General features: G+C 35.0%; 1 long non-coding RNA gene across 4 annotated transcripts; it reads right to left on the reverse strand.

Moving 5' to 3' along the window:
* Window positions 1–13,617: 13,617 nt before the first annotated feature.
* LOC105750400 lies at window positions 13,618–72,681 on the reverse strand. Of its 4 annotated transcripts, none has more exons than XR_004233803.1 (5): window positions 72,282–72,681; window positions 39,350–39,461; window positions 31,315–31,465; window positions 29,144–29,281; window positions 13,618–13,660 (listed from the first exon to the last, which is right to left on the reverse strand). It is a non-coding gene; the product is annotated as an uncharacterized LOC105750400 (long non-coding RNA). The 4 variants fall into 4 exon arrangements; XR_004233801.1 differs by lacking the exon at window positions 39,350–39,461 and adding an exon at window positions 56,535–56,642 and having other exon boundaries at window positions 72,282–72,680; XR_004233800.1 differs by lacking the exon at window positions 39,350–39,461 and adding an exon at window positions 56,535–56,642 and having other exon boundaries at window positions 72,028–72,680.
* Between the last annotated feature and the right edge of the window lie 71,498 nt (window positions 72,682–144,179).

The following is a 144,179-nucleotide window of genomic DNA, read 5'->3' on the forward strand; positions in this document are numbered from 1 at the left end:
TTGAAGATGTAAGATCCAAAGATGGAAAAGAAGTTAAAATTAGACAGGTAGATTTGAGAGTCCTCCTCATAGAAATGATCATTGAAATCATGGCACCTGGTGAGATTATCAAGTGAAATAATATAGGAGAAAAGAATAGGACTCAAGAGAATCTTGGGGAATTTTCACTTTTATTGGGCATGACCTAAATCAGGATCCAGCAAAGGAGTTTGAGAAGGATCAGGAGGGCAAAAAAATAATAATAATCAGAAGAAAGTAGTGTCACAAAATATCCATACATACATACATGTACACCCACACTGACACATACATACTACATACAGATATACAGATACATAAAATATATGCATATATCTGTATATATGTAGAGAGAAAAGAGAATGTCAAAGAAAAGAGGGCTATGGTGTCAAAGACTGCAAAGAGAACAAGAAGGATAAAGATAGAGAAAAAACCATTACATTATGGCAATTAAGAGACAATTAGAAAAGTGTTGGATGAATGATGATGTAAAAAGACAGACTTCAAAGAGTTGAAAGAGTGAGAGGAAAAGAAATGGAAAGAGCTAATGGAAGTGACTTTCTCCAGGAATTAGCTGCAAAAAGGGAGGATGATAGCTATTGGGAATGTATGCAAAGTAAGGGTTTTTTGAATATGGACATGGCCTGTATATGTTTGTAGGTTACAGTAGAGAAGTAGTCAGTAGACAGCCAGGCTATGAAGATTTATGAAACAGGAGGAATGATAGAAGGAGATATACTGGAGAAGAAGGAATGGAATGACATCATTTGTACATATAAAGGACAGAAAAGTCACCTCTTCATATGAAAGGGGTGAATGAGGAAATAGTAGCAGAAGGCATCAGTGGTGTGAGATCAGGAGGGGAGAAGAGATTTCTAAGCAAATGATCTTTTTATTTTCAGGGAAATGTAGCAAAGTTCTCAGTTAAGAGTTGGAGAGGGGGAACTTTGGGAAGTTTGAGGAGGGATGAAAAAGATCAAAACCCATTGTAGTGAATGAGAAAGCAAATCTGTTGGGAAGTAATAAAAGAAATGCTTAGTCACAATGAGGGCCAGTTTAAGATTGTTAACAGAAATTTGTAATGGATCCAGTTAGCATGATTTTCTCCAGCTTCATTTAGTAATGAGATTGGGCTAAAGCAATAAATGGTGGGAGTGGCCTAAAGCTGAGACTTTGCAATTCAAATTTTGTGATATGATAATGGTACAAAGGACTCAAAAGAAGAAGATGGGGCAGAGTTGAACTGGTTCAACAAGGAGTCAAGAAGAGGAAGGAAAGAGCCTAATCAATACAGAGCCTGGCAAAGAACTGAATGGAGGAGGAATTGGTGATCATGATAAGGATGAAAAACAGAGCTTGGATTTTTCAGGGCAGAGAGAGAGGTGAAATCTCAACAGATTATGAACAGACAAAAAGAATATCAAAATATGCATATTAAAGTCCCTAGTATATGTGTAAGAGTCTAGGAGAAACACTAGACTGAGCCAGGCACTAAACTCATTGAAGAAGGAAGGAATATGGCCTGAAAATCTGAAGACAACTGCTTCCAGAGTCTTTCAGGGGTCATAAAAATGAATTAAATGAATCTCAAAGGAGAAGATATTATTGAATGATAGTGGTAGAAATAGAACCTAAATATGGCAATGGGGAAAAAAATATTTCCATGACTGAAAGGCATGAGTGAAAGTTCAAGTAGAGCAAATAAGTTTGTCTAGGGAAATTATGGCATTGAAGGTAACTAGTGCTCAAGGAAAGGAAAGGAAAGACTATGGAAAGTATGAGAATGGAAAAGTTTAAGATGAAATTTAATGTGTTACCTATGGAACAGGCATTCTAATGGAGAGGCAGAAAGGTTAGGTAGCTTCAGAGTGAGAGGCTGGGAACTTTAGCTTGAGAGGAATGACTATAATGGAACAGTCAATAAAGGATAAGAAATATAAAAAAGTCCTCTATGCACATTACCTCATTTGTTCCTTACAACAATCTTATGAGCTAAATATTATTGTTATCAACACCATTTTACAGATAACAAGAGTGAAACTCAAATTTCTGGTCACATAGTTAACAGGCTTCTGAAGATAAATTTGAACCCTGTTTTTTATTTAATTTTTAATAATAGCTTTTAATTTTCAAAATACATGCAAAGATAGTTTTCAGTATTCACCCCTGTAAAACCCTGTGTCCTAAATTTTTCTCCCTCACTACCTCCTATCCCCTCTCTTAGCAATCCAAAATATGTTAAACATGTGTGATTCTTCTATACATAATTACATATTTATCATGTTGCACAAGAAAAGCAAATCAAAAAGGAAAAAAAATTACAAAGAAAGGGAAAAAAAAGCAAACAAAAAACACCAAAAAGGTGAATTACTATGTTGTGACTTACATTCATTCTCCATAGTCTTTTTTCTAAATGAAGATGGTTCTTTCCATCACAAGTCCATTGGAATTGGCCCAAATCATCTCATTGTTGAAAGATGCCAAGTACATCACAGTTTATCATAACCCTGGTCTTTTTTACTTCAGGCTCAAGCCTTTATCCACTATACTTTCCTGAAACTCTCATGATTAATAAATATATTTATTGAATATGAATGTGAATCAAATCACAAAATCTCAAAATTAAGGGAGAACTGAGAGCTCAGCTAGCTCAATCTCCATATGAAGTCACTCAACAACAGCTTCAGCAAGATATTGGTTTTTTTTTTTTTATTAATAGCTTTTTCTTTACGAGTTATATGCATGGGTAATTTTACAGCATTGACAATTGCCAAAACTTTTGTCCCCATTTTTCCCCTCCTTCCCCCCATCTCCTCCCCAAGATGGCAGGTTGACCAATACATGTTAAATATGTTAAAATATAAATTAAATACAATATAACTATACATGTCCTAACAGCTATTTTACTGTGCAAAAAGAATCAGACTTTGAAATAGTGTACAATTAGCCTGTGAAGGAAATCAAAAATGGAGGCGGACAAAAATATAGGGATTGGGAATTCTATGTAATGGTTCATAGTCATCTCCCAGAGTTCTTTCTCTGGGCATAGCTGGTTCAGTTCATTACTGCTCCATTGGAACTGATTTGGTTCATCTCATTGCTGGAGATGGCCACATCCATCAGAATTGATCATCATATAATATTGTTGAAGTATATAATGATATCCTGGTCCTGCTCATTTCACTCAGCATCAGTTCATGTAAGTCTCTCCAAGCCTTTCTGAAATCATCTTGTTGGTCATTTCTTACTGAACAATAATATTCCATAATATTCATATATCACAATTTATTCAGCCATTGTCCAATTGATGGGCATCCATTCAGTTTCCAGTTTCTGGCCACTACAAAGAGGGCTGCCACAACCATTTTGGCACATACCAGTCCCTTTACCTTCTTTAAAATCTCTTTGGGATATAAGCCCAGTAGTAACACTGCTGCATCAAAGGATATGCACAGTTTGATAACTTTTTGAGCATAGTTCCAAATTGTTCTCCAGAATGGCTAGATGTATTCACAATTCCACCAACAATGTATTAGTGTCCCAGTTTTCCCACATCCCCTCCAACATTCAGCATTATTGTTTCCTGTCATTCTAGCCAATCTGACAGGTGTGTAGTGGTATCTTAGAGTTGTCTTAATTTGCATTTCTCTGATTAATAATGACTTGGAGCATCTTTTCATATGGCTAGAAATAGTTTCAATTTCTTCATCTGAGAATTATCTGTTCATATCCTTTGACCATTTATCAATTGGAGAATGGCTTGATTTCTTATAAATTAGAGTCAATTCTCTGTATATTTTGGAAATGAGGCCTTTATCAGAACCTTTGAGTGTAAAAATGTTTTCCCAGTTTATTGCTTCCTTTCTAATCTTGTCTGCATTAGTTTTGTTTGTACAAAAACTTTTCAATTTGATATAATCAAAATTTTCTATTTTGTGATCAGTAATGATCTCTAGTTCTTCTTTGGTCATAAATTCCTTCCTTTTCCACAGGTCTGAGAGGTCAGCAAGATATTGTTGACTTATACCCAGCCACTGTTTGGATATTTGCACTGATGGGAAACTCATTGCTCTAATAAAATAGTCCATACTATTCTGAAGCAGTTCAAATTCCTTAAAAGTTTATTCATTACACTGAACAGAAATCTGTCATTATTATACCACCATTGGATTTTTTTTTCAATACCATTTTCCCTGCCAAAAACATATAAAAGGTAAAGAACAGTTGTTCAACTATTGCCTTGGGTAGTCCTCTACTTTCTTCTTGAGTTTAGCGACTTATATGGAACTTTTAAAGAGCTTCTTCATTATCAAGTTAATTAATTAATGTGTGTGTGGCTCTTTAAACATAAACTGCAACATGTACCTACTAAGTTTAATTATTTACCATCAAACTAATGATTACCTAATTAGTATTTCCTAAACAATATTTAAAGGAGCTTGCTGCTTCTGCTGATGCCTCACAAAACTAACTGCCATTGACTTGAACTAGAAATAGAAGGAAGGGCATAGATTTTGTTCTAGGCATCTGAAAGTGACTGTGATGTTACAGTTTTTAGACTCATAATTTCTCTCTGAAATTTCACCTTGAACTTCATTTGTTAGCCAGCCAAATAATAAAATAACCCTGGAGAGATGGGACAAGAGAAATTATTTTAAAAATCCTAACAAAAAGGTCTGCTACAAAATAGTAAGGATTTTCTGAGGAAGATACTACTATTCCCTGGCAGGAAAAGGAAGGAGGAACTGATGTCCATTGTGTTCCCAGAAGAGAAGAGCTCTGTTCTGATTGCCCAGTCAAAACAACCAAAAACTTTAGAATGATTTGGGAGGGAGGAAAGAGGAGAGGGAGTAATTTCCCCCATGAACCATTATTTTATTTTTTCTCATTCTTAAAACAAAACCCTATAGATTCTGAATTTTTATTAGAATGAAGTAAACGTATGTAATAAGATTTTCCTCTAATAAACCCTGGATTTTCTTCCCCTAAAATAATTTCTAAAAACAATATAATATGGAAATTTTATGCAAAACTATTATCTAGAATCAAATTATTTTGTTTTGTAAAAACAGATGTTTTCAGATAATGCTGAAATGCAAGACAATTATTGTATTTTCTTAGAACAGATGTATTCAAGTAATGCTGAAATGCAAAAGAAATACATTCTGAGGGAAGACACTGTCATGTTCCCAAGGGAAGAAGGGTTCTACACTTTTTTTTTGCATGTGGGATGCCTTCATAATTCTTCCTCTAATAGATGGTAGATATGTTTCTGACTTCTTGACTAGGTCTTAAATGGTTGGGAACAGAGTGACTCCATTTATTTCTATAGGAATAATATAGGTATAGTTTATTGCCCTAGTGACTTAAAAGATCCAAAAAGTAGAATAAGAGCAAGTCTAAGGTTTAGAAGTTGGAAAGACATTGGAACCTGATGCCTCCCAGCCTTATTGCTATAAAGAGGCACAAAGAGAAGTATAAAAGCCTACTTCCTTATTGAGTTGATAAAATAATCATAAATCAGAATATTAAACTCAATTTCAGAGGCATTAGCATATTTTCATAATCTGTGGAAATTATAATTGGATTTCTACTAATTCAGTATTTTGGCAAAATAGTCTACCCTTATTTTGCAGGGAGGTGAGGCCTGCAGGGCTGCAAAATCATTTAATCCTAATTCAGAAGAGACACCCTGACTACGTGTGCCTGTTGGAATACAGTATTTCCCTGCCATCTAGCCACAACTCTATCTTTTCCCCCTTTAGCAAAATGGTGAGACCAATTTATACCATATGGAAACATTTTCACACTGTAAGTGATTCTGGGAGTGGGAATGGGAAAGCAGGGAACTGGTTTACAAACACAGCCACTTGCAATTTGCCTTTCAAGATAACCACTAACATGGCCAAACAAATCCTAAAGGATAAAACATGTCCCACTAACATTTTACAATCTTTCCTGGATGAAAATACTAAGTACTATGAAAAAAAAGGAGCATAAATCTGTGTTTCTGGTATTCACCTTCCTAAATCACTCTTTATGCTGGGTCTGCTGCTTCTAGAAGCTTAGTATCATTAAAATGTTGCTTTAAAATAGAACACAAAACATGAAAATGGCTTTCATTATAAAAGAGATAGATGACACCTAAAGAAAAAGAGGGAGGGATAAGGAACTTTGTCAGGTAGATCAATTCAACCCCCATTGATTCAAAATTTGATATTTACTAAATATGGGGCTAGGGACTCATAATACAAAGATTGACATCTTGCTTGAAGGACCTCAGGAACTTAAACTGATAGACTGGCTGTCCCTTAGAAGGACCAGCTCTCCTGGAGGATTGACCCCTCTCCATGGCTTATAAAAGTAAGGTATTAGGCCAGTTTCCTTTTCACAGAAACTTGAAAGCATATTAGAGCTATACTTTTATGCAAGCAGCCTGAAAGAGTGGTTCATGGTTAATATTTGTGAATCTCAGACTATGTGGTTAAGGAACAAATTTGAATTATCTGGACAGCACAGTGCCAAAACCAGAATTCCAACAAGAGAAGGGAGTTTTGTCATAGGAAAGCTAAAATTTGAGAGTTCTAAATTCAAAAGATTGGACAGCAACTTCCTAGAAGGAGAGAAAAAAGAGCAGGGGGAGAAGGGAAGAATCTCATTCTTGGTCTTCCTCTTTTTAGAAAACATACTAACATTTAGCAAAGCACATTTCCTCAGGAGTATCCAGAGTAATATTAATGAGGCTATAACCAAAGTAATAGACATGGGAGGGGAAAAGAAAAGTTAAATGTGAAAGACATCATAGAAGTAGATCAGACAAAACTTAGCAACTTATTAGATATAGGGGATGACAACAGATGGTAAGATAACTTCAAGTTTGCAAACCTGTATGGCTATAAAGATGATAATGCTCTCCAATGGATTGGATTAGAGTAGGAAAGAAAGATTATAAGTTATGTTCTGGACATAAGTTTGAAATATTTATGGGGCAACCAGTCAGCAATGTCCAATAGAGAGTATTTGACATGGGACTAGTTCTGAATATGTAGATCCTCTAGACATCTGAATAAGAGAATCTTTAGAAAATGATGTGATCACTAAGAGACTTGAGAGAGAGAAAAGAAGAGGAGCTAGGACAAAGTATTAATAAGCAATCACCATTATGAGACAGTAAATGGATGACGGTCCAACAATAGAGACCATTAAGTGGCCAGATGGGTTAGGGAAGACCCAAAAAAGAACATGCATAAAAATCCACAGAGGAGAGATAATCCATGAGGAAAGAGCAAGCAACAAGTCAAGAGCTGCAGAGAGGTCACAAATGTTAAGAACTAAGAAAAGATACTTTGGAGGGAGCAGTTATAGTTGTCATCAGTGATGCTAAAAAACAAATGGCAAGGAATTGAGAACTGAAAGAGGGGAGAGTAAATAAGAACAAGTAATATAGATATATTTTTCTATATCTAGTTTGGGAAAGGAAAGAGATAGGGAATAATTGTTTAAGGGGATGGTAAGGTCAAGTGAAAGATTTTTTATTTGTTTGTAAAGACAGAAGAGACCTAGACATGTTTCCATGGGTGACAGGAAGAGCTGGTGATATTGTGGCTTAAGTAAAGGATTCTACCATGGCAAGAAGGATCAACTCTTTAGGAGAAAGTGTGAAGAAAGAGAGTAGATAGGTGATGTCAATAGGTTTAAAGATGTATAATAGGGGAGAAGAAGGAGTTCCATGGTGAACAAACTTTTTCAGAAAAATGTAAGGCAAAGTCTTTTTGCCTTCAGAATTAGGAAGGGAGATGGGAGTGTGGAAGACTTGAGACAACAAAAGATTTGAAACAGTTGTTGTGGGGTAAGTTGCAGAGATACATTTAGGAAAGAACAAAAGGATCTCCTTGTGGAAGTGAGGGCTTAGTTGAGATTAGATAACATAAATACATCTTAAACCCAGTTAGCATGGTAGTTTCCCTATAAACATTAGGGAAGAAAGTATTCTCCTGGTATGATTTTCTCTATAATAATAATTCACATTTATATAGTGCATTAATAATTACAAAGTTTTTAACTGACCACAATCTTGTGAGATTAACAGAGCATGGCTATCCTCATTTTACAAATGTGGAAACTGATATTCAAAGAGACCGCTGTCTTGACCAGTGAGCAAAGCAGAATAGAATTAACTCAAAAGAAACATGAGATGTGCAAACTTAGACAATCCATCCCTAATGTTCACAAGGACTATTGGTGCCTGACCTGTGGCAGAGTATTCTGAGCTCCTATTGGTCTAATCAGCCACAGCTGGACACACTAACATAGTGATGTCATTTTGGTCCTCTTCAAGAATGAAGAACAACAATCAATCAACCAAGTGTTCTGGGGCACAGATATGATTTAAATCAGGTCTTCTGACTTAAAGCTCTTTTATTTTACAGTACATTTCATATTCCTCATCAGAATATAAGCTTCATGAAGGCAAAGACCATAATTCATCTAAATTTTGCATTTCTATGAATACCTAGAAGAATGCTCCAAACACAGTCCATACCTACTTCTTCAGCTAATTGAATTAAAATTAAATTTTAAGACCCTCATAGAAGTTATAAAAAATGATGTCTAATGGGAAGTTTTTTTTTAATCCTCGATTCTCTCCCCTTATTATAAAGGTAAGAGTAGTGACAATGTAAAAAAATGACCTGACAATGCATTCGTTCCAAGAAAGGGAGTTGTCCAGCCCTTTCATACAAAGGGATTGATAGTAAAACGGATCCTGAGAAATGGATACTGCTGTGTCAGGATATTGGAGATGGCAGTTGTGTTGTAGTAGGGTCAGTTGTGTAGACAAAAGAACCTTAGTTGCTATAGGAAATAGCAAAACTCTATAGAGAGAAAGTATGCCCCACTTACGGATGTTGGGACTCTGGGACAAAGCTCCTTGTTAAAGAAGTCTCAGTAGCCAATATTCTTTTGGCAAACTTCTCTGGGAGTTAAAATATGAACAGATAATAGTGTCCATGAAACACACACTTTCTTTCTGTCTTAAAGATGGATAAACATATGGAATAAGGGATTTGAAACTATTCACATTAACTTGTTCTTTACAGAAGCATACAGAAACAGGGGAGGGAAAGGATAGCGCCAAATGTATCAGCTGCAAAGTATAAAAAATTTGACTGAAGATAGGAGATGATTAAGTATTTGTTTTGCTGCCTGGGAGAGGAAGATCTAGCATGGATTGTAACAGGATGTACCTCCCAGGGCCTAAACTTGCTTTTTCATGACATCATGGTACTGGACAATTTCCAAAAGAGCCATAGAAAAGGGGGAAAAGTTATAGAACATGTCAGAGCTACTCACTATGCAGCTGCTGTTTTCTAGAAGTAAGGTGAAAAATGCAAAGAACCAAAATAATAAAAAATGAAACAGTAGCAACATTCAATGTGTCAGAGTTTTGATGTCCTTTGTGTGTTTATAAAAGGACAAAGTTCTTCGAGAAACAGGGATAGATAAGAATCTCAAAAAACTCTTGGGACTCATTTTCTTCCTCTGGGAATTGATGTATAATTTCTAAGTCACCTCCCAGCTCTCATGTTATGATCCTGGAATATCTTCTAGCTTCAACTATAATATTTCTTGATTATTATAAAGCCAATTTGTTCAGCAATTATTGTATAGGAATCACAACATTCTTATCAGGTATTCCTCATAAAGTAGTTCAGATAAGAATCAGCTCCTGAAAATTTTCACAAAGTTTCAAGCTGAAAGAAATAAAAGAAACAAAAATGAAAAAAAAAAACATAAAGGGAAAAGTTTCCATTGTCAGTCAATATAAAAATTTTATTACTGTCTTGGAACTATAACAAATTTAATCAAAGAAACTTTCATTGAGGGTGAAGAAAAGATTGCCTTTATGGCAAGAACTTACCTAAACTCTCAAGCAAAGGATGATTTTTGGACTTGGAGCACAATGAGCTGAGCTGCAGCAATACTAGCAGCAGGTCTTGGAGAACGCTGCAGTATCAGCAGCCACAGTTTTGGAGTTCCCAGCACACAGATATGGGGGTCAGACAACTAGTCAGAAAGATATTACTGTATTACAGCCAGGGGATCCCTGGCTGGCACTAGGTTCAGGATCCTGTTGCATTGCCCAGACTCAAGTCCATGTCACAGTTCAAGAGTAGAGAAGAGTGCTTGTGGTCACTCGCAAGGGAACAGAAGAACTGGTCACAGATCCAGAGCTAAGAGAAGCACCAACCAGCACTTGCAGCTGCAGGGGAATAAGGTCCCTTCCTAGATAAAGAGCAAAGGCCAGGAAAACAGTGAGCAAACTTCTCCTTAGATCATACCATCTTGTAAACAATGAAAACCCAGAACTAACTCTCAAAAAAGCAATAAATAAATAAAATCTGAAGTTTTCAATAGTGCCCCTTCCACTCTTGAAGCAGAGTCTAACTTTAACATAAAGTTAAAAATCAGAATATAAGCCGTAAAAATGAGCAAACAACAAAGAATCCAACTATTAAAAGTTATAAGATCTAAGCTCAAAACACAAACTCAGAAGAAGGCAAGGATATCAATAAAGTTACAAGTAGAACCTTAGAGAAAAAAATCTGAATTGAGCAATTCAACCAATAAGAGACTCTTGGAAGAGTCCAGGACCAATAAGAACTCCTGGAAGAACTCAAAAAGGATTTTCAAAATTGAGTAAGAGAGGAACAGAAAAATTGGTGAATGAGTCAATAGCTTGGTAAAAAGATGCGCAAAAATATTAAAGAAAATAACAACTTAAAAACAGAATTGATTAAATAATTGAGGCACAAAAATCTACCATAGAGAAGAATTTCTTAAAAAGCATAATTGGCAAAATGGAAGAAGAGATACACAAATTCATTGAAGGGAAAAACTCCTTAAAAAGTAAAAAACTGAAATTGGGTCAAATAGAAAAAAATGATACAAAAGCTCATTGAAAAAGAAATTCCTTAAAAATTAAATTGGGCAAATGGAAGCTAATGACTCTATGAGACATCAAGAAACAATAAAACCAAGCCAAAAGAATGGGGAAAAGAATATGTGAAATATTTCATTGGAAAAAAATTGACCTGGAAAATAGATCAAGAAGAATTATTGGAAGAAATATTAGTAAACCTGAAAGCCATGATCAAGAAGAAGGACAAGGAAGGAGGAAGAGAGGGAAAAAAGAGATAAAGAAGGAGGAGGAGAAGGAGCAGCAGCAAAAGAAGAAAGAGGAGGAAGATGAAGAGGAAAAGGAAAGAGAAGGAAGAGGTGAAGCAGGAAGAAGCAGAAAAGGAAAAGGAGGAAGAGGATAGATGGAGAAAATAAGATGAAAGGAAACACAGTATTCATAATTGTGAGTATGAATGAGATGAATTCCCTCATAAAACAGAAGTGGATAGCAAAATCAATTAGAAACCAAAAGCCAACAATATGTTATTTACAAGAAACACACATAGAATAGATACAATCAGAGTAGGATTTATTATATCTCAATTTGAGATTTTTTAAAAGTAAGGTTAGCAATTATTATTTGAGAAAAAGCAAAAACAAAAATAAACCTAATTAAAAGAGATAAAAAAGGGAAACTACATTTTGCTAAAAGGTACCATAAACAATGAAGTAATATCAGTATTAAAAGCATTGCTATTCATTCTTCCTTTTCAATGAGGACCAATGACCAATCATGGGGTGATACAACATGAGATGATATCTTAACTTGTGCATAAATTGTATTTAAGTGAGGCAAAGTTGCACAATCATTATCCTTACTCTTTTCTCTCTTTTCCTGAGTCACTGAAGTTCAGTATCATGATTAAAGTCAGGATGACTCATTATGGCCCAGGATGTAATGGATGGCATTTATAATGTCTGACCAAACTCTAAGCACTCCTCATGCAATAGAAAGAAGAATACCTTTTTCTCAGCTGTACATGGCATCTTTACAAAAACTGCCCATGTATTAAAGCATGAAAACCTCACAAACATATACAGAAAAGCAAAAATATTATATGCATCTTTTCTAGGTCATAATGTAAAAATATATGAACTAAACTATCATGGAAATATGGATTAAATTTAATTGGAAAATACATAATCTTACCCTAAGGAATGAGTGGTTCAAAGAAGAAATGATTAATTTCACTAAAGAAAATTATAACAAGGATAGATACTAAAACTTATGGAACACAAAGTATTTATAGTTCTAAATGTTTGCATCAGTACAATAGAAAAATTAAATGAATCAATGAATTGAACTTGCAACTTAAAAAAAAAACTAGAAAAAGAACAAATTTAAAAAACTCCAATTAAACACCAAATCTGAAACTCTGAAATCCAAGGAAGAAATTAATAAAATTGAAGGAAAATGATTGCACTGATAAATAAAACTTAAGATGGTTTTGTTTGAAAAAAAAATAGATAAACCACTGGCTCAAAGCATAGTATTTTCACCTTTTTTTGTTGTTTATTTCCTTGTTGTTTTTTCTTTCTCATGTTTTTTTTTCTTTCACCGTTTAATCTGATTTTACTTGCCCAGAATGATGAAGATGGAATATGTTTAGAAGAATTGCACATGTTTACCCTATATTGGATTGCTCGCTGTCTTGAGGAGGAGAAAAGTGGGAAAGAGGAAAAAAAATTTGGAAGTTAAGGTTTTGCAAAGATGAATGTTGAAAAATTGTTTTTGTGAGTATTGGGGAAAATAAAGCATTATGAAAAAAAGAAGAAGAAACCAAGGCATAAGAACAGACCTTGGGATCAAGCATAAGTGATTTGCCTCACAGAAATGTTACTCCAGTGAAAAATGTGTGAGGATACCAAGAGAAGAAAAAGGACATCAGAGTACTGAAGAAACCAATAAGGGACGTTGGGGATCATAGATATATAGCTAGAAGATACTTTAAAATCCATTTAGTCCAACCACCTCATTTTTAGAGATAAAAAAACTGAGGCCCAGAGAAGTTAAATAAATTATAAAAGGATATGAGATGTGAGTTACCTTGGACATTTCTAATGTACCTCACAACCAGTATATACTAACTTTGTGCCCACTCTTCCCACTGATGCTGTGAGGAGGGGAAGTACATTCAGGACTTATGTGGAAAGTGTTTTTCTAATAGCTTTTTATTTACAAAATATATGCATGGGTAATTTTTCAGCATTGACAATATTTGTTCCAACTTTTCCCCTCCTTCCCTCCACCCCTTCCCCCAGATGGCAGGTTGACCAATACATGTTAAATATGTTAATGTATAAGTTAAATATAATATATGTATACATGTCCAAACAGTTATTTTGCTGTACAAAAAGAATCAGACTTTGAAATAGTGTACAATTAGCCTGTGAAGGAAATCAAAAATTCAGGTGGACATAAATAGAGTATTAGGAATTCTATGTAATGGTTCACAGCCATCTCCCAGAGTTCTTTTGCTGAGTGTAGCTGGTTCAGTTCATTACAGCTCTATTGGAATTGATTTGGTTCATCTCATTGTTGAAGAGGTCCATGTCCATCAGAATTGATCATCATGTAGTATTGTTGAAGTATATAATGATCTCCTGGTCCTGCTCATTTCACTCAGCATCACTTCATGTAAGTCTCTCCAGGACTTTCTGAAATCATCCTACTGGTCATTTCCTACAGAATAATAATATGGAAAATGTTTTGAAGATGATATATTTACTATGCCATCCTAGTGTAACAGATTTGAGAACTGACTGGCATTCTGGGATTTGTTCAGATTATAAGTAGTCCCTTGCAAATCTGAGAATGATTTGGATTATTGTGATCTTTAAGTGAAAAAAGGTCTTTGAGTCACCTTTGAAATTTTAAAAAGAGTTGTACACAGACTGCAAGAGAAGAGATTGAAATAATAATGATAAAAAGGAATAGAGAGATAATGGCATACAGGGTTCTACTTGGATCTTAATAACTGAAGCAGAAGGCAATGACCAAGTAACAATAGTGGTCACAATTGATAAGAAACCCAAAATGAAAAAAGAGCAGATATGCAGAAGGGAAATGAAAACTCAAAGGGGATCTTCAAAGTGGAACTTCTGTAGGCATCTCAAAGCAAAAGAAATTAGGGCTCTGTACTCACCTCTTCAAGGACTAAGGGACCAAAAAAGATCTGCTCTCTATATAATTCCATCCATCTTATGCCTATTCATTAACAAGCACTATAATATACTCTACATGCTTATTTTACCTAAATGTTTCCTGTATCCTGATCTTGCTTCAACTATTGAAGCTAGGAATTAGTGGGAGATCAAACTCAAAAATATAATTTATGGCAGAGAGCCAGATCTCTGTCTGAATGTTAAGAATTTTCCTAATTGGAAACCCTGAGTTATCTTGATTATGGTAATCACTTTTTCATCTGATATTAACTCCATAAAACAGAAAAGGGGGGAACTACATGGACTTGAGAAACATCATATTGCCCTTATGCTAAAAAGCAAATTAATTGCTCTAAGATGATTTGACTGGTCAATTCTCTGAAGAAAACAGAGTTGAGGAAAGGGAAAGAAGGAAAAGAATAAGGACCAAAGAAAAGATTACACTCTCAACCATCACCACTAGCCTCTACCTTGGAAAAAAAAGAAAAAAGCCCTGAGAAAGATTACCCTTTGCCCTAGCCAGAATGGAGGAAGGATCAGAAAAGGTCAAGAAACAGCTGGTTAATTCTATACTTTACATGATGGCCAAAGGTATCACATTTTAAATGACTTTGCTTTGAGGTAATTATGTCCATTGGATAACTATTAAAAGATAAGTACATACTTGGGAGATAAGGAATTTTAATTTTGGAAGTATATACCCACAGAATATCTTTTAGGTAGTAGTTACCTTCACTTGAAAATATGAGTTGAGTGGAAAGGAAGCTCTCAAGAAGTCTAATATCATAGAATATGAAAGGAAAGAATAGAAATGGTATTTTTTGTATGTGCCTCTATTATAATTATAACATTATAGATATCTTACACAGTTTAATAGCCGAAGATATCATATTACCCTTAGTGAATTATTTATTCCCTCACCTCCAAAGCATTAAGCAAATATTGCCAGTTTAGTGCAGGGTAATCATCAAAAATCATTTCATTCCTAAACCTAGATTTCATCTAATCTAGTAGACAGCTTTCAGACCATACAATCAAGAGAACCCTGGAGTACATGCTAATAAAGAAGTCAAAAGGGAAAAAACTCATTTTAGGGGAAAATATAGCAAGTTCAATGAGACACACAATTTTGAAATGTTGCTTTGGTTAGAGTTATCCTGTAGACAGTTGAAGATACAGGACAGGAGCTCTGAAAAGATGTCATGGCTGGAAATATTTGGCACTTTTCTGTATTGAGTCAATAATTGAAGCCATATTATTACCAAAGAAAGAATGTACATCTAGAAGAAAGCTGAGTACAAGACCCTGAATTAGAAAAAGAATGAGGAGTCTACGAGACAGAGAGGGAAAATAGAGAGGTATGAATTGAACCAGGTGTCCTAGACCCAAAGGCAGAAATAGAAGTGTTGACAGTAATGTTACTACATTTGACCAGATTGCAAAACAGGCTAGACTCTTGGGAATTAATAGTAAAAAGGAACTTTCAGATGATGCTTATACAGACTGTCTCAGATGTTTGCCTGGGTTTCTGCCAAGCACAGTCTCCCAAAACACCATGTCCAAACCTTGGATTCGTATTTCCTTCCTGCATCAGATTGCTCTGTCTTTTGCACCATATATGTAAAAGAACTCAGGTCATTTGAAAATGCTTATACTAAATCAGAAATGAATTAATACAGGGAAAGGTCTCCATCTGAGCAAAATATCAGTTTTCAGGAGGATGTAAAGAAGATTTTTAAGAAGTGTCAAAAAATCAGAGATGAAAACTGTAATGATAAAACTGGCTAGCAAAGATCCCTTGGAGCAAGAATCAAATTCAATGATTTGGGTGATCAGAAAAGGTCTTCTTTCTGTGTTGGTGGCCTTTTTCTCAGTTTTCCTGAAAGCAAATGAATTCTGCTTTACAGTAGAAAATAAAGAAACTATAACTATCTTTGGTTTATTGTGGGTGATTCCCATATCTAAAGTCAGGAAGAACTGAATTCAAAACTCTCTTCAGGCCCTGGAAAAATCAATTAACCTCTGTCAGCACCACTTTCTTCAACTTTAATAAGAGATAGTAATAATATTTACTGAACCAAGTAAATATGAAGAATATTTTTAAGCTCTTACCATAATGTAAGAGTAGATAATAAATTGTCTTCTCCTCCTTTTCCTTTTTCAAAGTTTTGTCTGTTTCTCATAAACTGGCAAAAATGTAAAGAAAAGTCTGGATCCTTTAGTTTAGGAGCAGCTTATACCATAATTTGTAAGAATAGAAAAGTTTTAAAAGAAAATTAAATTAGTATATATCGAATTGTTGTCTGAGCAAACTATGTTTTATTATATCAAACCCCATGATATTAGCAGCAATATATGTAGCATTTTATATATGCAGTGTTTCTATATGTGTATGTATGCACATATGTGTATGTATGTATATATATATATGTATGTGTTTATGAACCATAAAAGGTATTTAAATAATAAGTACCAAAGATATTTCAACTTTCCTCCAAGATTCGTTATCTAAAATTGTTTACAAGAAAAAAAATAAATCCCACAAGTTTGTTTGTTTTTCCCCAAAAAGGTTTCAAAATTTCCAGAAATTTTCCACTTCTAAAAGGAAATGCCTCATCAGTGTGAAAAGAAAGTAAAGGTGAAGGTTGTTTAGTCTGGCCAACATCACCTTTGGAGATGTGCTCACTCTATGTTCTTTCTTTTCAAACAAACTGAGAATAAAATTATGCAGCCTATCTCTAGTAGAACTGACAAGCTTGCTGTTACAATGGAAAGAGTGCTGGATTTGGAGGCTATGGGTTCAAATCCGAATTTTATCATTTTTTTGTTTGTGTGACTTTAGACAATTCATCTCACTCTCTGGGTCTCATTTTTCCCTCACCTGTAAAATGAGGGAGTTGGATTAAATAACTTTGAAGATTTCTTTTAGTGCTAATATATGCAAATATATAAAGTCCCTATTACATAATAGGTGCTTAATAAATGATTATTCTCTTCTCCTCCCTTCAAATCTATTAACTGTGAATTGAAGGCAATTTCCTGAAATGACTTCTATAGTTATAATACAAAGTCAAAATTTGGAAAGTGTCTATGGTCAGACATTTAGTGTCACTTGAGAATTTTAACAACAGTAGAAACACTTTGTTCTGAAAATAATAATAGCAACCATTATTTTTTATTATCAACATTAATCATAAAGTTAATGATTAGCATCATAAATGATAACTAGCATTGATATAGTACTTTAAGGTTTGCAACGCTCTTTATATGTTTTCTTGTTTTGTCCTTACAACATCCTTGTCAGACAGGAACATTTATAGATGAGGAAACTGAGGTTCACAGAGGTTCTATGACTACCTATAATAACAAAGTTATATATGCCTGAAGCATGATTTGATCCCAAATCCAGCTCTATCCATTGTGTCACTAACAGCCAAGAAGTATGAATATGATTATATTAGGCTGATAGTTGTGACATGTGTGACCTTGTACACATATCAAATGTCATTAATGCTAAACATGACATATTGGCTTATATTTCCTTTTTGAATTGGGGATTAAATCAAAGAGGTCACATTTTAAATATAATAGTTTAAGAAGCAAGGGGGGAATCAAGGTTTTGTTTGGAAACTTCAATTCCTTTCATTGATGTGCCTCTCATTTCTTATTTTCATTACAGAAGGAGACTTCAGTCATTCTTTGTTGGGAGAGCCTTGCTTGTTGAATAATACATCATCTCATCCAAAATTCTTAGCTGGGAATTCAAATTTTTCTACAATTTGACTCCAATTGATTTCTCTAGGCTTATCTCACATTATTCCCTTTCTCTGTGCCCATAGCATACTCTGGCTGGAACAGCTTACTTTTTGCTTATTGAACAAGTCACAAATTTCCTCAGTCTTCCTTAATTTTTTCATTCTCTAAAATTGGGATTCTCTCTGTCCCCCTCAAGCTCTAGAAGATGAAAATCTTCTCATTCTTCAAGATCTTGATCAAATATTATCTTCTTCATGAAGTCATATCTTATTCCTCAAGTCATCATGTATGAATGCTCATAACACATAATTTATATTGTACACTCTCATACACAATAGTATGATTTTCTGACATAGAAACTACCTCCACCAATGCAGTTGACAGTTTCTTTTTACTTTTTACTTTAACTCTACTGAACTGCTGAGGTATGGTCAGTATGCTCATTATCATACAACTCGTATATGTGGGTGTCTCGGGAATCACTTAAATCTAAATCTTCTTGATGCTAAAAATCAATCCTCAACCCATTCTGCCATGCTAATACTTCTGTGATATGGCATTCAAAATACCTCAGTGAGCTTACTACATGAAATGAATGTGAACCAACAAATATCCAATTCATAAAATATTTATTAAGCACTGACTTGGTGCAGAGACCTGAGTAAGTAAAGCACTAAGGTAGTTATAGTTTTGATAGGACATTCAAGGCTCTTTTTTCAAGGATTTTGCATTCTTAGAAATCAATAAGATTTGTGCAGGTATCTATTACACAGATGATACAGATGAGGTATAGAAGTACAATATAATTGCATTAGAGAAATATTTGCATTTGAATCAGGCTTTACAGTTAAATAATCATTTGCCATATGAAGAAAATTCTAATTATGAAGTATCAAATCTAGCACATAATAAGTGTTTAATAAATGATTATTGATTGACTGAACAGTATGTTCTTGAGGTCAATGAGTTTTTTCTTTTGTTTTTACCCTTATATCTCAAACATAGGAGATACTTAATAAATGTCTTAAATTTAAATGGTTTAACCATAGACCCAGGTTGTGAATATATACAGGACTTTCAGTAGCTCCTGATTTTATAGGTATTCTCTCTGTCCCTTAAATCAGTACAAAGAACGATGATCCCCCTGAGTTTTTAAGATCTGTGTCAAATTAGAGGTGAGAGTATAAGTCAGAATCTGACTAATCTAGCTGAGTAAGTTTGAGTGTGCTATACTTTAGACATGATATAAGCACATAAAAAGCACATCTATAAAAGTGGCTTACATATTTTGTGGTGCTTAAACAAGAAATTGTGCGTTCTTGCAGAGGGGAATGGTAAACTATTTTTTTCCTTCCAGTCCCCTAAACTTGCCCTATTTTAATGCAGTTCTTCCTATCAAATAAAGTTGTGTTGAAACCAGCTTTAAAAGTTGATTATTAAATTTCAGTATAAGTATTTTCCCTTTGAAAAATCAGCAAAGACTGCAAATCAGGCCTTGATTCATTGTTTTATTGATTGTCTAGATTTAAGAAAGTAATGACAGAGATAAATAATACAGATTGAACTTAAATGTGCAGTGTATAAATTATTCTTTCTCTCCTTCCTTCCTCCCTCTCTTCCTTCTTCCCTCTTTTTTTTCTTCCTTCCTTCCTTTTTCTTTCTTCTTTCTTCTTCCTTCCTTCCCCCCCCCTCTCTTTCTTTCTTTCTTTCTTTCTTTCTTTCTTTCTTTTTTTCCTTCTTTCTTTTTCATGAATTTTCTGTCTGGACCTGAGGACGAGCTTGCACCTTATAATCTTTAGCCTCCATGGGGATGAAGTGGTGAGATGGGGAGCAATAGGAAAATTTCCCCCTTTAAATTACATTGCTCCTATGTTCCCAAAAACCATTTTGTTCTGGTTTATACTATCTACTATTACATATATCTTTCAACTAGGATCCCAGAACACCTGGACCAACATACTCAGTACTCACAAAGTGTGGGAAAGCTTTGTTAACCTCATTGACTTATAAGCTCTCTGGACTATGATTTGTTTCAATTAATCAATCAATCAAAGAATATTTATTAAGTCCCTATAACATTTTAGGCAGTGTGTTGGATATTGGTAGATACAAATCCAAAAATGACATAATCCCTACTCTCAACAAGCTAATAAGGGAAGATAACATTTGCATATGTAAGCACATACAGAATAAATATAGATAGAATTGGCACAAGATTAATACATTTGGATTTCCAAATGATGAAAAAACAATTATTAGATTTAATATTGAATAAATTAACTTTCATATTGTCCTCCCTTTCATCTCCGATGTTTTGGACTAATGGATTTTTCTAAATAGGACTGCCTTGATTTGTGATGCAGTGGGCAAAAACTATGGTGATTGAGTCAGAGGATCTAGGATCAAATTCCAAGATACTTAGACCTCCTCATCCTTGGTGTCTTTATCTGAGGAAGTGGACTAGTTGATCTATAAAGTCTCCCCCAAATTCTCACTAAATCTATGTTCTTATCATTACTGAAAAGGAGAAACCACAATCATGGTGGCACTAGGCTTTTTAGGGTAGAGTAAAGAAAGCACAGGTTAGGAGATAGGATCACAAAAGGAGACAAGAGAGCAGCTTTTTTAATCTTGTCCTCCCTAAAATAGCATAATTAGAAGAAAGAGTAATATATAAACCACACTAATCTGGATCCACAGTAATAAATATATATAGTTAGAAAGGGAAGATACCAGTAATGGAGATAGGAAAGACTTCATAAAGAAGAAAGTGCTTGAACTGAATCTTTTTTTATGTTAAACATATGCAATTCCTCCAAACATATTTCCGTAATAGTCAGATTACACAAGAAAAATCAGGTCAAAGGAGGGGCAACAACTAGGGAAAAAAAAGCAAACAAACAACAACCAAAAAAAAGGTGATTATGTTTTGATCTACATTCAGTCTCCACAGTTCTTTTTCTGAGTGCATATGGCACTTTCCATCACAAGTCTATTGGAATTGCCTTGAATAACCTCATTATTGAAAAGAGCCAAGTCCATCACAGTTGATCATATAATCTTATTGTTACTGTGTACAATATTCTCTTGATTCTCTTAAAGGAAGAGAGATTCTATAAAATGGTGGTAAGGACAGAGGAAATGAATTCCAGTTAGAAGACATAGAAATAGGAAATAGAGTATTATGTTAAGAATAGAGAGAAGGCCAGTTTGGCTGAATCCAAGAGTGCTGGAGGTTCAGTAATAGCCAAATAATTTAAAGGATAGTCTGATGCTATGCTATGTAGGACTTTAAATGTTAAACAGAAGAGTTTTTTATTTTAACCTACAAGCTCCAGTATTGAATGGAGGAATCAAATGGGCATATATGCACCTTTGGCAGCAGTGTGTCAAATGTACTGGAATGGAGAAAGATTTTAGGCAAAAGTCTCATGAGGAGGCTTCCATAATATTCTAGAACAGATGAGAGGTGATGACCCCCTGAGACTTGAAAGCAGAGAGGAGTTGAATGTCAGAGATACTGTGAAGATAGTTTATTAAAGGGATATCTATACATCATGTTTAGCCTCTAATTTGTCTTTTGGGATTTTGTTTTTGCTTTGGATTTGACTGAAAATGGGACTGAAAAATCTGAAACAAACATAAATTGATGTAAATGAACTTAAAGTTTTGTCAGCATATTTAATAAGAATAGAATGTAATTCTCTAAAGGCATAACAACATTCATTAATTTGAAATAAATCTGGAGTTATATCTTTCACTGAATCATTGTAATTCTTTGTCTAGTCGATATGAAAAATATTGCGTATCTAACTTTGATCAGTAGGAATTATTCTTTCCTTTTTTATTTTGTACATCATAGGATTTATTATAAATAATAACAAATAACATGTCTATAATGTTTTAAAATTTACAAACTATTTGCTCTATGCCACAATCTTATCAGGTACACAAGTATTATAATTTCCACTTTACAGATGAAGAAACTAAGTTCCAGAAAAGTTTAGTGATTTGCTCATAGTCACATATTTAATAAACACTCCAATGAAATTTCAAACTTGGGACTTCTGATGCTTGACTTCCTTTAAAACTCAATGCAAGAAATTATTCTTTCAACCATTTCCTTTAATTTTTTTAAGATCCTTTTTCTATTCTGCTTTTGACTCCTCACCATTATTTCTCTAATCCGAATTTTCTTACTAATATCTTCATGGTATTTTTAAAATGCAATTTGATTATTTGCTAAATGTTCACCACATTCTTTTGACAAGTTTCTCATGCCCCATAAGAGTAACATATACCAAAGTTGTTGGTGAAGATAATAGAAATGCCAATTTTAATGTGAGAAACAGCAGGATTTGAGTCATGCCTCATACTTAGCTGTGAAACCAATGTCCCTAAATTTCTCTGAATATCAATTTCCTCATCTGAAAAATGAAAGTATAGTAATAATGCCTATAGTGCCTACCTTCCAGGTTATTGTGAGGTTCTAATGAAATAACTTCTATATATTGCTCTCTTCAACTTTTATTATTATGTGCAACTCATCTTTAGATTATCCATATGACATCTAAACCTTCTCTCTGGTCCAGTTTGTCTTTTCCCATTGTCTATTCATTTTGGATTCAGAGGAAACTAAATTCATCTTGTTATTATAATTACAATTAATATAATAATTATATAAATAATAATAAGGAAGAGAATGGTGATACATGAGACACATTCTGATTTCAAAAAGATGCATTTTGTGAATTATTGACTTAACCCTTTACTGATTGATGATTAAACATCCATTTGAATCACAGGTCATCCATGAGGAAGGAAATCTGATTTAAAAGCTCTGCTGACACTCTGTTGGTTTCTTTAATGTCTGTTCTGTCTATGTCCCTCCCTCATCTCTAATCCCAGACCATGAGCTGAATTGCCGCAAAACTTATCCCATTTTTTTCTTTGAAATGCAACTTGTAACCACAGTGGGCTACTAAAGAAAACAAGCCCACTGGATTCTGATTTCTCTCATGCTCATTGCTGTTAATCAGCAACACACGGCTGCCACCTAATCTCGGGCAGGTCCAAGCTTTGCATGGTAGGGGTGAATGGCAGGGGTTCTTTATTCTTTCTGTTTGATACATCCTTCCTTCCACCTCTCAGAGTCCACCACTGGGAGAAAGAAAGGGCGGACAGGAGGGAGAGGGGGAGACTTGCAGAAAAGTCTTTTCCGTTCTAACCTTTCATAGGCTGTGCGGTCATGACCCTGGAGACATCAACTTGCAGCCCCATGATGGGATTGGTTACTCTCCCAGAGCCCTCTTAGGCAAAAGCCCTTTCCTTTCCTCAAGTCCTTTCTCCTCCTGTCTCCTGTGGCTTCACAGCAGAATTCAGCATTTCAGGAAAAGAAACAGAAGGTTCAAAATATAGTGAAATTTCAACTCTTCCCTGAAAATTCCCCATTACTCTCATCCAAATAACCAGAGAGTTGGGGGATTTTTAATTTGGTTTTGGGGTCTGAAAACACAAGAATGATTTTTGCCAGCCCACAAGTTTCTATTATGTGCCAGGCACTACTTGCTATGATCTGAGTTTACAAAAAACAAAAAGAAAAAAGCTGGTCTTTTACCCTGAAAAGTTATATATTCTCTTGGGAGAATCAACCCATAAATAATTATATTCAAGTAAAAAATAAACAGAATAAACGAAAGATAATCTGAAAGAGGAAGGCACTTGCATCTAAGAGGACTAAGAAAGGCCACCTACAAAAGGTAAGACTTGAACTGTTTTTAAAAATTGTATTATTTATTTTTAACATCTTTTTTAATTTGGAGCTCTAAATTCTCCCCACTGAGAAGGCAAGCAATATATCAATTATATATGTGAAATCATATAAAATATTTCTCCATTAGTCACATCACAAAAAAGCGAGAAAATCACACTTCAATTTGCATTCAACATTCATCAATTCTCTCTGGCGGTAGATAACATTTTTTATAATGATGAATCCTTTGGAATTGACTTGGATCATTGTAGTGATCTTTATCTTGAATTGCCACAATGTGTATCCTATTTTTTTCTTTGAAATGTAACTTGTATCAATGGCGGGTTACTAAAGAAAAAAAGGATACTGGATTCTGATCTCTTGATCATCTTTATAATATTGCTGCTGCTTTGTATAATGATGATCTGGTTCTGCTCACTTCATTTTGCATCAGGTCATATAGGTCATCCCAGGTTTTTCTGAAACCATTCACTTCATCATTTCTTATAGTACAATAGTATTCCATGATAGTCAAATACCACACAACTTGTTCAGCCACTCCCTAATTGTTAAAGGACCCCTGATTTTCATTTCTTTGACACAACAAAAAGAGCTACTACAAATATGTTTGCACATATGGCTAATTCTCCTTTTTCTTTGATCTCTTTGGGATACAAACCTAACAATGGTATTGCTGGGCAAAAGGTTTTCACTTTTTTAGTCCTTTAGACATATTTCCAAATCATTCTCCAGAATGGTTACATTAGTTCACAATTCCATCAACAGTTCATTAGTGTGTATCTACCTTCTCTTATTATCTCTAGCACTTGTCATTTCTGATAGATGTGAGATATTACCTTAGAATTGTTTTAATTTGCATTTCTCTAATAAATAGTGATTTAGAACATTTTTTCATGTGATTATAGATAGCTCTTCTGACCACTGCTTTTTCATATCTCTTGACCATTTATCGGCTGGGGAATGGCTTTTATTTTTATAAATTTGATCCAGTTCCCTATATATTTGAGGAATAAGGCCTTTATCAGAGAAATTTGCTGAAAAAATTTAATATTACTTCATTTTGTATATCTTTCATCAAAATGTAGTTTTCTTGATTATCTCTTTTAATTAGGTCTATCATTGCTTTTGCTTTGTCTGAGATAATGTTGTTTTGTTTTGGTTTTTTACTTCTGCTGAAGTATAATAGATTCTGCTCTAGTTCCTATATGTGTGTCTTTCTGTTTCAGATATTTCTTTCATAAACAACATATTGGTAGAGTCCAGTTTCTAAGCCATTCTATTTGCTTCCATTTTATAGATGAGAAATGAACTGACTCAAGGAAGTGATAGTGATTACTTTATTGACAAAAACTTTGCATATATACTCTCATTGGGTACATTGGGTATTCCTTTTCCCTTTAATCATGCTTAATAACTAAATATTCCTGTACTCTTGGAATCTCTATGAGGAAAAGAACTTTTTAATTTAATAATGGGTTTCCTTTTTATCTTCCTGAGGCTAAATCTTAACCTTGTTGCTTTTGCTTTTTCTGTAGAACTCCTAATCCTCTCCACTTCCCATCCCTCCATATACTTGCTAATATGTGGTATCACATATTCGTGCATGGGGTACCCACACACACACACACACACACACACACACACATACACACACAAACACATACACACACACACACACACAGCTACTGTTTAGAAATATTCCCCCTACTAGAACCAAGAAATGCAGCTGATTTTACCATCCTGACCTTTGTAGACTTAGACAGGAAGCTTTAGGAAAACAATCTATTTCTTTAGCTAGTACACATACTTCTCCCTGAGAAGTAACAGTTTGTAATACCCCAACCAATCAACCAGATATTTAGAGCTTGAAGTGACCTTTGAAATCATCAAGTCCAAAGCCTTTATTTTACTTCTGAGGAAATTGAAGCTCAAGGACATTATGACTTGGCCAAGTTCACACAGCTAGTTTGTACCTCATTCAACAAATATTTATTAAGTATGTCCATTATATCCCTAAATCCTGGAGATCCTAAGGCAGATTTAAAGATTTAAAGGAAATGTTCCCTTCCCTCACAGAACTTCTATTCTAATATCACAATCACTGGTTTGAAATAAGTCCCTATTCCTTTTTTTTCTTCATTTATTAGATAAATTTCATGACCAATGAAAAGCAATTCTCCATGAGTACCAATTTATATCCCACTGTTGGATGATTCATGTGTTAGTCTAAAGTAATGTCTATTCAGTAGTTCCAGGTTTGCCAGTTAGCTTCTCTGTACTACATCCATAAATTATACATTTTATATAGGTTATATAAAGCTATTACTATTAGGGCAAGCTGTTACTGCTAAAGGGTATGCCCTGGTTGTAGGTGATATTGTAGGAGAGAACAGATTGCTCAGTACCATCCATCCCCAATACTCAACCCCATGTGTTGACCAAGCACATGTAGAATGAGAAAATCTTAAATTTGGGGCCAATGAGCAGGTCTTTGGGGCTTTTGGTAATTATCACATGCAGGGTGTGGGATTCTTAGGCCACAAATACTACTACTGTTGGCTCTTTGCCCATTGAATTTAAGTAGTTGTAGGGTATGATTTCAATCCTAACAAGAGAAATGCTCTCACTGCAATATTTCTTTGCATGCATTCAAGAGAAACCAGAAAATCTTTCCTTCTTTGCATCTGGCTTCTCACAATCCCATCCCCAAACATATACTTATTAACATTGAAAGAAACCATATCTGATGATAATATTCATTGATAATAATATATAATAGCTTAAAGATGCAAATAAGCATTAAAAAGACATCTGATAGGAAAGAGTGGGAAGTAAGACAGGTAAGGGAGTTAGAGTATATGAGTTTCAATCTCAGCTCTTCTATTTACCATCTGTGTCACCTAGGCAAGCCTCTAATTTTCTCTGTCTTATTCCTTATCAATAAAATGACATGATTTTACTAAATGGCTTATATGGTCCCTTCTAACTTTAATTCTGTGATTCTATAAATGATTCTAGAGACTATAGCATGGACTCCAGGTCACATCTGTTGGCTTCCTGTTAGCTCTTCTCCTCTCTGGAGAGGAGATAAGTCTCTGGTTCCTTACTTTGGTCTTGTCACCTGTGTAATCCACTTTTCCACAGAAGGCTATGCCCCATCTTCTTCCCCTATAGGAAACTGGGACCTGAGGGTAGTCATTCCTTTTTCATTTTAATGGTGTTTTCTCCTGGTGTTACTAAGATAATGAAGGTACAGGATTACACTAGATGAAAAAAAAATCAGAATCCACATTTTATATTGCAACAATAGTTCATGATCAATTCTCATTATAGTAATATGAAATAAGCTGACTAAATTATCATGGGCCTCAAAACGGAAGTTCTAATTTAAACCAATTCTAACAGAAGGGTTAGAGTATTATCATGCCACTGGTACTGTTCTAGGTGAAAAATGTGACCCTTCCCTCTCTAACCTTTGTGACTTTTTGAATGACAGATGATTGTGGACATCAGACATTCTAAGCAGTGAATAAGTCATTAAAATTCGATGAGTAAGTAATGAAAAAGTCATTAAAATTAGCTGATGCCCTGAAGAAATTTTTTTTAACCTTTCTTCAGGAGTCAAGCATTTCATGAGTTATTCTATCCTTTTGTCTTCCAGAGATAGACATCCTACCAGTGTCTAGGACCTCAGAACTGATTTCCACCTTCAGTGATTTCCTTAGTTCTGTAGGCTTTTCAATTCTTTGCTTCCCAATGTATAACTTCCATCTTTGATTTTCAGAGTCCCCTCAGCTATATCTGCTTTGAATTGTTCATTCTACATCCATCAATTTTCACTGGTTTTTTAGCCTCAAACTCATATGCAGAATTATATCCCTCTTATTTCAACCTGAGTGTTAGTCTACAATACTCTGACATTGAGTCTACAAAGCTAATTTTAGTAAAGGAACCTAATTAGGGATTTTAATAGGATCAATAACTAATATATGCACTCATAAACCTTCCTAATCTTCAACAGAAGGCTGAAGGTTGTTATCTTTGTAGACATCTCTGAAGTTTGACATTTTATATGTAGACTATCCAGCTAAGTTTTAAAGAATTGTAATGTATTTTCATCTTTTTGGGTTTTTTTTTATGTTTTTTCCCCTTTTGATCTGATTTTTCCTTCATAAAATGACAAATATGGAAATATTTGTAAAAGAATTGCTCATATTTAACCCCTATCAGATTGCTTGCTTGTCTTGGGGAGGGAGGAGGTAAGAGAGGAAGGAAGAAAAATTTAGAATACAATTTCTTATAAAAATTAATGTTGAAATCTATCTTTGATTTGAAAAAATAAAATACTATTGAAAAAATTGTAATGCTTGTCTCCAAGACTCTTCTAGATAATATTTCTTTAGTGCTAGGTCTCAAATGGAGAACAGATTTTGTTCCAGAGTCTTCCAGTTAAGTGATCTTTTTAGAACTTGGATATTGAGGCTTTAGAGAAACAAAAGCCAGATCTTTCATCTTGTTCAAGCCACATGGGAGGAAATGCAACAGTCAGGGTAATGCAGAGCATCTGATTTCTAGATGCCTGCTCCTGTACCTTTCTCCATGATCCCCTTTGCAAACAATGAGAGGTAGAAACTCGCTGATTTTGCACTAGTGCAATAACAGAGAAATCAGGGAGATTTACTTCCCTAATCTTTAACTAAAATAGAGAATTAATTCAAAGATCATACCTTATCAAACTGGAGGAGAATTTCTTCTGGTCCTATCTTCCTTCAACTATTTCTTTACAAACTTGCCTTTTGTTATCACTTACAAATTTGTCTACTCTGCCCTTAAAAAAGTTAAACAGATACAAAATCCTTATCTGGTCTGCTTAATGATTGAAATAGACAGAGTTAACAATTAAGTTTTGATCCCTTTTAAGAAAAAAAAAGATGATATTGCTGTTTCATTAGAAGTTGAAGAAAAAGATGAAGAAATAGTGGAATATTCCATTTGGAAAGAGAAACCATCACAAGCCAGGCAAACATAAGTTTCCCACAGATTAGAATCAACATAGATTTTGTGTATGTATAGATATATATATATAGCAACACTGTATAGTTTACAGAAATATTATATATGCATACATAATTATACACACACGTAGGTACATACATATCTATTTCCCTGCAGGGAACCAAGATAGGATATGGCTTTCCTGAGAAAACAGAAGAGATACATAGGTAGACAGATACATAGAGACATACATATCTCAGAAGATATACATATATAAATATTTATACATATATACAAATGTACAGATTTTATATACGCAGTACATGTACATATATACATGTATAGTTTACAATGTATATATGTATTGTGTTTATATATTTATATTTGCATTTATATATATTTATATATTTGTAAGTATATAGAGATAGAGATAGATAGATAGATACACAAAATATATACACTCATCCTTATTCTTACCATGGACAAGCCCTTCGGGCAAATGCAAGCTTGGGCAGGATCAATCTCAAGTAGAGAGTTCATATTCCATGGGAAATGTTCACATACTACTGTGGATTGCTTATGTACTCCATTCAATGTCCTTTCCAGAATCTTAAGCTAAAATGAGACATGAGAAAAATGTTTCTGCACATTGCTAAAGAATGGATGAATCATAGATTGACAAAGAGCAAAGACTGCTTAGGGAGGGACAGATAGGAAGTCATAAGATCCATATGGGTCCAACCATTGCTAATATATCAGCCATTTAGTACTCTCAGATTTAGATGGAAATAAAACTCCTTAAAATAGCAGTGTTCCAATAACAACAACAATCCCATGTATGTATTAAAGCCACCTCTCACTGACTAGGAGAGCTGGTTGTTAAATTTTTAGTGTGAGACTCAGAAATTGGCAAATGCTACATACAAATCTGGGTATGATTTATTATTTTGTTGATTGTAAAAAAATGGTGGGTAAAGGAATTATAAATTCAGGTAAAACTTTTTGTGGAGGTAACTAGGGTTAAGTGACTTAAGTGCTCAGAATCACATAGCTAGTAAGTGTCCAATGTTAGATCTGAATTCAGGTCCTCCTGATTTTAGCATCTCCTAATTGGCCTAATTTGAGTTAAACTTAAAAGTATGTCCTAGATAAATTTATTTTTTTGGAAAGCTGGTTGTTAAACACTTACTATCACATCAGTGACCAGCCTTGTTTCCAGCCTGCCACTAAAGCCATCATCTAACTGTCATTTGAAGAGCATCACAGTAATGCAAAGGACAGAGCATTATATATGAACCTAGGAAGATCTGAATTCAAATATTGCCTCAGAGACACTTACTTGTTTTGTGATGCTGTTATAGGAATAAAATAAGTTAATATTTTTAAAACACTTTGCAGATCTAGAAGCCACATATGTAGCCTACCCATAGTGCAGAAAAGGAACTTATGAAAAAATGACCTGGTGTATGCTGATGCAGTCACTGCTGCCCACGTCTCCTCTACAACCACAGTTACTGGGACCCAGAAAAGAAGAACCTCGCAACGAAATATCCACATCCCTGGCATTGTAGAATGGTTCAACATTAGGAACAGATATATTTTTCATCAATGAAATGGCATGAAAGAAGTGGTACCACCATGTATTTCACTGTTGCCACCTAAGGGTTTTATATCTGGGTCTTTGCATCTGACTTCCTGTTGAAATATTTCTAGATATGATGTTCCCCAATTAGAATTCAATCTCTATTACTTTTCTATTTATTTCTTCAACATTTAGCACAGTTCTTTTCACATGGTGAGTACTTAATAAACGCCTTTTCCATTCACTCATCAAATCATATCACAGTGAATGTTAGATATGTTGTCCATCAATATATGTATTTATCAACTTCATTATCATCACTATTGTTGTTATTATTATTATTAGATATGTCCAAATTCTTTTGTTATATTGAAATATCTCCACAGCTCAAATCAGATGAGATAAATTAATCTCGATGAACAAATGATTATTTGGCCATTGCCTGGGACATAGTAATTATTTTGGTTAATCAGAAAACATTATTTCTATATAGAAATCAAGGCATTTGATACACAAATGTTATCATACTAGACCAAATATCTCTAACAATGTGAGCATGATTAAAGGCATCAGCCTAAAGGGCATGTTAGTAAAAGTGTCACTCTATTAGATGTAAAACTATTCCATCTGGTTAGAGGTTAATTTACTGTTCTCAATTGCAAATGTCTTTAAAATAGATATGATAGAAAATTCTCTGTCCTTGTCATGGTCCTTCACAAATAAGTTTAAAATCATTAGGCATCAAAGGCTGGTTGGGCTGAACCAAAGCCAGTGACTCCAGATAATGAGGCTCTGCCACTTTGTTTTACCCTAGAAAAAAATGGTAGAGATGAAAAAGTCTGCATCCCATTTCTTCTGACTCAAATTTAAATGTGGTGCCTGAACTTCTCCCAAAGGAAAAAAACTCCTTGCTGATAATTCTTAAGGAAAAAAAAAGATCAACAGAATAAAAATGCATGTGTACTTAGGCAAAGGGGAGGGGAAATACGTAGACCTCTGTGTGTATATCAGTACAAATGAGGTATGCACATATAGACTAGAAAGTAAAGACCTGTATCATACATACCTTTTTGTGGAGAATTAAAGAAGCAGCAATATACATTTTTCTGTTGTAAAGTTTGTATTGGTACAAAACAGACAATTCTGGATTCAATTTGATTGAGCAATGTGGAAATTTAGTCTTCATTTTTCTTCAAGAATTATAGTACATTCATTACCTATTAAAAATAAAAAAGTGCCCATTGAAGATTTTTTAAAAGATTCATTCTATATGCTTTCCTTATGCAAATCCTAAATTTTGCATGTATACAATTGTATATATGTTGACACCATTACAATGTTGACCTCTTGGAACTGTTTTTGCCTTCCTTTGTAAATCCTCAATGTCTAACATTGTAGTTTTCACATAATAAGTGCTTATTAAATGTTTGTTGGGTGACTGGCAAACCTGAGATAAGCACACCATTCATTTTTCTGTTGGTAATATTTACTTTTGATTTCTGGTATTTTGCATACATCATCTCCACAGTTCCCGTGGATGGGTTTTTCAATATGTTCCACAGATAAGATTGTAAAAGGGTAAATGATAATTAGAAGAAACAAGTTACCCAAGTGTCCTCACTGCCTTCCCCAGTTGGAAATGTCTTCTCTTCTCAGAGTACTTTCCACCTACTCTCTAGTTGTTCACATGTTCTCTCTCCTACAAAACTGTAAACATCTTGAAGGCAGGAAATATTTTTTGATGTTCTTTGTATCATTAATCTTAGCACAGTATCTGGTACATAGTAAACACTTACTAAATGATTTGTTACTTTTTGCCTCCTCCATTTCATAATATTCAGGTAGATTAAGGATTGTAGCCTGTGACATTCATCAAGAAGTCAACAGTAAACAATAGGATGCTTGAAATTCAGTCCCTGGTTTTAGGATTCACTAAATCTCAATGTTACTAGAAAGGAAGCTGCTATTTATTTTATGTAAATCTCTCCCCTAGAACAGCAGGTGTCTAACAATGAACAAACATTCTATGGAAGTTAATGTTCCCATTTGGTTTCTTTGCTTTAAAAAAGTAAGAACTATGGACTCACCTCTTGATAACTAGAATTGAAGGTGAAAAGAAAAGAAAATGTCAACAGACAAAGAGACAACACAGGTTCTCTCCCTTTCCTCTGCCCACCCTCCCTCCCCCAGTCTAATAAAGATGATTAAATTACAAGTCTTTTCTTCCTGTTGAAATCACTGCACATTATTCAAATATTAGAACTCAGGAAATAAGGCAGGACAACATCCCTCATGAAACTTTAGAAGGCAAAGCAGGGGTCCAAGGCTAGAGGCCTGCCTGGCTAGGCTGCTCTAATTAAGAAATAACCCTGCTGAGCTGAATTTAATCTAAATAAAATAGAAAAGGAACTTGGTGGAAACCACTGCCTCCCCAATCCCACCCCTTTTCCCCCTTACCTCCTCACCCTCCTATCCCTCAGCTCCTTACATTTCATATATCTGCCCCTGGTCAACTCAGTCTTAGCTGAGTTCGTAACAGGTGCATCTCAACCAAAGTCAGGACAGAGCCTTTCTGCTTCTAGACAAGTTTTTAATATTACATCCCAGCATTTTTATTTAATTCAAGTGAACAGACATTTATTAAGTTTATGTTAAATGTAAGATACTGTGACATTCTGTAATGCTTTTCACCGAGACTTCGAGGGCTCAGTTTAACACTGGTTTTCTTTCTTTTTTTCATTATAAATTTAGCAAATATCTATCTCAAACCATAATCATTTCAATATGAAAGATGAAAAAAAGACTGCAAATGAAATTGTGAGCTGTCATATAATTTGTTTTTTTAAATATATATATATATATATATATATTAAATTTAGCACAATAGTACTCAACTGCCCCTTCTGAACTTATTTTTGTTCACTTCTGAATATTGTTACTATTCTTTTTCTTTCATTTCATCATTTTTTTTCTTTTTTAGACATTATGAATATAACAGACTTTAACAGACGTGTATACTCATATGAATAAACAACTGGGCAATATAATAGATTCAAAACTGAACATAGGATCAGAAAGATTTGAGCCCCAGATCTTCTTAACCCACATGATCAATACATTATCTCCTAATTCCATTAGACTTTAGGTTTGAATTGTATCAGAGATAGGCAGATATTATAGGGAATAGAAAGCTGAAGCTCTAGTTAGAAATATCTGAGTTCAAGTCCAAAATCAGATACTTAATCCTACTTACTTATTTTGGTTTTTTTTTTTCCCCCTGAGGCAACTGGGATAAAGTGATTTGCCCAGAGTAGCATAACTAGGAAGTGTTAAATATCTGAGTCTCTATTTGAACTCAGATCTTCCTGAATTCAGAGCTGGTGTTCTATCCACTGCACCACCTAGCTGCCCCTATCCTAGTTACTTGTGAAACTTGTTTATAAATTTTAAGTTTAACCACTATGTGTCATAGAGTTTACAATACCCACCCACTTTGGAGGCGTGGGAAATCTTTCATTTGAAGTTTTGTTTTCTATGTTCAGAAGTTCTGAACATTTTTCCTATAATATTTTTTGCATTATAATATTCAAATTTTTTGACTTGTCATGTTCTAGGAGACCTATAATCCTTATTGTCTCTACACATCCTGTTTCTGAGATCAGCATATTTTCTTTTAATGTTTTAATTTTTGTTTCTCTTCTTCCAGACATTCTTTCACTTCTGTGTATTGACATTCCTAATTAATTATTCTCTCTTTTGTTCCTTTAGTGAGATTTGCCATTGCAGATTTCAGTTTTCTGTTTTATTTTATTGATTTTGGCCAGAGAGGCCATAAATTCTACTCTCATAATTCTCCTTTCTCTTTTTAATCACTTTGGAATAGCATGTTGGGTTCCATGTTTTCCTCAGTTTCCACATGGTCCCCTGTCTCATCAAATCTTGGATAATTTTCCCTTATTTTACAGCATTTCTTCATAAGCCTGAACTCATTTACTAGATTTTTAGAAGCAATATTTCATTACACTACATATTTAAGGACTTTGAATTTTCTTCCTCCCAAGATTTTTAGTAATTTCAATCATATTCCCCTTATTTTGTTTTATTGTGTATGTTGTTGTGGTTGTTGAGGAGTTTTTATTTGTTCCTTTTGTAATTTTTAATCCCCAATTTATTAATCTTTTATGTCTCTTAAATATTGATAAATAATTTTAGAAATATTAATAAATTCTTGACTTGTTTTGTCTGAATTCAAAAGTTTCTGTGTATTGTAGTCATTTTCTCAGATTAAATTTTGATTAGCATTCTTATATCTTTCAAAGTTATTTTCCTTTACATTGTTGTAATCATCATGTATACAATTTGTTCTCTTAGTTCTGCTTATTTCATTCTGCATCAGCTCCTAGAAGTTCTTCCAAGTTGCTCGGAAGTCTCAATTTTTGTCATGCTCTATCTAAAATAAATATTACAAGAAATTTATGCACCTTGATTTGTCAAGCTGCTTTTGTTAGCTGAGGAACACCCATTTTTGCTTCCAGTTCTGGTCTGGGCTATAAAAAGTGTTACAATTAATATTTTTGTACCTATTTGACCTTTTATCCATCTTTAACCTTTTGGGGGTATATACCTCATAGTAATATTACTGGATCAAGGAGTGTGAATAGTTTCATAACTATTTGGATATAGCTTCAAATTGTTTTGTCAAATGGTTTGATTAGATCACAACTCCACCAATCTTCCCACAGAGCTTTCAAAATGGTTATTTTTTTCTTTTTTAATATTTTTTATTTTTGCTATTTTCTTACAGTGTGATGAGTATAAAGCAGAATCCCAGAGATATTTTAATTTGTATCTCAGTGGAAAACTTTTTTTTTTTTTAACATGGGTGTTATGACTTTAGTTTCTTCTTTTGAAAACTATTTCTATTCTATAATAATGTATCTGTGGGAGAATAACTCCTGTTTTTATGATTTTTTTTGGTTGGTGGTGGTGGTAGTCAGTCATTTAGTCATGTCCAACTCTTGATGACCCAATGGATCATAATACACCAGGTCTTTCTACCTTCCACTATATCCCAAAGTCTGTCCACATTTATGGTCATTGTTTTCATGACATCTTATCTATCTACCTCATTTTTTCTTTTATCTTCAATTTTTCCCAACCTTAGGGTCTCTTCCAATGAATCCTATCTTCTCATGATGTAACCAAAATATTTAAACTAATTTCTCTAAGCATTGACTTATTTGACATCCTTGCTGTCCAAGGGACTCTCAAAGGTCTTCTGCAGCCTCACAATTCAAAAGTTTCAATTCTATATTTCTTTATAGTTCAACTCTCACAGCTATACACTGCTACTGGGAGAAAAACACAGCTTGGACTATATGAACCTTTGTGAACAAGAAGAAATCTCAGCTTTGTAAGAATGCTGTCAAGATTTGCATAGCTTTCCTTTTAAGGAACAAGTATTTTTTAATTCTTGTCTGTAGTCACTATCTACCATGATCTTTAAGCCCAAGAGTATAAGATCTAGCATTACTTCTATTTCTTTTCCCTCTATTTACTAGGAAGTGATGGGACCAGTGACCAAAATTTTAATTTTAGATATTTAGCTTCAAGCCAACTTTTACAAATTCATCTCATCAAAAGATTTTTTTAAATTCCTCTTAACTTTATACTCTGAGAGTAGTATCATATGCACATCTGAAATTAGAGATAGTTCTCCTTGCAACTTTAATTTTGATTTTTGATTCATCTAGTCTGGCATTTCACATGACATACTTTGTATATAATATGCATATATTCTACATATGTTCTTATATATTACTATCAATTTCCTAAATATCCTAAAAATATCAGATTTTTATATGAGAAAACTTCTCTAAAGATTTTAAAGTTTCCTTTATTATTTAAACTGAATCAAAGTTCTTTGTTCAAAATTTATCGATTTTATGCAAAGTTATCCATTTTTCTTTTCCCATCATTTCTGTCTCTTGTTTAGGCAAGAACTCTCATTATATCCACAGTTGTGAAATGCATATACTCTTGCTCTAATTTGTTTATTATACAATTTTTATAACTTGGTCATTAATTCATTTGGAAGTTATTTTGATATAGTGTGAATGCTGGTATGTATGTAATTTCTGGCAAGCTACTTTCAAAATTTTTCAGCAATTTTATTTAGAAATGAGTCTTTACCTCAGTAATTAGTCATTGATTTTATCAAACATTTCTCAGTTATCAAATTCTGCTCAATTGATTCCAGGTCTTGCTTACCCAATCTGACCTACATTTTTATTTTTTAATAACCATTCAATAGTTTTCATTATTTCTACTTTATTGAGTAGTTTGAGATCTATTAATGTTGCTTCTCTTCCTTAAGACATTTTCCCTCTTCACTTCATATTGTCTCACTTCATATTCTCAAAATTTTGTTCTTACTAGTTCTATGAAATGACTTTTTGGTGGTTTATTTGGTAGATCAGTAAATTTGTAAGTGAATTTATGCAGTTATTTTTGTTATATTAACAAGATCCATATATGAATGATAAAGATCTCTTGAATTATTGAAATACTCCTTAAATTTTCACAAACACTGGTTTTTAGGTTGTATTCATATGATTTCTGTGTATATCTTGGTAGGAGAATTCCCATATATTTAATATTATATTTCTCTTATATTTCTTATTTTTCTCTTATATTTCTCTTTTCATTTTTCAATTAATTAATTTTTTAATAAATTATTTTTTGTTAATAAAATTGAAAAAGACTGAAAATTTGGTAGGTTTATTACATATCTTGTTATTATATTGAAGTTATGGTTACAATGAATTTTTAATTAAATCTTTTAGTTAATGCCTCATTATTAGAACCTTTATCACTGACCAAAAAGAAGTGCTAATGTTGATTCTTCTTTGCCTATGCTTATTCCCTCAATTTCTTTATTTCATCTTTTTATAATAGCATTTCTATTATAATGAAAATTAATATATATTAATATATTATGTATATTACATATATTAATATATTTTTATCAGAAAGCTTTCTAGTGTTTTCTCTTTAAAGACAATTCTACACATTCATTTAGATAGATATTGTTTAACATTTTAAGAAAAACACACCATTAATTAAAGCAACCCTACATATTTAAAATAATCCAACTTTGTCAGAGCATGTAATCTTTTAAATGCTGCTGTTGTCTCATTTCTAAAGTTTTATTTGATACTTTACTTTAATATTAATTAGATAAATTAGTCTTAAATTTTCTTTCTCTATTTATCCTCTTCTGGCTTAAATATCAGTTATATGTACTCCATGGTAGTTTAGTGGTATCCCTTCCCCATCCCCATTTTTACACAGATATAATATTGGAATTATTCTTTGACTGTTTAATGAATTCATTTAAAAATTCATATGGTTCTATACTTTTTCTATCCTTTAGAAGTTCATTGTGATTTGTTTGATTTTTTTTGTTAGGATAAATTAGATTATCTATTACTTGTCCTATTTGTCTGGAGATACTATATTTTTTATGAATATTATTTCAATTATGTTTCTTTAACCAGTTGGTAGTTACATGATTGGCCAATGTAGTTCCTAATATTTACTATTCATCTACAATGAATTCAATTTTATTTTTGTTGTTTGGTCTTTCCTTTTTTAAATCAAATTACTCATTTTATGTATTTAAAAACAGCTCCATATTCTAATTTCCAATTCCATGTTTGAGGGTTTTTTTAATTTTATTTTGTACTCCTTTGTTTATTCAGTTAGTATGTATGTGTATTGTTGTTGAGGAGGAGTTTTTATTTGTTCCTTTTGTAATTTTTTTTAAATTCCCAGTTTATTGATCTTTTATGTCTCTTAAATATTAATAAATAATTTTAGAAATATAAATAAAAAGTCTTGACAATTGTTTTGTCTGAATCCAAAAGTTTCTGTGTATTATAGTCCTTGTCTCAGATTAAATTTTCTCTTGTTTCTATAAGTTCTTTGTTTCTATGGCTTTATATTCTTTAGGATTATACTAGTTAGTCTTCATTTAAGTTCGAATCACCTTTATTTTTTGACATTTTATTGCATTTTATATTGTCAGTAAAGAATAAGTTTAATATACTTATATTTCTGATTTTTAATAAACTTTTTTGTATCCTATACATGATCAGTTTTGATAAAAAAAAAAGTCTTGCAAAACTGAGGAATTCAGTAATTCTCATCTTAATAATTGAATTAAACTTAATTTTTATTTTTTATAGATTGTTTAGGTCTGATACAGGAATATTAAGGTACACAACTATTATAATTTTGCTTTCTCCTTAGTTTGATTACTTTTCCCTTTAAATATTTAGATGGCATATAATTTGGGATATATATATGTATATATATATATATTGAATTTTGTTATTATTTAATATCCCTTTTTATCTATTTTTACTCTTATCTAGGATGAGATTGTGGTTTTCATCCTTACTTTTTATTTATTATTATTATTATTTATTTATTTTATTTATTTTATTTATTTTATTTATATTATTATTTATTTATTATTATTATTATGCTTAAGGCATAATAAATTCTGTTCCAGACACTAATTTTAACTTCATGGGAATATTTATATTTATTGTATGCAATATGTTGTTGGATTCTACTTTCTAATCCATTCTACTGTTCTTGTCTAGATTACAATTGAATTTATCCTGTTCATAGATATGATTATTAATTGCACTTTGACTGCCATCATAATCTCTATTTTTCCATTCTTTTCTCCACACTTCACTGTTCACAAGGAAGAATATCAAAAAAGCAAAGGAATGTGAATAGTCAGTAAGTCAATAAGCATTTATTAAGTGTTCACTATAAGCCCCGTACAAGACTAAACACTGAATACAAATTCAAGTAAAAAGAAAGATAATCCTTGATTCCAAGAGTTCATGTTCTAATGGGGAGATGATAATATATACAAAGGAAATGAAAAGTGAGTGTGGAGAGGAGATGGGAGGAAGTAACAATGCAGGATATGATAGTGATAGTCAAAGGGTCAGGAAGGGCACAGCCAAGAAAGGTATGAAGGACAGCTGCCTTGAGCTATCTGTATGAAAACAACTCACCTTTGGGAATAGAGAATCTCAGGGGTGGAGGAATCTGCCAAAATGAATAGGATATAGAAGAGGAGGGACCTTCCAAGGTAAGAATTCAACTGAGGTATAATGGTGAAGTTAGCTAGAGAGAGATAGGACAAGAAAGGAGTGAAGGATTAATAATAATAGCTTTATCAAAGTAATCTTCCCTGGAACAATAACAACTTTAGTTCCTATGCATGTTGTTGTTCAGTAATTTCATTTATGTCTAATTCATGATCCCATTTTCTGGTAAATATACTGCAATTATTTGCCATTTCTTTCTCATTCATTTTACAGATGAGAAAATTGAGGCAAACAGAATTTAGAGATTTGCCCAGGCTCACACAACTAGTAAATGTCTGAGGCCAAATTTAAATTCAAATCTTCCTGATGTTAGGTTCAAGGCTGTATCCACTGTGCTACTTAGCTGGTCCTGTGAATGGCTTACTGATAAAAAAAATAACAATAATAATATTAATCTTAATATGTGGTTATCTATTTGTAAAATGCTCTGAAGCTAGGTAGTTACTACAACAGAAACAGCCTACCTACTGTTTTTATCTGACCTGCTAGTAGGATACCACCATAATTCAGTATCTTATCACCTCTTAACTAACTTATTGTAGTAGCCTCCTGACTGTTCTTTTTGTCTCAAGATTCTCTCTACTCCAATTCATTACCTCATTTTAAACTCACTATTCTTAATTCAGGCCCTCAACATCTTATACCTAGACTAATATAAATGTCTCCCAACCTCAAATCCCTTTTCATTCCAATGCATGCTCTAGCAAACTACCAAATTCCAAAAACTTCCTAAATTGAAGGTCCCACCATGTCAGTCCCCTACTCAATTAGCTCTAGTGTTTCCTTATCCCCTCTGATATCAAACATAAAATCTTCTGTTTAACTTTCAAAGCTCTTCCCAACTTGGCCCCAGATGACCGTACCCTTTTTGCACTACCCAGTTCCATCAACCCCATCTTCTTACTGTTCCTCATAAATGACATTCTACCTCCCATCTCTGCCTTTTCACAGGAAGTCATTGGGCTTGATATTCCAACCCTCTTCACCTCTTCATCTATCTATTGTTTCCTTCAAGACACAGTTTTAAGCACATACTAACACCTTTAAACACAAGATCTTTCCTGATTTCCCCAACTTCTAGTGCCTTTCCGTCCCCCCACCCCCCAAAAAAACACCTTGCAAATCTGGCCTCCGATACTTACTAGCTGTGTGACTGAAAAAGTCACCCTATTTGCCTCAGTTTCCTCATCTCTAAAATGAGTTGGAAAAGGAAATGGCAAACCACTCCAGTAATTTTGCCCCAAAAAATGAGGCCACAAAAGGTTAAACAGAATCAAAATAACTGAACAGTAACAAAATTACACAGAGTAAGAGGCTGTAAGACTAGCCACCTCACTACCTTGAGCCACCAAGGCAGCTGGATCTAGAGCTGCTACTTCTTTGCTTTAGCAATGGTCCATTGCCAGGAGATATGATTATCCTCATGACAAAATTCTGAATGTATTCCTGGGGAGAAAATATTGGGAACAAAATCTTTATAAATCTTCATTCTTGAGAAATCATTGTTTTTATTTTAATAGGCTACCTTGGAACCTCCAATTTTCTGCTCTACAATTTAAGCAGCAGCTTGTTCTGGTGGCACTGGATATAATCCTCAGGAGAGCAAACAAGGGTCAGGTCAGGCAGGGCTGTGGAAAGCAACTGAGAAACATTTGCCGAGGCCTGAGCCACAAGAGGCCATGTGATGAGAGGACAGAATGAAGAGTGAGAACAGAAATGCTGGCAAGCAAACAGGTCTTGAGGTTTCTGCCATGAGTATAAAGACTAACAAGATTAAGGAAAGTCAACCAGTCAACATGCATTTATTAAGTGCTTACTCTTTGCCAAGCACTGTGCTAAGCTCTGAGTATACAAAGAAAGGCAAAAACAAAGTTTCTATAGCTCAAGGATGTCCTTCACATTTTAATGGGGAAAATATGCAAATAACGATGTACCTAGAAGAGAAATAATAAATATACTATATGGGTATAAAATATATAATATATGTATATATATATATATATATTATATTACATATATGTGTGTGAAGTAATTTCAGAAGCAACGGCACTAGCAGTGGGGTGTCAGGGACTAACAAAGGACTCATATAAAAGAAAGGATTTAGTTGACTATTGAAAGCCAAAGTATGAACACAAAAAGAACTCAGCCATTATGGCAAATGGTAAACCCTCCAACCCAAGGAACTTCCTGAAATAGATATTGCTAAAATATCAGATTGCAAATAAATGGACTGTCAGCAGAGACAGACTGTACCAGATTCTTCAGTCTATTCTGAAGCCATAAAGAGAATACCTACCCAATACCTACTACTTTGTTTCTACTTTGATATGTCAAGATTTCATCTAGCTCTAAGTAATTTCTCAGTTAACATTAATTGATCACTCATGAACAATTGCCCAGGGTCACAAAGTTGATGCGAGCTTTGAACTCAGGAAAATGTCTTCTGACTTCAGGCCCAGCACTCTATCCAATGAGACACCTAACTGTCCATAAATAGATATACACAACATAGATAGAAAAATTGTGGGGGGTAAGGGGGAGGAAGGTACTAGAACTTGGGAGAAGCAGAAAAGGTCTCATGTTTAAAAGCGCTAGTGTGTTTCTAAAGCTGTCCCTTGAAAGAAACTACAGATAATATCAACTCTAATCTCTTTCCTAAATTCAATCCTACATCACTAATAACCTGTTGAAAATCTACACATAGAGGGACTGTCAGCAATTTAAATTCAGAACATCCAAAAAAAAGTCAAATTATCTTGCCCACTAGGTCAGCTCCTCTTCCAAACTTTCCAATTTTTAAAGGCATCAACATCCTACAAAGCAATCAAGTTCTCAAATTTGGACTTGTCCTTGATTCTTCCCTCACTTCTTTGAGCATTCAGATATTAATTTGAACTCCATGATATCTCTATCATCTTTCTTCTTTTCTACACTTGTACAATTTGGCTGGCACCTTTCTTCAAGTGCTTATCATTTAATTACAAAATGCAAGATCAAATGAAGAGAAAGGAATGGAAAGGGAAAGGAAGGGAAGGGATGAAATGGGACGGGAAGGGAAAGGAAGAGAAGAGAAGGGAAAGGAAGGGAAGGGAGGAGAAAAGAGAGGAAAGGAGGGGAGGGACAATAATACCCATCCCTATTATATAATAGGTACTTAGCAAATGCTTTTTGATTGATTGATTTGATATCAAGACAACAAAGAGTCAGTTAAACTGAAAAGAAGCTATAGGATGTGCCCAATTTCAAAACACTGATGGAAAGATGTCTGATTATATCTGATTTGCTTTAGATGTGCCCCCCCCCAAAAAAAGGAAGGGAAAGGAAGGGAACATGAGGAAAGGAGAGCGAAAGAGGACAAGAAGGCAGGAGAAAAAATGGGGGAAAGTGGGGGAAGAATGGGGAGAGGAGAAAAGAAAGAGAAGAAAAAAGAAAAACAAAGTGTTTACATTTTATTCAGGAGATACCTCTTGAATAAAGTTAGAACATATGGGATAATTTGATAAATGAAATAATTTGAGTCATGATATGAAATGATACCTAAGCTGATTCTTGAAAGATTATTTTGGCAGCTGTAACAAGGAAAGATTGGAAAGAGGAAAGACTGGCAATAGAGAAACCAATTAGCAAGCTATTGCAATGGTTCAGGCACAATAATATCTCAGTATTTGCTGTGAAATGCTTGTTATGATGCCTGTTATATGATAGATACTTAGCAAATGTCTGCTGATTGATTGATTGGATGTCAAGACAACAAAGAGTCAATTAGGCTGAAAAGAAGCTATAAGATGTGGCCAAGATCAAAACACTGATGGAGAGATATTTGCTGATTTGTTCCAGGTTATACTTTAGATTTGGCAAAAAAAAAAAAAAAAAAATGAATCTTCTAAACCAGAAGTGTCAAACAAATACCTGGGAGCCACAAACAGCCCACAACACTCTCTAGTGAAGTCTGAAACTAAATTAAAATGTTTTGTAAGTATTTGACAAAAATAAATAAAAATACAAAAACGTATCAATATCATTAACTTTAAAACTAAGTCAATATGGAGCCTATAGCAATCTTTATGTTAGTGGATCCTATTTCTGTTTGAGTTTGATATCACTAATCTGAACTATGCTCTATATAGAATAAAGTTTTCTCTAAACCAAACCAAACCAAACCATAAAATATCAAAGCTAAATGAGTTATTAAATATCAGGTAGCCCAACTCCATGTTACACATAAAAAAATTGACATGGAAATAGGAAGAGATTTGATCATCATAAGAGATGAGAAATGGCAGACAGGATTCTCTGAAGTCCAGGTTAGCTTCTTGGAGGCCTCAGAATCAGCCAGAGTCAGGATAAGCAAAAGTCCTTGGTCTTTAGAAGGAGAAGTGAAAGGGGTCAACAAAACTTCCACATGCTCTCCACGACCTCCCTTCTCCTTGTCCTCCTCCAAAGTGACTCTGGCTTGTCTTACTCCACTCCCTAATCCCTTTTACAATTATCTGTATACATCGAAAGATCGAGCCAGCGCAGAATAGTGAGAAGGGCCATTTTTCCAAGCATATGCTAATATTGTCCAATAGGTAATTAGCCTTAAGACTCGGTTGTCTGATTCCAGTGCACCTATTCAGAGTTCAAATCAAAATCTTTTCAAATACTCTTTCTCCTGGGCTAAAGGTTCTTAACCTTTTGTGTAGCATATGGATCCCTTCTTGAAAGAATTGTTTTAAAATTCATAAAGTAAATATATATAAAATTATGAGTGAAACCAATTATATTAAAATAATATAAAATAATTTATAATTTTATAATAAAACTAAAAAAAAATTTTTACAAAAATCTTATGCAGTTTCTATATATATAGTGTGTGTATATATATATATATATATATATGTATATATATATATATGAAAAGGAAATAGTTATAGTCACTGTTCAGAAGTTTATAATCTAGAGTTAAAACTTTCACAAGAAAAATTTATATGCATGTATATACACACATATGTATATGTATGCATGAAACATATTTTGTATCCTCATTGAGACAATAAGGGAGCAGCATGCTTCAGTGGATAGGGCACCACAATCTGCTAGGGTCAAGAAGACTTGAATTCAAATTTGGCCTCAGACATTTCCCAGCTCTATGACCCTGGCAAGTCACTTAACCATGTTTGCCTCAGTTTTCTCATTTGTAAAATGAGCTGAAGAAGGAAATGACAAGTCACTCCAGGATCTTTGCCAAAAAGTTCCAAGTCAAAAGTGACTGAAGCAACTCAATAATAACAAGACTATAAGAATATACACTGTATCCTTTAAAGACACACATTGTGTCATCCACTTCTTCTATATCCTCTAGAGTACCTATTATAAATTTCAGTACATAGTAAGTGCTAAATGAATAATTTACATATCACTGACATACATTTTCAAGGCTTACTGTGGCTGGCTATAGTACACAATCTCCTGCCTCCTCCCTAAGCTTTCAGATGGCAGGATGATCCCTAATTACCCATAGCTTTCTTACTGAGAACATGTTACCCTGTTCATAGTTCCTGAAAGAAGAGCTTCTAGGTAGCCTCCTATAACACAAAACTAAATCAGATTGGGAAGCTGATGGCTTTGCTGAAACCTAGAGGATTGACCTTTAACCTTCTAATCATCTGTCTTCATCGATGGACCTTAAAGTTGCTCTGCCTGTACTCCTTCCTCAATGGTTAGCATACTCCCACTACCTCTTACTCAGTTAAGTTCTTGTGTTACTGAACCTTTGCCTACTTCAAGGAACAACCCCCACTTTCTTGCTGTTGGTTCCCTCATTCCTTTTCATCTCAACTCCACAATCTACCCATTCCCCTTCAATCTCCCACTCTAGATAGGCCTTTCACCTTCTACAATACCTTTTAAAATATTTACTCATAATTACTTTTAAAAAACCTCATATCACTTCTTCTTTTGCTGCTTCCATCTTTTTGAATTCAGACAGACCAGGATCCTTGCCATGATACTACCCCTGGTCACCTTTTCTAGCTCTGGCTTCATTCTCATTGGTGAGAATTCATGAGCCCTTGACTCATTGGTTAAGTTGGAATCTGAAAAATCCTTGCTTCCCTTATCCATTGCTAGCCTCCCTCTGTACCACTATTTTTCAGCAGTGTATCGTCTAAGGTTCACTTTGTCTATATTTTTGAACATTCCCCATCCCTTTTCAGTCATATTTCGCCCTCCATAACCCATTTAAGGTTTTCTTGGCAAAGACACTGAAATAGATTGCCATTCCTTCTTTAGCGCATTTTACAGATGAAGAAACTAAGGCAAAAGAGGATTATGTGATTTGGTTAGGGTTACATGTTTGAGGCCAGATTTGAAGTCAGGAAGATGAGTCTTCCTGACCCCAAACCAAGAATTCTTATCTACTGCACTATCTAGCTGCTGCCTTGAACATACCCACATATATGCAAATATGTTTACACCCTTGTCACAATCCTCAAATGTCCCACTTCCCTTTCCCATAATTCTTAATTTCCTTTTTCTAATCATGATTTTTATTTTTCTATCTCTCCACATATCTTACTTCTCCCTAAATTTACCATTTGTCTTCATAGTAACCTCAGTCTCTTTAACTATAGTACTCATGTAGGCCCTCACCCACTCTTTGACTACATGCTTCTTTCCCATCATGCACCCATTAGTGAATCAGTTCAACTCTATATTACCCTTTATTCTTTAATCATTTGTTCCCTTGTTCTGTTAATAATTATGCTTTGTCATACCTCAACTCTGAATTGCTCCCACCATCTGACTTCTTCACTCCTCCTTAGGATTAAAGTCCATCATCACCTAGCCTTTCTTTCTTTCCAGTGTTTTTACACTTTATTCCCTCCACATGTATTCTTTGATCCTATGACTATATACCTTGCTATCCCTTGTATAAGACCTTTCATCTCCTGATGTTTTTTACTACTTCCATGCTTGAAATCTGCTCCTTCTAAATTCCCATTTCCTAACTATCTTGGCTTTATTCAGGTCCCACCTAAAATGCCATCTTCTCTGAGAAGCCTTTCATAGTTCTTAATTTTAGTACCTTCTTTCTGAGATTATCTCCAATTTATTTTTTCTATATCTTGTTTGCATATAGCTATTTGCCTTCACTCATTAAAAGTCTTCCCCCTTAAAAGATGAGTTCTTTTACATGAGTTTATATTGTATGTGTGTGTGTGTGTGTGTGTGTGTGTGTGTGTGTGTTCTCAGACTTTAGCACAAGATAGGAGATAATGAAATTTTATTGATGTTCCTTGATGTGACTTGATTTCCTACATTCTGTAGTCTAGTGATACAGCTCTGCTTCTGCTCCTCATATATACATGTTCTGTTTCCTATTTCCATGCTTTTACACTGGTTAACCCTCATCTTTGAAATGTTCTCTCTCCTAATCTCTGCTTTATAAAATATATGCCTTTCATTAAGACTCAAACCCAGTGTCACCTACAGAAGACCTTTCTCAGTACATTCTAGATGCCTTTATCTCTAAAAGCTACTTTCCATATACTCTGTATTAATGTATGCATATATGTATATTATCTTTTCCATTAAAATGTCAACTTCTTGAAGTTGGGGACTACGTTATCTTTTTTTTTTTAATTTCCAGAACTTATTTCAATGTTTGTCATAAAGTAAATATATCTAATAAATGATTGTTTGTTTACTAATTATCTATTTGGTCCTTACAATTATCTATTTGGTCCTGGAAATCAATAATCCAATTATTGTCACCTCTATTTTATAGATAAAGAAACTGAGACTTATAAAAGTTATAATTTCACCAAGATTACAAAGCTAGTAATGGATAGACTCAGTGCTTAAATCCAGATCTTCTGTCTTTAAGAATAATGCATTTTCTACAACTTGTCATTGCTTCCCAGGTTGGTAGTGAGACAGCAAATGCTTAAAGACATTGTTTTCTTTGTTATACAAATAATAAAAAGCACAATAAACTGAGGGAAAGGGCAATTATAGAAATGTTTCATACATAACTAGCCCACTATAATTAATGCATAAAGCTGCTTTAAATTATCAAGCATAGGAAACCTCTCAGTGAAGTAAAGGAACAGAAATTGATCTGGCAGTGAGGTGGCAGAGTAGATAGTGAGATGGACCTGGAATCATGAAGACCCAAGTTCTAATCCAGCCTCAGACATTTATTAGCTATATGATCTCCTTTGCAAATCACTTAACTTTTGTCTGTCTCAGTTTCTTCATCTATAAATAGGAATAATAATTGCACCTACCTCCCAGGGTTGTTGTGAGGCTAAGATAAGATGATATTTGTTAAATATGGTGCCAATGTTTGCCAATCTCAATGTACTACATAAATAACAAGTATTATTATAATTTAGAAACCAGACTACCAAGGTTCAAGTTGCATCCTTGTCCTTGATCCATCATTAGAGGACCTCATTCACTGAATAATACAGTGTTTCAACCCTCTTAGTTATATATAAATTGAGATCATATATTAATTCGTACCCCTACTTATTTTCTCATATTACTGTGACAAACCTAGGGCATCAATTCCTATGTAATGTTGACTTCCTTCTGAGATAATCTTTAATAAGAACTGTATGTATCTTGCATGTTTATAATTATTTGCATTTTGTCTTCCATTTTTAAATGTGAACTTCTTGAAAGAAGGGACCATTCAAAGGATATGAATAGACATTTCTCAGATAAAGAAATTGAAACTATTTCTAGCCATATGAAAAGATGCTTCAAGTCATTATTAATCACAGAAATGCAAATTAAGACAACTCTGAGATACCACTACACATCTGTCAGATTGGCTAGAATGACAGGGAAAGATAATGCGGAATGTTGGAGGGGTTGTGGAAAAACTGGGACACTGATACATTGTTGGTGGAATTGTGAATATATTCAGCCATTCTGGAAAGCAATTTGGAACTATGCTCAAAAAGTTATCAAACTGTGCATACCCTTTGATCCAGCAGTGTTACTACTAGGCTTTTATCCCAAAGAGATTTTAAAAAAGTGAAAGGGACCTGTATGTGCAAGAATGTTTATGACAGGCCTCTTTGTAGTGGCCAGAAACTGGAAACTGAGTGGATGCCCATCAATTGGAGAATGACTGAATAAATTGTGGTATATGGATATTATGGAATATTATTGTTCTATAAGAAATGTACAGCAGGATGATTTCAGAAAGGCCTGGAGAGACTTACATGAACTGATGCTGAGTGAAATGAGCAGAACCAGGGGATCATTATATACTTCAACAACAATATTATATGATGATCAATTCTGATGGATGTGGCCCTCTTCAACAATGAGATGAACCAAATCAGTTCCAATAGAGCAGTAATGAACTAAACCAGCTACACCCAGCGAAAGATCTCTGGGAAATGACTATGAACCATTACATAGAATTCCCAATCCTTTTATTTATGTCCACTTGCGTTTTTGATTTTCTTCACAGGCTAATTGTACACTATTTCAAAGTCCGATTCTTATTGTACAGCAACATAACTGTTTGGACATATATACATATATTGTATTTAACTTATACTTTAACATATTTAACATGTATTGGTCAACCTGCCATCTGGGAGAAGGGGTGGGAGGAAAGAGGGGAAAAGTTGGAACAAAAGGTTTTGCAATGGTCAATGCTGAAAAATTACCCACGTATATTTCTTGTAAATAAAAAGCTATAATAAAAAAAGGAAAAAAAAAAAAAAGAAAGAAGGGACCATGTTTTAGTCTTTATTTTATCCCCAACACTTTGCACAATGTGGGGCATGTAGTATACATTTGAAAAATTCATGTTGTATTACTAACTAATGTCAATTCTGCTAAAAATGAAACTAGCCCTTCTATGCATTTTGTCTTCCATTTTTAAATGTGATCTTCTTGAATGAAGGTATCATGTTTTAGCCTTTATCTCCAACATTTAGCTCAATGTGGGAAATGTCATATACATTTGAAAAATTCATGTTGTATTACTGACTAATGTCAATTCTGATCTAAGAGAAATATCTATTGCTAACAATGAAACTAGCCTTTCTGTGGATAAAAAATAATAATAATTCAAAAATAGTAGACTACATCATTATTGTTGTTATATGAAAATCTTCTGTAACCATCACCTGTGGGATTTCTCTCTTAAAAGTGATTTTTTTAGCTCATATAAAAGAAAGACAATCAAGATCATGTAATCAACAAAATGGAGGACTACACTTTTCCCCCAAGGGTCCACTAAGTCTTAAAAATACCTCAAAAGAGGAACATATCTGAGGTAGATAATTTATAACTGAACCCACAGGATAGAAAAGCAAAAAGTCCAATAAAGTAATTGCCTTATGAAATAGCAATGGAAAACTGATCCAAAATGGGCTCACTCAGCACCCCTCCCATAACAGCCTCCACATTCTAACAGGGTTACCAAACTAAACTATAGTCTTGTGCTTTGGGACAAACTCAGGAATTTCTTTTTATTGCAGAATTTCTTACAGCACCCTCAACTTTCCATTTTTCTTCATTCTTCTGTTATAGCAGGCATCAGGCATCAACTCTGCCTAGCCATGTGGGCACAGGGAGAAGGACATCAGAGAAAAGAAATTTTACTTCTTTTGCCTAGCCAAAGTTTCAGGGATTTTTCCCAGAATACAGTCCCCGCCAACCGTTGAAAAGATGAAAGATGTTATTTCAGTATGACCAGGTAAAGAAAGAAATTGGGGCAGGGGACCAATATGTATAGGAGTACTGAGTTTAAAAAGAAAAGGGTAGTGGGATCATATGGAATCAGTCTTGCCTCCCTAGAATCTATTTGGAGAAGTGACTGTGGTTAATAAAAAGGTAATTCTCCAATATGGGAGGAGGTTGAGATAATCTTGTGGTCCAGTCTCAGGGTAAACCCATCATCAAAGAAGGAGTCAGAAAGTGAGTAACAAGGGAATGTAAGAGAAAATGCTAAACATGAAAAAAGATCAACAGGAAGAAAATTCAGCTAAGAGCATAAGCTTTGCTACAAAAAGATAAATCAATGAAGATACTAAAATTGGAAAGGAAGACATCTAAAAGATTACATATTTCTCTAAATAAATACTGTATGACAAAATGAATCAAGACATCATGAAACACAGAACTTTAAGTAGATTCCCAAGAGAGTATGGAATTGCAATAGGATATTCTAGAATGATTCAAGAGAGAAATAAGAATGTTGAGAAAAGTAAGATGTTAAATAAATTGTGGCATTTATGGCCTGCTCAGTAGAAATAATTAAGAAAATAAAAACAATGAAACTTGAATTCCTGATAAATCTTTCCAAAGAAGTTAAAAGAGAGAACTACAAGCTGGAAATACAAATATACTGAAATGAAGGACAGTCTGGAAGAAGAACAAAAAGAAGAAATCTGAAATGAGAGACTTTTAAGATAGCCTTTGCTCGTTAGAAGAGGGAATTCTTGGGTTTAGAGACTGATTGTGACCTGGGAATTCATACAAATCTAACCTTATTTATCTATGTCTTGAAGTCAATTAAGATAAGAATTATACATGAGTTCTGTAGCACTTCCAACTAGAAAAGTGGAAAACAGGCCTGTGAAACTGCATATACAGAATATATTTAAAATAAAATTTCACTTGGAATAAGGAATAGTAGATCTTCCAGCCATTTTTTGATCCTTAAAGTTCCAGGTTATTTGCATATGCTCATTTATTGTTTCATTAACTTTTAAACTACTTATGCATACTAATACTTTATGCTCAGCTCTATTCTGAGGAAGTAGCAATTAGATCAAAGAAGGTATAGGGCTTTAGTCACCTTAATCCAAATACTGATTCAATATCAAAAAAACCCTGCAGCCAGAACAGAACTGACTGCCAGAGAAGACAAACTTATCTCTGTGTGAAGACAAAAATATCCTACATCTAGAAGTACAACCTTAAGAGAAAGATTTCTTTCTATTCTTCCTATTTCAAAGCTTAATGTAAAGAAAGTCTTGACAAACAATTCAGTGGCCAACTTAAGGAAAGCTCTTGTGAAATAGTACATATACTTGCTATGCAATATGACGGGTCACCCAAAGCAACATTAAGATTTCATACAACCAGGAAGTAGGCCTGAGTTTTGAAAATGAGGACTATCTTCATTATTTATGGAAAGATCCAGAATGAGAAAGTAAAGGCAACAACTTATATCAACTTAAGGAAAATACTACGTGTGTAGGTGGATCCATTCTACCAAAAAGTATTCCCACTAGCACATGGTAATGCAATGAGTAAAGAAAAAAGAACCAAAAAAAACATTTACCAATTGACCACAATGACATAAAAGGGGGGGGAAAAAACCACTGAAGATATCAAAAATCTTACCAATTCAGTAACCACCCTTGATGTCAGAAGTCTGTGGTAAAACAAGCAAAAGACAAATTAGATTTGGAGTACAAGGACTTTATAATTCAGATTCTCCTATTTACCGTTTATGTGATCTTGATCAAGTAACTTATCTTTTCTGGACCTTACTTTCTCATTTATAAAATTAGAGGATTGGACCACATGGTGTCTAAGTTTGTAGAGGGCTGAAACTTTGTAAAAGGTATTCTGGAATCAGACAAAAGAGCACTTAAGGCTAATTACCTATTCGATGTGAGATAATGGCTCTCCTCACCATTGGAGTGTTTTGAATGCTTGGTTGTGAGGTAAATCGTAGGCAAGGATTAAAGGGCTGAGGGAGAGAAGTTAGGGTCACTTGACTGCAGGACTAAGGAGAGAGGCTGGAGAATCTGAACTCCAGAATCCAGAATACAATTTATTTAATTTATTATCAATTTATTTAAAGATGGATTAGAGATAGAAGACAGAAGGCTAATAGATCAACAGGCCATTACAAAAATGTAAAAGGTCAAAAGTGCCTGAACTCATGAGGTCACTGTATGAGTAAAGAGAAGGCACACAATATATTGTGGAAGTAGGCGTTGAGATTTGATAAATGATTAGATATAAGGTGCAAACAAAAGAATTAAGAATGTCATTGTGGTGATGGATCTGGAGTGACTGGAAGAATAATGGTGCTCTCAAGAATGAGTCCTGTTGAGTTTGAGATATCTGTATGGTACATCTAGTAGAGATGAGGTAACCAATAGATAGTAGATGATATGGTCCTGGAATTCAGAAAAGACCTCATCATTTTGTGACTAATGCCATTATTCTTGTGAACACCAGGTATAGGAAAAGTCTGACTCCACTCCATAACCTCTATACACAAAATGGAAAAATTTTTACCTGCCTCCTGCTTACCTACATTATGAACTTTCATTTAAAATTCCCATGTGTTTCTATTTCATTTCATACTCACAATCATATGACATAAATACTATATTATTTTTACCATTATTATTATTATTATTATTACCATTTATTACCATTTTCCAAATGAGGAAAATGAAACTAATCCAGGTTAAATAACTTGTTTGTGGTCATTCAACTACTAAGTGTCAAAGTCAATCAATCAATGGATAAACAAACATTTATTAAGCACTTATTAGATGCCAGCCACTATGATGGGTGCTAGAGACATGAAAACAAAACATTCTATACGGGGAAACTATATATAAGTATAATCTCTGGCCCAAGACTCCCAATGACTCTAAAATCACATAATTCCAGTCCAATCTGGAGTTGTGTCTCCAAAGGCAGAGTTTCCTTCTTTTTCATCTTCCTTCCTATCAAATCTCTAATATAAAATTTATATGTGGCTCATGTGTAGGTTTTTCCAAAGATGAGCAAAAAAAAATCCCTTTGCAACATAAATATGTAATAGATAAGTATTGTAATGAATTTAAGACAGATACACTACAGAAAATGTATAATGAGAACTTACCATGAATCCATGGTAATCCATGAATAAATCCAGAAAAATAAATTCAAACATGCCTTTAGACCTTAGGACAAGTGTGATTAGTCTGCCACATAAAACTTTACAGGTTGTTGCTGATTCTCATCTTTTAATAGAACTCCTTTGGTATATTTGGGATATTTGTAACCTTTATGCCTATGAATGGAAAATTAGTGTTGGCCCCTTGGGCTGTCCAACAGAAAATTCTCCAGGCTTTGGAGCAAGAGGAGGGGAGAGGGAGACAGCATTTAGGTCAATACTGGAACGATAGTCCTAGTAGGTAACTGGGTCCTTTATACATAGATGTCTCTGACACATGTGTTCCATAGAATAAAATATTAGTCTCACTCACTGAATGAAGATAAAAGGACATTCACACTGGGCAAAGCTATTCCAAGAGAGAGGGTGGAGTTGGGGCTACAGGGCAGACCCAGGACAACTTTGGCAGTCAATTTTCTTTTTTCCACTGTCTCTGGACTGAAAGTAATGCCAAAACAGCCAACAACCTCAGGAAACACCCCAGAGACACAGATAGTGTGTTCTCCCCTCCTCCAAAAAATAGTTGCACCCACCCAACAGCTTTTCCATGGAACTTAGCAGTAGCAACTGGGGCGTCATGAAGCATTAATTTTTTCCCTTGCGTGGTTTCCCACATTCTATGACCACCTGAGAACATGCCATGGAAAATACTGGAAACCTAGGTAAATGAAGGGGAGGCTGACATACATCACCCTGGCCTTAAAAGTAAAGGAGCAACTCCCCCATCCCTAAGAGTACACAGACATTTGATTGCAAACTGGTGGTTTCCGAGTTTCTGTTCCCTTCCTCTTCCCTCTTCTTATTTCCCCCAAATAAACACAAGTTCCTATTAAAACTTATTATGAGGGAGTAAAAAGCAAGTCTAGGTTGATTTAATGTCCATTTCCCTTTTGGCTCTGGTCACTTGGCCAGTGCTATTTTGCAGAAAAGGTAGGATTTCAGGAAAGCCAATGTAAGCCTTGGAGTGAACCAGGTGTATTGTTTTTTGTGTCTTTTTGTTTGTTTGTTTTTTGTCTGAGTGTTCAAAGTCATGGTGGTGGAAGGAAAAATGGGAGAATAATGAGTAAGACACTCCTGGAAGAAATACTGGAGGGGAGGTTAAACTAGGGAGTATAGAATACCCTACTGAGAAGTTTTCCTGTGTTAGTTGCCTAACATTGCTTTTCTACAACTCCTGTGCTTCCCTGGAGTGAAAGGAAGATGAGGGGCATGCAGTAAGACAGAGATTCAGTCATGCACTGGGAAAAGTATTATGTACAAGACCTGGTGGACTAAAGATATGGGCTGAAGGAAAATCAAGTGGGACTGAGTCTGAATTAGTTGAGTAATTATATCTCCAAAGCAGTCATTAAATGATCCACTCAGCCTTAAAGGTAGGTCTCTTCAAGAGTGTTTTCTGAGATCTGTGCTTTGTTCTGTGTTGGTCAGCATTTTGATCACTGAGTTAGAAAATGGCATGGAAGAACTAGTTGTCATGTTTGCAGATGACAGGAAGTTAGGTAAGATAGTTACCTAACAGCTAAAGGACAATAGTTAAAGTCCAAAAGGTTTTCAGCTAGAACAAAAGGCAGAATCTAATAAGATGAAATTTATAAAGGTCTAAATGGGTTCAAAAATTCAACTTCACACATAAAATGACAAATAGACAGGTGGCATGGGTATGACATCCTGGGAGATCTGAATTCAAATTCAGATTTATATTTACTAGCTGTGTGATACTGGACAAGTCATATAACCTCCTTCTGTCTGTATTCTCATTTATAGAATAGGGATAATCATAGCATTTATCTTCCAACGTTATTATTAAGATAAAATGAGATAATATTCACAAAGTATTTTGCAAGCCTTAAAGTACTGTATAAATGATAGCTAAGATATAATTAGATAAAAGTTTCTGTAAAATATATATACGTGTGTACATGTAAGTGTACATATGTATGTATGTATATTTGTGTGTGGATAAATATATATATATGCACATATATAAAGTTTTAGTGGCCTACAACCTCAAAATTAGTCAATAGTGTGATATAAAGGCTAAATGAATTTTCAATAGGCATGGTGCCCAGAATGAAAAGTGATAGTTTTGTCATACTCTTTCCACATCATTGTTTAAGTAACATTTCCATAGTTTAGGAAATTTGTTTCTAAGCTAGAGAGCATCCATTCCTGATGACAGGAATGGATTTCATACCATATAAAAATTCATTGTAGAGACAAGATATGCTTAACACAGAGAAAAAAAAAAGATTTAGGAAAAGCCATGATTTTAACTATCTTTGGAGAATCTAAAATGCTGGGAAAGTAAAGACTAAACTTTTCTACTTGGTCCAATAGGTCAGAACTAGTAACAGTGTTTAGAAGGCAAGAAAGCTGACTTAAGCTTGATATAATAACTGTAAAAATTAGAATTGCAGATAATTTCACAACTTAATTGTAAAGGTTTGGATAAGTGATAAAGCTCTCCAGATCATTCTCCAACATTTAGCATTGAATACTCTCTAAATGAGTAGTTGTGAGATAAATATTAACCTCATGTCATTCAATGGTGAAAGCAACACACATTTATACTCTGCTGGTATTCATTGAAGGATATGGGTTATTGTATATATGAATTGTAAATAGTCAAATCTCAGATGATTAATGAATCCAGGGAATGAAATATTGCCAATGGCACCTTTGGTAATTTCCAGATGGAAGACAAACTCCTCTGGGTCTATAGTCCCTTTTAAACTTGCACTAGACTTTTCCAGGAATCACACACATATCAGAACCCACGTGATAATCACAGGATGGGACTTTGGCAACAATTTGAGGCTAAAATGTTCCAGCTTATATAGTGAAAGAGCTGTACATCTTATACTGGTTCTTACCAATGAGGCCCTGATTTGTTAAATCATTAAATGATCAGAAAATGTGCCTGAGATCGTGGAAAGTCTTTTGGTTAGGATACAAGCATTTTTTCTATGCTGATGATTGGCCAATAATGTCTCATTAAGTGAGGGTGAAATGTATAAGAATAAAATATGTGGAGTTCTCCTTAGGGCCCATAAACATAAACCACTGGAGGCAAGAGAAGTTTTCCCTTTCCTTAATAATTTTTTTAATATTAGCTTTCTCTTTTTCAAAGTGTATACAAAGTTAGTTTTCAACACTCACCCCTGCAAAATCCTGTGCTCTAAATTTTCCTTCTCCCTTAAACAGCAAGGAATCCAATGTAGATTAAATACATACAATTCTTCTAAACATACTTCCACATTTATCATGCTGCACCAAAAAAAAAAAAAAATCAGATCAAAAAGGGAGGGAAATAAGAAAGAAAAAAAAAATAAAACAAGCAAGCAAACAAGAAAGGTGAAAATACTATGTTGTGATCCACATTCAGTCCCCATAGTCTTCTTTCTGGATGCAGATGGCTTTCTCCATCACAAGACCATTGGAATTGACCTGAATCACTTCATTATTGAAAAGAGCCAAGTCCATCACAGTTGATAATCACATAATTTTGTTGCTATGTACAATGTTCTCCTGGGTTCAGTTCACTTCACTTAGCATCAGTTCATGTAAATCTCTCCAGGCCTTTCTGAAATCAGTCTGCTGATCATTTCTTATAGAACAAGAATATTTCCTTACATTCACATAGCATGACTTATTCAACCATTTCCCAATTGATGAACTTCCACTAACTTTTCAGTTCCTTCTCACAACAAAAAAAGGGATGCTATAAATATTTTTTGCACATGTGGGTCCTTTTCTCTTTTTTATGATCTCTTTGAGTTACAGACCCAGTAGAGATACTGCTGAATCAAAAGATTTGCACAGTTTGATAGCTTCTTGGGAATAGTTCCAAATTGTTCTCCAGAATAGTTGAATCAATTTACAACTCCATCAACAAAGTATCGGTGTCCCAGTTTTCCCTCCTTCCAACATTTATTATTATCTTTTCCTGTCATCTTAGCCAATCTGAAAGATGTATAGTGTGTATCTCAGAGAATTGTCATAATTTGCATTTCTTTCATCAATAGTGATTTAGAACATTTTTCATATGACTAGAAATGGCTTTAATTTTCTCATCTGAAAATTGTTCATATCCTTTCTTTATCAATTTTAGAATGCCTTGTATTCTTTTAGATTTGAATCAATTTTCTATATATTTTAGAAAAAAAGATCTTTATCAGAATCCTTGAATATGAAATTTTCCCCAGTTTTCTACTTATCTTCTAATCTTGGCTTCATTGGTTTTGTTTATACAAAAACTTTTAATTTAACATAATCAAAATTATTCATTTTGCATTTCATAATGTTCTCTATTTTTTCTTTGTCTATAAATTACTTCCTTCTTCACAGATCTAAAGTATACTACCCCTTGTTCTCCTAATTTGCTTATAGTTCACCATTTATGTCCAAGTTATGAAGTCTTATTATGACCTTATTTTGATATAAGGTATTAGATGTTGATCAATGCCTAGTTTCTGTTATACTATTTTCCAATTTTGCCAGCAATTTTTGTTAAATAGTGAGTTCTTATCCCAGAAGATGGCGTCTGAGTTTATCAAACATTAGATTATTATTATAGTCATTGACTATTGTGTCTTGTGAACTTAACTTATTCCACTGATCCATTACTCTATTTCTTAGCCAGTACCAAATAGTTTTGATGACCATTACTTTAAAATATAGTTTTAGGTCTGGTACAGCTAGACCACCTTCATTTGCAATTTTTTCATTAATTCCTTTGAAACTCTTAACCTTCTGTTCTTTCAGATAAATTTTGTTATTATTTTTTCAAGCTCTATAAAGTAATTTCTTGGCAGTTTGATTGATATGGCACTGAATAAAAGTAGATTATTTCAGGTAGAATTGACATTTTTATTATATTAACTCAATCTACCGATGAACATTTGAAAATCTTCCAAATGCTTAGATCTAACTTTATTTGTGTGGAAAGTGTTTTGTAATTGAGTTCATGTAGTTCCTGACTTTATCTTGGCATGTAGATTTTCAAATATTTTATATTATCTACAGTTATTTTAAATGGAATTTCTGTCTCTTGCTGCTGAACTTTGTTGGTAACATATAGAAATGCTGATGATTTATGTGGATTTATTTTATATCCTGCAACTTTGCTAAAGTTTCTAGTAGTTCTTTAGTTAATTCTCTAACTATATCATTATATCATCTCCAAAAAATGATAATTTTGTTTCCTCATTACCTACCCTAATTCCTTAATTTCTTTTCTTCCCTAATACAATATTGAAAAGTAATGATGATAGTGAGCAACCTTGTTTCACCTCTGATCAATAAGATGAATATTTGCAGCAGAAACCCACCCTTGGCAGAATATAGGAATCATTTTTCAATATGCTAATTTTTTGAGGTAGATGTTCAGCATAATTTTCTCTTTGACAGAGAGTTTTAGCATCAAGAAAGTGCAAAAGAAGAAAATAAACATTAAGTGCCTACTATGCATCATGCATTATGCTAAGTACTTTACAAATAGTATTTCATTTGATTATTGAAACAATCCTGTGAAGTAGGTATTATTATTATCCCCATTTTATAATTGAGGAAATTGAGGCAGACAGAAGTTAAATAATTATAAAAAGTCAGATCTCAGATAGTTAATGAATCCAGAGAGTGCAATATTGCTGATGGAATCTTTGGTAACTTCCAGATATAAGACAGTCTCTTCTAAGTCTATAGTCTCTTTTGATCCTATACCAAACTGTTTGGTAAATATCTGAGTCTATATTTCAACTCAGTTTTTCCTGATTACAGGCTGATCAGATAATCACATCTAAGCCCCTATAGTCTTCAGATGCTTTGAACTAGAGTTTTTGGTAGGATAATAAAAAAAGAAGCATAATAGTAAGAACAACTAAAAGTATTACAATAAATATAGTTCAAATTTATTTACCATTTGATAATTTACAAACTACTTTCTTTACAACATTAGTTTGTAAGTACCTTGAGAGTATATATTTATAAAGGATAGTAAGTGCTTAGTAGGGGAAATAGGTAATGCTGTGGATAAAGTGCCTGGTCTGGAGTCAAGAAGACTCATCTTACTGAGTTCAAATCTGGCCTGAGACACTAGCTGTGTTACCCTAGGTAAGTCATTTAACCATATTTTCCTCAGTTTCCTCATCTATAATATGAGCTGGAGAAGGAAAGAGCAAACTACTCTAGTATCTTTGCCAAGAAAACCCTAAATCGGATCATGAATATCAGACATGACTGAAAATAACTGAATAACAACAAAGGGCTTATTAAATGCTGGTTGAATTGAATTAAACAACCCCATAAGATGGATGCTATCTGATTTACTCTGTTTAATTAATGAGAAATCTGAGGCTCATTGATATGATTTGACTTACCAAAGGTCACAACACCAATTAATGGAAGAGCTAGAATTTTTTATTTCAAATCCAGTATTTTTTCCAATATCCAGAAAGTGGCCCCGACCCCCACAGAGTTTGCTACCTATCTTGGAAAGATAAAACATCCTCACTCATGACAATGCTCAAGGAGTATTCAGTTTCCACATAAACATGCAAGACTCAAGTGAGATTAAGCAAGAAAGGCTTCCAAGAAGGAAGTCTATGGTAAAGAGAGTTGTGAAGTTTAGGAATGGTATGGACTGCTAAAGAAGAAGGGGGCAGAAAGAAATAGGAAGAATGATAGATGCAAAGTTACAGAGGACATAAGAGAAGATTATGAGAGTGACATCCACAAAAGGTCAAAGAAATCTGCAGATGTAAGACAATACAAGAAACAAATAAGCAAACAGTGCTTTATACCTTTATTTCTGGGGTCAGCCCTATAAGTAGGCAACTTCCTTCAGATAGGATTTGAGAGACTGATAACAAAAACAACAGTTAAGAAGGCTTCCCCTATTTAAAAATACAAATAGTACTTACTTCTCATATTGAGGTCACTTTGGGATTAAATATTCTGTCTCCAGAAGGGCCTTGATAAACTTGAAATGTTATTATTTGGAAGGGATAAAACATTAAGACATTAGCAGTCTACTAGGTTCATATAGCAAAGACAATAGATAATAGATGGGAAATAAAACTTAAGAGGCAGATCCCCATGTTGCAATAGGCTAATGTCTGACACAGGTCAAGACTGAAAAAAAATGAGACACCTGTAGGATATCTACAGATTTGCCAAGGAAGGATTGGTAGCTAGAGGAAAAGAAGGATATTTGGAGCAGAGAAGAAATCTTCACCAAGAATAGAACATTGACTCAGCCTGAGCTGCTCTGAATCTGCTTTGTCAATAGTGCTATGAAGTCAGAAGTATGAGAAAGGAGTAAGCTGACTACTCATGTACTAGGATTTATACCAAGTAGATTGTATCAAGAAAGCTAGAAATATAGCCTGATGTAGCAAGGAGGCCATATCAACAACCAATTGTCTAGAATGCTTTAAATACTTAAAAATATATAGCATAGCCTTCATTGAATATAGCCTTAAGCTATTACTTATACCTCAGGAAAGGTAATAAGTAACAAAAAATTCCAGTGGGCATCAATTATTCTACTGTTGAACAGTGATAAAAATATCAGAGCATGAGGATTACAATTCTATTACTGAATAAATATGACCTTCCATTGTATTAGAAGATTATTGAATTCAGAAAATAATTGTCTGACTGAAACTAATAAGTAAATGAACAAGTTCAAATTGATCAGTTTATCAGATTAATTACTTGAGTCATTTAGATTACCCAGTTTCTTAAACTGTGTGTTATGATTCCACATGAAGTCTTGTAACTGAGTTCAGAAGGTCACAAAATTATGATTTATTATCAGTAAATGTTTAATTTGTATACCTATAAACCAGCTAGTGAAAAGTTTAATCTGATCTAGAAAATGAGAGTATGAAACATGAAATAGTTAAACTTGGAAGAAGGAAAGAAGGTCAGAAAGAGTTTGAAGTATACAGCATTGCCCAGAGAGAGAAGACCCTACATTGGGATTCTACACAGCCTGATACATGAGGACACTAGAAGTCTGTAGAACAGGAAATCAGGCATTTCTGAAGAGAAGGTTTGTAGTTATCAAAAACTAATTCCTTCTTCTTCACAATTTGAATCAAGTGGTTCCTCTGGCCTACAGTTGCATTATATTTATGTGTGTACCTCATTCTAAACCCCTAAAAAACTACCAGTATGTTTTCCACCTTTCCCTCCTCAAAATAGAGGTGTTGTATAAATCACCTGGAAGAAAAGTTTGGTCTCCAATAAAAAGTTATCCTATTTCCCTTGCCATTAATATTGTACTTTCCCAATCTCATCATCATCACATACAAACTCTTAAGGAAAGTCTGACAAAAACGTGGCTAGCAAATGAATTTTAAATTTAAATGAATTTAAAAGCAGGCTTTTTTGAGCAGAGAGAGAGGGAAGTCAAAACGAATTGCTAACTGGGTCACAGAGCCCTGAAAAAAAAAAAAAAACAGCCAAAAGGACACCCACCAACAAAAGTAGAGAAATAGTTAATAACTCAAGGTGACAAATTAAACTGGCTCTTTGGTGGTTCTACTTGGCTGTTCATTAAGTCAAAATATGACCATCGGAAACTAGGAAGGCTCTGTCACATTTACTGTATTTTCCACACATCATTAAAAAAAATTGGAACTCTTAATGGGGAACTGGAAAACCTGTAGAGCTCTTGGGGACCCTGAGGGAGAACCAAACCTTCCTCTGGGTCTGAACCCCAAGCGTGGGGTGACCCAAAGTTTGGGGCAGTGGGTGGTATTTTCGTGGGGTCCCTTTACTGAATCATTCTCACCCTAAGTATAGACTACTATGAGTATAACGGCTAAAGCTCTTTGCCAAGTTGCATCGAGAGAATGTTTCATCCACCAACCATGCCAAACTCTTGTGGATGAAGTCAGCAGTGCTTCACAGGGAACAGATAAAGAGAGAAACAAAATTCACCAAGAATGTAAACTTGGGGAATTTCATGAGCATATGAAGGCCAGTCAAAATTTCAGAAAGCTGCCATTACCTATTTGGCATTTTGGAAGAACATTTAAGGCACTTCAGATTTGAACTAGCCTGTGCAGATTTAGTAACAAAAATATGGTGGTCTCTTGACATCTATGGGGGAACCATACTTCTATAAGGGCTAAAAATACAGCACTGGATATTACATATCAATTAGGTAGTCTCATGATTCTGATTTTCTGATCATCAGCAAAAATAAAGGACTTGGGTGAGGAGAAGGATGGGTGAGGATAGGTCATAAGAGTCCATACTATGTTTCTTATTGAGAAAGGGAGAAGTTAAAAGGAAATGGTATTGGACTCGTATGAATTAGAATAATTATGGCAATAGTGACGATGATGGAAGAGAAGGACCAGAGAGTCAGAGGAAGGAAGAAAAAAAAAAACATAGTTTAAGAGGCTACTTTGGAGAGAAAGGAAACACAAAGCAACAAAAGAAGAGGCAGCATGGAAAAAAAATCTAGATCTAGAGTCCTAGGACATGGTTTTGAATTCTGAATCTGCTAGATCCCACCTATTGAATGTGGGATAAATCATTTTCCCTCTGTACCTCAGTTTCCTCATATGAAAAAAAAAGGTAATTGAACTATATGGCCTCTAAAGTCTTTTTTAATTTGATAATTATTTTAACAAGATGCTCTCTGGGGTCATCTTTCTTACTTCCAACTTTAGACCAGGTACCATAGCAATCTATATTGAAATATCAATTTACATACTGAAGAGTGTGTTGTTATCTCTGTAGGCAGATTAGCTCCTTACAGTGGAGCCTACAAGGCTGCCTAAGAAAAATAGCGATAGGGAAAGGTAAATACAGATTCTCTAGGCTTTGAGGCCAGCTCTCTAATCACCCTTCCTTACTGCCTCTCAACAATCATTTTTGTTGTTATTGTTGTTCATTAATTTTTCAGTCATGTCCGGCCCTCGGTGACTTCTTTGGGGGTTTTCTTGGCAAGAATATTGGAGTGGTTTACCACTTCCTTCTCCAGATCATTTTACAGATTAAGGCCAGACTTGCCCAGGATCAATCAGCTAGTAAGTGTCTGAAGTCAGATTTGAATTTATGAAGATGAGTCTGTGATTCCAAAATCAGCGCTCTGTCCACTCTAGCCATCTACTCACCCTCCACAGTAATACCTTACATTTATAAAGCATTTTAAAGTTTATTAAAGTGCTTTACATACGTTTTTCCTTTGAGACTCATATCAACAACTCTATGTGGTAGGTGCTATTATTACCTCTGTTTTCCAAATGAGGAAAAAGATTCAAAGACTTTAAATGTTGTCCCAGGGCTGCATAGCTAATTCAAAGCCAAGTCTTCCTGACTCTAAAATAAGCACTCTCTCCACTATATTCATACTTTCTTAAATGGGCAGTAACAGTGAGATAAACAAAACTGGTCCCAGAGGACTACCTATGACTAGTGTGTTATACTTAAGAGTTCAAGAACCAAGAAAACTCCAGAATCAGTGAAATTCTCCCTCCCTTTATCCCACAAGATGAAAATATGCCCTCCTCCCCAATGTTTATCATCAATTTTGTTTCAATAATAAAATAATAGAGGTAGAAATGACTTCAAAAGACATCTAGATCAATCTCTAAACTGAGGACAAAGAGAAATAGTCACAAAACTAGTAAAACTCTAAGGTGGGATTTGAACTCATCACTCCAAAACTACTCTTTTCACTGCATCATGTTCAAATTCTTCTGGTCTGTTTGGTAGTAATCTCAAATAAAGTTTTATTCTGTGAACTTTTCTGCCCCCCTCTCTTTCCCTCTCTTTTTCTCTCTCTCCCTGCTTCTCTCTCTCTTTCTCTCCTTTCCTCTCCTCTCTCTCTTTTCTCTCTCTCCTCTCCTCCTCCTTTTCTGTCTCTCTGTATCTCTCTGTCTCTCTGTCTCTCTCTGCTCTCTCTCTCTCTCTCTCTCTCTCTCTCTCTCTCCTCTCTCTCTCTTTATCTCTCTCACACAAATACACACACGTACACACGTGTACACACACACACACACACACACACACACAAAACCTTTCCTTTCTGTTTCAGAAATCAGTGTCCTCTCAGCCATGTTCCCTAGCAGGAATATTGCTTCAATATCCCTGGTACACAAAGCTTCTTGAACTGTAAATTGTTTCACTATAATTTGGCTAAAACTTTAATGCTAAAGTCTCAGGTTCCTTATCGGTAGCTTGAGTCTAATACCCAGTGGGTCCAACTGGAGACCCTATCCACCCAGCTGCAGTTTCTTGACCTATCTTACGGAAGAGTCCAGAAACACAATTCCCCTACTGTTCTCAGATGGGGAAAGGAGGGAGGGAGGAACGTATCCACACAAAGCCTCACTAGAAAAGATTAGTGCAATTATTAGCCAACAGTAAATGGCTATAAGCCAATCTGTTCTCAAATCCTCCTGAGCACCTCAAGCCACCACAGAGTCTCTTAAAGCCAAACACACAAGACTATATATTCTCTAAAGTATGGCAGTGCCATTCCTCAAAGACTCCTGGACTAGCGATTAATGTTGCCCTTACCCACAAGACTAATAAGTGGAGAAAGTTACAGTGAATAATGCATGTGTCTGAATTCTGGGTCCCCATACCCCCATAAATCTGTAAAGGCAAATGTCCAGGGCTGAACATCATTGGCCATGGCTTGTCCAGTCATCACATGGGCAAAATGCCTACTTATTAGAACTTGGTAGCAATAGACTGTGCCTTGTTTTGGGGTTAATTATAGCATTCACAGGCAGTGATGTATTTTAGTCTTATTTGAATAACAATTTTGCCTCCGTTGTGCAGTATTAAACACTGTTAGCCATGTGACTCCCAATTGGAATCACTGAAGTGAATTAGGAAAATAAACTCATCTGCTCTGTGACTTTAGATACCTCCATTGTATATCATACTTATGTTTTGATGCATAAGCCAATGTACTTGATTTGAAGTTGGAAGACCAGATTTTGCTTTTAAGTGCTGAAGATACAAAATTAGGGGGAGGAAGGGGATGAGATAGTCCTTTCTTTAAGGAGCTCATGTTGTAATTAAAGAAAAAAAACACATAAATCTGCCATTTACTCCTTGTATAGTAAATCTTTTAACCTCTTTGGACTTCAATTTCCTCAACTGTAAAATGAGGAGATTGGACCAGATGACTTTTATAGTCCCTTCCCAGCTCTAAAAATCTACCTTCCCAGGGAGAATTCACTCCCATCTCCAATACTATGCAAAATTCATAGATTAAATGAAACTGCATTAGTAATAAAGAAGAAAAGGGAGAGATGGAAGAGAGTACAAAAATGCAGGACATTTTCGCCAACAAAATTATCTTTCAATTGAATCCATTCAGTCAGATACCTGGTTAGTACAATGGGGGGAATACAAACAAACAAACAAAAAGCTCCAAACCATCAGTACTCAAAGTTGTCATATTAAAAAACCAGAGCATATGTTTATACATCACAAGGATATCAAGGGCAGAAATAAAAGTACTCCATATATAACAAAATGATCATAGACGAATTCTTTGTCGGCTAACAATACAAATGAAGTCAGATCTCGTTGAATGAGGAATGGTTGAAAGAATAGCTGAATATAGTAGAATATTATTGCAGTGTAGAAATGGTAATATAAATAATTCATAGAAACTTGGGGTAGACTTTCTAAATTGATAAAAAAAAAAGTTTTAAAAGAAAGAAAGAAGAAAGAAAAAGAAGAAGAAGAAAGAAGAATTACAACCATCACCACCACAAGGAGGACTATACACAAAGAATACAAGTAAATAAAAGTAATACTAAAATAAGTGGAATTTTCATTAATAATTATAATCAGTGAAGTTCTTGGATAATAGATGCAGAAACATATCTTCTTTTCATTAGATAGTTGGTAGGGAGAGAATTGTGAAATTCGTCATATTCTTTCAGACACCCTCATCAAACATTTTGGTTTTGTCTAAGTTCTTTTGTTTGTTACAAAGGGAGGACCAATTGTGGTCAGATCAGAGGGGTACATTGTGGGGGAAATGATTATGGTGTAAAATAAAAAAACACGAAACTTTTAAAAGGAAAATAAATGGTCTAAAAAAAGAAAAAAAGGTAGCAGGAAAAGGATCAAGCTTGGGCAACTGTCATGGAATATTGGAACAGCTATGGAGGTACTTTTGTTTCTTTTTGGAAATATTCATATTATAACTTTAAGTTGAGATACTAAAGGATTTATAGTTGTTGGTATAAAATGACAGAAGGAGTTTCCTTACCAAACATTCCTTACATGGATGAACTCCCAGATTCACACCAAAAGAGAAAAAAATTTATAACCCAAACTTGTACCTATATACAGATTCATGAATAGTGCATTCATTATACCTCCAGTATACATTTACATAGAAACATAGAGTATATACTTCATTCCATTGTGAATATAAATATATATGCATATACATAAACTGTTTTCACAGTGTGTATACTAATCTGTATGTATTCTCTCCATGTGTATATATATGCATATGCACAAATAGACACATAAATTACAGTAAAGATATAGAGTAATGCTTCTTTTCTAGGAAGTCTGAGGTTTTCTAGTTGGAGCTCTGAATGACTTCCTTTGTAGCTCTGGGCAGGTAACTGAAACTCTGGGTGCTTTGGTTTTGTTGGTGTTGTGTTTTTTTTTCCAATTGAGCAACTGAGAGATTTTTTAAAAATAACTATTTGAAAGATGATACTCAGAGATCATCAAGCCAAAAATATAGTATGAATATGAAATATGAAATGTGAAATGAAATATTACTTATAAGCAAAAAGGTATTCATGCATATGTGTCCCATCAGCATATATTTAATATATCTTTATCTATCAATATATACAGGGTGTCCAAAAAAATCTTAGATCACTTTTAAACTTCAATAGCTTAAAATAGATTTGGGGGATAATATGTGTGTTTATCACAAAAAAAATTTTTTTTAAAGAAATTTATGGTCTCTAAGGTCCCTTCCAATGTTGGCATTTTTTGATAAATACGCGTACTATTTCAACAAAGACAATTTGATTCATTACATGGAGAGTGGGCCTCTAAGGAAAGATCTAAGGTTCCAGTCCCATCTCTGACACTGGCTGTTATTTGACTTCTCAATGCCCCAGGCAACTCTTGAAAACTTAAGCGTCTCAGAAATCTGATTTCAGAGAAAGTACAGATTTGCATTGGTAAAGGAAGTATCACCCCACGTACTGCCTACACAAATGAGGTTAATAGGCACAGTAAAAATGAAGGAGAAAAAAAACTAAAGATCTATTAAGCTCTATTCTTATATACTCTATTTGAATGCTTGCATAGTCACGATGTAGAATAACTTTCATTTTGTAGCTGATTGCACAGATTTTTAATCTTTTTATATTAGTGACTTAATTTATATGCACAAATCAGAATTGTAGTTTTCTAGTTGGAAGGGAACTCAGAGATCATCTATTTGAATCGCCTCTTTTTATAGATGAAGAAACCAAGGTCCAGAGAGATTCAGTAACTTGCCTCTGGTCACACAGATAGTAAACATCAGATGCAGTTCTTGAACCCAGCTCCATTAATTCCAAAGTGAATTTTTTTTTTCATTCAATCACACTGCCTCCTCATTTCATAAAGATGTTTTATGCATATTTTAAAGTACTTTCTGACCTTATGTACAGTTCCATCATCACAAACAGCCTATAGAAGTGGGAATGATTCTTGACTATGAGAAATTAAAGTGATTTAGTAAAATAAAAAATAAAAGAAGGTAATTGGAGGCAAATTTTCATTCCAGTGCTAGCAATGATTCATGCAACCTAGTATTTTTCTTTTCATCTTAAAATGATCACTTTGAGTCCTCATCTTTTAAAAAAAAGGGGGTGATAAAATGATCCTATCTACCTCATAGGCATATGGGGAGCAATAGAGTACCTTAAAAATTTGAATTGTTATTATTATCCTATCTTACTTAGAAATTAGTCCTAATAGTAGTAATCAATCAATATACATTTATTAAGTACTTACTATATGCCAGACATGATACCATAACAATAAAATCATAATGAGAAGTAAGTGGAGGAAAAGGAATGGAATTGATAGACACTCTCAAAGCCCATAGTCCATAGGTCAAAAATACATATGACAAGGAGACAGAATGTAAAATGATGTATGACTACTGCCAGCTCCATAAAATAGCACAGGTTATAGGGTAAGAATTCCAGATTTAAAACAGTTAAATACCCCAGCATATTCACTTTGCTCATCATTGACATAATGAAGGACAAAATCACAGTTTGTATCACTTTTTAAAATAAATCTATAAATATTTAAATGAAAAATATTTTGGTTGATGAGCAAAGAAATTATGCCAGAAAGTTCCAAGTATATAGATACGTAAAGACAAAATTATGATTGATTCTTTAGTTCTTTATTGTACAAAGTGCTTGAAAATGCTGTGGCATTTATATTGTCTTTTTTGATTATAAAAAAATTGACTTAGTTCTCAAAGTTTTATACCGAAAATATAAATATATAAATAGACCCACATATAATGAGAATGTTATTATATAAAGCACTATGTAAGTGCTTGCTTTTGTTACTATTATCATTGTTGTTGTTAATCATTTATTACATTCCACTAAATAATATAAAACATGAAGATAATTTGATCCCACTATAGTTATGCACAGTCCATTATCATTTCTCCTAATTGAAAATAAATTTGGCTTCCAAATTAAAAGGGAATCAAACCAAAATATTGTATTAATCATTTGATGCATATGAAAAACACCTACAAAAACCAAAGTAAAGTCTTTCAACCCATACAATCTTTCTCTAGTGATATCAAAATGCAATTTCATTTAAATGTGAACCATGATAGGCTAGAATATACACCTTAATGTATACCATGAAAAGGTAGAAACTGAAGATGCTAGATTTGAATTTAGAGGTCACAGTGAATCAGTGGATAAAGGGGACACCTACAAATAACTTGCTCTTTCTCCTTTAAGCAGAGACATGCCAGTATAAGATTAACAAGGAAAAAACTAGGTGAATATGTAAAGACTTACTGCTCAAGGGGAAGAAAATGCTTGAAGCAACTGACATAAGCAATAGCCATTTTGATGTATCCCTTCAGAACTGCATTATGTACCAGAACTGAACTAAAAAAAAATAAAACTAATAAAAACTGAACAGTATTAAACAATCATAGAAATCATCATCCTAAGGCAATATAGAAAAAAATGGATGCTTCCTTGACAAATGACAGGATTGACAGGCATTCTTAGAGTACAAATGCAAGTCTAAAATCTATAAAAATTCTTTTGGGAACAAATAGGCACCCCTTCACCAAGAATGATTATTGGCTGACAACAGGCACACGGCATTAGTTATTGAATGAACCAAAAGTGGTTTACCTCCAGATGGAGCCCATGAAACAAATAAGATACAATAATTGAATCAAAAAGGTCTTCCATGTATGGCATTAACATGAATTTAAGTAATCATATGTTTAAAAAACATTAAAAGGGGGAGAGAAGTTTCAACAAAAATCTGAGTCAAACATATTTGTCTTGAATGAAAACTGGAGGACTTAAGACAATTCCAATAAACTTGTGACAGAATGTGCCAATTGTACCCAGAGAGAACTATGGAGACAAGATGTGAATAAAAGCATTTTTTGCTGTTATTTATTTTCTTGGTTTTTTTTCTTTTTTGCGTTTTTTCCTTTTGATCTGATTTTTCTTGTGCAATATGATAGATATGGAAATATGTTTAGAAGAATTGCATGTGTTTAACATATCAGATTGCTTACCATCTTGGGGAGGGAGGAGAGGGGAGAGAAGGAGAAAAATTTGGAACACAAAGTTTTATAAAGGTGAATGCTGAAAACTATCTTTTCATGTATTTGGAAAAATAAAATGGTGTTAAAAGGAGAGAAATGCTTTTCCTTGTAGGCTATTTCAAATAAAATGTTTTAATTGAAGAAAAAAATAAAAGGAGGATTTACTGATAATTATTCACAACCAGATCACCACCATAAGAATTTAAAGAAGGAAATCTTTAATGAGACTAGAGAATGATTGATTGAAAAATGGCAGCTAGGTGGCACAATGGATAAAGTTCCAGGGCTGGAATCAAGAAGTCTCACTGAATTCAAATCTGGCCTCAGACATAGTATGATCCTGGACAAGTCACTTAACCCTATTTGCCTTAATTTCCTCATCTATAAAATGAGCTGGAGAAAGAAATGACAAACCATTCCAGTATCTTTGCCAAGAAAACCCAAAATGAGGTTACAAAGAATCAGATATGACTGCAAAACTACTGAACAGCAACATAAAACTAAGAATGATGTTTTACTATCTCTAGACCACATCAAATGAAAATCTTCCAAAATATAAGAGTCCTGAAGGGACAAATCAGAATCATGTAGGCAAAATCATAACTACTGTCTCCTATTAGAATTGTCCCAAGCATGCTTACAGTGAGCCTACAAAAAAGATTAGCTTGTATAATAATAGGATTATTATTTTTATTCAACTGCAAAAAAACAATGATTTATATTCACATATGCAGTAATGCATCGGATGTTAGATTCAAAAGAATGATGAGATCCTTAGTGACTTTTCCCAGGACTACTTCTTTCTGAAATCCATTGAAAAAGATGGGAATGAGATAATCATCATGATGATGATGAGCATGATGATGATGACAATACTCGTTAGCTATACGGCGCTTTAAGGCTTAGAAAGCATTTTATTTACATCATCTTGTTGGAGACTTACAACAACCCTGAGAAATAATATCATAGTAATTATCTCCATTTTGTAGACAAAAAAACTGATATTGAGACAGGACAAATGACAGATCCATAGTCTCACAGCTAACATCAGAAGAATTTGAACACATTCCTGATTCCATTACTTTTTTCACTGAACCACCAAACCTCTATGATATGAAGCCTTTCAAACAATGCCAGTTATGTAACTTAACAAAGAAAATTATTATATTGCTGCTATTAAGTCTTTGTCTAAAGAGAAAATAGAACTAAATATTAAATATGATATCCACCCTTAAAAGTATGAACTTTCATGCTTCAATGAAATAAGGACACGTAGGAAATAAAACCTGTGTATTTATGAGGCCTTATAAAATACCTTTAAAATATACATGTTAGGCATATGTTTGTCCATAAACCCCATACAGATATATTCACACATCTCCCTTTTTCCAAAATAGCATCCCCATTAGCAAAGTAAGGCCCAGGGAAGCAAAGAACAACACCCAGAAAACTCTAAAACTTGTGCTCACATAGAAAACTCTTTGCTTATCAGCTCCAAGTCCCAGCCTATGGGAGATTTGACTTTCAGCAGCTCTGCATGAATGAACTTTAGCAGAGGATACTGGATACTGACATACTGTAAAAAAAAAAAAAAAACTAGGTCCTCTCCTCTTGCCTGCTACTCATTTGCTTTTTCTTCCAGCCCTCTTCCACCAGGTCCCTCCCTCCAAGGCAAGTAGCAGAAAGCCACAGTTTGATTATATTGAATCATTCAGGAACAGTATGAAAGGGGAACAATAACAAGGGTAAGCCAGAAACAAGACAGCTGAAACACCAATGCAGAATAGAGAGAATCACTTTTACCTCTCTCTATCCATTGTAGAAATGGCCTAGTAACTGGCCAACCTGCTGGTCTTTCCAATCTGTTGAATCTGAGGGAATATTCTTGCTCACTCAGGGTACCCTCAGCAGAAACACACAGGAACTATCCTCCTGAATCTGTATCCAGATCTCCCAAGAATTCCTATGCCGTAAAAGCACATGGCAGCAGCACCTGTCCTAGGGAAGCAAGGCGAGAGGATACACAAATACTTGTTTTGACCCAGGCAGCAACTTACCTGGATCTGACACATGGCTTGAAATTGAGGAACTAATGTCAAATCCAAAATCCAAGTGAGCACATCCAAGGGTCCCCGTCTCTCCCCTTGACATCCTTTCCTTTGACACTGAGTTGTTGTCTGATGTGGATCAGATGACCAAGAGGACTTCCCAGAGCCCCTTCCAAATAGTGTGGCCTTGGGGGAGGGAAGAGGGGGTAGAGTGGTACCCTCCCACCTCACTCTGTCGCCCCAAGATTGAAGGCAAGGCATCTGGGTTGGTGGTGATGGTGGTGGTGGTGGTAGTGGTGTTAGTGGTGGTGGTGAGCAGAATGCCTTGCTCTCTACAATGAAATGAGCCCACAGTATACCACAATCTGATCTTTTATAGTGCTTTGTTTATTACCTGTGTGCCCTTATTTCATAAGGCAACTTAGAGAGAGAGAGAGAGAGAGAGAGAGAGAGAGAGAGAGAGAGAGAGAGAGGAGAGAGAGAGAGAGAGAGAGAGAGAGAGCAGCAATGATGAAGATGACTATTACTAGGAGTCCAAAGACACCTTTTCTTAAGCCTCATTCATAGCTGCAAATGTGCCCAAACAACCTAGCAATTGTTCTCTCAAATGTCACCTTTCTCTATGGGCCACTGTGCTGACAAAACGCGCCTCTCTCTTTTTGGCCCCTTCCCCCCCTTAAAAAAATTACTGTGCTATCCTCCAAATATCTCTAGAGAAATTGAAACTACAAGGAACGTTTTTCTTCTCTCCACCTCCCCCACCCCTTTTTTTCTTTCCTTCTTCATGAAGCTTGAACAATTTGTCTCTGTTCTAGGTACATTCCTGTGGCCCATTCTCTTTTGGTCCCCTGCGCAAGCCTGAGGATGGCAGCCTGGGAGAACACAAGGCCCACATTCAGACCCAGGGAAGGGGAGGGGGAAAGGGAACCAAATGCACCTCTGATTGTTGTGCCATCAACTTAATACCTGGGCAGGGAAACAAAGGCTCTTTAGAGAGAGCCTAGGTTGTGCTGTAACTCACTCTCTCTCCAACCCCCATTCCTTCTCTCTTCCCCCCACCCCCACAGGAGTTCACTAGATAACAGGAGCTGAAAGAAAAGGCACAAACATAATTAAAGTTTTCCAAACCATTTGCGTAGATACTATATAGGATGACAGAAAATAAACCAGTTATCCTGAGGCTTATTTTGATGAATTCTTCTAGCTCATGCCTTAAGAGAATTTTTCTTTCTTTTTTCTTTATTTCTTTTCTTCATTTTTCTTTTCTTTCTCTTTCTCCATCTTCCTTCCTTCCTTTCTTTCCTCCCACAATCCCTTTTTTGTTTCTTTCCTCCATTCTTTTTTCTTTCTCTCCTTTTTTTCTTTCTTCCTTTGTTTATTTCTTTCCTCCCATCCTCCTTTTTTATTTATTTCTTCACATTATCCTATCTTTCTTTCTTCCTTCCTTTCTTTTCTTCTTTCTTTTTATATCCAAAAATAATTGCTCTATTGGGGATCTCAAACCTTTTCATATATGTATAAGTGTACTTCCTTACCTGTAGAGTTCCTATACATTAGGGTAACTCAAACAGGCAGAAGGAAGCCTCTGTGTTTGAGATCTGTTTTGCATTCAAGGGTCATAAAATTATGGGTTCAAATCTGGAAAGAACTTTAGACAATTCCTATTCTAACTTCCGATTGTACAGAGAAGGAAACTGTGACCCAGAGACCTTAAATGACTTGTTCAAGTCAGCCAGGTATGTAAATAACAGAAGTAGAATTTGAGCCCAGATTCTTCAATTCCACATGCAGCATTATTTCCATAGTATAATGTGCCAGTCCTTCCTTATATTTTCCTTAAGGATAACTTATTGTATGTAGAAAAAGTATAAAATAATGGCACAAAGTCTGTGTTGGGAGTCAGCAGACTGGCTATTGTTCTGCTTCATATAACAAGTATATAAACTTTAGCAAGTCATAGCTCCTTTGGGAGATTTTTCTCACCTATGAAATGAAGGACTTTAAATAAATAATCTCCAACATTCCTTCCAGTTCTAACATTCAAAAAATTTACAAAAGAGATGGAGGTTAGCTGACTGTAAATAGGACTGAGGATCTAGGGGATGGGATGTTAGGTGACCTCACCCTTGAATGTGGATAGAAGCTGATCAGTTATCAAAGTCTTCAAGAGTCAGTTCAAAAATGGGAAATTTGCAATCCCTAAAGCATGAAAACCTTTAGAAACCTAAAGTCCTAGCAGACAGATAAGAGAATTGAGGAGGATGAAAAGGTAAGGTACATTTTAGAAGCAGAAAGTCACAGAAAAATGAACATGGAGCCAATGAGAAATTGTAATGAAATAATATTTAACTGCCTGATGATTTTCTGAAAAATTATATTCTGAGAAAAAGTTTTTCAAAACCATCTCCAAATTGGAAAGTAGTATAACTTGAAAATTCTGTAGGAAAAAAATATTAAAATAAATAATTAGAGAAAGAGAGAGAAGAGAGAAGAAGGAAGGAAGTAAAGAAGGAAGGAAGGAAGGAAGAGAGGAAAGGAGGGAGGAAAAGGGAAGGAGGAAGAGAGGGAAGGAGAAAGGCAAAGGGGAAGAAAGAAGGAAGGAGAGAGGGAAGAATGGTGACAGGGAGGAGGTAGGGAGGAAGGAAAGAAGAACAGAAGGAAGCAAGGAAGAAAGGGAAGGGAAGGAGGGCTGGAGGGAGGGAGAAAAGGAGAGAAGAAGGGAGGAAGTGAGGGAAAGAGGAAAGAAGGGAGGAAAGAAGGGAAAAAAGGAAGAAGGGAGAAAAATGGGTTAGATAAATGGACAGAGGGTTAAATAGATGGGTGGGTAGATGAATGGGTGGATAGATAAGTCAGAAAGACAGATGGACACATTCCTAGCAGTTTATAATTTAGCACTGATTTGGAACAGAAGAAGAAATATTGGGAAAGGAAAAGACTTTATTGAAGGAAAAGAGAAAAAAGCCAGGTGCAATGAAAAGAAAATAATGCATCTGGAGTCAGAAGGCTTAAGTTAAAATCACAGTTTTTCTGTTTAGTGGTTATTTAACCTTAAATCACTTAAATTCTCTCAACTCCTCCTCCTCTGTGAAATGACGAGTTTAGACTGAATGACCTCTATGATCTCTTCTACCTCTAAATTATCCTGAGATCCTCCAACAATCATCTTGAGACAATCCAAGCATCATCAATGTCCCAAATTCCAATGAACTGCATGACTTCTTGTTCAGGAGGCCAAAGAAAGAACATAAAGTGCAGGGATGGAGAGGAAAGAGGAGAACAAGTTGTTTTTCTTAATAATCATCTATTAAATTTGTATAAACACTTGACAATTTTCAAAATATTTTCTTACTCATTATCTCATCTGATCATGATAACAACTCTTTAAAGTAAATAAGAGCAAGCAAGAACCAGTGGAAGGAATATGGAATTTGTAATCAAAAGAGACCTAGATTCTATCTCACATCCATTAGTTGTATTACCAGATACAATTCATCTGAACTTCAGTTTCTTTCTTTGTAAAATGAAGATAATAGCTGTAATAATTACTATCACAGATTAGATTATTGTGAAGCTAAATTAAGATAATATATGAAAGCATTTGCAAAGTAGTCGTTCAATAAGCATTCATTAAGTGCCTAACTTTGTGCCTGCCATTATGTGAGGGGCTAGAGAGGCAAGCCCAATGAAAAAATCTCTACTCACAATTATAATCTAAATGTAATAATATAATCTAAAAATAATATTTTATATATAAATATATACACACTAAACATTATAATGAGGATGGAGGGGGAAAATGAGTAGATAAAAAATATATGTACCATAAATATAAAGGAAATACATATTAAATAGTTAGATACAGGGCAACTTGGATAGAGCACTTGGTCTAGAGTCAGAAGACCCGAGTTCAAATCCATCCTCAGATATTTAATAGCTGTGTGACTCTGGGCATATAACTTAATTTGCCTCCCTCATGTATAAAATGAGCTAGAGAAGGACATGTCAAATCACTCCAGGAAATTTGACAGGAAAACCCTAAATGGGGTCATGAAGTGGAAGGACACAACTAAGATGAATGAATAACAACAAGTTAAATACAAAATAGTTTAGGAAAGAGGGAATGGACTAGCAGCTAGGGAAATAAGGAAAGATGACATAGAAGTCAATGCTTGAGCTTTATCTTAAAGGAAGAGAAGAGCTCTGTGAGGCAGAAGAAAGGAGGAGGTATAATCCAGAAGAGAGGCCAGCCAATGAACAAAGAGAAGGGAGATGATATGTTCCGTGTAAGGAGAAAAAACCAGTTTGTCAGGCCCCCCTTTCAGGAGAAGCAAAATTCATTAAAGAAAAAAAATAGCTTGGAGCTAGTTTCTATAATATTTTCAAAGCTGAACAGAGGAGTTTAGCTTTGTGTCTTATTGTGTCTATATTATGTTTCAGAGTTCATAGAAAACTATTAGAATTTGGTTGTCTAGGGTTAGGTATGAGTTTGAAGGAAGTTGCTTTAGCAGCACCAAATATGATGGCCAAGAGTGTTGAGGCAGGAAAAACAAACGAGGTAATGGCAAGAGTTGATGAGAGACTAAATAAAAATAAGTGAAAAGAAGTCACTTTGAGAGATGTCATGGATGTAGCAGAAATGGCAAGACTGGGAAGCATTTGTACATGTGGAATTAAAGAGTGAAGAATCCAGTATAAACTGAGATTATGAACCTGGGAGACTAGAAGGATGAAGGACCTTCAACAGAAATATTAATTTTGAAGTAAGGAGAGTTTGGGGTGCAAGACAGTTTGAGAAGCTGAGTTTAAGATGCCCCTGTCGTTTGAAATGTTCAATAGGTATTTGTAATGTGTGAATGAAACTCATGGGAAAGATTGGGGCTTTTCTCAATCATTTTCATTAAGACACTGATTATTATCCCTATTGTATGAATGTCAAAATGTAATTTGGACTTCCCCAAATTCATCCAACTAGTATATGACTGAGGCATGTTCCCCAGCTCCTAGTCAAACTGCAAAGTTCTCAGGAAAGGGGCCACAATATGGACATTGCAGGGAGAAGAGAGCTTTAATCCCTTTCAGCCAAACAGAAGTACTCATCAACACAGAAACCCAATCTGATCTGTTTTCTATGGAGTTTATTTCTAAGAACCACCCAAATGCAGATGCTGAATGAGTCAAACAGAGAAAGACTAAAACAACGTATAACTTAATGAATTCAAGTATTGTGTGCATGAGGCCAACATATAGGCTTATAAGCTCCAGATCTATCCTTAAGGCACTATACAAAAATTTACCATGCTTAGCATTATTATAGATTAAGACTCAGCCCCTTGGCTCCAGAATATATTTATTTCTAAGTTAATTGCACTCCATAGTGAAAAAAAAAAAAAACCAGACATTGGTATAAGGAAAGGAAGGATAAATGGTTTAGTAGAGGCCTTCTTAACCACTATATGTGTGTCGTGGAATAACAAGTCAACAATAGTGTTTTTAAACAATGGATCATATATTATTATCAGAACATACCTCAATCTGAGTGGCCCCATGAGCCAGAAGCCATGAAAAGAGACTTAGAAATAATGATAATAATATGAAGGCCAAGAAAAGTCATACAGCAAGTTAATGGAACAGGGACTAAAATTCATTTCTTTCAAATTCTACTCATAAAGTCATTGAAAGGACTCCAGATTTTAAGAAAACTCAGAGGGCATCTAATTCAATTGAAAACTTTCAAAATAATTTCACATACATTATCTAAGTTGATTGCCTTTGCAACTCTATGAAGTCAGTAAGATGACATGGAATAATGGAACAACATGGATAGTCACATTATTATTAATATTATGGATGACAGATTACTTTGGATAATAATATAATTAAAGTTTTGATCTCTTTACTACCCCCTCATGGGCTCTCCTGAAGAAGATGCTTTTTAAAGTTTTTCATGCCATTGTAACATGAGGTATCATCATGACTAAATTTAGGAAACTTAGAGAACTTTGGGCTACCAGTTGATTATTTTGAATGATCTTTAAATCTGCTTGTTTTCACCTCTTAAATCTTTTCAGAAGGTGGTGATGTAATGATCCACAAATATATTGCCAGATGTAATTTGCCCTTTTTAACTCGTTTTTCTTTTCCTTAACCAGCTTCAACTGATTAATCTCTGTTCCTCTTCTGTAGGAAAGAAAGTGGTGAACGTGAAAATTACGACTTTTATTTTCTCCCGGCCTGACAGCTAAGCTGTCCAGTAGTCCATCCCTGTAAATGTTGACCCGATGAAGAAGATCAGGCATTCTGTGGAAAATCCAGGTAATGGATTTGGCAGCACAAAGAAAAGATGATTTGAATCAGGAGCAGAGCCAACCCCTTAGCTATTGAGTGTCAAGTTCAGAGACTGTCCTCAATGTCTTGCCAAAATAGCTAAAGAAGCTTGGATAGAGAGCCTCCATTCAGGAGAAGACAGATCCTGCCTGTGGTAGAGGTGGGACCAAGCCAGGACTCTGGTTTGAATTCAGCTCATTGGAAGGTCCAGAATACTAATTGAGAAAGTTGCCTGTACTCTGTTTTCTTTCCTGCCTGATAACATGTGTTTCTGGACCTTATTAGGTGGGAATGTGATATGATTTCTCTGGAGGGAGGCCTGGTCCAGAAAGTTAATCTTTCACAAGTGTTTGGCTATGTTATAGAACCAAAGGAGTCTAGCATTTTGCTGTGAAGAATTACAGGATAGATTCATAGAACTGGAGAAACTGAGAGATGATAAAAACTTATCTTTGTAGAAGTTCATATCTAAAAGTGGAGGGAGAGGAGCTCCGATTTTATATACTAAAGTCCCAGAGAAGGGAAGTACAAAGTCATATAACTATTTACTGATGATTTTCAGCTCTTCCAATGTCTAGTCACAGATTCGTGGGTCCTCAGATTTGCAGAGGACTTGAGAAGTTATCTGATCCAGTTCTTAAAAGAATATACCCTATAAAGTCAAATGTTGTGTGAAAGATTAAATATATAATTTCTTTTTTCAATAACAGGTTCTTAGCCTGGAATCTATTGATAAATTTCAGCGTGTCCTTGAACTTGGATGATAAAAAATCTTTATTTTAACTAACTTTTGGTTTCTTGTATAATCCAGTGTGTTTTACTTTATGCTCTTACATTCTTCTGAGAAAAGTGCATAAGCTTCTCCAGACTACTCAAAGTATGGTCCTAGAGTCAGGAAGACTCTAGTCTTAGATATTTACTACTTGTGTGATCTAGGCAAGACATTTAATCTCTATTTGTCTCAGTTTCTTTAAATATAAAATAGGGATATTAGTAGTACCTAGTAGTATCTACCTCCCAGGGTTGTTACAAGAATTAAATGACATGATAGCAAAGTGTTTAGCACAGTGCCTGATACATAGTAGATATTATGTAAATATTAGTTATGATAATGATGTAACCTCTGGATATAGTGGAATTCTGAATGGACAAATGTTTCTTCTCTACATGAATGTGTGTATAGTTGGTCATAATTTAATGTCCTTCTAATTGCTCAAATGTATTTATCTTTCTAAGTTTATCTCATTACATATATGCCTACTTCAATAATTTTATGGAATTCTGAGCTTTTCATCAGCAATGCTTATAAGCCTCATATTTTATTAAAAGCCCATTCTCTCCTCAAAAGATTATATTCAGTTTTGCAGGAGGATTCTTGTTTGAAAATTTTTATCATTTGATTTTAGAATATTTCCAAGATTTTTCATCTCCTTTATATTCTTAGTTGTCAAGTCTTGTATAATTCTGAATTTCCTTTGTACTTGAGCTTAGTCCTGTTTTTTTTTCCTTGTTGCTTACCCAATTTTTCTTTTGATAAAAGAAGTTCTAAATGTGTGTTTTGGTAGTCCTGAAGGTTTTCACCTTTCAGAAGGTGACTGACTAGTAGGTTCTATTTCTCTTAATATATTACCAGCATGGGACAGCTAGGTGGCACAGTGAATAGAGCACCAGCCCTAAAGTCAGGAGGACCCAAGTTCAAATCTGACCTCACACACTTAACACTTCCTAGCTATGTGATGCTATTAGCCCCAATTGCCTCAGGGGAAATATGTGTATGTATATATATATATATATATATATATATATATATATGATCTTACCAGTAGCATTACTTGAATTTAACCTCACCATCATCAGTAATTCCCACCACCAATTCTACCACCAAAGGTAGAGCAAAGAATTTCCAAATCTTTGGCATAAAGAAAGTCAACATTTCATTTCTCCCAATTCCACCATCATCGTGTCCCCTATACCTGATATTTCTTCCTTTCTCCTACTTTTCAGTCCTCTTTTGTGTATTGTCTTCCCCTATCAGGTTGTAAATTACTTGAAAATAAGGACTATCTTTTCCTTACTCATATCTTCAGTGCTCAGTACAATAATTAGCTTATAGTAGACACTTAATAACCATTTATTGTATTGTGCATTTTATTGTATTATGTTGAGCATTTATACTCCATTGTATTATAATTTTATTTTATCATTATCTATGGTTCTCATAAACCTGAGTAACTTTATAATTTCTTGAAATATAATTTTCAGGTTTTTGTATGACCATGGTTTTTGGACTCTGATGACTCCTAAATTATCTCTACTCAAAATTGTTTTATCTCTACTCAACCTGGCAATTGTTTTTAAATGAAGTAAATTCTTCCTCCTTTATTTTTTTCTTTTTTTACATTCATTTTTTGAGTTCCAAATTATCTAAACAATAGTGATTTCAAGCATTTTTTCCATACATCTATAGATACTTTTAATTTCTTCTTCTGTTATTCCAACAGGAAATCAGTTTTATTGATAACTGTTTCATCTGAGCCCTCTCCCCCATAAAATTTTTTGTGGGGAATTTTTAGAAGAGGAAAACATAGCTATAAAATTTCATATATCCATCTTTACCAAGAGTTATACTTTGTTGTTTGGTTTTGAGTTGCTGAAGTCATGTCCAACTCTGTAATTCCATTTGGGGTTTTCTTGGCAAAGGAACTAGAATGTTTTGCCATTTTTTTCTGCAGTTCATTTTACAGATGAAGAAACTGAGGCAGTTAAGTGACTTACTAATGTCAGCTAGTAAGTGTTAGAGGTTGAATTTGAACTCAGTTAGTTCCTCCTGACTCCAGGTAGGTTACTCTATCTACTGAACCACTTAACTGCAAGTACTTTGAACATGGTGCTGTCAATGCCCAATCTACCTATAAATAGTTGATAGCATGGCAATGAATAAAGTATTGAACCTAGAGTCAGGAATTTTCCAGTTTGAATCTTGCCTCTGTCATTTTCTATCCATGAGACAGTAAGCAAATTATTTGACTAATATGGTCCTCAGTATCCACATCTATAAAATGAGGAATTTGAAGTAGATAGGTTCCAAAGTCCTTGCTCACCCTAAATCTGAGATCCTGAGATTTTGATCCTACCTGTACAACTTAAAAGAACTGGGCAGCTAGGTTGCAGAGTAGATAGAGCACTGGACTTAGAATTAGGAAATGTCATCTTCATGAGTTCAAGTCCAATTTCAGACATTTTCAAGTGGTGTGACCCCAGGACAAGTCACTTAATTTTGTTTACCTCACTTTCCTCATCTGTAAAATGAACTGGAGGAGAAAGTGGCAAACTACTCGGATATTTCTTCCATGAATATCCCAAATGGGAATCAGAGAAAGTGAGACATAACTGAAAGATGACTTAATAATAACCGATGGACAACCCACCTAAACACTCTGAGTCTTATGGAGCTCTCTAATACTCATCTGCAAAGTTATAGGTAGGTTTTGATCTGACGGAGAACATCCCCACATTGACACTGACATGCAAAGATTAATAGCAAAGGACAAAATGAATTCACATTAAGTTAGTGACCCTAGAAATCTACCATATTCTCTTGAGATTTAGCCATATTTCATTTACTACTATTGGATCCCCAAAAGCTAATCTCTAAGTTCATATCCAAAGCCTAGAACTTACATGCATGCAATAAAATCTCTACACTTTCATTTCTATTCCAGTTCTTTCAAAGGCCCTCTATCAGCATTTGGGATAGCTTACATCAATTACTTTCCAAACTTTGTACTGATCTAACCTTCTCAAGACAACACCAAGAGTTTATGTAATTGATTTATTCCACACAGTAAAATGAGATTATTGCCCACTATCAGGTCTCTTTTGTAAGATGTGGCAAGCAAGACATGCAATAAAACAGCCCATTTTAGCACAAAGAGATGAATTGCTAATCTCTAGTTGGCATGTCACAGACTGGTTTACATCATAGCCCTGGGCAACACTGAACTTTGAGGTCCTAAAATTATATTCCATTGCACTTTTATTGGCCTCTATAAAAACAAAAACATAAAATGTAATTATGGTAACACCAAGGTCCATGTTAATGCTAATCTCCAAGTTTTAATGTAAAGTGGAAAAAGACAGTTCTATTAGGAAAACAGCTCTTCTATACCTCCCTAGGACCTAGAGATAGGGCATAATATTCAGTCATGTCTGACCCCTTGTGATCTCATGAGGGATTTCCTTGGAAAGATGATGGAGTGATTTACTATTTCCTTCTCTACCTTATTTTGCAGCTGAGGAAACTGAGGCAAACAGAGTTAATTGACTGGCCCAGGGTCACATAGCTAGTGTCTGAGATCACATCTGAAAACTCAGGTCTTCTTGACTCTAGATCCCTCCCTTCTATTCACTGTGCCATACAGTTGCCCACAGAGATAAGATACAAAGAAGCCTGTATTTAGAAGCAGCTAGGTGTCAGAGTGGTCAGAAAAACTTGAATTAAAATCCAGACCAGATACTTACTAATTATCTTATCTTATCTACCTTAGTTTACTGAACTGTAAAATGAGGATAATAATAGCACCTACTTCCAAGGATTGTTGTGAGGATTAAATGAGATATTTGTAAAGTACTTATCATAGATGCTTGTTCCTTTCTCTGACTCCAATACTGCATTCTTTTTGAAGCAGTCTTTATTAGTTGATTTTGTACATCTTAACATGGTTATTTGTACTTAACAGAAGTGATTAGGATTTAGAAGGGTTACGGACAGGGTCTGTTAAGATCTACTAATAAAGTGGGAAATGTTTAATTAATATGTTGGTCAGAAATGCATGATGTATGTATTATATCCATCTCTAGCTGCCACATTTTTCAGAAAGCATTGGCAGTCTTAAATTTACTCAAGGAGGGTGACCAGGATCATAAAGAATTCATATCCTGTAAAGGAAAAGTAAAGAAAACAGGATCATTCAGCCTGGAGAAAACTTGAAGATGGGATGATTATTTTTGTCTTTGATTCGAATCCCTAGTGCTTAGTCATTTTCATTTCTGACTCTTCATGGCGTCACTTGGGGGTTTTCTTAGTAGAGAGACACTAGAGTGGTTTGCCATTTTCTTCTCCAACTCATTTTGCAGATGAGGAAACTGAGGAAAATAAGACTAATTGGTCTGTCAAGGGTCACACAACTAGTAAGTGTCTAAGGCTGGATTTGAACCCAAGAAGATGAGGTCTCTCTAACTTCAAATCCAGCACACTATCCCCTTTATCACATAACACAATGTAAAAATTACACCATAAGTACTTTAACAAGGTCGAAATTAATTCAAATCAGTGGATACTAACTCTTTTAAAAAAAAAATTGAAGGCTGTTAACATGGAAAAGAAGGTCTTCTTCCTCTGTATGACTCAGGGCAAAGAACTATGAACTAGGGTAGAAGTCATAGAAGCATATTCTGGTCTAAAAGAAGGAAGAACTCTCTATTAAATAAAGCTGTTCAACTATAAAATGAATTGCATTATGAAGTGGTGAGCTACCCATCATGGGAAATGTTTGGGTAAAGTCCAAAAAGCCCCATGTTAGGAGTACTGAAAAGGAGAATTCCTGCAGAGATGATAAAAGTTGGACTAGATGAATTGTGTGATATTTTTAGTTCCAAGATTAGGCCTGATTAGCTAATGTATAGCAGTTGCAGAAACAAAACTTCCTAACAGTAGAGCTATCCAAAATGGAATGGACTACTTCCATGGTTAATGACTTTACCAAGGATCTTTAAGCAAACCTGGATGAGGGATGTTCTAGAGTGTGTTCCTGGTAAAGTCCCTTCCAATTTTGAGATTTTCTGATTGTGTAATCCCAAGAACCCTGTAAAAAACAATGGCAGTTAACTAGCATTTTTTTTTATTTTAATGTAAGGAAGAATTATTTTACATTCTTGCAAGGATGGGTTACTAAGTTAGTAGCTACACCTTTGAAACTCCAAAGGCAGCATTTTATTTCCTATCCTGAAGCACAAGTATGACCCCTGATTCCTCATTAATAGGATGTTATGGAAGTTACATCATATGAATCTCCACTCCCCATTACATAATCAGTCCCTGCCCCAAAGGAGCTTACATTCTAGAAGAGATAGGGGCTTTGGTAGGGGCAAAGAACAAAATATTCTTTTCAAATCTCACTACCACCCCTGATTAAAAAAGTCAGCCCCTGCCCCCAAGGAACTTACATTCTTTGGGGGGAAGAAAATTACAACCTTGATTATACCTTGATGTCCTTGTGGGTTTTTATCAACTAGCATTTATTAAATGCTAATATGTAAACAAAATAATAAATAAAACAAGAATTATTTGTCAAGCACTGTGCTTACTCAACCACCACAACCACAAATTCCCCTCTTACTCTGCTGGAATCAGTAAAAGGCTCTGAGCTCAAGATACAGTAGAATAACAATTCCTCTTCCATATCCCATCCGGAAAACCTAGATACAACCTTGCCATCATCATTAATGGGAGCAATTTTTTGGGGAAAGGGACATATGACTACCACTACCTACAATGACATATGGTCACTTGCCATGCAAGTAAACCTAAGAGTACTGGATATAGCAGCATCCTCAAGACCACTGGCCCTCCTTGACCCCTGCCATGATAGTCCAGGAAATCAACCAATGTGAGTATGTGAACTTGCAACTCCAAACAGATTATGCATCCTTACTTTTTACTAAAGATCCAAAAAAGATCACCACCTGACCACCAAAGTCCTTTGCAGTGTCAGATGGTTTCACTGAGAAACCTATATGGTCCTATTAATGGAAATGAAATTAAATAAGATACATTACTATATGTTTTGCTGCTAGACCCTAAGGATTATAAAACCTTTCCATTAGAATTCCAGCTGAATTCATCTATAATGTCATTCCTCCCTGAAGTGGCTGGTTTCTGCCTATTGAAAAGAAATGATAATTTCAATCAGTTCTGGAAATAAAATGAGGATTAAGGTTTTAAGACTAAAAAGTCTCATATTGTAGTTTCCAAAGTCAGCATGATGTGGTCAGTAAAGAGCTGCCCTCAAAACCAAAAGTTCAACTCTGACTGTTGAAACCTATTGTCTACATGACACTGGCCAAATTACTTAACCCTCATTGCTCTAATAGTGACATTTTTATGGTGTTCATTATGTGCCAAGCCCTGTACTAAGTGTTTTCCTATTTTTATATCATTTGATCCTCACAACTACCTAGGGAGTTGTGTTCATTTTACAGATGAGAACAGTGGAGGTACCTTTTTGGGAAGGAGGAAACTGGGTCTCCCTATCACTCCTTATAACGCAGTGGCCACTCCTGGGTTCAACTCCACTGTTATTTGGCACAACAGTTTTAACCTGCTTCGTTTAGGATGTGAGTAGATTCACCCTTTCTTGTGCAGCCAAGTAACCCCCTGCTCCCAAGAGCTCACCACTTTGTAGCTGAACTTAATTCAAACATTCAATTGTTTTTCTCACCACTTTATTTCCAACAACCTCAGCCTCTCCAAAAAGGGGGATTATATTCATAGGTCACCATGCCCAGCTCTAGGCAACTCTAAGACGATAGATTGCAGAAAAGATGGCAACCTGCATTAAGAAAAGAAGATACCTTATCTGGGAGTTCCCTGTACCAATGAAATTTTGATCTCTATCCCAAAGATCTGAACTAGCATCAGCCCAACTGTACTTATACCTTTTCTGTTTTTCACTCTAAGTTCTCATAGGAGAAAAAGATAAAAAGCAAGAGGTGGCAAAGAAGGGGGCCATTAAGGCCACATAATTTTCCAAAGGTGACAGACTTATGATAAACCATGTTTAAACTTTACCTAGAGTAAAATATCGATCATCAACAGAAATATCCTCTGAACCTTCTGAACAGGCCAAGTAAATAACTAATCAAGTGCAAACATCAATCAAATCCAAAGAGGTCCCAGAGAGGTAAAAAACCTTCACATTCCCATCCACGACTATTTCTTAGCAGCTGTTCTTTGTCAATGTAGTTGTGCTATAATTGTAAACAGAAGCCAGAAACCAAAGGATAAGTATTACGAACATTGACAAAGTCTATTCCAACTAGTGTCTACTCTAAACCCACCCCTCTTCCAAACTCCACCATCCTTTAGTTACAAATGTTTGCTTCCTCAGCATCATCCTCTATTTCTTACTCTCCTTCACCATCCCCATATTTGATCTGTGGCCAAATATTATATTTTTTTTTCCTTCACAACATCTCACATTCCTCTCATTCTCTCCTCTTTCACAGACATTACCCTACTTCAGGAAATTATCATCTCTTGCCTGGATTACTGTTTGTTATTTAGTCATTTTTTAGTCATGTCGGACTATTTGTGACCCTATTTGTGAGGGGTCACAAATATTTGAGGTTTTCTTGACAAAAATGATGGAGTTGTTGGCATTTCCTTTTCCAACTTATTTTACAAATGAGGAAACTGAGACAAATGGGATTAAGTGGGATTTCCTTGGCAAAGATGTTGAAGTGGTTTGCTATTTTCCTCCCAGCTCATTTTAATCATGAAGAAGCTGAGGCAAACAGGGTTAAGTGACTTGCTTAGGATAACCTACAATTTGTTCTTCCCATTCCAATATATTCTCCACAAAACTGTCAAAGTGTAATGTTTCCTAAAGAAAAAGTCTGTCCATCGCACATATACTCCATACACCCAGCAAAATTCAGTGCCCCTCCTATTAGATCTAGCACAATTCCTGGCAGCTACTAAATACTTAATAAATACTACTATTTGTAGTATGTCCTATTGACAGGATTGAATTTTAATTCCTCTTTTCAGCATTTAAAGCTCTTCTCCACCTAGTCTGCTTCCTGTATTATACTTTATTTTTTTCTACAGTATCAATAGTCCATTTGCACTGGCTAATTCATGTTTCCTCACACAGAACACTTTCTCCCACTTCCTTGACTTTGTACCTATTCTCTTTCATATGTTAAATGTTCTCCTTCCTCATCTCTGATTTTTGGAATTCCTAAATCTCCTTCAAGATTCAGCTCCGGCACCACCTTATATGAAAGGCCCTCTCTGGTCTTCCCACCTCTAGAATCTTCTAAGACTATCTTGTATCTGATTTTTAGGAGTCTCTTGTATACCTATATGTATGTAAGTTGTCTTTTCTATTAGAATCCATGAGGGCAGAGACTGTTTTGCTTTTAAATTTTTATCCCCAGAACTTAGAACAGTGCCTATTACATAGAGGATGCTTAATTAATTCTTATTTATTAAGTCAAAACACTTCCCTCTCCCTTGGGTCCTGTTTTAATAAACAATATTGTTACTAAGCATTTACAGTGAATTATCTTATCAAATAATTTTCTTCCCTATCAAGAGATCAGAATAAAAGTCATGGATGTGTGTGTGTATGTCTATGTGTGTGTGTGTGTGTGTGTGTGTGTGTGTGTGTGTGAAGGGGAAAAGAGAATTGGGAAACATGAAGACCTCAACTATATTAGCTTGCAAAAAACAAATTTGACATACCTTTTCATTTTTAACAGACCTTAAAGAAAAATATCTGCCTATTTTGCACTGGTATGTGGAAGCAGGATCATAATCTCAGTGCTTCTTAAACTTTTTCCACTTATAACCTCTTTTCAGTCAAGAAGTTTTATGTGATCTCCAGTATATAAGTATATAAAATATATATACCAAATCAAACATCTACTGATAATAAATAATCATTTTGCAATTCCTAATTCAGTTACAAAACCTCATATGTGTTTTGTGAAACACAGTTTAAGAAATTAGGGTCTAAATGACCTTTCCAGGTTCATTTATGCCCTATGATTCTATAATCTTCTCTGCCTTCCTATGAACCTTGAAGGTTTCCTTTGTGGTTTCTTTTTGATTTCTATACTTTAGAATACACACAGTTATATCCTGGTCCTCACTGTCATGGTGCAGGGAAGGGGAATAGGGAAAGCCATAGTTCTTTTCCCAAATCCAAGGTGTAGATAAGTATCTAGGTGAACTTCTTGCAACAGGCTAACATTAGGGATAGAGGAAATATGAGCTCTCTGGATGTTACCAATGAGTTTATTGAAATTCATTATGACTTTTTATTCTTCACCCAGTAATAATTCAACCTTAGTTTCATTAACAACCTCTCAGAGTGTCTATATTTAACTAAGGAAATATGGTAAGATGTACATTGAACTGGTTAATAGGTGATGAGAGAATTTTTTTTCTATTAACTATAAAAGAATATTTGTTCTGAGCTGGTTAGACACAACATAGAAAATACTGTGCTCTGTTCTAAAGCCACATCTTAAGAGGGACATTGGCGAATGAGTTTGTCTCTCAAGGAGGACATTCAGGATGGTGGAAAATCTCATGAAAAACAATTGAAAGAACTATGTGTCTTAAGCTTAGAAAAGAGAAAACTTGATAATCAGAGATATCTCTACTTTATCACTAGAGAAATAAAAAAAATATTTTCTTTTGGAGAAAAGTAAATCATACAGAGTACTTAGGGGGGAAAAGGCTGATGTGGAGATGGGGTCGGGAAAGACAAATGTATTTCACATAACTTCCAAAGAATTGGGAACTAGTGCCCTAACCTTCTGCCCTTGCTTACTATAAATGCAACAGGCAGGTAGAAGAAAATTTGGCTAGTAGTTTGATTTTATTTTTTAAGCCAATCAGCTACTTCTAGCACCCCCCCTCCTACCTCCCTAATCCATCCCCTGCTGTCATTTATCAAAGCTGGCATGGCCCTGTGGAATTCCACTCATTCTTCACTGGGGTTTTTACCCCCCTCAAATCAAACGAGAAAGGTACATTCTGGGTGAGAGTGCTAATATGAGGGGGAGAGAGGTGTCAGGAGAAGGAAAGAATCAATTCTGTAGGACTTTCCCACACTTAGGGGAAGCCACTTTATCAGTATTTGGACACTGGGTGTCAAGGCTGGTCAGATGGGATTCAAAGGTGCTTGAGATAGAGGGATAGGGAAGAGGGAGGTTGGTAGGAAGCTGTATTATAATCTGTCAACTATAAATGAGATAATTTTCTAGCAGTTGACACAGAAGGGTCTAAATCCTTCAGAAGCACCTGGACAACAATCTATAGAAATTTCTAAATTTCCAAAATCACAGGAAATTATTAGGGTCACTGTAATAGAAAGGAAATAACACATTGAATTTGGAATCAGACATCCAAAATTCTAATCCCTACTCTGTCACTCACTGTATGACCTTGAGCATATTACAGAAACTTCCTGAGCCTCAGTTTCCTCCTCTTTTAAATTGGAATTTTGTATTAGATGATCCCTTTAAGATCAACTACTTTCTCCGAATTTACCTGCTTCCACAATTCCTCAGGCGCCTTGAGTTTCTCCTTTGTAAGGTAGGAACATATCTGAGTAGTAGAAAAGTTAAGCAACAGGGGGATGGAAGGATCCTAGTAAAAGGGAACGATCTGGGGTATTCAGTCTATTAGCAACTACTTGAAATCCTTGGATTCTTTCTCACATAGCAACCATCTCTCAATTAGTCAGGCACTGATTAGGTCATTGGCCAATTATCCAGGTCCTTTAGGTAGCCTTTTCTTGTCAGCCTTTTGATGGGACTCACCGAAGGGTGAGCAAAAGGACAAAAAAAAGTGAAACCCGAGTCAAAGGTACAATTTCGTAGTAACTTGGTTGGGACAAAAAGATGAAGCTTTTGGCTAAAATGGTAGAAATAATATGAGCTCTGGAGACACTTCTGACACCACCTGATTTAGGCAAATCATTTAACCTGCCTGAGCTTGATGGCCTCCCTTCCAGGACTAGTTCTATTTGTCTTTAATAAGATTTGGGGATTATCTGTGGAGTCATTATCTGTCTTCTGCATATTTCTCTATGATCCCAATTAGTGAGGTATTCTCTTAGTAGAAAATCAGTCCTCTTGTCTGTTATACCCCATTTGTTCAATGAAGAAATGATATTGACACAGTCACTAATTATGGGAGGAGAAAGAAATCTGTCTGCCAATCCTCACACAACCTCCATTCAAATACCTTAACTTACTCTCTTTTGCTGTTCACATTTTGGATTCTTTGTGACTCCATGTATCATAGTATACCAAGCCCTTCTGTTCTTCACTATCTCTTGAAATCTGTTCAAATTCATATTCCTTGTTTCTACCATGTATACATCTCATCCTGTGCAATTCCCTTTTTCTTTTGCCTTCAATCTTTCTCAACATCAGGGTCTTTTCCAATGAGTACCATCTTCTCATTATTTTGCCAAAGTATTTAAGCTTAAACTTTAGTATTTGACCTTCCAGTTAATAATCTGAATTTCTTTTAAGTGTTGACTGATTTGTTATCCTTGCTGTCCAAGGAACTCTCAAAAGTCTTCTACATCATCACAATTAGAAAGCATCAGTTTTGCAGTTCCCAGTTTTCCTTATTTTCCAATTCTCATGGCCATATGCTGCAACTGCATACTGTATACTGCTCAGATTTGCCTTGGTTTTTCTTTGAAGAAGCAAATATCTTTTAATTTTATGGTTGTAGTTGTACAGAAGTATCACCTCCTTACAATCACCACCACTCCCAGGGGTAGGGAATTATCTAAAAGACAATAGCATCCCTATTGACGACAATTCAGTTAGCCAAACCTTAGCTCTCTTAATAGTCTATATCCCCATTCACTTAATTCAGAGCAAAGAAATGATGCAAAAAGAACAATTCCCACATCCAAAATCTTGGATCCAATGATCCACAGACCAAATCAAGGGCAAACTCACATGAATATGCTGTAGTGTTAAAGTCAAACAGAAACAGTACCACTACTCTGTATGTGAGAATCTCTGGAGTCAGCATATTGACTTAGTTTAATACATAATTGTCTCTATTTTATTGTATTTTTGTTTATTTTGCTAAACATTTCTCAAATGAATTTTAATCTATTTGGGGTCTCAGGAGTATAATCATACATTTGACATTTCTGGTGTAAAGAAAACAAATAGTATAGCAGAAAGAAGATGGGTTCTGAAATCATAAGACCTGGTTTCAGATCTCATCTCTGTCAACGATTATTTGTATGAAGTCAGCCAAATCATTGGAACTCAACTTTATCATCTGTAAAATGAAAGGGGTTGGCCTCCATGAGATGATCCATAGAAACTTCCCCAAGGCATCTATGGATGAATTTCAGGGGATCTGTAAACTGGCATAGAGAAAAATACATTTATTTCAATACAATTAGTTTCCTTTGCAAATAAAGATTTTATTTATTTATGCAATCTATGTTCTCAAACATTATTCTGAGAAGGGATCCCATAGGCTTCACAAGACTCTCATAGGATCCATGCACAAAAAGGTTAACAAGTCATGAGATATACAACATGAAAATTCAATGATCCTATCAAATGAAGACTTTCAATTTAGTCTACTTTTGCTCTTCACATAATGCCATTATGAAAGGACCAACACTCGCTAGATTAGATCTATGCTTCTATGATATTGCAATATGACAGATAAATTCAAGCATTAGGATAAGTCATGCTCAACTTTAAAATGCAGGATGTCCTAATGCAAAGAACTCAGTATCACAAGTCAGAAGACCTGAGCTTTAGTTTAAATCCACCAGACTTAATGACATCAAGAACGTCATTCAAACTCTCTGGACTCTGTTTCATCATCTGTCAACTAGGACACATAATCCCTGCCCTTTGTTCTATCACAGGTATGTTACAAGAACATGATAGATGAAAAATAATGTGAAAATCTTAGGAATGGAATCTTCAGAAAGAGCCAAACAATGCAGAGCTAAAGTGTTTGTACTGGGACTAAGCAAATTTCCCTTACCTTCCCTTTTCAGGACCACGTGAGAGAGGAATAAAAAAGAAAGGAAAAAAAAAAAAGAATTAATCGCCTGATTTGTTCCAGGAATGATACTAAGCATTTGATAAATAACATCTCATTTGATCCTCACAAAAGCCTTTTGAAAATGGTGCTATTATTATTCTCACTTTACACTTGAAGAAACTGAGGTAGAGATTCAATGATATGTCCAGGACCATACAATTAGTAACTGTCTTAGGCTGAAGTTGAACTCCTCTTTTGCAGTTTCTAGGCCTAGTGTACTATCCATTGTGTCTACTAGCTACCCAGGAATGGTAACTGTTGGAATGGAAATCATTGCTGTTATTTAATCTAAATAATAATAATGGTTACTTACACACACATACAACATACACACATATGCTATATATATGTATGTATGTATGTATGTATGCATATATATTTAGCTCCAGGCACTTTAAAAAGATCATCATTGGATCTTCATAACACCCTAGGAGATAGACACTTTTATTCTCTTTATTTTGCAAATGAGGAAACAGAGGTTAAATGTCTTACCCAGAGTCACACAGCTAGTGTTTGAGGCTGATTTTGAACTCTTGTCTTCTTAACTCCAGTGCTCTATGCACCTCAGAATCTAGAGCCATCTGTACAAATAGAAGTCATTACTATTTTTTAATCTACCTAATCCCACAAAGACATGTAGCATATCACTCCACATTTTAAGAAACTACAGGGCTTTCTCTGGAGATTAGGATAAATTTAGATTTCTCTGTTTGCCTTTTCAAAGTCTTCACAGTTTGACTCCAGTTTGTCCTTCTAGGTTTAGGACACAGGTTTGTGTCTTCTTCATGCATTCTCCCTGCTAGTCAAGCTAATCTCTTTGATGTTCCTTGTATATAACATTCAGGGTTCCATCTCTGTGGCTGTCTCCATGCTGAAATGTTCTTCCACTTGTTTCTATCTCTTAGACTCCCTATCTTCTATTACACCTCAGCTTAAGTAGTACTTCCAATAGGAAAACTCCACTGATCTTCGAAAGCTATTCTTTCCTGCAGAAATGACTTCTTATATATTCTGTATTTAACTTCTCCATACTTGTTATCTCTGATTTAGTAGAATGTAGGTTTATTGAGTGGAGGTCCAATCAAGAGATTGTGGCCTCTGGGGTCAGGGAACTTAAGTTCAAATCCCACTTGAGATGTAGTAATTTATTTAACCTTTCTATGCCTCAATTCCATTAATCGCAAAATGAAGGAGCTGGATTAGGTGGCTTCCAAAGTTGCAACTGTCTCTTGGCAATGAGGTTGAGGCTAAAATTTGGCCTTGCTGAGAAGATAGGACTCTAGGGAAAACTCATACTGCCAAAGATAGAAGACAAAAGGGGGAAGCTGCAGAGGATGATCTCTCTTAGTTTCCTCATCTGTAAAATCAGAATGATAATACCTCACTGGGTTGCTGTGAAGATCAAGTGAATTAACTAACATATGGAAAGCACTTTGCTCAACCTTAAAATTTATATCAGTGCTAACTATTATAATTAGATGATGTCATGGAAGCAATGAATATGAGCTTGGAGAGATTTCAGGAGATTATGGAGAACAGAAGGGCCTGGCATGCTATGTTCCATGGGACCATGAAGAGTCAAACACAATTGAACAACTGAACCACAAAGGGGGGATGTGGTAGATAGAGCATAGAACTTGGAGTCAGGCAGTTTTGAGTAATTTTTCGGTAAAATCTGATTCTTCCTGACACCATGTGGAATTTTCTTGGCAAAGATATTGGAATGATTTGTCATTTCATTCTCCAGCTCACTTTATAGATGAAGAAACTGAGGCAAACAAGGTTAAGTGACTTGCCCAGGTTCACACAGAAATCATCTTAGTCATCTTAGACATCTTAATCATCTAAGAGCAGAATTGAACTCAGGAATATGTATATTTCTGGCTCCAGATCTGGCTCTCTATCCACTGTGACACCTAGCTGCCTCAGAATCAGGTAGATCAGTGTTCAAATCCTGCCTCAGACATTCCCTAACTATGTAACCCTAAATAACTTATTTAGGCTCTTACCTCAGGGTTGCTGTGAGGATCAAGTGAATTAACATATGTAAAGCACTTTGCACAACATTAAAACTTATATCAATGCTATTATCATAATTAGTATTATAGAACTAAAATCCTAGGATAACAAAGTTGTATATAGGTATATATAGTTGTATATAGTTCTGCCTAGCACAATATCAAGAACATAGTAAATGCTTAATAAATGTTTATTGAATTGAATTGATCCCATTTGCCATTCAGAGTGACTCCTCCAGATTTGACACCTCGTAAAAATCTTGTATTTTAGTTAGAAAATGTTGAATTCTCCTACTTCCTTTTTTGATAGGCGGGAGAGGACCTGTTTTCTAACCAGAGCTCTTTCTCTGACTTGATAATCAAAATTTGGACTCTTCTCCTGGAAGTAAAAGAAAGCAAAGGTGATCCTTATGTGATATGAGCTTTGCCAGGAGGTCACATTATAGTCATGAATGGCTAACCCTGGGTGAAACTTGAAGGATTAGTGGAAAGGGGGTGGGAAAAAGGGGTGGTACTATTAGTTGCCAAAAATTGGCCTGAAAAGTTTTCCTTGTTGTTTTGCCAATAGCTGTTGCAATCCTTTGGAGGAAATTTGGCCAGATAATCAACCAAAGCCTGGATAGACTCTTGGGACCAAAACAAATAACTGGGAGGAAATTGGCACCTTCTCAGTTAGTAGTTCAAGAGTAAGGTATGAGACACTAGGGTATGGATTACTATGTTTATTCAATGAAATTTAAAGTACCACCATGAATGATAGTCAACAAATAACTTGATTTCCAAAATCTCAGGGATGGGTTACTAAATGTAAGATTTCCATAAGAAGACCCCCAAGGAACTGAAAAAACTAGAGAGTAAGAATGGAAATTACCATTTTGCCAATATTCCAAAAGAATAAAAAATAACCAGAGAAAATTTGGTTTGAGTATCCTGAAGATTGGAACTATTCAAACCTAAAAGATTGAGATAATACAACCACTGAGAGTCCTTCTTGGAATCTGATGACCATTTTATAATATATTTATACCTGGAGCTGAATCTCATACACAGATTTTTAAAGGACATAGAAATGTCATGCTAAATGGAATCAAGGAAGACAATTTGTCTGTCTGTCTCTGTCTCTGCCTTTATTTGTCTCTATGTCTCTGTCTTTCTGGGACTCTCTTTCTCTTCTCTCTTTCCTCTTCCTACTATGTTTCTCTTTCATTGCTACAATAGCAACCATGTCTCAAAAAAATAAATAAAAAAAAAACTAGTGCCCTATACAAAGGACAGTTTCTAAAAGTAGTTAAGAAAAATGATTAATAATGTGATTTTGACTGATAGTATATCATTTTTTTCTATTTTTATAGTTTACTATTTGAATATAACAAGGAGAAAAGCAAAGCAATTCTATAATTGATAGAATCTTGAAGTCAGAAAGATTGGATAAAATCCTTACCTCCATTATATTGGCTGGATGATCCTGGGCAAAATCATTTATAGTTAGTACCTCAGGTACTCACTCTATTAGTCTATTTGTTAGAGATGACTTGAAGATTTGTATTGTTGAAGTGTTCCCAATTTGAGAGTTCTACAATCACTTATCCAGACAAGATAAAAAAGCAAGGATTGGTAATTTAACATTAATATATTAGTACCGGCATTGGCCATTGTATTTGATCTAACTTTTTGGTGTTTATTATCATCTCAGGTATTAGCTATCCCTTATAACTCTGTGTTACCTGAAAATTTGATAAACAAATCAAAATCAAGTATAAAAACATTAAGCATCACACAGTCAAGCATAGATGCTTGAGGTACTCCACGATAAACCTGCTATCAATTGACAGTGAATCATTAATAGCTATCCTTTGAATCCAACCATTCAAACAGTTGTAAGTGAATTTAACTATATTATCTATCTTTTCCAAAATGAATAGTACATAATACTTTTGTTAAATGTAATTATATTAATATTTAGGTAACTTGTATCTACAGCATTTCCCCAATTTATCAATGAATTAGCTCTGTCCAGAAAGGGATATAAGGTCAAGATGGCATGATCTGTTCTTGTTGAGATCCCTTATAATTATTTCCATTTCTAAATTTTTTTTATTTAATAGCCTTTTATTTACAGGATATATGCATGGGTAACTTTTCAGCATTAACAATTGCCAAACCTCTTGTTCCAATTTTTCACCTTTTACTCCCCACCCCCTCCCCCATATGGCAGGATGAGCAGTAGATGTTAAGTACATTAAAATATAAATTAGATACACAATAAGTATACATGACCAAAATGTTATTTTGCTGTACAAAAAGAATCAGACTCTGAAATATTGTACAATTAGCTTGTGAAGGAAATCAAAAATGCAGGTGGGCATAAATATAGGGATTGGGAATTCAATGTAATGGTTTTTAGTCATCTCCCAGAGTTCTTTCTCTGGGCATAGCTGGTTCAGTTCATTACTGCTCCATTGGAAATGATTTGGTTGATCTTGTTGCTGAGGATGGCCAGGTCCATCAGAACTGGTCATCATAATGATCTCCTGGTCCTGCTCATTTCACTCAGCATCAGTTCGTGTAAGTCTTTCCAGGCCTTTCTGAAATCATCCTGTTGGTCATTTCTTACAGAACAGTAATATTCCATAATATTCATATACCACAATTTATTCAGCCATTCTCCAACTGATGGACATCCATTCAGTTTCCAGTTTCTAGCCACTACAAAAAGGGCTGCCACAAACATTCATGCACATACAGGTCCCTTTCCCTTCTTTATAATCTCTTTGGGATATAAGCCCAGTAGTAACACTGCTGGATCAAAGGGTATGCACAGTTTGATAACTTTTTGAGCATAGTTCCAAACTACTCTCCAGAATGGTTGGATTCGTTCACAACTCCACCAACAATGCATCAATGTCCCAGTTTTCCCGCATCCCCTCCAACAATCATCATTATTTTTTCCTGTCATCTTAGCCAATCTGACAGGTGTGTAGTGGTATCTTAGAGTTGTCTTAATTTGCATTTCTCTGATTAATAATGACTTGGAGCATCTTTTCATATGACTAGAAATAGTTTCAATTTCTTCATCTGAGAATTGTCTGTTCATATCCTTTGACCATTTTTCAATTGGAGAATGGCTTGATTTTTTATAAATTAGAGTTAATTCTCTATATATTTTGGAAATGAGGCCTTTATCAGAACCTTTGACTGTAAAAATATTTTCCCAGTTTATTGCTTCCCTTCTAATCTTGTCTGCATTAGTTTTGTTTGTACAAAAACTTTTCAGTTTGGTATAGTTGAAATTTTCTATTTTGTGATCAGTAATGATCTCTAGTTCTTCTTTGGTCATAAATTCCTTCCCCTTCCACAGGTCTGAGAGGTAAACTATCCTGTGTTCCTCTAATTTATTAATAATTTCATTCTTTATGCCTAGGTCATGAACCCATTTTGACCTTATCTTGGTGTACGGTGTTAAGTGTGGATCAATGCCTAGTTTCTGCCATATTAGTTTCCAATTTTCCCAGCAATTTTTGTCAAACAGTAAGTTCTTATCCCAAAAGCTGGGGTCTTTGGGTTTGTCAAAGACTAGGTTGCTATAGTTGTTGACTGTTTTGTCCCTTGAACCTAACCTATTCCACTGATCAACTAATCTATTCCTTAGCCAATACCAAATGGTTTTGGTAACTGCTGCTCTATAATATAATTTTAGATCTGGTACAGCTAAGCCACCTTCATTTGATTTTTTTTTCATTAATTCCCTTGAAATTCTTGACCTTTTGTTTTTCCATATGAATTTTGTTGTTATTTTTTCTAGGTCATTAAAATAGTTTTTTGGGAGTCTGATTGGTATAGCGCTAAATAAATAGATTAGTTTAGGTAATATTGTCATCTTTATTATATTTGCTCGCCCTATCCAAGAGCATTTAATATTTTTCCAATTGGTTAGATCAGACTTAATTTGTGTGAAAAGTGGTCTGTAATTTTGCTCATAAAGTTTCTGATTTTCCCTTGGCAGATAGATTCCTAAATATTTTATATTATCAGTAGTTACTTTAAATGGAATTTCTCTTTGTAACTCTGACTGTTGGATTTTGTTAGTGATATATAAGAATGCTGATGACTTATGTGGGTTTATTTTATAACCAGCAACTTTGCTAAAGTTGTGGATTATTTCTAATAACTTTTTAGTAGAATCTCTGGGGTTCTCTAAATATACCATCATGTCGTCGGCAAAGAGTGATAATTTGGTTTCCTCATTGCCTATTCTTATTCCTTTAATCTCTTTCTCAGCTCTTATTGCCAAAGCTAGTGTTTCTAATACAATATTAAATAGTAACAGTGATAGTGGGCAACCTTGTTTCACTCCAGATCTTATTGGGAATGGTTGCAGTTTGTCTCCATTACATATGATGCTTACTAATGGTTTTAAATAGATGCTGCTGATTATTTTAAGGAAAAGTCCATTTATTCCTATACTCTCAAGTGTTTTTAATAGGAATGGATGTTGGATTTTATCAAATGCTTTTTCTGCATCTATTGAGATGATCATATGGTTTTTGTTAATTTGGTTATTAACATGGCCAATTATATTGATAGTTTTCCTAATATTGAACCAGCCCTGCATTCCTGGTATAAATCCTACTTGATCATAGTGTATTATCCTGGAGATGATTTTCTGTAGTCTTTTTGCTAATATCTTATTTAAGATTTTAGCATCAATATTCATTAGGGATATTGATCTATAATTTTCTTTCTCTGTTTTCAACCTACCTGGTTTAGGTATCAGTACCATGTCTGTGTCATAGAAGGAATTTGGTAGGACTCCTTCATTCCCTATTTTATCAAATAATTTATATAGCATTGGAGCCAATTGTTCTTTAAATGTTTGGTAAAATTCACATGTAAATCCATCTGGTCCTGGGGATTTTTTCTTAGAGAGTTGTTTAATTGCCTGTTCTATTTCATTTCTAATTTTTTTACCAATTTTTACTAATTTACTAATTTCTAATATTTACTAATAGTCTATCTAACGATCCCTTCTAAAAATTTTCCTAGAAACTGAAGTAAAGTTCCCTGATTTATGTTTTACAAATTATATTCTCTTTCCTTTTATGGAATTTGGGACAATATTTGCCCTTCTCCAACCTCGCATCACCTGTCCCACTTTTTTTTTTATAACACAATTGGGGTTAAGTGATTTGCCCAGGATTACATAACTAATATGAAGATATATTTAAACTCAGATCCCTACCTCCAGGGCTGATACTTTAAACACCATGCTATCTAGTTGCCCCATCGCTCTCATTTTCGAGGGTGTCATTTTTCTGTGACAGATTACTTGAACTCATCATGCATTGGTTATCTTACAAATCACCTTACTTATCATGAAACTTAGCCAGTTCATGTTAGTCATTTTTGTTTTTCCATTTCCAGCACAAAGGTCATTCACTTGCCAGAGAAATCAGAAGCAAAATAAACATTGAGGTCATTCTGGGAACTTCAGGAAGGACATGAATGAGGCAGAGAGTGTTCACTCTAGGATATCCAGTCTATTAAAAGGCTTTAAGACCAAATCATAGGAAGAATCACTAAAAGAAGGGACAATATGTAGTATGGAGAAAAGAGGATTTAGTGAGGATATGAGTTTTGTCTTTGGGTTTTTGGAAGAGAAACAGAAGGGGCACGAATGCATACAGGATAATAATTTCTTTTCCTGGAAGCCTTCCCAAAACTTATTAATTCCCTCAATTAATTACTTCTAATTTAAGAAGTATACTGCTTGCTTTTGGTGCTAGTGTTACAGTAGATAGATCACTAGGCCTGGAGTCAGGAAGTTCCAGAATTCAAATCGGGCCTCAGATACTTGCTAGATGTATGATCCTGGGCACATTGCTTAACCCGGTTTGCCTCTGCTTCCTCATCTGTAAAATGAGCTGAAGAAGGAAATGGCCAATCACTCAAATATCTTTATCAAGAAAGCCCCAGATGGAGTAATGAAGAGTCTGGCATGATTGAATTGACTCACCAACACTGCTTGTATTTATTTGCATGTTGTTTTCTCCATTAGATGGTAAGGTCCTTGAAAACAGGGCTCTCTTTTGCCTCTTTTTATATCCCTAGCACTTAGCACAGTTCCTGGCAAATAATAGGTACTTAACAAATGTTTACTGATTAATTGATTGAATACAGGTTTCTGAGCCAGGAACAACTAGATTTAAGTGTTCTTTTTGATATATTGGTTATATTGATCATAAGCAAGTCATGTAGCTTCCAAGTTATCCTACATATATATGTGTATATATATATATATATATATATAGTTTATACATTATTATTTATATGTCTTCTTAACTAGAATCTGAGCTTCTTGAAGGCAAAGACTATATATTTATCTTTTGTAGAGTCTGGAATTCCTCAACAAAGGGAACTCTGAGGCTTCCCCCCAAACAAGGGGCAAGTAAATTGTATCAGATAAAGGCATGGAGCTCCATTATGAATATATAAATGGTTTAGTAATTATATGGGATACTTACATAAGGACTATCTAGGCGTGATTGCCAAACAAATCATTGGATCTCTGATCTCTGCCATGCAGTCTGGGTCAGTGAGCAGATTATTCAGTGGATCCTCTCAAAGACCCCCAAAAAGTTCCCAAAAAGTTAATTATAGGACAAAGGGAGGAAGAGCTATAGAGCATCATGTATACATTAATGTGGATTGACTAATGTTTTGATTTACTGCTTGGGAACTGAGCCTGGTTCCAGAATCTGGGTGCAAGGTGGTTAGATGTTCAGACACTAAAGACTGTGTGCTGGTCAGTTTGAGTAAGATCCCAGACACACACAAAATTATTTGTTAGATACTATGTCCTTGTAATGGTTTTCACCGCCTCTTGTTATGACTTTTACCTCTGTTTGTATTGTTTTTCCCTCAATAGGGACCCCACATTCCACCCTTGAAGTCCTTGTTATAGCTTTCATCAGTCAGGACCTCACGCCTTTCTTTCAATCCCCAGCACTTAGAACAATTCCTGATATTCAGAAAATACTTAATAAATACTTGTTGGCTCAACTTAGTGCTCCAAAGCAACTATCCTAGCCAATAAATAGTTCAATCTTCACAAGTAGTGGGAATCTCTTCATAGGGACATTTCTATACATGTCTAGTTCAAAAGAAAAATCATATAGAGAGAAGTGAGATATATTCAGCTTGGTCCCAATAAGTAGAACTTGCAACAATGAATAGAAGTTGTTATTAGATAAGCCTATTCTTTTTTTCCCATGAGGCAATTGGGGTTATGTGACTTGCCCAGGGTCACACAGCTAGGAAGTGTTAAGTGTCTGAGGCCAGAATTGAACTCAGGTCCTCCTGACTTCAAGGCTGGTGCTCTATCCACTGTGCCACCTAGTTACCCTGATAAGCCTTATTCTTTTTTTTTTTTTTTTTTTTGGATTTTTTTTTATTTAATAGCCTTTTATTTACAAGTTATATGCATGGGTAACTTTACAGCATTAACAATTGCCAAACCTCTTGTTCCAATTTTTCACCTCTTACCCCCCACTCCCTCCCCCAGATGACAGGATGACCAGTAGATGTTAAATATATTAAAATATAAATTAGATACACAATAAGTATACATGACCAAAATGTTATTTTGCGGTACAAAAAGAATCAGACTCTGAAATATTGTACAATTAGCTTGTGAAGGAAATCAAAAATGCAGGTGGGCATAAATATAGGGATTGGGAATTCAATGTAATGGTTTTTAGTCATCTCCCAGAGTTCTTTCTCTGGGCGTAGCTGGTTCAGTTCATTACTGCTCCATTGGAAATGATTTGGTTGATCTCGTTGCTGAGGATGGCCAGGTCCATCAGAACTGGTCATCATATAGTATTGTTGTTGAAGTATATAATGATCTCCTGGTCCTGCTCATTTCACTCAGCATCAGTTCGTGTAAGTCTCTCCAGGCCTTTCTGAAATCATCCTGTTGGTCATTTCTTACAGAACAGTAATATTCCATAATATTCATATACCACAATTTATTCAGCCATTCTCCAACTGATGGGCATCCATTCAGTTTCCAGTTTCTAGCCACTACAAAAAGGGCTGCCACAAACATTCGTGCACATACAGGTCCCTTTCCCTTCTTTATAATCTCTTTGGGATATAAGCCCAGTAGTAACACTGCTGGATCAAAGGGTATGCACAGTTTGATAACTTTTTGAGCATAGTTCCAAACTACTCTCCAGAATGGTTGGATTCGTTCACAACTCCACCAACAATGCATCAGTGTCCCAGTTTTCCCACATCCCCTCCAACAATCACCATTATTTTTTCCTGTCATCTTAGCCAATTTGACAGGTGTGTAGTGGTATCTTAAGAGTTGTCTTAATTTGCATTTCTCTGATTAATAATGACTTGGAGCATCTTTTCATATGACTAGAAATAGTTTCAATTTCTTCATCTGAGAATTGTCTGTTCATATCCTTTGACCATTTTTCAATTGGAGAATGGCTTGATTTTTTAGAAATTAGAGTTAATTCTCTATATATTTTGGAAATGAGGATAAGCCTTATTCTTATGGAATGAGAAACTTCATAACTTTTAGGGCTATCTCAGAGTCAAATTGTCTACCTTTGGATGGAAAAGTTTTCTTCTCACTAAAGGTCTTCAAAAAGGTCAGGATAACAACTGATAATTATGTTATAAATGGTAGAAATTTGGAAAGATGGCTTCCAAGGTCCCTTCTAATGCAAAGATTCTGTGAGTCCCAGAAAAGTTTAGTGTATGCCTAAGGTTGTACAAATAGTGATAGGTTAGTCAGTCGGTCAACTATTGAAAAGAATATAGACAATTTTTGCCTGACTTGTGGAAGAGTCTTCAAGATTATATTAGTCTGATCAGCCACAATCAGATATACTGTACCTTGATCCTACCATAATGATCTTCTTTTTGGTCATTCTGATGTCATTTTGATCTTCTTTAAGGATGAAGGACAAATTCAGTCAACTAGCATTTACTATGTACCTAATATGAACCAGACACTGTACCAAGCACTGAAGATACAAAAAAATAAATCAATAAATTCCTAATAACAGCAACAACAACAACTCACCAGTCCCTAACTTCAAGGAACTCACATTCTAAAAAGGAAGCAAAAACATCTAGAAACAAAATATATGCAAGATCAATTGGGGGTAACCTCATAGGGATCAGAATCCAGTTCTTCTCATTCCTAGCTCAATTATTCAATTACATCAAGCTGTATGTAAGCCATAGGAGGGTATTCCCTTCCTCCCTTATTATACCTTTCATCAATCTGGATCTCACACCTTTCTTTCAATTCCCAGTACTTAGCACAATTCTTGACATGCAGAAAACGCTTAATAAATCCTTGTTGACTCAATTGAGTATACCCAGGCAACTATCCAATTTTGGTACATTTTCTTTTCTTTGGGTAATGTAGATCCAGAGAACTAAGTTACCAAATGTCCTTTGCTCTGCAGCTAGAGACATGGAAATAAATCCCAGAAAGAGTTTCTAGTTTCTAGGACTCCAGGAATCACATGAACCCAGAATGAAGACATGAAAATTGTCTTCCTTGAATCATCAGAGACCTTTCATGGAGAAGGAAGTACAGAAATAACTTTCATTGAAAAGCAATGAGATTGAAATATAATTTCCACACATCATTTTCTTCATTAGATCTTTAACATCTTGGATCACAAGCATCCCTATGGAAAACAGAGATCCTTTCCACAAAGCTCAGTCATGAAAGGGCAAAATAAAGTAAAATAAAATTTTATTAAGTATCTACTCTGTGGTAAATGCTTTACAAATATTCTCACAATAGCCATCAAAGCAAATGATATTATTAACTCCCTTTTACAACTAAGGAAATTGAGGCAGACAGAGGTAAGGTGAGATGCCCAGAGTCACACTGCTGGTATGTGTCTGAGGTCAGAAATGAATTCCAGGGTAGCAAGGTGGCATATGATGCCACACCTGGAGTCATGGAGAACATCTTCCTGAGTTCAAATCTGGACTTAAACACTAGCTATGAGACCCTGGGAAAGTCACTTAGCCCTTTTTGCTTCAATTTCCTTATCTGTGAAGTGAGCTGGGGAAGGAAATGGCAAACTACTCTGGTATGTTTGCCAAGAAAATTCCAGGGACCTGTATGTGCAAGAATGTTTGTGGCAGGTCTCTTTGTAGTGGCCAGAAACTGGAAACTGAGTGGATGCCCATCAATTGGAGAATGGTTGGGTAAATTGTGATATATAAATATTATGGAATATTATTGTTCAGTAAGAAATGACCAACAAGATGATTTCAGAAAGGCCTGGAGAGACTTACATGAACTGATGCTGAGAGAAATGAGCAGGACCAGGAGATCATTATATACTTCAACAATAATACTATATGATGATCAATTCTCATGGACGTGGCCATCTCCAGCAATGAGATGAACCAAATCAGTTCCGATAGAGCAGTAGAATTGAACCAGTTAGACCCAGCGAAAGAACTCTGGGAGATGACTATGAACCATTACATAGAATTCCCAATCCCTCTATTTTTGTCTGTCTGCATTTATTTCCTTCACATGTTAATTGTAACTATTTTAAAGTCTGATTCTTTTTATACAGCAAAATAACTGTTTGGACATGTATACTTATATTGTATTTAATTTATACTTTAACATATTTAACATGTATTGATCAACCTGCCATCTGGGGGAGGAGGAGGGAAGAAGGAGAAAAACTAGAACAAAAGGTTTGGCAATTGTCAATGCTGTAAAATTACCCATGCATATAACTTGTAAATAAAAAAACTATAAATAAATAAAAGGAATGTCAAAAATACTAAAGCTTGGGATAAACTTAGACTGGCAAGAAAAATTAAGGACAGCAAAAAGAGTTTCTTTTGCTCTATGTTGCATAAAAATGAGTAAAGAAGGGATAACCCAAGAATCCCAGGAATAGTAATGCCTCAAAGATCATTATCTCTTCTTCTGGCCTGACTTTCACAGCCATTATCCAAGGGGAAATAATTCTACATAGAAGAATTCTATGCAGCAACAACTTCCAGTGACAGAGTAAATAAGCCTGTCTTCTATACCCTCATGCCCTACTGGGGGCATCCCCCAGAGCCAAAAAGCCTGAGGAATTATTATTCCTCAGCCCCCTCCCTTCCCAATTCACTGGCCTGACATACCCTTGACCCCCTTGACCCCACAGCCATATGGGAAGGGAGCAACCTTTATACATATACAATATGGCAACTGCTTCTAGGGGTCTCAGCCTTCAACTCTTCAGCAGCCACACCTACTAAAGATTCAAAAAGGAAAATTTCTGTCATCAAAGTCTTTAGTACCATCAAATGGTTCATCTTTACACACAGACATGATGTTACCCATGGAAATATCATTAAAAAAGATACTTCACCATCAAATGTGTTGCTTCACTATAGAATTTTCCAAATCACAGCTGAAATCTCTTATATGTCTTTGTTATTGTTTTTCAGTCATTTTTTGACTCTTTGTGACTTCATCTGGGGTTTTCTTGACAATGATATTAGAGTGGTTTGCCATTTCCTTCTCCAGGTCATTTTATAGAGGAGGGAATTGAGTCAAGCAGGATTAACTGATTTTCCCAGGATTACAGCTAATAAGTATTTGAAGCCAGATTGTAATTAAATTCTTTCTGACTCTAAGCCTGGCACTCTTTCCATGGTGCCACCTAACTGCCCTTATATGTCTTGACTCCCCCTTAAGAATATGAGCTCCTGGAAAATTATGGAATAGAATTCAAGCAAAGAATCTTCAGAAATAGGAAAGACATGTGTATGTATGTTAAGTGTGTGCATGTATGTATGTATATATATTATACATATACATATGTATACAAATATATACATCTTCTTAACTGTAGCTTGCTTGGGGAGGGGGGAAATGAAAGGAGGGAAAAAAAAATAAATAGGTGCATAGCAGAGAACCAAAGAGCAATTTTCAAGGAAATAAAGAAAAAATAGACATTCATGAATATAATGTGTGTGTGTGTGTGTGTGTGTGTGTGTGTGTACTTTCTTCATCTGGTAATTTGTTCTTATATATTTTGAATCCTTCCTAATGTTCTGCTGGGCATATGGCAATGTTCTTTTTTGTTTTAATTTATTTTGTTTTGTATTATTTTTACTTATTCCATTTTTTTCAAATAAAATAAATTTTAAAAAGAAATAAAAATTAATTTAATCAAGCAAAAAAATATGAGCTCCTTATGAGTAAGTATTATCTTGTTTTTTTTCTATTCATATCTTCAGTATTTAGAAGGGCACTTTGCTTATAGTAAGTGGTTAACATTTTGTTAATTCATTCTTTTATGAAACCTTTGCGTGGAGTGAATAAAATAATGAAGAAAGAGGAGATAGTACTTATTTTCTTTCTCTTTTGTTTACCAAGGAGAATGATCTTTATACTAGGAATAACAGGACAAAAATGGCTAACAGAGGCTTGATAACCAATATAAGTAAAAAGTCAGTAAGACAACACCTGGCTATCCTAGATGAATTCAAATCATTCAAATGAACTCCAACCTCCTGCAGGCCCTATGTGAAATGCAGATATGATATCTGAGGCACTGTCAGTAATGTCCAAATGAATATGAAGAAGTAAGGGGCAACACAAGAGTGAAGAAATACAAGTATTGTCCTATAGGAGAAAAAAGTCTACAAAATATGATCCAGGGAACTTGACTTTGATTCCTTAGAAAATTCTAGAAGCTGTAACTTAACAGTGATTTGTAAATGTCTAGAAAGGTAAATATGATGCACTTGTGTGGCTACAGCAAGGATAGTTTGTGCCAGAATAATTTCATTTCTTTTCCCTTTTTATTTCTTTTTGTTAAATGATTACTAAATCAATTAGCAAAAATAACACTGTAGATTTTAGCAAAATTTTTGTTAAAGAATCTTAAACTCTTCTGTGGAAAAATACAGAGATATGGATTAGATAATACACAGATACATTCAGCAAGGATTGGACAGTCAGACTCAAAGAATATTTGTTAATGGAAAATTTCAACTTGATAGGAAGTTCCCAATGAAGCACTCAAGGGATTTGTGCTTAATCTTATGTTATCTACATTTTTATGAGTGATCTGAATAAATGCATATGCTCATTAAATGCGTAGATGATGAAAAGTAGGAAGATAGCAAACAGGATGGACAGTAAAGTCAAATCCCAAAAGAATCTTGACAGAATAGAGCATTGAGCTAAATCTCATAAAATAAAATTTAATAATTCTAATTTCTAAATGTTCTGTATAGGTACTAAAAAGCAAGTATAAGATGTAATCATGTATAAGAAGCATTTGTTGCAGAAAAAATCTGAATGATGTAATGGACTGCTAACTCAATTTGTCAATAGTGTAATGTAGTAGCCACGAAAGTTAAATTTGGGTTACACTGAGGGGACAGGGCTTCCTGGAATAGGGAGGTGATAGTTCCAATATATTCTTCCCTTGTCAGACTTCAACTTAAGTACTGTTCTCAATTCTGGATGCCATATTTTAAGAAAGACAATAATAAACTGGAGATTATTCAGAAAAGAGCAATCAAGATAGTGAAGAAGTTTCAGTACATCACATAACAAGGAATTAGTGATGTTAGATAAGGCTCAGGAATAGAAAGATATCTTTAACTATTAGAAAGGATAGCTTGTGGTGGGAAAATTAATATTCTTCTGCTTTGCCCCTCCAGGAGCAAAACAAGGATCAATAAGAGCATGAGTCACTGAGGCAAATTTGGGCTAATGTTGGTGAAAGCTTCCTAACAATAGGAGCTGCCCAAAAGTTGAATGATCTCTTCAAAATGATGATGCGTTTCACCTCCTTAAAAATCTTCAAAAAGAGGCTGGGTCCATTGGTCCCAAAACAATCAAATTACTAAAAGATATAAAAGTTTACTTCACAAAATTAGAAAAATAATAAAATTCATCTGGAAGAACAAAAATTCAAGAATATAAAGGGAATAATGAAAAATATAAAAAAAGAAGAATGTGATCTCCAACTACACAACAAAGAAGCAATCACCAAAATTATTTGTTATTGATTATAAATGCAAAGCTAATTAGTAAGTAGAGCAGGTTAAGTTCTTGAGATTTAGAGGCAAATAAACAGCAACATCATGATAAACATAAAGACTCTAACTACTGAAATGAAATCTAGTTTAAAAAAAAAATTGCTAGCCTGTCCTTTAGTGGAATTTTTAATAGCCAATAACCTTACCTTGTATAATGTAAGAGTTATAAGACAGAAATTTAAACCAGGTTTTTGTTGGTGCAAAGCACTAATTAGTTGTATCTGGAGATGTAATTCAATTTAATCTTCAGTTGTCTTTGATGAAGTACAAAATAATCATTGTTCTATTAACTGAATACCGCATTGTAATTGGAGGGGAAAATGTTGTAACTGTTTTGTTTTTATTTTTAAAAATAGTCATTTAGAAGCAAAAATTTTAAAAATACTTTAAAACTATTGCTAGAAAATCTGGAAGGCAATCTGGTAGAAATTAAGTTTAGAAGAATGTCAGATACCATATACTACAAACAAGCTTTGAATGGATGCAAAATTGTTTGTATATATGAATATATCTAAATATTATATTATACTGTTATATTTAAAGATACATGTATATGTGCAGAATAGAAAAGTATATATGTGTATATTCATGCATTCATACATATACATACATATATATAAATATATGTTTGTATAGAATACATGTGTGTATATAGATTATCTATGTAAATATATTATATGTATATACACATGCATGTGTGTATATATTTATGTGTATGTATATAAGTATGTATATATGCCTTTTTTTCCATTCACATAACCACCTCCCTGTTACAGTCTCTCTTTATCGCATGTCCAGATTACTGTAGTAGTCTTTTAGTTCATCTCCTGCCTCAAGTCTCTAACCTATACAGTTTATTTTCTACTTGGTTAACAAAGTGTTCTTCCAAAAATGCAGATTTGCCCATGTCATCACCCATGCTCAGTACACTGCAGTGGATCCTTTTTACTTCTGGAATCAAGTATAAAATGCTAAGTTTGGCTTTTAAAACCCCTCATAACCTGAATCCTTTCTACCTATGTAATCTTTATAATTTGATTCTCTTCATATCCCATGATCCAGTAACAAATTGTTCTTTCTTACACATGATACTCCATCTCCTCACTTTGCTTTCATTACCTGTCTTCCATTTATTCCAGAAAAAAGCTGAATGCTCTCTCTCCTCAACTCCTCTCCCTGGTTTTCCAAGCTTCCTTCAAAACTCAATTCAGTCAAATCAAAAAAACTTTCTTTGTCTTTCCCCAATAGACTTCCCTCTAAGAATACTTCCCATTTATGCTAACATGTCTTGTTTAGTGTCTGACAGATCTCAAACCTATTGGTGAATTAGAAAAAAATATCTACCCCAAGCATGTGAAGACTTCTCCCAAAGGAATGGACAGATGAGAAAAATCTGTTCCAGTGCCATGAAGGTAGCTGAATATGGAGTGCTTAAAGCTTGATCAAATATCTAAAACAACCAAGGTCATCTACTGCATCCCAGGTCATTGCCAGTCATTCTGACTTTTGTCTTGCAATTGTACTTCAATGTCAGAGAGAGGGCAGCTGATGACTATATGTAACTCTGCCTCATTTAAATTCGATTCTTGGGCAAGACAAAACATCACCCCATGATGTCATTGTTCCTCTTAAAAACCAAGGATGAATAACAATATATCTTGTATGTACATAGTTGTTTACATATTGCATGCTTAGTAGAATGTGACCTCTTTGAGGAAAGGGACCATGTTTTTGCCTTTCTTTGTATCTCAGCATATAACATAGTGCCTAGAACATAATAAATGTTTAATAAATGCTTGTTGTCAAAGTCTAATCATAAAAGTCAATACTATAAACAAATTAGAGGAAGAGGGAAGCACATATCTTTGACAGATTTGGATAAGGGAAGAGTTCTCAGCAGAACAAGTGACAGAAACAATTACTGGAGATAAAAAAGGAACATTTTGATTACATAATATTGAAAAGTTTATGAACAAGTAAAATTGATGTTGTTAGCAATAGAACAGAAACAATTGACTGGGGGAAATAATTCTAGGAAATTTATTTGAAAAATGCCTGATAGCTAAAATATTTAAGAACAAAAGACAATTCTACAATAGATAAATGGATAAAGGATGATGATTTTCAAAAGAGAGCTAACAATACCAATATGAAAACATGTCTCATATTTTGGAACTAATATGGTCCAAATATTAGTTTTTGATCAATACTTTAAAAAGTACAAATTATTAGAATTCTAGGCTTCTTACTTAGGGCAGCTATATGACACTGTGGATAAAATAGTGGGGCTAGAGTCAGAAAATTCATTTTCTCAAGTTTGAATTCAGCCTAAAACATTTATCAGCTATATGAGACTGGGCAAGTTACTTAATTCTGTTTGCTCCAATTCCTCATTTATAAAAATGAACTGAATAAGAAAATGTCAGATCACTCCTGTATTTTTGCCAAGAAAACCACAAAGGGGATAACAAAAAATTGTACATAGCTGAAACAACTGAACAACATCAAAAGGGTTTCACTTCATAACCATCAAATTGACAAAGATACCAAAAAAAAGAAAAATAACCATTTTTTGGAGAGCTTTTGGACTTTTCTTTTTGTTTGCTGAAGCAATTGGAGTTAAGTGACTGACTTGCTCAGAGTCACACAGCTAGGAATTATTAAATATCTGAGACCAAATTTGAACTTAGGTCCTCCTGACTTTGGGGCTAGTGCTCTATCCACTGCACCAAATAGTGCGCTTTTCTACCAAAAGCTATAGATTTTGTCCAATAAATCTGAAAAATAATTTAATATATGACCAAAAAGCCAATTGATTGTTTACTCTTTGGGTTAGCAATACCACTATTAAACTTCCATGCCAAAGAAATCAATGAAAAAAGAAAAAGACATGTATGTACAAAAATATTAATATCAGTACTATTTATTGGAATAAATAAATGGAGACATATAAGTTCCCATCATTTGGAGAATGGCTGAATAAATTGTGGCCTATAAATGTTAACAAAACATTAGTATCTAGTAATAATTGAATGACTAAAGGAACAGACTTAGAAAAACCTGGAAAGTCATAAGCTTATGGTCAGGAAGAAGCTGGACCACAAAATCTGCAATGAATATAACTTTATAAAGAAAAACTACTGTGAAAGACCCAAGAAGTCGAGTTTTGCAATAACCAACTACAGTTCCAAAGATGAAAAATACTACCTACTCCTGGTAGAAAGGTAATGAAATAAAGGCACAGAATGATACATTAATTTTCAAGCACAGAAAATATGTGCAATTGTCTTATATGATTACACTAATTTGTTGTAAGGAAAATATTTTTTTCTTATTCTTGTTTTTTGGCAAACAGATTAGGGGGTAATGGTACTAAAATAAGGAAAATAAAGAAAAGACTGTCAATGAATCATTAAAATATAAACAAAAGTTCAGAAGGAGACGGGAAAATCAGAGTAGTATTGGAACTTTTGTATTAAATATGAATTCTATCCCAAAAGAGCAACAAGCTTTAGATAACAGAAAAAGAAAGACATTACATTATAAATTATTACAAATTACATTACAAATAATACAGAAATTCATAATCACTTTCAATCCAAAATACATACTTTTTTTTTTACTTTGTTAGCATTTATATAGGGTAACTAAGTGGCATGGTGAATAAAAGTAACTGTTGGTCTGGAAGTCCAATCAGATTCATCTTCCTAAGTTCAAATCTGGTTTCAGACACTAGTTGTGTGACCTTAGACAAGTCACTTAATCCTTTTTGCTTCAGTTTCCTCATCTGTAAAATGATCTGGAAAAGGAAATGGCAAACTACCACAGTATCTTTGCCAAGAAAACTATTTGTCAAGCACTTGAAAAAAATTCCTTGTTTGATTGTCCCAACAAATCTAGAAGGTTGGTGCTATTGTTATTCTCATTTTTTCAGATAAGGAAAAGGAGTCAGCCAGGTTAAGTGATTTGCCTAAAGTTGATATAACTTGTAAACGCATGAGGCCATTTCCTAACTCAGGGCTCAGTACTTTATTCAATGAACCACTTAGCTAAATAGGAATTGGGATTAATGTATCAAAAAGTATGTTAATGCTTATTAAGCAATAAAAAGCTTAATGCTTAAGTTCATAATAAAAAGAAAATTCATTTAAAAATAAATAACACGTGAATATTATAAAATATTACTGTTGCAAGAAACAATAAACATGATGAATTGAGAGAAGTAAACACTTACATGAACTAATTTGACATGAAATAAACAGAGCCAAGAAAGCAATATACACAATAGCTGCAACAATGTAAATGGAAAGAACAACAATTCTAAAATAATTGAAACTGAATGCTACAAATTTAGGTTAAATTCATTTGGCCCCAAAGATATAAAAAGAAACTTCCTTTAACTACTTTGAAGAAATGAGGATCCATGAGCATTCCATGTGATGCTAGACTTGTTCAAAATATTTAATGCTGATTTTTTCTCTTTTCCCTTTTTAAAAATTGTTGTTCCTTGTTAAGTAATGTTCAGGAGAAAAGAGGAAAGGATAAAGAGAAAATTATAGATGATGTGTAAACAAAAGAAGTTTATAAAAATAAATTTAAGACAAATTAGGAAAATTGCATTAGATTATTTCTAAGGTTCTTTCTAGCTTTCAATCTGTGACCCAACAACAATCTCCATTACTTCTGTAATCTCACTTGTATCATATCCCCTAATTCTGGGTATTGAATTCTTTATTCTCTGTAAAATGAGTGGGTTCAATTAGATGATCTTTAAGGTCTTTTTGGTTCTATATCAATCTCATGATTCTTTATAGAGTTAGAGTTCTGGGGGCAGAACAAATGCCAACATAATAGGCTCACCATATGAATTATGTCAGAGTTTTATAGTAGGTGGTTATGATGGTTGAAGAAACAGGCTTTGACTTGTCCTCTAAACCAATCTGTGCAATAACAAGCTCTGTTTCAACAAGCTCCCACCATATGAACTGTCCTTGAAGGAGATACAATCCCTTTGTTAAATAGTATCTGATAATTTTCCCCAATTAATCCAGGATTAGCTAGGCATTTGTATATGTTTCTGACTTCATTTTTTTAAAAAATTGCTCAGCATTTCCTTGTCTGTCCATTTCGATATTTTTCTCAGATCATAGTCAAGAAGTTAGCATTAGATAATAAATTGAATCTTGTATTGGGAGTCAAGAAGACCCAGGATTGTTTCTCAGATACTTAATAGATATGTGACCCTGGCACAATACCACCACCTACATCCTGGCATATGATGAGAATCAGATGAAAAAATGTATATAAAGCATTTAGCAAGTATTAAAGTATTGTATAATTTCAATCTCTGATTATTAGGTTATTAGATCATAAATTACATCATAAATTCTGAAAGGGCAAGGATGACAAAAGTGATTCTGCTTATACAGTATGCACTATGGCATGCAATACATATTGGATGGTTATATAGTCTATGAAAGGAAGAATGAAAACAATCCCCAAACAGTAGAGTATATTTTAGGGGTTTTTTTTCCTGTTGTTTTAAAATAAAGGCTTTGATTAAAGACTATCTTTTGTTAAATGATCTCAAGAAAGCTTTTCCTGTTCCATTTCACTGTCCACTGGAGAAGAAAATTTCACTGACCAAAACAATAGATATAGGTATTTCCCCTTCCCTCCCCGCCTCCCCTGCCACTAGTATTCTGGAAAGACAGTAAAGATGCCCTGTCCCTATAAGAACCTATTTGCATTTCAAGAACTAAAGGGCTCTCTGACAGGCTTGGAGGCAACTCCCTTCTCTATGGAAGAACCTTGAACCATTCATTAACTACAACACACCTGCCAAGGGTTTCAAAGTGATCAAGACTAGCCTCAAAGAAATAGATCTAAAAGAAACCAGACACTTCTGTATTGCCTTTCTACTTTATTTTTTCTTAGGTTTTCATAGGAAATAGCTATTAGTGGGAGACAGATGCCCTGTGATGTCTATATCAATGCTGACCCCAGTTCTTTTAGTTTAGTAAGGGAGGGGAAAGTAGCTGTTTAGCAGCAAGATGGCAAAATGACTGGGATTGTCTAAATAGGTGTGGATATGGCCAATAGCCTCAGAGAGTAAATTTTTAAAAAATCTTCTTAGGGGTTCAGAAGTATAGGGAAACTCCTGGCAAATTTGTACTATAATCCCTGAGATCCACTAAATTGCCCCAGTTCCCCAAACCACTAGAATCTAAAGACTTCAACTTAAAATCTATGAAGAGATTCTTAATCTGGAGTCCTTATACTTTAAAAAATATGTTTTATTCCAATACAATTGAAGCTCTTTGCAATCCTGCATATTTTAAAACATTATTTTGAGGAATGTATAAGCATCACCAAACTATTTTAGGGGTGCATTACACAAACACACACACATACATTCACCCTAACCTTAGAAAAATCATTACAGCTAACATAAGGGGAAAGATTTAATGGCCAATTGATTTTGTAACACATGGCCAGTTGGACTATTTACACCAAACTTTACCTTTCTGGGGCTACAGCTAACCACTGGACTGGGATTTGGATTGGTGTCTGTCCCATTGGAAAATTCTCCTTTAAGAATGAGTTTCAGAAATTCCCCTTGCCAAGCTCCTAATAATCCAGAAGCCTTGAATTTATCCTTTTTGAGTTTTTATTAAGACCCTAATTCCTTATTCCCATTAAAGGTAGACAGAAAAAAATATTTCTAAAATTTGTCTAAAACTTTTTTATACCATAATCCCAAATACCTTTGAATGACTTTGTACACAAAAGTTTACCTTTCCATAAGCAGATGTATATATATAATGTTTATTCACTAATTTCAGATCAGATTAATATAGTAAGCCCTTAATATATTTAATATATTTTGTTGACCGACTAAAATCTCCTGCCTATATCAGGCCAAATTCTTAGAGTATGCAATCTATATGAAAATAGCTTCATCAATTGGTCAAGTATTGTTATGTCTGCAATAGAGCTCAGTAATAGAAAAAGGTTGGGCAATAACACTCACAAAGAGGGGGGAAAATGAATTAATTAGTTCTAAAGGCCAAAAGTATAGTGGAAAGAGTACTGAGCTTGGACTCAGAAGACTTAGGTATAAATCCCTTCTCTGAAAATTACTACTTTTCTGACCTGAGAAAATCATCTAATTTCTCCAAGCCTGAATTTCCATATCTTGTAGAAAGAGAAAAATAATACTTATTCTACTCACCTCACAAGGTTATTGTAAGAAATGTATTTTCTAACTGTAAGTGTGACTTAATGACAAACAAATACTTGAATGCATTGTAAGAGATACAAAGAAGTATAGTAAATGATTCTTAATTCTGAGAAGACTGCAGTCTAATAATTCAGCTGAAACTTGACCAAAGTAAGAGGGAAAATTAGAGAAACAGAAATGGTTTGTTTCATAGCAAAAAATTTGATTCTGCATTGGGTTGACATACTAAGTCTTGTCCAAAGAATACTGAAAGCTTCTAGCCACCATCCTACTAACAATTAATTAAATAATCTTTCTAATGCAAATTTCTCATAAATTTTTAGGCTATAATGAGCCTAGAAAAATTGTTCAATCTTCAGACTGTATTACCCAAACCCAAAAGAATACCTCTTAGGTAAAGCCTAAGTTTTCTCTTACTCCCTCCTGTACAGCATTTCACACTATGATACAATTTGTCCAATTAAACATTGAATAATATTAACAGTTTGGTGTAAGATTGAAACTATTATTGTTCAAGTTGACACAATGAAAGCAACACCTGAGAATATCTTGCTATTAAAATGTTAATAGAAGCAGAGTTTGAAAAAAAATAGAAAACTAATTATTCTAGTCCCACTGCACAAAGAGGAGGACCCAAACTAGACACAATGAGCAAATGTTTTTCTTCCTCTTGTCAATCTAAACCAGTAGAAACTGACCACTTCCCTATCATAACCATCTCTATCATCAGTACCTTGCTTGGATGGTTAAGAACAAAACCATTTACTCAAGGCTATTCACCTCTTTCTCTTTCTTTCTATTTTCCATGCCCAAGCCAATTCTAAACTAACAAACTGAGAAGTGCATATCTGCAACAAATTTCTAAACTCTTTGGAGGAGACTTTTTTAGTGGAGACATAAAGTTTCTATCTAATCTATTGTTTCCATTTTGATTGAAAATAAGATAAGATAGGATAGGATAGGATAGGATAGGATGCTAGGATAGGATAGGATAAGATAGGATAGGATAGGATAGGATAAGATAGGATAGGATAGGATAGGATAGGATAGGATAGGATAGGATAGGATAGGATAGGATAGGATTAGAATTATTTTTCATTGGAATGGAAGATAATTCAATTTTGGACATGTTTAGCTATAAGGAAAATTGAGCACTACAGAACTGATACTTTCAAATTGTGGTGCTGGAGAAATTTTTGAGGTTAAACTTGGGTAGCAAAGAGATCAAATCAGAAAATGTTTAAATAAATTAATCCAAAATATTCCCTGGAAGGTCAAACAATGAAGCTAAAACTTAAATATTTTGACAGAAGACAAGACCCAATGAAAAAGATCGTGATGTTGGGAAAGATTAAAGGCAAAAGGAAAAGGTGATAGCAGAAGATGAGATGGATAGATAGTATCATGAAAACATGGAACATGAACCTGAAGGGACTTTGAGAGATGGTTAAGGACAGATATGCTATCATCCATGAGGCCATGAAGAATTGGACACAAATAAACAATAGCAACAAGTTTAAGATGTTTAGTGAAAATCTAGTTCAAGATATCTGAAAGGTAGTTGAAAATGTGAGATTGGAGATTAGCAGATATGTTGGAACAGGATGAGTTAAAAGATTTCAGAATCTTCAACAGACAAACAGCAATTAATTCTATGGAAGCTGGTGAGATTACAATTTATAATTTTTAAAAATCCCTAATTATATAAAATATAACATTCAGTATACATTCTGTGGAACTGGAATATTGAATCAGCCAGAGGAGATCTTGAAGGAAGAGTAGAATCATGAAATTAAAAAGGAGAAATTGTATCAAATTGCTCTGCAACAAAATGAGCTAATAAAGTATGCCCTGAAGGTGTAATACATCAGAGCTTTGAAACATCATTGGATACTAAACTTTACATTTGAAATCTAGTGATACTCAGAATTTAGCACAATATTTAAGTGCCTAGGATAGAGCTTTATAAGAAGTTTTAAAAATGTCAATTTATGAACATCATCTACATAAATGGCTTAAACAGCTTTAATATTAACTGACATCTAAAGTAATAAAAATGCCATAATAAAATATCTATCATCTGTCATTATCTCCTTATAATACTGATTACATTGATGATTTCAAAGAGGTAATTAAGACAAGATATTTTCAGGAATGTGTCATAGGAAAAACATGGCTGACAGTCCTAATTTTTAGAATTTTAATCAACAAACAAAATTGTAAATAATATACCATATTCTGTTCCCACCCCCACCCCTACCATTCTTCCTTTCTCATTTACCACCTTTGGGCAAAATGGGTAATAGGTCAGATTCTATGAGTTACCACTTCAAGAATGAATTTCAGATTTTCACATCCAGGTTCCAGATGTTCTGGTTAAACAGCTGGGAGTGGAATCTAACTCTAGCAGAAAGGACTTAAGACATGATTTAACAGTTTGCCTCCAATGTTTGCCCTGAATTCTTACAAAGAAGCTCGAAGTTGAACTGAGAAGTTTCCCAAGGCCCAACTCTAGGTACTCAGCTCTTATATGCAAATCATCATCTCTTGCCTTATCTGAGAAACTCTGAAAGGACATGACAGGAATTTTCCAGCCCTCCTTTCTGGCACTTCCCTCAATTTTAGCTATGCATCTCTTTTGGCTGGTCTCCGCATTCAATCCCCAAAGAAAATGTGTATAGTCATCAGAGTAAATAGGACAATTAAGTCAAAGATAACAAGAGGCAAAATGAGCAATTAGTTAGAGACAAAACTTATTCTAAGAAAAAGCAATGCCAAGGAGAAAGATCAGCAATCCTGGACCTTTTCAAGTATCCATCATGCCCTAATACAGCTTCCACAAAAATTGATCTCAATTTACTGAGCAAATAAATGTACATCATGAAGTACACTCTTCTGAAATGGTTTTGGAAGTTGTGCTTTTCCATACATAGAACAAAGAATAGTTTTTCCAAGGTCAAGGGAAGCTAACATGATAGAACAGAGCATGAAAGATGTAGGAGCTGGAGATTAGGGAGTAGGAAGGAAGTAGCTGAAGTAAGTACAGAGGTTGACAGCATTCCTATCAATTTTGTCATTGTGTAAATTAATAAGGTGGTACACATGAACAACCTACTCCTCTCCAATACACAAGGTGTCCTAAAGACAAAGGCTAAAGGAGAGTTTTTCTGGGTTTTTCCAGCTTCTTTCTCTTTCTAGGTATAATTCAAAATACAAGCTAAATAATACTTAATAGGAAGAAGGAGGTTTAAAAAAAAAAAAAAAAAACGAGCTCATTTTAATTAGAATTATCCAAAAATAGAATGAATGAGATGCTTTAGAGGGTAGTGACTATTTATCACCACTGGGGGGAGGGGTTCTAGTGGGAATTTATGATTGAATGAGGTCTGGGAATGATTCAAATCTGATGTTCTGTCCAAGATGCAACACTTTGGGGGCAGCTAGGTGGTATAATGGATAAAGCACCAGCCCTGAAGTCAGAAGGACCTGAATTCAAATCTAGTCTCAGACACTTAACACTTCCTGGGCAAGTCACTTAATCCCAATTACCTCAGAAAAAAAAAAGATACAACACTTTGGAGAAAGGAGTCTTAGCATTAAAAACAAGAAAAGGCAAATAAACTGGAAATGGGCCCATGTGATTAATACAAGTAGTCAAAAATGTAGGGAGACTCAGTGGTTACACTGTGACTTCAAGTAGAACTTTGTATTCAAAATCAAATTTTAAACAATCCATTTTTCCATTACATACATCTCTAACTTGTCCATTAGGACATATCAATGAGATTAGTATATGTACATTATCTTCCTCAAATGATTTGCTATTAATCCAAAATTCTTACCATCCAAACTCATTAGTAATGATATTAAATAAATTAGATAATCTTGACTTGGAATCATGGAAGAAAAGATCATTTTGTTTTACAAATAAAGTAGGACCCAGAGAAATGAAGGAAGTTATCTAAGCTCATAGGTGTAGTATATAATAGAGGCAGGATATCAACCCAGGTTCTCTTACTATATATCTAACATACTTTCATTACATCAGTCACCAAAGTGACATTTTCTATGTGTGACCATGAATAAGGCACTTCATCTTTCTTCAGTGAGCTCATCTATAGAATGAGGAGTTAGACTAAATTCCTTTTCAGCCCAAAAGCTATATGCTACAAGGGAATAAGCACACACACACACACACTGTCCTGCAAACCACACCCCAGGTTGCTCATTCTAACAGTGATCCACTGTATCCCTTTTCTCTTTTAATGTAAGAACAGTAAAGCTGTTTGCTTCTATTACTCCAAATCTTCTTGATAGATAAATAGCATATTAGCATTAAAAGTTGTTATCAGAAGTCCATTTTATGAAACTCTGATGGCAAATCTCCTCAAGCTATCTCAACAGGGGACTGATGGATGATAATGGAAGATTTCAGTTATTGACCATCCTAGCACCTTCTTTCAAATGTTTCCCTCCTGTCTGCCTCAGGTTCCCCACCCCCATCCCCTCCCAACAAATGACCTGACATGACCTTATGGCCTCAACAACTTGGGCTTGACTGCCACCACTGTTTTGAAACAATCCCCAACTCTGAAGCCCATTTTATCTGCATTTTCAGGAGTCCAGGTGACCCATAAATGTCAGTGGTAGAAAGATGTACAGCTTCAAAGGTCACTAAAAATGAGGGAGTCCTGATCAGAAAGTGAGTTTTCCTCTTGTAAAACATCAGTCTCTCTATCATGGTACTATAACTAAATACTTACATACCACATCAGCTATATAACATACCTCCCACATCTGCCAAGAAAGCACAAAGACAACTGAAACTAGTTTGAGATAGACAGAGAGAGAGAGAGAGAGGGAGGGAGGGAAGGGGTAGAGAGAGGGAAAGGGACAGAGGGAGGGAAAAGGAGAGGGAAGAAGGAAAGAAAGAAAGAAAGAAAGAAAGAAAGAAAGAAAGAAAGAAAGAAAGAAAGAAAGAAAGAAAGGAAAAAAGAAAGAAAGAGAAAGAAAGAAAGGAAAAGGAAGGAAGAAAGGAAAAAGGAAGGAAGGAAGGAAGGAAGGAAGGAAGGAAGGAAGGAAGGAAGGAAGGAAGGAAGAAAGAAAGAAAGAAAGAAAGAAAGAAAGAAAGAAAGAAAGAAAGAAAGAAAGAAAGGAAGGAAGGAAGGAAGGAAGGAAGGAAGGAAGGAAGGAAGGAAGGAAGGAAGGAAGGAAGGAAAGGAAAGGAAAAATTATGCCAATGGCTGTATTCTGTGCAAGAACTGACAATGGGGTTTCATTGAGTCAATAAGAGTATAGTGAGAACCTGAAATTCCAAAGGAACAGTTCTAACCTAGATGAGCTCATAACCTCATTCAGAAAGCAGAATAGAAATATATGCTTGACATTGAGTCAGGAACAATTGAAACACAATATATCCATTACTTTGGGAACCCTTAAGTCCCGTTTAAGTTCTGGTGATTCTTAGTAATAAGAAATGACAAAGTAGCATTAATCAACAAGTATTTATTGAACACCTCACATACACTGAGTATTTTCCAAGACACTTGGGATATAAATATAAAGAAAGCTTGTGAAGAGGTTTAAAAAAATCGGATAGCAGAAACTATATAAAGAATTTACATGAGAGTAAAGAATGATCAAAGAATGAAGATTAATTAAGAAAGACTCCTTGGAGGAGGCAGTTTTGAGGATCTGACCTGGACTGAGAAAAGAACCATGAAATATAAGACCTTTAAAAGACCTTAGAAATGAACTATTCTAATTCTTTCACTTTATTGTATTCTTTGACGATTATTTTATTATCAAAACAAGCTGGGAGTTAAATGTTATTATTATCATAGATGAGAAAACAGGCAAAAAAAAGTCTAAGTGACTTTCTCAGAGTCACATAGCTAGTAAGAGTGAGGCAGCATTTAAATTCAGATCCACTGAGCCACCTAAGTGATGCATTTTAAGCAAAGAAAACTGAAGTCTAAAGAAAGAATGTGAGTTCATAATCATCATGAAGTAAGCTAAAGACACAGTTGTTACTCAGATTCATTATTTTTTCCATTATATTACACTGGGTATTCTAGATTATGGATGGAAAACTGGGCAATATGAGCCATAGAACAGAAATAAAAATAAGCAAGATGGTGGGAGGGTAGCAAAGGAATTGAACAAACTTAGAATCATAGCATTAGAAATGGAAGGGACCTTCTTACTTTACAATATATCTATGAGAGACTAAATAATTCACCCAAGACCACACTGAGTTAAATGTCAGAAGTAGAATTTAAACAAAGGATATTTGTTTCAAGAGCCAGTACCCTTTCCACTGCACCTCACTGCTTAAGCAAAATCTTGGAGTAAAGACATATAGTTGTAAAGATTTAGCAGATAGAGAATAAAGGGGAGTTGATAGTTGAGTTTCTCACGGAAGCTTCTCATTTTAGTCATTATTATGTTGGTTTCCTAAGTGACATCTGAATCATCTTTCTGGTATTTATTAATCAAAACTTGATTGGCACATAGTAGGTGATTGTAAATGTCTGCTGAATTGATTTGATTTGACTACTTCATTTATAAATATGAGAGGGGATAAAAGTATCACCTAAACAATTATAGGTTGCTTTGTTTTAATAACGTTCAAGAGACAAAATAGATCATCTCATTTATAGACATCAGGACATGCACATGGGGTTGGGGAGGGAGGAACCACTCACTGGCTTGGCAACAAAAAACAGTGATGCAAAAGAAAATGACAACACTGGACTGTCATTTTTCCAGTTCCTTGGCTGACTAATAATGGAAGATGCCAAAGGGGTGTCTTTATACTTTCAGTATTTGAAGGACACTTGAAATGTCAGAACAAGAACAGACTAGGAAAAGTGTAGGAGGAATCTCAGAGATTCCTCAGTCCTAGAAGATTTCAGTTATGGATGGAAGGCACTGAATCCATTCCTAAGGAACTTGAATTTTAAAACAAAACAAAATAAAACACAACAAGATTCCTCTCTGGTTCTCTGCTAATCTGGAAAGCTTAAGTAAGTCAAATGCAAACAAGATCCACCAGATTTCATGACATTAAAAAAGAATTAGACAAAAAAAAATTAGAGAGAGAAAGAGAAAGAAGAATGGAGGGAGGGACGGAGGGAGAGAGAGAAGGAGAGAGGGAAGAAGGGAGAGAGAGGGAGAGAGACAGAAACCCATATTTTATTTTCCAAAAAGATGAGTTCTACATGTTCATAGGGAAGATAATGAGAAGCTTTAGAGGAATAGGATTTCTTTATGGTTATGGACATTGGTACCTCAGAAAGCAGAAAACACTACAAAATCAGGGCTTAGTTTTGCTGATTGTCTAGATTTAAGAAAGTGATAGAGAAAATGTTAACAGATACTCAAAAATTCCTTTTGAGTACTCAGCATTGCTGCCATATTATTGTGCGTATTTGTTTCTGCCAATCCTTTTTATCTTCTTCTCTATTTTAACTTCACTTGGTTATTTAAAAAATTTTAGCAAACTTTTTTCTTTTTTTCTTGATAAAGTGGGTTAATAGTCACTGAATTTTTTTAGGCTTTTTATATAAGAGTTATGAGTAGCAATTACAGGATATTTTGAAGTTTCTCTATTTCTCCTCTAATTTTTAATTTTTCTTCTTTTTTTTACTTGTTCTAGGGATTTGAATGTATTTATAGTCTTTTAAATTGCATTGCATTGTAGTTTGGTCATTTCAGTCATGCCCAACTCTTTGTGACCCCATTTTGGAGGTTTTTTAGCAAGGATCCTGGAATTGTGTACCATTTTCTTTTCCAGCTCATTTTATAGTTGAGGAACTGAGGCAAATAAGATTACTTGTTAGGAGCCACAGAGCAAGTAAGTGTCTGAAGCCAGATCTGAAATTTAAAAGCTGTGTCTTACTGATTTCAAGCCCAGTGTTCTACACCACCTACCTATCTTTTGATTGCATACTTAGGCCATTTTTATTAGTCTATTATTTAATCTAGTTTTTTTTTTATTTTCTCAATATTAGTTTTCAAAAATACAGAGTTTCTTCTGAGCATTTTTTTAGTTGCGTCCCATAAAGGTTTGGTAAATTGTTTCATTGTTATTCTAGTCATTAACATAATTATGTATTTTTCTAGGATTCATACATTAACCCAATCATTATTCAGGTTGTCAGTACTTAGTCTATATTTAGTCTATAGTTATGATTTTTGCTCATATTTCATTAATTAATTACCAATTTTATGGCAAAGTTCCCCATTAATGTCAAAGACATTCTATTCTTTCCACTACCCGGGTTTGCAATTTCAGCATTATCCATGATTCGTCACTCTCCCTCATCCCGGGTATCCAATCACTTGCCAGAATGTATTGGTATGGTCTCCCATATGTCATCCCTCATCTGTACTTTTTCAATAACCGCCTAATCTATCCTCTTGCCTCAGATCTTTTCCCTCTCCAATTAATTACCCACATAGTTGCCAAAGTGATTTTTCTTAATGTGTACATCTTACCATGTCCCCCACTCAATAAACTTCAGGGATTCCCTGTTTCTTTTAAGAGCAAATATAAACTCCTCTGTTTAACTTTGAAATCCCTTCACAACCTGGCCATATTCTACCTTTCCAATGTAATTATACATTATTCCCATTCCTGCACTCTGGCCTTTTTGTTATATGTCACACCAGGCAGAATTAGAAGTCAAAGCAAGCTCTACTAATCTGGGCTTGAAGCCAGAAGGATTTTAGTCCTAGCCTGTCAGAACAGAAGTTGAGGTAAGAAAGGGATTAAAGGGGAAGTGGGGGGGAGCAAAGACAATCCCCATAGGTCACTGCAAAGAGAGACAAAATTCAGCTGTGTATTAGTCAGAGCATCATTATCTACAACCTAGAGCCCACTCAGTGCCAAGGTGGCCTTATATGAGATCAGTGTAATTCAATAATATTCAATTAGGTCAGTTAGGTCCAGCTAAGCCAGTTTTGTTAAAAAAAAAAAAGGGAGAAGGAGAGAGAGAGAGAAAGAGAGAGAGAGAGGAAAAGAAAGAGAAGGAGGAGGAGGAAGAGGAGGAGGAGGAGGAGAAGGAGGAAGAGGAGGGAGGGAGGGAGGGAAGAACAGAAAAAGGGAGGGAGGGAGGGAAGGAGGAACACAAGGAGGGAGGGAGAAAAAGAAAAAGAGGGAGGAAGAGGGAAAGAGAAAAGGAGGAGGGAGGGAGAGAAAGAGAAAGAAGAATGGAGGGAGGGATGGAGGGAGAGAGAGAAGGAGAGAGGGAAGAAGGGAGAGAGAGGGAGAGAGACAGAAACCAATATCAGCACCTACCCTGTAACATCAAAGGACCTATACAGAAGTCAGACATTGAGGCAAAGAGTGAAACTTATTTCTGGAAGCAATAAAGTGGGTTTATAAAGGTGGGTTTATAGCAAAAGGTGGGTTTATAAAGGAATGCACTAACAGATGCGAAGATTCATAACTAATCATGGAATTCAAATTTTGTTATGCCCAATACTTTGATTTTATACAAGATGAAACTGAGCCTTTCAGTTGGTTAAGTGATTTATCCAAGGTCACACAGGTAGCAAGATTTCAGAGATGGAAGTTGAACTAAGGACAGATAACCTAAAAGCTAGCATTCTTTCTTTTTTTTTTCTTTTCTTTTGAAAATAATAGTAGCTTTTTATTTTTTTAAAACATGCACAGAGATGCATTCATCCTTCCAAATTTTGTATTCCAAATTTTTCTCTCTCCCTTCCCTCCCATCCATCTGCCCTAGGCAGCAGGTAACCCAATATAGATTAAACATGTGCAATTCTTCTAGTCATATTTCTACAATTATCATGACGCTCAAGAAAAATCAAATCAAAAAGGAAAAAAAAATGAGAAAGAAAAAAAAACCCAAGGAAGCAAATAAGAACAACAACAACAAAGATGAAAATACTATTTTTGTGATTCCCCATTCAATTCCCACAGCCCTCTCTATAGAGGAAGCTTGGTAATACCATACTGCCCCAAAAGCAGACTGCAGTTTTTTTTGTTTGTTTGTTTTCTTTGTTTCTTGCAGATGGCTCTCTCCATCACAAGTCTATTGGAATTGACCTGAATCACCTCATTGTCGGAAAGATTCACACAGTTCATCACAGTTGATCATCATATAATCTTCTTATTGCTGTATACATTGTTCTCTTGGTTCCACTCACTTCACTCAGCATCAGTTCATATAAGTCTCTCCAGGACTTCCTGAAATCTGCCTGCTGATCATTTCTAATAGAACAATAATATTCCATTACATTCATATACTATGGCTAATTCATCCCTTCCCCCAAGTGATGGGAATCGCTTAGTTTTTAGTTCCTTGCTAGCATTCTTTCTTACTGGATCAGGATCACTCAGAAAAGATTTCATGCAGAAGATGGTATTTGCAGTAAGCCTGAAAGAAACTAGGGATCCCAAGAAGCAAAGCTAAGAAAGGCATTCATTCTAAGTATGGGGAACATCCAGGACAAAGGTAATGAGAAAGGAAAGGAAGTATTATGTATGTAGAATAGCAAATGGGACAGTTTATATATTAAAAGGAGAGTGGTGTGTAAGGAGTCTGGAAAGGAGGCAAAGTATGAAGATACTTAAATGTCAAACAGGACTTTTCATTTGATGCCATAGATAATAGGAAGTGTGTTGAATCTAATAGGAATGACATGCTCAGACCTGCAATTTAGGAACATCAACTTAGTAGCAATGTTCAAAATGGATTGGAATGGAGAGGTGTTTATTGAAGGGAAGCTTTCATTAAAATATTCATTGTAATGTATTTCAGTACTCCAAATGAGAAGTAAATGAGGGCCTACACTAAGTTGGTAGATATTTGAGAGGAAAGGAGGGGAAAAATATTGTAGAGATAGATTTAATCATCAGCTTCTTGAAGACAAAAACTGAATTTTGTCTCTTTAAATCTCTATTATTTAGTACAATGCACAGTACATAATAGGTGTTTAACAAATGTTTATAATTGATTTATTGAATATTTGAAAATTAATTAGATATATGGGGCTGTAGATGACAACATGGCTGTGAATCTAGGAGCCTAGAACAATGAAATAAATTCCAAAGAGGAATAGATTTTTTGCGGGGGTGGAATGAGTTCTGTTTTGAATCTATTGAATTTGAGATATATATAGAATATGGGAGGAGCCAAGATGGTGAAGAGGACAAATGCATTTGTCTAAGCTCTTCCTTGTCCTCAACCTAATTCTTTCATGTAACAGCCTTGGAATTAGTGTTTGACTGAAAAACCCATGAATATTGGGAGTACAACACATTACCAACAGAAGATATCCTTGAAATTTGCCAGAAAAGGTCTGTTTTTGCTCACAGGCAAAGACGATTAGACCAGGCGCAGACCTTAGGCAGGCAGTAAAAGCACAGAAGGCAACTAACACTGAACAGACCAGAGAGGGACGGGGTGTGGTCTCAGCCAGCGGAAAATTTGCGGGGAGAACTTTACCATGATGTGAACTGCTTTGCCCTGGCAGCAATCCAGTAGATCAGCAGAGAAGCTATAAACGCAAAGCGTAAAGATTGTGACCCCAAAATGCTAGAGTCTCTTGTGACCTGGCCACACTCACCCAACATCCTGAGTGACTCAGGACCCTCTCAGAACGCAGCCACTGTGCAGACACAGTGCAGCCATTACTGTCCCACTGCTGCTTCACTGCTACTTCCTGTTGTCTGTAGAGGAAGCTTGATAATACCATACTGCCCCAAAAGCAGACTGCAGTTTTGTTTGTTTGTTTTCTTTGTTTCTTTTTTGTCAAAATGAGTAAAAAGGCAAAGCAGACTCTAAAATAGCTTCTATTTTGATAGAGAGCAGACTTCAAACCCTGAGGAGACTAAAAACAGATTGTCTCTAGATGAAACTCCAAAGGGGGGTATGATCTGGTCCACAACACACAAGGCTCTCATAGAAGATTAAAAAGGCTCTTACAAGAAAGCTAGAAGAACAATGGGGAAAGGAAGTGGAAACTTGGCAAGAGGATCTGAATAAGCCATCCTACTCATTAAAAGATACAGTGGATAAAGAAATCAACTCCCTGAAAAACAGAATTAGTGAATTGCAAAAAGAAAATAGCTCTCTAAAAAATAAAATTGGCAAAATGGAAAAAAAAATTCTATAGAACAAAACAACTCATTTAAAAACTCAATTGGAGAATTACAAGAAATTTAAAATGTAAATGAAGAAAATAATTCATTAAAAATAAAAATTGAACAAATGGAAATAAATGTCTCAAGGAGACACCAAAAATCAGTCAAGCAAAACCAAAAAAAAGAAAAAAAAAAAAAAAAAAAAAAAGAAAAATTGAAAATGATGTTAAATACCTACTCGGGAAAACAACAGACCTGGAAAATACATCTAGGAGAGATAATTGAGGATTATTGGACTTCCTGAAAATTATGATGAAAAAAAAGAGCCTACATGATTTTAGGAAATCATCAGAGAGAACTGCCCAGATGTTAAAGAAACAGAGAGTAAAATAGACATTGAAAGAATTCATCAATCATCTACTGAAAGAGATCCCAAAATTAAAACTCCAAGAAATATTGTGGCTAAATTCCTGAACTATCAGACCAAGGAAAAAATACTGCAAGCAGCTAAAAAAAAAAAAAAAAACCCAATTCAAATACTGAGGAGCCACAATAAGGATTACTCAGGATCTTGCAGTATCCACAATAAAAGATCAAAGGGCCTGGAATCTGATATTCCAAAAGGCTAAGGAACTTAGTATGCAGCTAACAATAACTTTCCCAGACAAAATGAGCATTTTTTTCCAGAGAAGAAGATGGACATTCAATGAAATAGGTGAATTCCATCTATTTCTGATGAAAAAAATAGAACTAAACAAAAAATTAGATCTCCAAGTAGAAACTCAAGAGAAACATAAAAAGGTAAAAAGAAATCTTGGGAACTATATTTCTGTTATGAGTATACATAAAGAATACATGTATAATTTGTTTTTACTATTATAATATAAAAAAGAAACTAGAGGTGAAAAGGAAATTGTATCAGAAAAAGGGTAAAGCAGGGCTACTACATCTCACAAAGAGGCAAAGGAAACCTATTATATCTGAGGGAAAGAAGGGAGAGGGATGAACATAGTGTGTATCTTACTCTCATCAGAATTGGCTTAAAGAGAAAAATATTAAATATATTCAGTTTACAGAGAAACTTCTCCCACCTCATTGAAAAGTGGGAGGGGAAAAGTGAAAAGGGAAGAAGTAAGCTAAGTAAGTAGAAGGGAATACAGAAATTGTGAGGGAAAAGGGTAAGAAAAAGGGAGGAACTCTAAGGTGGGGAAGGGATCCTAAAGAAGGAGGGCTATATGAGGCAAGTGGTGATCACAAGTTTAATACTGGGGAAGGGGGTAAAGGAAAAGGAAAGGAGATAACTACAGAATATCTCATTAGAAACTTACAATAGACAGATGATGATTCAGGTCTGGAGCGCAGGAGAGAAATTGAAGGAAAAGAAGTGATCTATATAGAAATAGTCATTGAATTCATAGCACTGGTGTTGTCACCAAAAGACAGAATATAGAAAGAGTACATAGCACAGGGTATTGGGGGAATGCCCATAGTTAGTGGGTAAAGAATGATGAACCCACAAAGGAGACTAGAAAGTTTTCAAAAGGTAGGGGGAAAGGTGGAATTAATTAGAGTTTAATATGAACTTACTATGTTCCAGACACTGTACTAAGTACATTACAATTAATATCTCATTTAATCCTCACAATAACCCTGGGAGGTAAGTACTATGACTAACCCCATTCTACGATTGAGGGTATTGAGGTAGACAGAAGTTAAATGACTGATCCAGGAGGTAAAGTAGAAAAGATCTAAGGCTGTATTTTAAAAAAGTTAAATGTATTTTTTTCAATTACATATAAATACATCTTTAACATTCAGTTTTTTTTAAAAAATTTGAGTTCTGAATTTTTCTACCTTCTTTTCCCCTTCTAAAACAGGAAGAAATTTGATGTGTATTGCATATGTGCAGTCTTGTAAAATATATTTCCATATTAGCCATGTTGGGAAAGAAAAAACAGATAAGGCTAGATTTGAATACAGGTCTTCCTGACTCAGGCACTCTATCCACAGTACCATCTAGTGGTCCTGCTATAGAGAGGGTAGAGAGAGGTTGAGAAGGGGGTAATTGCTGAAAGATCGAGGAGACTGAAGAAGAGAGGTATCCTTAGATTTGACCTTTAAGAGATAGTTGGTTAAAGTTGTTCTTAAAACAGTATTTCTCTTACTGTATGCCCAAATTAATTATAAAAGACATCTGAAGGAAAATGTTACCTGCATGCAGAGAAATGATAAATAGAAGTATGTATAGAATGATTTCATATTATATATATATGTGTGCGTGTGTGTGTGTATATATATATATATATATATATATATATACACACACACTGATGACCATATATATATATATATATATACACACACACACGCACACATATATATTTGTGTCTAATTGTAGCTATCTCCAGGGCAGGGAAAGGGGGAAGGGAGAAAAAAGGAAAAAAAAAAAAGAAAGTTATGTAATAACTTTAATATATATTTAAAGGAATTATTAGCAAGTTGTACATAATAGATTTGTAGTTTAAGGTATGATCATCTTTTTTTCTATTCTACTGTTATAGAAATGTTTATTTTCTTGCTTAAGTTCAGAATAAAATAAATTTAATTTTTAAAAAGAGATTGTTGGTCATTTTAGTTAATCAACAAGTATATGTTAAGCATTCACTACATACGGAGCAATATAATTCCGAGGGATATGAAGACAAAAGTAAAGCAATTCCTCCCCTCAAGGAACTTACATTCTTATAGGAAAGTCAGTATGTACAAATATAATCATATATAGAATATAAACAAAATGAATTTAAGGTAGTTCGTGGAGGAAAGGCAGATGGGGGGGACTGAAGAGGGTATAGGAAGTGATTGGGATTCATGTAGAGGGAACACTTGCATTTTTGAAGAAAATCAGAATCTTGAAGAAAACCAGAGATTCCAAGAGACAGAGGTGAAGAAAGAACTGGACCAGAAAAGGAAGTTTGCAAATGCATGGAAATATTAAATAGGTCATTATGGTTGGACTGCAGAGCGCTCCAAGGGGAAACATGTATAAGCAAACCGGGAAGTTAAGAAAAGACCAGACTATAAAGAGTTTTGAATTTAAAACAAAGGAATTTATATTCAATCCAACCAAAGAATAATAGGGATAAACAACCACTGGAGTTTATTGAGTTGAGGTTGAGATCTTGACATGGTCAGACATATCCCTTAGAAAAATCAGTTCTATGGTTGTGTGGAGGATGGACAGGAAGAGGGAAAGACTTGGAGAAAGAATATCAAATAGAAAGCTATGAAAAGATCCATCTGAGAGATGATGAGGACCTCAACAATGATGGTAGCTGTGTTAATGGAGAGAAGTGGACAAATGTACAAATGCTGTGAATATAGAAACAGCAAAATTTTGTAACTAATTGAATACATGGAGAAAGAAGTAGAGAAAAATACCAAAGTTATAAACAGAAAAAAAAAATGGTGTTTGTGATAGTAATTTAAAAAAAATTTTAATCAATGGATTGGGGAAGGGAAGGTTTAAAGATAATGAATTCTATTTTAGACAAGTTAAGTTTAAGAAGCAGCCAAAGGTTACAGTGGATGATATTGGATGTCCAGTCAAAAAGACTTGAGTTTTAATTTTGTCTTACTAGCTTTCTTTCTGCCTCAGTTTTCTCACTGAAAATGGAAGTAATAATAGCAGCTATCTCAAAGTTGTTAAAAAGATAAAATGGGATGTATGTAAAGCATTTTGAAAATCTTAGAACTACATTGCTATTATTCAATTCATATAAGACATCCAATTGAAAAATGTACAATTGACAGTAGTACCCTTTTGGAGCTCAGGAAATAGTCTAAAACAGGAAATATAAGTCTGGGAGTCAGTTGCATAGAGATAATAATTGAATTTATCAAAATTAATGAAGTCCCCAAGTGAAAAAGTATAAAGAACAAATCAGCAAAATTGACAAAAGATGAGAATTCAATATTGGCAAATTGGCTTTGTGGAAAGCCAGGAAGATTAATGCATTATTCATAGAACTGAAAATTCATCAAACAATTCTGAAAAGGAATTTGGAATTGTACCAGGAACAAGACCAAAATGCCTATGACTTTAGACTCAAGGATTTCACTATTAGGCCTATATTTCACAGATGCTAAAGATAGAAATAAATTCCCAAATACACCAAAATATATATAGCAACACTTGGTAACATACAACTAACCATGAAAGTAGACAGTGATGATTTCAATTCACCTAGCTCCTATTTGCCTCTATTTTCTTATCTGTAAAATAGGGGAAATAATAGCATCTATCTCCTAAAATGGTTGTGAAGATGATGAGATAATAATTGTAAAGTATTTAGCACAATGCCTGCCACATAGTAAGTATAATATAAATGTAAGCTATCATCATCATCATTAACAAATGATGTCTTAACAAATTGTGGTAGATGATATGATGGAATATTATTACATAATAAGAAATAATAAATATGAACATTCTAGAAAAAGCTTAGGAAGACATATGAACTGATAGAAAGTAAGGTATTCAGAACTCAGAAGATAATATACATGACTACAGAAATACAAATGGCAATAACAGCAATAACAATTTTTATATCATTGTTCAGTCACTTTTCAGTTGTGTCCAACTTTTCATGATCCCTTTAGGGGTTTTCTTGGTAAAGATACTGGAATGGTTTGCCATTTCCTTCTCTAGCTAATAGCATTCTAGTAAGGAAACTGAAACAGTCAAGTGACTTTTTTGAGGTCACACAGCTAGTAAGTGTTTGAAGTTAGATTGGAAAACAGGAAGTGGAATCTTCCTGAGTCTAGTCCTAGCACTTTCTCTACTATGCTACCTAGCCACCCAAAACCAACCATAAATGAAATTGAATATTTTGAAATTATAATGAACAAACTTTGGACTGCTCTTATCCATGGGCTTCAACCCACGCTGGTAGGGGTCATTTTTCTGGGACATTGCTACAGTGTTAATTTTAAAAATCAGCTATTCATACTTGCCAAGGATACTGAAGCCATGCAGTAAAGCCAGTCAGCTGCCCATGGGAGAGATAGGGAGACTAGGTTAGTAACACTCAGAGCAATAAAGTGTCTGCCTACTGTGGCAAGCAGCGATCCCTGAAGACTTCCAAGGTCTTCTGAAGATTCTTATTTAAAAATGCCATCATCACTTCTCAGTCAGTGAATGGATTGTGGAAGCAGGCAAAAGTACCACAAAATGCATGAAGAAGGATCGGCTGGTAACTTCCTTTGTAGCAGATTCTTTCACATTTCTCCTTCTGTAAGTGCCGAGTTTTCTGAGTCTAGGGGTTCTTAATTTTATTATTCAGTGTGGTAAGAGAGAATCCCACCCCCAAACCCAAGGATGCCTCTCATCTTGTTCTTTTACCAGGATTCTCTTTTTACTTATTCTATTGAACTGAGTGGATAGAAGTCCCAGTCCCTTTCTCCTTGAAAAGGACTCATCCATCCTTTTTCAGTAATTCATGAATACAATAGCAGACAAGGACGGTAACTAAGATTAAGGTTAAATCCTCAAGGATTAGAAATTTTATGACTACTGTGTTTCTATTGTGAAAGAAGAAAGTAAATCAGAACAAGAACAAGGAAAAGAAGGGAGACAAGAAGGATAAGAAAAGAACAAGAACAAGAAGAGGAAGAAGAAGGAGAGGAAGAGGGAGAATAAGAAGCAGAAGGAGAAGAAGGAAAAAGAGAAGAAAACACTTTTGAAGCAAATAGCACAAGAATTATTATACCCACTTTATAGATGAAAAAAATAGTATTCAAGAAATTCAAACAAATTACCCAGGGTCATACAAATAATAAGCATCAGAACAAAAACTCAAATCCAGGTCTCCAAATACCAGACCCATTGCTGTCTTTGTTACACCATGCTGCTTTGACTGATGAGTCAAGAGTTCTAGCACTATGGGGCAAATACTAGTCTCTTAAAAATATTCAGAACTACTTTTTCCACTGCCCCCACTTTCTATCACCCTTCTTTCAAATACATCCAGTCACCTGTTAGCAATGCCACTGGAAAGAATGCACACACCATTTGTTGTTTGTGGGAATAATGAATGCAGAATGTGTTGGGACCTAGTAAAAGAAAATTCATCACTTTACCTACTCAATGAGCAGAGAATGGGGAAGGGTGAAATAAGACAAATGGGGAAATGGGGAAAACAAATCATTTGAACCAAATATAAAATGGGTGTGGTAAATACAATACCAACCAAAAGCCTCTTTCTATTTAATCTTTTCCATATCCTTATCTGTTGACAGTTAGGTGGCCCAGTGGATAGAATACTGGGCATGGAATCAGAAAGACCTAATTTCAAATCTGGTCTCAGACATTTTACCAGTTGGGTGACACTAGGCAAGTCACTTAACCCTGTTTGCCTCAGCTTCTTCATCTGTAAAATGAGCTAGAGAAAGAAACGGCAAGCCACTCCATTATCTTTACCAAAAAAATCCCAACTGATATCATGAAAGGTCAGATACCACTGAAACTGCTTAATTCTCATCTATAAAATTGGGGCTAATAATGCCTATATTATCCTTCTCACAGGGTTGTTGTGAAGGAAACTCTTTATAAACTCTTAAAGAAGGAAAGATAAGTATTTCTTTTACTGATTTCTTTTATTTAAGGAATGCCCAAGTAACAATATGCCTTCTACTAATATACTTTCTGTGTAACTTGTAACCTTTAAGAATTCCCTAAGTTCGATGTGTCACAAGTAGCCTGGAGCTAGTCAGCAGAGGATTTTGAACGCAGGATTTTGTGGTTTCAAGACCCAGTCTCTAATCATTGTCCCAAGCCATGGTTTTTGTAAAGTGCAATAATGAACAAGCATCATTCCACGTCCAAGTTTTCTGAATTCATGCAGTTCTGGGATAAAGAATTTCAGAGCATTGTTAAATTTCCTTCTACCTTTAATTCTGCTTAGATGGGAAAAATGGGAACATGAAAGTTGCTTTTATACTGGGATCTTTTGGCATTCCTTACCTATTAGTGATAGCAGATTGGTCACCCAAGGCAAACACTGATGAAGGCAGTTGATCAAGTTCCCCAATCATATTTGCAAACAAGCTTTCATTTCCTGCTTATCAAGGCTCAGTAGGGGTATTTTGTCCCTTTAAATCATTGTCTTAGGCCAGTGATGCAAACCACCGAACAGTGCTTACCATAGCCAGAGCCTGGATGCTCAATACCATTGAACTCAAGGGACGGATAATTAGTATTGAAAGGTGTGATTGCAGCCCAGCCGACCACTTAATCAGCCACTGATTTCTCTCCAATGCCCTAGATCATTTAGAAATCTTAACCAAGGAGGAGGCTGGGGGAAATTATCCTGAAAGCAGAGTATTCCCTTTCAAATATAAACACTGGACAATTACCCCAGCCAGTTAGACCTTCCTTCCTCATTCAGCAGGTAGTTCAGAGTATGCCAGATGCATTGGTTCCTAGGAGGAACACCCTGCTTCTCTCCCCATAAAACCCAGCTTCGTAAGTCTGGCTCACTGGTCCTTTTCCATCATCCATTCCTGTCATTTTCCAAGACTGTCGCAACCTTGGGTCTACTCAGAAGAACTTCTCAACCCCATGCTTGTTTTGCAAACACTGGCTGCTTCACAGAAACCTGCCTCAACCTGAAGTTCTTGACTGGAGGGGTAAAACCATCCCAGGAGGTGTTGGTCTCATTCTTCACATAAGACCAGGGTCTTTGAGCACACAATTTAAAATATGATCTTTATCCCTTGACTCCCAAGACCCCCTCAAATTGTTTCCCCCACCTCAACTTCTCAGGAGTTAATTCTGCCAGCAAAGCCAAACTTAACATAAAACTTGCCTAAATATTTAAAGCAACATGCATAGAAAAAACAAATTTCACAGGCAACTGAATAGCACACCTCAGATTGGAGTAAATTCTTTTTCATTCTCAGGGGTGGTTTCTCCTTCACTGACAAGACCCTCACTTAACTACATGGATAAGTATAGAAACATATAATTGCTTATGTATTAAAGAATAGTTTTTTCCATTTGCTTTACCTTGTTTTAAACTCAAAATGGTTGACAGACATCTGCAAAATAAACATATGGTAGGCCACAAAATGCCTAATCTGAGTCTCCAACTGAGGGGCCCCAGTTATCTGTCCATTCTCATGGAAGAAAGGAATAGCATATAAACAAAGTTTGCATGCAAGACTCAATGTATTATCAACACAGTACATTCACGCTTCTGCCAGTGCCAAGGTAGACACAAAACGCTGCATTATGTAACCAAGGAAATCAGCAGAATCTTCAAGAAAGAGACTTTGTTCCTTAAACTCTTCTCCTATCCCAATGTGTGGGGTGAAATGATCTCTACAAATCAGTCTGAGAAAATTCCTATGGTCTCAGTCCCTGAAGCAGAGGGTTACAGGGATTTGAGCAACTAGTATTCTCCATGGACAGACTATAGGGAAAAATGTTTGTTTATTCTCTAAGGGAACTCCTCTAGCTTAGAGTCATAGAGCATTAAAGCTGAAATAGATTTTTGAGATCATTTATTCCAACTCTGCACATTTTACAAAGGCTCAGAAAAATAAAGATGACTTATTCAAGTTCCTAGGATCATAAGCAAGTCAGTGGCAGAAAAAACCTGAAATAAACTGAATCCAGATCTCTTAGTCCAAATCTAGTTTCCTAGCATTCAACAAGAGTTGAAAGAGTTCTACTACCTGATAGGCTAGGTAATAGAGGAAAAAAGAAAGTGAAGATTAATCATTGTAATAGAAAAAATTTTTCCCCTAAGAGGTAAGTGATTATTAGCCCTATTTTACAGAGGAAGATTTCATGGTGGCTCCATAAGCCGAGAAATAGACCTCTGATGACCTGTCAATCATAATTACAGAGAAAGCCCCAAAACACAAGTAGAGGCTGGAGCAGAGATTTGGAGACACAGATTGGTCTATCTGCTTTATGAGCAACTTAGGTGGTGGGTGTAAATGCCACTACTTGGAACAGTCGTGTGTGTTCTGTGTGTGGATCAGGGTTTCTTTTCTGGAGGAGGAAAAAACCTAGGGGTAGATTTTTTTTTTTATTTTATTAGATAGTAGAAGAAAGACACAAGAGTGAATCATGAGAGAGATCATAAAAATAGACACCTATATATCTTATGAAGATACTCTGAAGCTGTGAAGAACAAGCAATGGGAAAATGTAGGTATTTGAATTAAGAAGGGGAAGAGATATCCAAACTAAGTCACATTGACTAGCAGCTCAAGTCTTGATCAGGAGTTGTCTCCCCCCATCAGGATATGAGTTCCTTAGGAATAATTATTATGTTTGTTTTGTTGTTGTTGTTTTTCTTTATAGCCAGTATTTATATAATGCTTCAAAACTTACAAAACATTTTTTAACATGTTGTCTCATTTGGTCCTAACAACCATAAAAAATAGGCATCATCACTATCTCCATTTTCATGGAAACTATATCACAGGGTCATACACATATAAAGAACCTGAGTAGGATTCAATCTCAGATCTCCGATCTTCAATGACTTCACATATAAGCATTTAATAAATGCTGTTTTGTTCATTTTTATTTATTCACTTATGGAAAGTGTTTCGCCTCTCCAGAATGGTCTTTCTTCTGGCTCTTCTAGTTCCAAAGAAGTTCCAGGGAAAAACCCAGTCTCTCATCCATGATTAACCAAGATATTTTATTAACTTAATTAACTTATTAATATTAACTTAAAGCATTTCATGTTCCTGCAGCAGGCACATGAAATGCCCTAATAATCTTCTTTTTCTATTTTGCAATCCTTACAAAAATCCCTATCACATGACATTCCTAGCAAATCATCACACCTTGATCTCCAGTTTATTCCTAGACTCTGTACTTAGAATAAGTGCCACAACTACTCTCCAACCTCCTGTCAGTTAACATGAATAATAACAATTAATACTAGTCATTAATAATAATAATGCTAGGAAATATTATTATGCTTAAGAATAATGCTTAGCATTTATATAATGCTATAAGGTTTCCAAAGTGCTCATTTTTATCACCACAACAAACCTGTAAGTAGGTGCAATTATCTTTATTTTTCAGTAAAGGAAAATGAGGCTAACAGGACACAAGTCACAGACCCAGGGTCATACAGCTAAGTAAGTATAAGGCAGGATTTGCATGATCCAACTGATCCACTGTACTATTTACCAATCAGTTGACACCAAAATATCAGCAGAGGGGCCAAACAATATGCTATTATATGCCATTTTTCACTGACCTTCTTTTCTAAGCCATATTTTAATTAATGAAATTGTCACTATTACTCAGCATCCTTAATATGACATAAATGAAGATATTCCCCCACTCCCAGGAGACCTGTTCATTTTGCATGAAAGAAAGTAGTAATTTCCATAATTTTTGCTTTTGGAGTTCCAATATTTCAACTCAATGAATGGTACAATTAGCAGAGGTGGGAAGGTAGGGAGGAGGAATCTTAAATGTAAGACAGTTGTATTATCATTCTCAGGACCAAGCCAGGAGCACTATAGGTCTCAGTCATGACTAACAAATTCAAAAAGAAGATAGAAATATATCACAGCTAACCGCTTTCATATGTTCTACTGCAAACACAACCATTAAAAGTGTAGAAATAGTCCCTACTCAGGCCATGCATTGTCTGTTCAAAAAGATATTTTCCACAATCACTGCCATATCAACAATAAGCAAAGAGAATTCTATGACTGATATCTGAAAGCAGATTAACTCTCGTTTTCCTAGTTCAAATGTTTACCCCATGAATTTCAATGTAGCCATTTACCCAAAGATAGTAATATACAATAGACTCTTGCTCCCTCATTTCAGAAAGTTTCTATGTGCATTCTGACCAAACTTAGCAAAGGATATGTCATCAAGTCTCCAAGATTATCTTGTAAGATTTCGTGTGGGTGTATGTGTGTGTGTGTGTGTGTGTGTGTGTGTGTGAGTGTTACTTCATTGACCACTGGACTTTTCTTTCACTGTTTCTCATGAGGGAAGATTGAACATAAAGAAATAAACTGATTTGTTCAAAGCAAGTCAATCAGGAAGGAGAGAAGTTTTTTTTGGTTTTGTTTTGTTTTTTCAAATCCAAGTTTCCTGAAGAGGCAGATTAAGGTTCAGCATAAAGAAAAACTTTCTAGTGCTCAAAGTTGTCCGCAAATGAAATGTAGATTACTTTTCATTGGAGCTCTGCTTTATGACAACATTGGAGAAGTGACTTCTATTAAGTACAGATTGGGCAAGGTAACTGCCCCAGGGGCCCTTCTGGGTCAGTAGTTGAATATTTCTCTGACGCACTAAAGCAACCATGCCAAGTAATATAAGCCCACAGACTCAAAACCTGAAATAAATGCAGATGGAAGCAAGATGTTAGTAAATGCTATATGGCTTGGTAGTATTCTTCCCACCATTTTCTAGCTGTATATATATATATATATATATATATATATATATATATATATATATATCAAAGAGAAAAGGAACTAGATGAATTTTTCATCCAGGATATTGAGGGGAAGGGGGTGGTATCTGAGTAGGATTTAACTGATAGGATCAGAGACATTGAGATAAGATGGTGGTGTTAAGATTGGGCCAGGTCCAGAAATATGAGTAATGTGGTCTGAAAAAAAAGAAAATCATGGATTAGTCCAATTAATAAACTCCCTTGAAAGTGCTAATAACATTAAATATAAGGCCCAATAAATATTGATTGGTTTTGCTGGCATGTTTTTTTTTATTTACTTAAAAAAATGTTTTGTTGTTTCATGAGGGGAGTTTCAAAAGGGAGTTATAGGAAGGAATTTATATTAAATAAAAACAAAAAAAGTCCATTAATACTTATTTTAAAACAAAAGCATTAAAAAGCCTGTGATTTAGCATTTTACCATGGTAAAAAAAAAAATGGAAAAGAAGAAAGAAAGAAAAAAAAAAGAAGAAAAAGAAGAAATATATTAGTGAAGAATATTGGAGATTTGCTATTGGAAAGGATTATCCTCAAACTGTGTATACCCTTTGATCCAGCAGTGTTACTACTGGGATTATATCCCAAAGAGATTATAAAGAAGGGAAAGGGACCTGTATGTGCACGAATGTTTGTGGCAGCCCTTTTTGTAAGTGGCTAGAAACTGGAAACTGAATGGATGTCCATCAGTTGGAGAATGGCTGAATAAATTGTGGTATATGAAAATTATGGAATATTACTGTTCTGTAAGAAATGACCAACAGGATGATTTCAGAAAGGCCTGGAGAGACTTACACGAACTGATGCTGAGTGAAATGAGCAGGACCAGGAGATCATTATATACTTCAACAACAATACTAGATGATGACTAGTTCTGATGGATCAGGCCATCCTCAGCAACAAGATCAACCAAATCATTTCTAATGGAGCAGTAATGAACTGAACTAGCTATACCCAGAAAAAGAACTCTGGGAGATGACTAAAAACCATTACATTGAATTCCCAATCCCTATATTTATGCACACCTGCATTTTTGATTTCCTTCACAAGCTAATTGTACAATAATTCAGAGTCTGATTCTTTTTGTACAGCAAAATAATGTTTTGGTCATGTATACTTATTGTGTTACTAAGTTATATTTTAATATATTTAACATCTACTGGTCATCCTGCCATTTAGGGGAGGGGGTGGGGGTGTAAGAGGTGAAATTGGAACAAGAGGTTTGGCAATTGTTAATGCTGTAAAGTTACCCATGTATATATCCTGTAAATAAAAGGCTATTAAATTAAAAAAAAAAAAAAGGAAAGGATTATCCTCCCAAGGATGTTCATATCAGTCTTTCCTTAGACTAAGAATATTTCCTGCCAGCAGATGTATGATTCTACTATCATTAAGAATAAAAGGAACAAGAGGAAATTTTTAAGTGGGCTAGCAAAGCTACTTTTTAGGTTGACCCATTTTTTTGGAACATATCCTGAAGCCTGTGCAAAGCCAAGGTTTCTCTGCCCTGGGCCAGGTTCCTCTACCCAACCCTGGGGGTCTGCTGCCAGTATTTGCTGGCTGTCTTTCCAATGTCAAGCTTCTTATGAAATGCTTGATACTTCCTGCTCTCTGCCATTCCCCAAATCTGAACACATAACCTCTCCCTAGGTGATCTAATGATCTGCCTTTGTGATCTGATGAAAAGGTGCCAAGGGTCAATTGAAGACCCAGGAGTTCCTATGCAGGCATAAGACATTAGCAACTAAAGAAAGCACAGAATCTTCTTCAAACTCTCTCTTACAGATGTCTGTGCACAAACACGCATGCACACACACACACACACACACACACACACACACTCCCAGTGTGGCTACTGCTACCTAGCCCTGAATGAGCACCCACATTCCTGTTTTGTTTGTGTTGCTGCCTTCTGGCTGGAAGACCTTTGAGAGATGTTCAGAGACTTTGGGCTCCAAGAAACCTTCATTTCCATAGACCTGTTTACCCACCGCCCACCTGGCCTCTGGAGAAACAGCCAACATTCTTGCAGTCCCACAGGGAAAGGGTGTGGCTGAGGATTGCTCAAAGGAGCCTCCAAGCCAGCATCTTATGCCCCCAAACAATAGTGTTTTATTTGTGTTGGACTTGACAAGTTTCACTGTATTTTTAATTCAGTTAGCAGAAAGAACCCCTCTTTCCTCTAAAGTTTCCCTAACCCCTTGCTTCAGTCTTCCTGACTCTGTCCTTTTAAGAGTATTTCATCCCCTTGTCTTGAAAAGATGATCCCCTGTGATGGATAGCTTCAGTGACGGCAATGGGCGTGAGAAATGCCACTGGTTTCTCCTGTCCTTTCACACATGTGGGAATCATCTCTTGGGAGGTTGCATCCCATCTTGGAGCCATCTGTTTATTTTGGATGGCAATCCCAGGATGCTAGGTTGGGTGTTAGTCAGACTGACCTTTCCTGTTTTCTGAGTCAGTAATCACTACTAAGTCATGGTATTGAGGTTTGAAAATGAAAATCAATGTGTGAGGTTAATTAGGGAGTCTGTGAAGTAGGACCTGGGAAGTAGCAGAAAACCCTAGGCTCTCCTTAACCCCCAACATGTTCTGAACATTTTCTTCTTCATCCTCTTAGAAAAGCATCATGGCATAGTTAAAGTAACAGATATGGAGTCAGAAAGTCCTGGCATACATTAAATATGATGTCCAATATATTGATTGGTTTTATGGGGTTTTTGGTCTTTTGTCTTTTTGTGCTGAGGCAATTGGGGTTAAGTGACTTGCCCAGGGTTACACAGCTAGGCAGTGTTAAGTGTCTGAGAGCACATTGAACTCAGGTCCTCCAGACATCAGGGCTGATCCATCTAGTTGCCCCATGTTTTTTTCTTGAAGAAAAAAAAAATTTGCTTTATGGAAATGGAAAAGGGAGTTATAGAAGGAAATTTAAGTGATGTAAAACCAAAAGATATCAATAAAAAAGCTTGAGATTTAGCATGACACAAGATGGAAAAGAAGCAAAGAAAAAAGGGAGAGAAGGAGAAAAAAGAGTTAAATATGTCAGTGAAGAATATTAGAAATTGGCTATTGGAAAGGATTATTTTTCCAAGATGTCTGACTCATTCAGATCCTGCCTCATACATATTAGCATTATTATTATGGACAAATCATTTAATCTTCCAAGCCTCAGTTTTCCCACCTGTAAAAATGTTTTGAATTTAGCATCAGAAAACTTGATTTTAATCTAATTTCTTTCACTTATTACCTGTGTGTCATTGGGGATGTCACTCAATTTCTATAGACCTTAGTTTCCCCATCTGTAAAATGAGAAATTGGGACTAAATAATTTATAAGGCTCTTTTCAGTTCTACATATATGATCCCATGATCTTAAAATAAGGACAATCATATCTCTATTAAGAATCTCCCCATTACATATAAATGTATAAACAAAGAATTTTGCAAACCTTAAAGCATAACTTTAAGATATTATTCTTCAAGAACTTTCTTAAATGCTGGTTTGGATAAGGCTTGGCACAAAGTTCTTTACAATGGGAATTACACAAATGAAGTCCCAGCCTACACACAATCCCCCAGGGGAGAAGTGGGGAGGTGGGGAAAGTAATTTAAGACTGAAGGTGGCTTCCAATGGAATGTAAAAGAACCAAACTTAATGTTCACTGAAGATATTATTGTTGTCTAATTTTTATTGAACTCCCACAAAGGAATAGACTGTAAGGTGTATTTTAAGGAGCATCTTGTCTACCACCAGACTGGAACAATTAGTGTTCCATCAACCCCACCTTCAACTGCTCTGTCAAGTCAACAAATTGAATATATTAACAATGCTAATAATTCCAGGTGTTATGTTTTCTTATTAATACAGCTCCTGTCTCTGAAGTCAAAATGTTTAGCAGGTCTAATCTAATAAATTTTAAACACACCCAAAAATGAAAGTAATGTTAAAGCTTCCCCCCGACCCTGTTTTATAAATGAGAAAGCTGAGACCCAAATAGTGAAGTGATTTAGCAAATGGTGAAGAAAACAGTGACTCTAAGTTGCTGATCTACTGATCTTACAAGTAATAGTCTCTCTGCTACACCATGTATCCAGAAAGTGTTTAAGAGTTAAAAAAAAAAAAAAAAATCCTAAAGTTTGGGTGTTAAGCTCTGCAAAAGTAACATGTTACAGCTGTACAGACCTGACATTGGCCAGTCAGATTGTTCAGATTCCCAATCAAAATGAAATGAAACTCTCATATCTAGGAATCAACAAAAGGAGGTTCATTTAGCCACATCTTGAAAGGACACTTCTGAATGATACTTCACTGATTCAGATTGATTTACCTGATAGATAGTCCACCCACCCTTCCCTTCCTTCTATCCTATGCTCCATACAGAAATTGGTCTAGTCAGCAGGTCAAGATGTGATGACTTCTGCAAACCTTGGATAATTGGTAGGTCCGAAGAGCCCTGACTCCATATTAGTGAGCCTCTTTCCTGCCCTTAGATGACCACCAAACTGAGTCAATCAAGGGTAGGTTCTTTGCCCTTCAGGGAAAAAAAATAATTTATTCAATATGGTGGAAGATCCTGATAGATATTGTTCCTATTATACATGGCATTCATAGTATTGCAGTATTTAAAAATTTTAACTCCAAGAAAAGAAAAGTTATACATACTGTTTA

This window comes from Sarcophilus harrisii, chromosome 4 (assembly GCF_902635505.1).
Source record: "Sarcophilus harrisii chromosome 4, mSarHar1.11, whole genome shotgun sequence".
Lineage (NCBI taxonomy): Eukaryota > Metazoa > Chordata > Mammalia > Dasyuromorphia > Dasyuridae > Sarcophilus > Sarcophilus harrisii.